At 43.0% G+C, this 121896-nt stretch overlaps 1 protein-coding gene and 1 pseudogene across 2 annotated transcripts; one reads left to right on the top strand and one right to left on the bottom strand.

Moving 5' to 3' along the window:
• Window positions 1-1187: 1187 nt before the first annotated feature.
• Window positions 1188-94926, bottom strand: TGFBR2 (transforming growth factor beta receptor 2). The gene is made up of 7 exons (XM_082662752.1): window positions 94826-94926; window positions 61364-61532; window positions 57195-57385; window positions 25911-26710; window positions 23879-24020; window positions 6477-6604; window positions 1188-3805 (listed from the first exon to the last, which is right to left on the bottom strand). Exons 1-7 carry the CDS (start codon window positions 94917-94919, stop codon window positions 3626-3628), a joined length of 1704 nt encoding a protein of 567 aa, XP_082518878.1. The 5' UTR covers window positions 94920-94926; the 3' UTR covers window positions 1188-3625.
• Window positions 94927-106335: 11409 nt separating this feature from the next.
• On the top strand, window positions 106336-107694 carry LOC309828114 (tyrosine--tRNA ligase, mitochondrial-like; annotated as a pseudogene). Its single transcript has one exon. The product of its transcript is annotated as a tyrosine--tRNA ligase, mitochondrial-like (transcript).
• Window positions 107695-121896: the final 14202 nt, after the last annotated feature.

Below are 121896 nucleotides of genomic sequence, written 5' to 3'. Positions count from 1 at the left end.
ATGGAATGTTTTTCAGCCATAAAAACATAAAATCTTGCCATTTGTGACAACATGGACAGAACTTGAGGGCATCACGCTTAGTGAAATAAGTCAGAAAAAGGCTAATACCATATGATCTCACTTATATGTGGAATTGGAAAAAACAAAGAAAACGAGATTCAGAGAACAGGCTGGTGGTGGCCAGAGGCAGGGGGTGGGGAGTGGATGAAATGGGTGAAGGGGGTCAGAAGGTACAAACTTACAGTTTATAACATAAATAAGTCCTGGGGATGTAATGTGTGACAGCATGGTGACGATAGTTAATAATACTGTGCTGCATATTTGAAAGTTGCTAAGAAAGTCGATCTTAAACGTTCTCATCACAAGAAAAAAAAATCCTGCAACTCTGTATGATGACGGATGTTAACCAGACTTACTGTGATTTCACAGTACATACAAATATTGCATCATTATGTTGTATACCTGAAACATACAATTTCGTATGTCAATTATACCTCAATGAAAAAGCTCCAAGTGGGACGGGGTGACTGGGTAGAAAGGAAGAGGGAGGAAGCGTGACACATGGCGGGGTGGGGGGAGGGGAGAGATAGCAGCAGCCTGTTAACTGAGAGGAGTGGGGAGGGAGAAGTGGGCATGCGCGGAGCCCGCGGCGCACCCCGCGAGAAGCCATGTGTGGATGCGGGCCGCTCTCGGGACCCGGGGACAGGGGAGATGGTGGTCGGGGATGTAGAGGGACACCGTGCCGGACCTGGGATAAGGGGCAAGCCACCACCAGCATCTGCCACATTTCCCAGTACTGAAGTGATTGCTTTTTTAAAAACAGGGACCTGGGCTTCCCTGGTGGCACAGTGGTTGAGAGTCCGTCTGCCGATGCAAGGCACACGGGTTCGTGCCCCGGTCCGGGAAGATCCCACATGCCGCGGAGCGGCTGGGCCCGTGAGCCTTGGCCGCTGAGCCTGCGCGTCCGGAGCCTCTGCTCCGCAACGGGAGAGGCCACAACAGTGAGAGGCCCGCGTACAGCAAAAAAACAAACCAAAAAAACACAGGGACCTGACACTGTCAGTTGAAGAAGACAGTGACTATGGAAAAGTTGGAGAGCATTTGTCTTGTGGCTTTTTCTGCACAAACTGCAAAATAACCAAATGAGGCTTGTGTACCCCTATGAATAGGAACAGGAGGCAGGAAGCTGACCTGAGTATTTTTGTTTTATTCCATCGAATAAACATTTTATTTATATAAAAGACAAACAATGCATAGAATGAAAATAAGTGCTTGACACAGTTGATATAAAACGAGTATACAGCATTCACATTCCTATTTTAATAAATGAGTACTGGTGAAGTGTTCCATAAAAGAATAAAACTTTCCCTTTATGTAGAGTAGTGAAAAAAGTCAGTATTTTTAGGAACTACAGAATGATATTCCTTGGTCTTTTTCTTGAATAAGGGAAACAAACATAAAACAAGCCACAGTATCATCTGACACTACATTCCAGTTTATGCTGATGACCACCCAGAAGTGATAAAGCTCTTTTGACTCTTGGAAGATCCCATAATGGACTAGTATTCTAGAAATTCACCACTAGAGGTCAATGAGCAACAGCTATTGGGACGGCCTCACCAGCCCTAAAGTGCAGGGGATTTCTGGGCACTTCCGCAGCATTGCGGGTCAAACTACCTTAAGTCTCTCAGCCCACCCCCCCGAGCAGGGTTCCTAAAAGTTCCACCTAATCCCAAACTTCAGCATATCTGCTAAAACCCCAATGAGATGAGACCTTCCAAAACCCAAGTAGAGCTGGTCACTGCCAGTCCCTCTCCAATAATCCTATTTGGCTGAAAATAAGCTTCAAAAACATTTTTAAAAAATTGTTATTTGCAGCATTAACACTTGTTTGTGGATTAACGAGTTTCCTATGGAGTAGTAAAGCACATTCTTTGTTCTTGTCCATGTGGACACAGATTTCCTAACTGTACGTGGGACTCCTGTGTCCCACATTCAAATTCTGCAAAGGTTGGGAAGGCAGGTGTGACTGAGACCAGTAACAATGACAACAGTTTCTTGGAGTAAAGAGCACCCTCTGAAAGCAGAGGGGGAAGCTCTTAAAATACAAGCAAAATAGATTTGGGTTAACAGGGAACACCCAGAGGAGGTCCCCGTTAGTCCAAAAGAAGGCCAGCTTCAAATCTTAACCCCAGGAAGGGAATCAAAATCATACTCTATAGCCAGAGAAGGAGTGCGTGGACGCACATTTCTCACAGGGGCCCTTGGTTGGAAGCAGGTTTAATTCCCAGACTGGGGTGGGGGTGGGTGGAAAACACAAACGTTCATGGCGGAAGTGAGCAGCTTTCTAAGAGTGTCCACACCTGCGTCTGTGAATGATGTGGACCAGAGAGAACTGGAAACCATTTGCTCTTTAGTCTTACTTGAGGATCCAAATTTTTTTTTTTTTTTTTGCAAAATCTCCAAGTATTTAAAAAGTGCCTCGATTTTGTTAAACACCGTGCTGGCCAAGCAAGACACACGTTCAGAGTGCCTGAGGAGACTCCTGATGTGGCAGTGCTGTGCTGCTCAAATACTTTCCCCTTGGCCAAAATGTGCTCGAGTCCCCTGAAGCCCAGAGCATAGAACCTACTAGTGTTGCATAGAAAGCTGGAGACTGAAACCAAGAGTGATAAAAAAACTAAACATAAAGAACCTGGAAGGGAGACCTATTCCCTTTTAGGAAACAGGGAACAGTAACATAGGTATGGGGGGGGGAATTTTTAAAAAAAACAACAATTTCTCATTAGTAGAACGTGTGGCAATTTCACGGGTGGGGAAATGTGTCCTGATTTTTCTGTAGCCTGTGAAGGTAAAACATGGGGCTTAAAACATTTAAGCAATTAGAAATGGAGCAAAGTTTCTGAACTAGCTGAGGAAGGAGGTTCACAAACCAGAGGTGGGTTGTGAAGCTCCGGTGACAAGTCCAGGAGAGATGATGGCACACGGGGACCCCAGGGTCTGGTCCCCAAACAGTGCGACTCCAATCAGCTCCATGGCCAGAACAGGACCCAGTACAGGGAATTATTACTTTGCAAAAGCAAGTGCAACTTGGCCACAGCAGGCTCTGAGACCTGGAGTCTCTCTCTGAAGGCAAAGACCGCACCCCCCCCGCACCCCCCCCAACCCCTGTGTGCTCAGAGGCCCAGCACACGAGTGACTGCCAAGTGCTGAGGCTGCCCCAGAGCCCTTCCTTCTGTGCTCAGTGCCAAGCTCGCCCATCCAACCCATTTCTTGGGCACATTTGATCTTTTTCCTCACCTCTTTCTAGAGTATGGCCGTATAGATAGATATAAACATATATAGATATATATAAAACATAGCTATTCCATATTTATATACAGGCATTAATAAAGTGCAAATGTTATTGGCTATTGTAAAAATCAATCTCATTTCCTGAGGAAGTGCTAACACAGCTTATCCTATGACAAAGTCAAAGACATAGGACGCTTCCTGTCACCCCCTCCCCAGCTCGGGGGGGAGGGAGCGGCCCCGGGGTTCCAGGAAGCATCGTTCAGGGGCAGCTTCCTGCTGCCTCTGTTCTTTGGCCACAGGGGCAGCCACACTCGGCCAGCCGCTGGAAGAGCTATTTGGTAGTGTTCAGGGAGCCGTCTTCGGGAATCTTCTCCTCTGAACTGCTCCTGCCCGAGAGTCTGTCCAGGTGCTCCAGCTCACTGAAACGCTCGGCCACACACTGTGCCGTGAGCCGGGCCTCGGGGTCGTGGTCCCAGCACTCGGCCAGCGTCTCACACACCATCTGGATGCCCTGCAGGGGGAGAGGGTCCACAGGCCTCTGAGAGGGGATGGCGGCTCCTGGAGGCAAGGCAGCCCCTGCCTTGTCTCTGCCGCCGTCGCTCTGTCCCCGCCTGCAGGCCAGTCCCCAGCACCATCTAACTGCAGCTGCAGGCGGCCAGCGTTCCGGGGCCATCTGATCATAGGAAGTGGGGAAATGAAGACACAGCACAAGGCCCCCCAGTAGGCTCCTGGGGCACAGCAGCATCCCCAATCCTGAAAATTCCCGTGAAGTGGGCTTCTAATGCCATTTCACACCTTTCTGTTTGGTGGGGAGGGGCATAGCTTTAGGCTTTACTGTTGAGGGCAGTTTTAGGTTCATAGCAAAATCAAGTGGAAATTACAGAGTTTCCATATACGCCCTCCACCCTCGCGGACAACCTCCCCCGCCATCAACACCTTGCATCTGTGTGTGCATTTGTTAAAATCGGTGAACCAACACTGACACGTCACTATCAACCAAAGTCAACCAGAACACGGTTCACGGTAATGTACAGGACGTGGATTCTGGCAGATGTGTCCATCATCACAGGATCCACAGAAGGCCACTGCCCTAATCAGCCTCTGTGCTCCACCTGTCACCCCTCCTTCCTCCCCCCTCAGCCCTGACCACCACTGATCTGCTTATTGTCTTAATGGTTTTGCCTTCTCCAGAGAGTCTTAAGAGCTGGAATCATGTACACATTCCTATGTAAACAGGACTGAATATCTGAGTGAAGTCCAGGCATTGGTCTGGTTGCATTTTCTGGGTTCAAGTCCCATCTTCCAGCAGCTGCTGGGGAGACCCTCTGCTAGGCCCCTCCTCTCCTGCATCAGGCTGGGCCCTGTCTGTCTTTGTAGGTCCTGCAGACTGTTTCAGAGAGTTCAACCTAACCCCATAAAGGCCCCATTCAAAAGGCCCATCCAGAAAATGCTGCCCACAATGTGTGACAAGGGTCTTCTTTCATGGCTTTAATTTTTATTTTGCATTGCAAATATTTTTGTTATTTCAAGTCATTTTTTGGAAATAAAGCAGGCACGGATTAACTAGATAGCCCAATAGGTGGAAACAGACTGTGCTCTTGCCAATCAGAGGCCCAACCCTATCACTGGTGTCCCCTCACACGAGTGGCCAGGTGGAATGGATCATTCCCCACTCTGCCCTGAGAATGGCACTCTCCTGTCTGCAGTCTAACCAGCAACTTTCCCCACACACCTAGGAACCTGACCCTCCCTTCCCGCCCTGTGAGTGAGTTCATGATGTTGAATTAATTGTGTAATTCACCTAATTGGTGGTATTGATTGATGGCCCTGTTAAGAGTGGAGTGTTATTGTTGGTACACAAGTAACATTTATTTTATTCTGGCACTGTAATTACAGGCAGTAAATTAAATTAAATATTAAGCATTAACTTGAAATAAATAGGGCAACAAATCTCATTAAGAGAAAAAATGTATTATGCAAATTCTTTCCAGAATTTTATCATCATGAATAATGGCTTCATTAGAAGAACTGTACAGCAGAGGAGGCAACAAGAGTTTGAAAGAAACAATACTAGTGCCTTCTGATTTCAGAGTTAACACAAAATAGTCTTGCATTTTCAAAGCCAAAGAGGCTTTCCTGAAACCCAGGGAGAAGCCCTAGGCCACGTCCTGGTCCACGCTCTCCCCCGGTTTTATCAGGGTCTGTCCGCTGAAGCGGCTCTTGGCGAGGGCTGGCACACACCAGGCTTCCTGCTCCATCTGTCTCCTTGATTGTACCTGACTTGTGGTTTCTGTTTTTTATCTGACTTATCTACCTTGCCCTTAGGAAACCTATGACTTAGCCCCAGCCTTCCCTGGGTAAGGGAATTCAGCCAAAGGCGGCCATAAATGGTTTACGTCAATGGAAAGGACAGTCTTGTCAGTGAGCTATGGGCACAAGGCCCCTCTCCCTCATTCACGGCTCTTCCCTGCTGTGACTGGCAGTCCCCAGCTCTCACAACCTATGCCTCCTTCTTTTCCTCTGATTGGGGGCATTTTGATGAGGAGAATTTGGATAGGTCTCCCTGTATGTCAGAACCACTGCCCTGCTATGGATGGATGGCCTTACCTACCATTGCTTAAAAAGAAAAAAAAAAAGAAGCCATTAGGAAGTTCTGGAAAGACAGATTTCCTATTTGTTCCCTTGCCCTTTGCTCTTCTGTGCTTTCCTTTATCCCAGCCTCCTTCTCGACACACCTGCCGCAGCCTGAGTGCACAGCAGCCCCTTGCAGGCCAGCTGGCTGCCAAACACCCCTTCTTTCTCACTAAGTATTTCCTGCCAGAGCTGAAGATTCCCAGAAGAAAACAGTTGGAACCCAGAAGGGAACAAAACATAAACTCCCTATAAGAGGTGAGTGGCACAGGCTGCAAACAAAACATTTTAACTCAGAAGCAAGACGGCTTGGACAATATGACAAATGCCCGTCAAATGATTCTGTGTGAGCCCTTTCTGAATGGTGGGTAGAACGTGCAATAACAAGGTCATCCCACTTTACTGAAACTTCTTTGTAAAGAAAAGTGAACAGGGTCATGGAAAACAAAGGGACCTGCCTCAGATTGATGCCCAATAGCCAGGAATTCTCTCCTACCTAAGATATTACTCCGGATGAACTTTACTTGCCGTTCGCAACAGTCACTCCTTACCTGGTGGTTGAGCCAGGAGCTTGGGATTTCGGGTCGTCCTCGATCTCTCAACACGTTGTCCTTCATGCTTTCGACACAGGGATGCTCCCGCACCTTGGAACCGAATGGAGGCTCATAATCCTTCACTTCTGTTGGAAAGAGCAGGCAAACACAGGGCCCTTGAGAAAGGTGTGCACAGCTAAGACACTGAGTGTGATGCACCTGTGATTACGCTAGGGGCAATTTTTAATTCTTGTGGGTTCAAATATAAGGAGGGGTTGTGGAAGGAGCTTGAGAAGTATTCAACACATGACTGTTGAGTGCCCACGATGTCCTAACAGCTGGGGACAGAGCAGAGAACAAGACCAACAAGGTCAGGGGATTCAGGTTTTAATGCAGACATCTCAATGGGGCAATCCTGGTTCTTGGGAGGTAGAAAAATCTTACATATTACAACGGTTTGTGGCCCTACAAAGGTCCACAGTACATAAATAGATTTAATATGTGGCATTAAATTTCTTGGGGAGATTCAGCCATAAAAAAAAGAAATGAAATTCTGAGAGATGCTACAATACAGATTATGCTTGTGAAATAAGCCAGACACGAAAGGACAAATATTGTATGATTCCCCTTATATGAGGTACCTGGGACAGGCTAATTCACAGAGACAGAGAGCAGAATAGTGGTTGCCAGGGGATGGGGGTAGAAGAGGTAGAGAGATATTGTTTAATAGGTACAGGGTTTCAGTTGGGGAGGATGAAAAATTTCTGGAAATGGATAATGGTGATAATTACACAACACTGTGAATGTACTTAATGCTATCGAACTGTACCACTTAAGTTGTGAATTGTAACCACTTTAAAATGGCTAAACTGGTGAACTTTATATCATGTATAATTTTCCCACAGGGAGAAAAATCATGGGGAGTAGTGATTAAGAAAAAAATGTCTACAAAGGCTCCTTGCAATAGTAATAATGAAAAAGAGGTTCAGAAATGCTGTTTTAGATGACAGAGGAGAGCGACTGATAACACCAACAAACAAAATTTTAAAAGGTAACTTTCCTTCAGTGATACTTGCTAAAAAGAAAATAAAGAAGGATGATGTAAACACTTCATTAGGACTTCAGGTTTCAACTAAGGACAAAATCTTTTCTTTTTTTAAGGGAAATTCAGGTTGCTGATTTTCTTCTAATTTCTCTTATTGAAGTATAGTCAGGTGACTTACCATGTTATATCAGTTTCAGGTACACAACATAGTAACTCAATATTTTTATGGATTATATTCCATGTAAAGTTATTATAAAAAACTGGCTATATTTCCTGTGCTGTACATTACATCCTTGTAATTTATCTATTTTATACCTAGTAGTTTGTACCTCTTAATCTCCCTCACCCCTAACCCTTTTGGCAAGAAACCATAGTTTGTTCTCTGTATCTGTGAGTCTGTTTGTTTTGCTTGTTTTATTTTGTAGATCCCACATGTAAGTGAAATCAAGCAGTATTTGTCTTTCTCTGTCTGACTTATTTTACTAAGCATAATACCCTCCAGGACCATCCATGTTGTTGCAAGTGGCAAAATGTCATTCTTTTTTATGGCTAATATTCCATTTTGCGTGTTGCGTGTACACACGTATACATTTTACTTTTGTATGTAGTATCACATTTAACTATCCAGTTTTCTCAGTACCACTTATTGAAGGGACTGTCTTTTCCCCATTGTATATTCTTGCCTTCTTTGTTGTAGATTAATTGACCAAAAGTGTGTGGGTTTATTTCTAGGCTCACTATTCTGTTCCACTGAGCTGTGTTATATGTCTGTTTTTGTGCCAGTACCATACTGTTTTGATTACTGCTGCTTTGTAGTATAATCTGAAGTCAGGGAGTGTGATCCCTCCAATTTTGTTCTTTTTTCTCAAGATTGCTTTGGCTATTCAGGGTCTTCTGTGGCTCCATACACATGTTAGGATTATTTGTTCTAGTTCTGTGAAAAATGTCATGGGTATTTTGATAGGGATTGCTTTAAACCTGTAGATTGCTTTAAAGAGTATGGACATTTTAACAATATTAATTCTTTTATTCCATGAATATGGGATATCTATTTATCTGTATCATCTTCAATTTCCTTCTTCAATGTCTTATAGTATTTAGAGTACAGGTCTTTTACCTCCTTGGTTAAATTTACCCCTAGGTATTTTAATCTTTTTGATTTGATTATAAATGGGATTGTTTTCTTAACTTCTCTTTCTGATAGTTCATCATTAGTGTACAGAAATGCAAGAGATTTCTGTATATTAATCTTGTATCCTGCAACTTAACTGAATTCATTTATTACTCCCAATAGTTTTTTGATGGTGTCTTTAGGGTTTTCTACATATGGTTTCATGTCATCTGCAAACAGTGACAGTTTTACTTCTTCCCTTCTAATTTGGATGCCTTTTTATATCTTTTTCTTGTTTGACTGCTCTGCCTAAGACTTCCAATAATATGTTAAATAGAAGTGACAACCATGGGCATACTTGTCTTGTTCCTAATCTTAGACAAAAACCTTTCAGCTTTTCACCATTAAGTATAATGTTATTTAGCTGTGGTTTTATCATAATGGTCTTTATTAAGTTGAAGTGTGTTTTCTCTATACCATCTTGTTGAGAGTTTTTATCATGAATGGATGTTGAATTTTGTCAAATGCTTTTTCTACATTGATTGAGATGATCATATGACTATTCTTTCATTTTGTTAATGTACTGTAAAACACTGATTGATTGGCAGATACTGAACATCCATAACCCCTGGAATAAATCCCACATGATCACGATGTATGAGACTTTTTATGTACTATTGAATTCAGTTTGCTGATATTTTGTTGAAGATCTATGTTCATCAGGGATAACGGCCTGTAATTTTCTTTTTTTTTTTATAATGCCTTTGTCTGGTTTTTGTGTCAGGGTAATGGTGACCTCTTAGAATTTGTAAATTGTAAATCTGACCTCGTAGTTTAGAAGTGTTCCCTCCACTTCAATTTTTTTGCAATAGCTTTTGAAATAAAGGCATTAACTCTTCTTTATATGTTTGGTAGAATTCACCTGTGAAGGCATCCAGCCCTGGACATCCAGCCCTGTTTGATGGGAGTTTTTTAATTACAAATTCAATTTCACTTCTAGTGATTGGTCTCTTCAAATTTTCTGTTTCTTCTTGATTTAATCTTGGTAGGTTGTAGGTTTCTAGAAATTTGTCCATTTATTCCATGTAGTCCAATTTGTTGGCATAACTGTTAATAGTATTGTCTTACGATTTTTTTCTATCTCTGTGATATCAGTTGTTACTTCTCCACCTTAATATCTTATTTTGTTTATTTGGGTCCTCTCTCTTTTCTTCTTGGCAAACCTGACTAAAGGTTTATCCATTTTGTTTCTCTTTTCAAAAAGCCAGTTCTTGGTTTCATTAATCTTTTCTATTGTTTTCTTGATCTCTATTTTGTTTCCTCTCTGATCTTTATTATTTCCTTCCTTCTGCTGACTTTGGGCTTTGTTTGTTCTTTTTCTAACTCTTTTAGGTAGAAAGTTAGGTTGTTTGAGATTTTTGTTTCTTGAAGTAGGCCTGTATCACTATAAACTTTCCTCTTAGAACTGCTTTTGCTATGTCCCAGATTTTTGAAAAGTTGTGTTTTTATTTTCATTTGTATCAAGGTATTTTTATTACTATTGCTTTGAATTCTTTATATCCGATAAATTATTTATCTGTGTTTCAGTAGGGGTTTATCTTGTTTCTTCATTTGAAATAGAGTCCTCTGTCTTCTCACTTTGACTAGTTCTGTTTGTCTCTCTTAAATTAAGTGAAAAAGTTATCTATCCTGATCTTGAAGGCATATCCTTGTGTGCATCCCTATGCAGTCTGCATGTGCCCTTTGTGGCTTTGGTGGGAGAGCTGGATCTGAAGTGAGCACGGACTGTGTCTTTTCCTGGGGTGCTGCCTCTGCTCTGGGGCAGGGAGCAAGCAAATCTGTCTGTGTGCTCTTCAAGAGTGGGGTCTTGGTTTCTTACAGTCCTCTGGTAAGCCCCACTGGTTTTCCAACCAGCCGAGGGGGCTCAACTTCCAGTGCCAGACCCCAGGGCTGGGGTGCTTAATATGGGGCTCGAACCTCCTGCTTCCCAGGGAGGATCCTGGAGCTTGTGATACTCCCTTCTCTTCTGGGTCATGCAGTAGGGGTGTGGGTCTGGACGAGATCACTTTTCCTTGCCTCCTACCTGACTTTGAGTGGTTCTTTCTTTATAGCCTTTGTTATAGGAGAGCTGATCTGCTAATCTTCAGGTCATTCTCAGAGAGATCTGCTTTATATGTAGTGGTACTTTGGCATGTTCATGGGGGGAGGTTAGCTCGGGGTCTTCCTACTCTGCCATCTTGATCCCCCTTCATGTTCTAGGGTCGATATCTTTATAGAAGCTTCCTTGAATATCCCCAGAGCGATTCTTTATTAGACGTCTGGGGCAGAGCTCTATTTTAGGGTGTACAGCCACTGCTCATCTGTCTCACTCGACCAGATGGTGAGCGTCTGCAGGCAGGTTCAGAGCCCCTTTCTCATGCTTGTATTCCTGGCACCCATGGCAGGGCCTCCCATACAACAGGCTCTCAATAAATGCTTTGTTGAGCGAATGAATGAATTACTCTTAGATCCTGTCCAAAGTGGCCAATGCATAAACTCTGGGTGAATATTAGAACATCTATTAATTTAAGTGGGTGGGACAATACCCATGTCAGTGCATCACAGGACAATTTAGAAAATAAAATCACTCCAGTACTGAAACATGCCTGAGCCAAAAGGGAAGAGTGGGCTGGATTCGCCATTTTCCTCCAAAATAAATAGGACCTTTGGCCTTTACTTCAAAATAACCCTGTTTAATGAGTGAAACTTTCAATAATTTGCCCATCCAGGCTGAGAATTGAAGAAGCATTTAAGGCGAAATGACATTTTGAAAAGAGATGGCTTGTTCTTGTTTATTTGATTTTCCCCCTTTCCCAGAACCTTACTTGCATATTTATCTTTTTCCGCCTCACCCAACTAGAAGAGCTGGCAGGGTATTTTCCTTTTCCTTAGTTGGGATGAAGCCCTCCCCTCCTCCACCACTGTGAGACAAGCACAAACCATCCTTCTGTGTGTCTGCATTTGCCTTCAAGTGCCCATAGCACTTAATCTGTACTGCTCTTGGGGTGAGATCTGAACTTCGATTTGCATCGTATTTATACACCTTATTTCTTTCTTCTAGTCCCTTATCTTTTACCGGACTGTAAACTCCTAAGGCCTAAGGCAGAGGCTGAGTTTTGTGTCTGCTGAAATTGTGCCTTATACACAGAAGGCTTTCAATAAATATGAGCTGGCTTGAATTCAAGCAAGAGATAAGTTCCCAGTAAGGGTTTACTCTGACCTAAATCTTCTTTTCTATAAAATGAATGGGCTGAACTAGATGACCTCTATGTCCCCCTCCAGAGCTATCCTGTAATTCAATCTAATCAAATAATGATGCTCTCTTAGTGCCATGCCCTGAGGTTTGTATAATATAATATAATATAATATAATATAATATAATATAATATAATATAATATAATATAATATAATGTAATATAATGTAATATAATGTAATATGATTTGCATATGACATAAACTGCTCCTTAGACAATGTATCAGTCCACTGACTCTCCATTTCCAACTCTTTTGGCTGCCATGGCAGATGTGGTTGGCAGCCTGCCTAGACCCCCTTTACCAAGCCAAGAACACCACAGCCCCGAGGTGCTGCAAACGCTGAGTTGTAAGGGCTCACAATTTCTCCCTTCTATGGAGAATTACCCTTGGTTGATGGGAGCTTCCTGGCCTGGAGGGCAGTCTGTAGCCAATGACAAATTAACATGGGAGGTTTTTTTTTTTAAATTGGTATAATTGCTTTACAATGTTGTGTTAGTTTCTACTGTACAACAAAGTGAATCAGCTATACATATACATATACCCCCTCTTTTTTGGATTTTCTTCCCATTTAGGTCACCACAGAGCACTGAGTAGACTTCCCTGTGCTATACAGCAGGTTCTCATTAGTTATCTATTTTATACATAGTAGTGGATATATGTCAATCCCAATCTCCCAAATCATCCCCCCCACTTCCCCCTTGGTATCCATATATTTGTTCTCTACATCTGTGTATTTCTGCTTTGTAAATAAGATCGTATAGACCAATTTGTTCAGATTCCACATATATGCGTTAATATACGGTATTTGTTTTTCTCTTTCTGACTTACTTCACTCTGTATGACAGTTTCTAGATCCATCCACGTCTCTACAAATGACCCAATTTTACTCTTTTTTATGGCTGAGTAGTATTCCATTGCATATAGGTACCACATCTTCTTTATCTATTCCTCTGTTGATGGACATTTAGGTTGCTTCCATGTCCTGACTATTGTAAATAGTGCTGCAATGAATATTGGGGTGCATGTGTCCTTTTGAATTATGGTTTTCTCTGGGTATATGCCCGGTAATGGTATTGCTGGGTCAACACGGGAGTTCTAACAGTCTGTCTTGCCCCTAGAGGAGATGACTACTGTGCAATTCATGCTCCAGAGCTCCCCCTGGGATAAGGCTGATGGTGGTGCAGATGGAGAAAAATGAGACTGTTGCATTTTTCTTTTTGTGCCTTTGATCAAATAATGTGAAGAACTGCAGAGAAAGCAAGTCAAAAGGTGAGTGGGGTTAGTTCAGAGAGTGCCATCTTTTAAAATAAATACCATCTTTTAAAAATTTTAGAAATGCCTCTAAGAAAAAAAGCAAACAGCTTAGAGAGTAAGATCGAGTTTAGCACTTTAAAAAAAAAGTGCTAACGGTATGCATCATAAGTAGGGGTATTATTCGTTGTGTTTACCCCAGACCCATCATAAACTAGAGATGAGGACTTGGAAAAGAGACATCAACTCTTTGTGCCTCAGTTTCTGTATCCACAACACAAGAGAAAGCGCAAGTGCTGACCATCATTAACACAGTCCTCCCTCGGTACTCGTGGGGCGTTGGTTCCAGGACCAGAAGCAGATACCAACATCTGCAGATGCACAAGCCACACATTTGCCCCTCTGTATATGCGAGCTTTGCATCCACGATTCAAGCAACCGTGGACTGTAAACACAGTACAAGATCCGTGAGTGGCTGGATCCGCGGATGCCGAACCGTGGATGCCGGCCGAGGGCACGCTTACTACCCTAGGACGCTGGCCACAGCGCTCAGCACTCACCCTGTGCACCCACGCTGGCTCAAGTCCAAGAGGGTCAGGCGGGCGACTGGGGTCCACCCTCCCAACGTGCCCCAAGGGCAGACCTCAATCAGCAGCAGATGGGGGTTGGAAGATAAACCGGGCTTCCTTGAGCCGGGGGTGTGATGCTGAGGTGCACGTGGGCTCTGTGCACTGCCAGGGTCCCCAGTGGGATCATGCTCTGGTTGTCCCCATGGTGACCTGCCTGCTAGCACAGGGCTCATCAACTCCCTCCCCTTCCTGACTGACTGCCTGTTCCTTCTCTCCGTGGCTTTTCCTGCCCTCTTTTTCCTACAGAATGTCAGCTCAGGCTCCTGTTCCAGGGCCCGAGGCACCAAACCCAAGGCAGATACCCCGCTCACCACGGCAGGACCACCTGCTGGGACCAGGCTCCCTCTCACGCCTCAGCTGCCTGCCTCCCTATAGGTGCAATGGGGACCTTGGGATTTCCTTGAGGGCTTCACACAGCCTCTGTTCTAAGAAAGTTTTAGATCTCTCTGCTCTTCTTCCCACCCCCATCCCATCCTCCCCACCGCAGTCCTTTCACTGAGGGCCACTGCCCCATCCTGGCCCCACAGCATCTCTTTGTCTGGCTGGAGGCTCTCAGGAGAAAGTCGGCAGTCTCCGGCTCTGGAGCTCAGAGGGGACCCAGGCAGCGGAGATGCTCACTCCCTGAAAGTCAGCATCTGGTCTGCAGCTGCTGTTTTGATCGTGGTTCCAACTTCATAGAGCCGTGAAGTTGTTGGCAGTTTTTCCCTGAGCACAACCCTGACTTTTATATCTGCCTTCCTTCCAAATTATCCTGCCTGGAAATGCAGGAAGATTAAGGCTGCGATCCCAGGCTCTCTTCACTCCTCTCCCACCCCTCTTTTTTTTCTTCCCTCCTTTCCTTTTGATTCTTTTGCATGTTTTGTCTGCCTCACAGGCTGCAGCAAGCTGGGGTTGTGTTTCTCCTCTTGTGAAAATACTTGCTCAGCTGGCTGCTGTGTGTCAGCTGCTATTCAAAGGCCGACATGGCCAGGGATTTGGAAGTCAGCCAGCCTGGGGGCCCGGTTGGCTCGGGTGACGTGAATATTGTGCCTGCTGTGCTCCCAGAGGGGGCCCTGAAGGACCCACCTTCCTCCGCTTCCCACACACCACACACGGTGCAAACACTTGCACGGACACCAGACAAGCCGAAAGCCAGGACAGAGACTTCTTTGTAGAAGAGAACAACTCTCCTGACTTGTCCTGGAGGAATGGTGAGTTCATGGCTTTCCTCCTTCTTTATAAAACAGTAACACACTGGCCACCTCCTTCCATTTGATCCCTCCTCAAGCAACTCTGAAAAACCTGTTTTCTTGGTTTCTCTTTTCTATACTTTCAGATGACCCAAGTGCCTGAAGTAACAACCCCTGTTATTAGCTATCCCCTAACTCTATTTTGTTTTTCTTTCTGCAATCATCACACCCCCAGCCCTTAAGTTATGATTTTATATCTATTCATGCAGTACTTGTCTTTCTAGCATAGTAGCTCTTCATTAGACACCCAGTCCCTTGAGGACAGGGTCTCTTTTTTTTCCACTGCTGCATCCTTCGCATTTTCTTTTAATTTTTATTTTAAATTAGACTATAGTTGATTTACAATTTGTGTTAGTTGCAGGCATACAGCAAAGTGATTCAGTTATACATATACATATATCTATTCTTTTTCAGATTCTTTTCCTTTACAGGTTATTACAGGATACTAAGCAGAGTTCCCTGTGCTTAGTATTTTTTTTTCCTTTGAGGTCATACTGTACATTTCTCAGGTATTATTATTTTTTTTAATTAATTAATTATTTTTTGGCTGCATTGGGTCTTTGTTGCTGCACATGGGCTTTCTCTCTAGTTGCAGCAAGCAGGGGCTACACTTTGTTGCGGTGCACAGCCTTCTCATTGCTGTGGCTTCTCTTGTTGCGGAGCATGGGCTCTAGGTGTGTGGGCTTCAGTAGTTGTGGCACGCGAGCTCAGTAGTTGTGGCTCGCAGGCTCTAGAGCACAGGCTCAGTAGTTGTGGCGCATGGGCTTAGTTGCTCTGCAGCATGTAGGATCTTCCCGGACCAGGGCTCGAACCCGTGTCTCCTGCATTGGCAGATTCTTAACCATTGAGCCACCAGCAGGTCCTTGTTGATTATCTATTTAAAATATAATAGTGTGTATATGTCAATCCCAAACTCCCGATTTATCACCCCTTGCCGGCCAACCTTGCTCCTTTGGTAACTATAAGTGTGTTTTCTAAGTCTGTTTCTGTTTTGTAAATAAGTTCATTTGTATCATTTTTTTTTTAGAATCCACATATAAGCAATATCATATGATATTTGTCTTTCTCTGTCTTACTTCATTTACTATGATAAGCTCCAGGTCCACCCATGTTGCTGCAAATGGCATTATTTCATTCTTTTTAATGGCTGAGTAATATTCCATTGTATATACATACCACATCTTCTTTACCCATTCATCTGTTGATGGACATTTAGGTTACTTCTGTGTCTTGACTATTATAAACAGCGCTACAATGAACATTGGGGTACACATATCCTTTTGACCCATGGTTTTCTCTGGATATATGCCCAGGAGTGGGATTGCTGGATCATATGATAGCTCTATTTTTAGTTTTGTAAGGAACCTCCATACTGGTCTCCATAGTGGCTGCACCAATTTACATTCCCACCAGCAGTGCAAGAGGGTTCCCTTTTCTCCACACCCTCTCCAACATTTATTGTTTGTAGACTTTTTGGTGATGGCCATTCTGACTGGTGTGAAGTGATATCTCATTGTAGTTTTGATTTGCATTTCTCTAATGATTCGTAATGCTGAATATCTTTTCATGTGCCTCTTCACCATCTGTATGTCTTCTTTGGAGAAATGTCTATTTAGGATCTTTTGCCCATTTTTTGATTGGGTTTTTTTTTGTGTGTGATATTGAGCTGCATGAGCTGCTTGTATATTTTGGAGATTACTCCCTTGTCGGTCGCATCGTTTGCAAATATTTTCTCCCATTCTGTGGGTTGTCTTTTCATTTTATGTTTTCCTCTGCTGTGCGAAAGCTTTTGAGTTTAATTAGGTCCCATTTGTTTATCTTTGTTTTTATTTCCATTACTCTAGGAGACGGATCAAAAAAGATATTGCTGCAATTTATGTCAGAGACTGTTCTTCCTATGTTTTCCTCTAAGAGTTTTATAGTGTACAGTCTTACATTTAGGTTTTTAATCCATTTTGAGTTTATTTTTGGTGTTAAAGAATGTTCTAATTTCATTCTTTTTTTTTTTTTTTTTTTGGCGCAGTACGCGGGCCTCTCACTGTTGTGGCCTCTCCCGTTGCAGAGCACAGGCTCCAGACGCGCAGGCTCAGAGGCCATGGCTCACGGGCCTAGTCACTCCACGGCATGTGGGATCTTCCCGGACCAGGGCACGAACCCGTGTCCCCTGCATCGGCAGGCGGACTCTCAACCACTGTGCCACCAGGGAAGCCCCAATTTCATTCTTTTACATGTAGTGTTCCAGTTTACCCAGCACCACTTATTGAAGAGACTCGCTTTTCTCCATTGTATAGTCTTGCCTCGTTTGTTGTACATGTACATTAATTGACCACAGGTGCGTGGTTTCATTTCTGGGCTTTCTATCCTGTTCCATTGACCTATATTTCTGGTTTTGTGCTAGTACCATACTGTTTTGATGACTGTAGCTTTATAGTATAGTCTGAAGTCAGGGAGCCTGATTCCTCTGGCTCTGTTTTTCTTTTCCAAGATTGCTTTGGCTATTCAGGGCCTTTTGTGTCTCCATACAAATTTTACGATTTTTTGTTCCAGTTCTGTGAAAAATGCCATTGGTAATTTGATAGGGACTGCATTGAATCTGTAGATTGCCTTGGGTAGTACAGTCATTTTGACAATATTGATTCTTCCAATCCAAGAACACGGTATATCTTTCCATCTGTATGTGTCATCTTTGATTTATTTCATCACCATCTTATAGTTTCTTGAGTACAGGTCTTTTGCCTCCTTAGGTAAGTTTATTCCTAGGTATTTTATTATTTTTGATGCGATGGTAAATGGGATTGTTTCCTTAATTTCTCTTTCTGATCTTTTGTTGTTAGTGTATGCAACAGATTTCTGTGTATTAATTTTGTATCCTGCAACTTTACCAAATACATTGATGAGCTCTAGTAGTCTTTTGGTAACATCTTTAGGATTTTCTGTGTATAGTATGTTATTTGCAAACAGTGATAGTTTTCCTTCTTTTCTAATGTGAATTCTTTTTATTTATTTCTTTTTCAGCTCTGATTGCCATGGCTAGAACTTCCAAACTATGGTGAATAAAAGTGGTGAGTGGACATCCTTGTCTTTTTCCTCATCTTAACAGTGAAAAGCTGAAAGCATTTCCTCAGAGCATGGTATTAGCTGTAGGTTTGTCATATACGGCCTTTAATTATGTTGACGTGTGTTTCCTCTATGCCCACCTTCTGGAGAGTTTTCATCATAAATTGGTGTTGAATTTTGTCAAAAACTTTTCTACATCTACTGAGATGATCATATGGTTTTTATTCTTTAAATTATTATTGTGGTGTACCATACTGATTGATTTGCAGATACTGAAAAATCCTTGCATCCCTGAGATAAATCCCACTTGACTGTGGTGTATGAAAATTCTTTTTCAGGTAGATTGCTTATCTTCACTTCACTTAGTTGTTCTCCTGGGGTATCTCGTTCCTTCATCTGGGACATATTCATCTGCCATCTCTTTGTGTAACTTTCTGTGATTGTGGTTTCTGTTCCACAGGCTGCAGGGTTTTATTTCTTCTTGCTTCTGCTGTCTGCCCCCTGGTGGATAAGGCTGGCTCAATGGGCTTGTGCCAGTTTCCTGGTGGGAGGGACTGGTACCTGCCCACTGGTGGCTGGAGCTGGTTCTTGTCCCTCCTGTGGGCAGGGCTGTGTCAAGGGGTGTGTTTAGCAGGAAGCTATGGGCTCAGGAAGATTTTAGACAGCTTTTCTGCTGATGGGTGGGGCTGTGTCCCCACCCTGTTGTTTGTTTGTCCTGAGGCGTCCCAGCATTGGAGCCTACAGGCTGTTGGGTGGGGCCAGGTCTTGGTGAGAAAATGGTGGCCTCCAGGAGGGCTCACGCCAATGAGTACTCACCAGAACTACCGCCACCAGTGTCTTTGTCCCCGCAGTGAGCCAGAGCCACACCCTACCTGCACAGGAGACCCTCTAATAAACAGCAGGTAGGTCTGGCCCAGGCTCTTAAGAGGTCACTTCTTTTTCCCCTGGGTCCTGGTGTGCACGAAACCTTGTGTGCACCCTCCAAGACTGGAGTTTCTGTTTTCCCCAGTCCTGTGGAATTCCTGCAATCAAACCCCACTGGCCTTCAGAGCAGATGCTCTGGGGGCTCCTGATGCCAGACCCCCAGGCTGGGGAGCCTGACGTGGTGCTCAGAACTTTCACTCGTGTGGGAGAACTTCTGCCATATAGTTATTTTCTAGTTTGTGTGTTGCCCACCCGATGGGTATGGGATTTGATTTTATCACGATTGCATCCCTCCTACCATCTTGTTGTGGCTTCTTCTTTGCCTTTGGATGTAGTATATCTTTTTTGATAGCTTCCAGCATTTTTTTATCGATAGTTGTTCAGCAGTTAGTTGTGATTTTGGTGTTTTTGTGAGGGGGATGAGCTCACATCCTTCTACTCTGCCATGTCCTGAGAGTCTCTGTACCCTGAGCACTTTGAGTAATGCCTTCCATGCAGTAGGTACTCAATAAATATTGGTTTAGTGAATGAAAGAATGAATAGATATATCTTCAGAGAAATAAGGATAAGGAAGTTATCTCAGACTCTAAGGCACTGAGGCTGTAACACACTACAGCATTTAATAGCTTTGGGATTCTTTTAACAGAGACTCACCCAGAGATGAGACGAAAGTCAAGTCAACCACTGGAAATGTTCAGAAGTGAGGCCATCACTGAATGTTCCCCAAGTGTGTCACTGTCCTGCCAGATGCTTCCAGAAAGGCTTCAAGTCAAAGGTCACAATACACAGAGTAGCACTGACTACCCAGTTCTGTAAAAATAATAATGGTAGTTCTAGCTGCCATGGGCTATACATGCTCTCCATTGGTCAGGCCAACACTGTACTAGGAAGGTTAGGGCCTGTGGGCCAAAGCCAGACAACAGGGCTCTGATGCTTGTCTCCACAACTTTCCCACCTCCTAAAACCTCAGTTTTCCCATCTGTAAAATGGGGCTAGTAACAGCACACCCTTCAAAGAGTCCTTGGTAGATGGAATGAGTTGTTCCATGAAGCAATTGCTTATGTAATGGTAGTTATTGTTTCTCCATGGCCTTCTTCATCTGGACCAAACCTACTTCTACCAGAAAGTCTTTCCCTTTTGACGACTCTCTTCAATTATGACAACCCATCTCTTGAGCTCCTAGGTGGACTCTTGTGGTAAGGGAGCTGGACCAGCTGGCTTCCAAAGAGTGCTATTACCACCTCTGCATTTTCTCACCTGAGAAGAGTGCGGCTTCTCCAGTGTTGTGTTGTCTCTTGTTCGTGTTTCCTCTGTACTTCTTGCACAGAGAGGACACTTCTGAGCCTCATTGTTCCTTTGAGAGCTGACCTAACCCTCCTTGCCTGACCCTACTGTCGAACTCCCTTTAGCCAATCTGGGCACTCAGTTCCTTGTCCCCTGCCTCGCCTGTAAAAAAGTCTCCTTCGGTGTTCTAGGCCCAGTAAATAGTACAAGACAAAGCCTAGCACTAAGACCTGTGATAAACGCAGAGAGAAGCAGGCGAGGCCTGCTGGGCATCCACGCCAAGAGTTTGGGCTCAGCCCTGAGAACAGAACAGAGTCACTCGAGTCAGGAAAGCTGGGATTTCACCTTCTCCTGCAAGACCATCCTTTGATGCCTAGTCTCCTGCTTCATTCAGTTAGATGTCCTGCTGCTCAGAATAAATGGGAGAGAATATCAGTGGATCTATACTGTGAAATAAAATATTAATCTATAACTCATCACACTGAGGTAAGCATTTTCCACATTTCCTTCTCTGAAATGACACTGTCCATGAAAAATAGTAATTACATATGCTGTATTTTCAAGTCACAGAAAGAAGTTTAAGCTTCAGGAAAGCCCTTTTATATCCTGCCCTCTCTCTGTATAAATTAAGGCGTAATATCAACTAGAGGAATATTGTCTCTTTTATGTGTAAGGTAAGAAATGTGTCTGAATGTGCAAAGTTTTTAAAAGTAAAGGAGAAAAAAAAAGTCTGTTTCATCAGTAGACAGCAAGCTTCTTCATGGAAATACTTGTCCTTCCATCTGTGTTTGTACAACAGGTTAGAGGGAACACACCCTAACTTCCCTTAGAAGGTACTAACTTTAATGTACCCTCTAAGGGGCTCTTTAAATATAAAAGAAAAGTCTCTGTAATTAAGACTAGGCTGAAAATCTGCCTTCACCGTTTTTGAAGCACAGACACAAAAAAACAGAAAACAAAAAAAAAAAACAGAAAAAAAACAATACTTTTAAAAGAAGGCAAAAGAAAGGGTTTAATACATGAGTTCACGCACTTAATCAAGTGAAGGGCTGTCTGCTGGACAAAAGTGAGGATAGACAAAGAACTTTGATTTTTGCAGCCTGAGCGGAGATGGGAGGAACAGTACTGTGGGCTTAAGATCAAACAAAATGAAAACCGGGATGGCCTCTTTCCGGTTCCCTAAAGCTGTCTGTTCTTATCCTAAAGGTTATGAAAGGTTTTTTGAGGCTTGCTAAACAAATGGGACCCTGTTCCTTCCTTGGGAAAACTTATTTATACTGTATCCGTTTTTAGACCTTGTAAAAGCTGGTGAACTCGGTTCTTCCCCATTAGCCTGAATTCTTCCACACTCAGCAAATATCAACAGGAAAGGGCGTCAGTCATTGATAACCGAGGAAGCAGGGAGCTCACATCAGGCCTTAAGAAGCTGGCGGCACTGCCAGAGGGGAAGACAGGGACACAGTCTCCAGCTCACGTTTATAGAATGACGGGCTTGAAAGGATAAGAGAGATACCAAAAACGAGGTAAATTTATTCTGAGACGATGACAACAGCATCATCGTCTCTTCTGACACAACTCACACTGGTCTAGTCTAAGGATTCATTTTCGAGCTGTCAAAGCTTTCAAGTAGAAAATGATTCTCAGTGGCTAAAACTTGATTAAACAAATTTCACTGTGCAAGAAAAAACTGTTACTTTTGGAAGTGCTATGGGGGAAGACATCTCAGGCAGGAAACCAGAAAATAACAGGGTCAACCAGACAGGAAGTGCCATCCCCATGCAGGGACCCAGGGAAACAGGTGATGGGACAGCAAGGCTCCCAGCAGGACCCATCCTAGAGAGTCAGCTAAGAACGTTATCAAAAGGAGGAATTATCAGAGCAGGAAATGGTGCCAACCAGATCCACCTGGAGCAAAATGCTAGGTAGTTTGGCCCAGTGACCAAAGCTGTTATGATCTAAGCGACAAAATAAATATTGATAATATTAAATACCCATGAAATAAGATAAATATCCACAACTTCATACTCATATAAATACATAGTAAAACTAATAAATAAAAGAGGCTGGTGAGAGAAAGGACAGATATTTCGTAAGCAGAATATCTATGAATAAATGTAGAAGGGATAAGAAAAACAGAAAATCACCATTAGGCAAACATTACAGTAATAACTGTAGCTGGCAAGAACTACTGATGGACCCTAGAATTAGCAGGTAAAATAATGGTAAAAAACAGGTCTAGTCTCCTTACTAAACAGGTGTTTAGTAGAAACAGGTCAAAGTGCCTTCCCACAAGATTTGTATAAATTACAAGTGGAAAAGGTAGTATCTTTACAGGGAGAAATGGGGAGACACCTTCAGCACATGATGAGATTGGACAGCACAGTGGCATCTCCACCCGCATGTGACACCCTGAGTAGGGCTCAACATCATTTCTGTGGTATTCTTGCCTAAAAATGCACAACCTCAATCTAATCATGAGAAAACATTAGAGAAACCCAAAGTGAGAGACAGTCTATAAAATACCTGGTCTGAATTCTTCCCAAGTGTCAAGGTCACGAAAGAAACAGACTGAGCAACCATCACACATCAAAGGAGACTGAGGTGGCCTGGACGCTAAGGTAACATGGAATCCTGGAGTGGATCCTGTGCCCCATTACTAGGGGCTTGGAAATACAAGTTAGTCCTATAGATTAATTAAAGACATGGTACCAATGTCAATGTCCAATCTTCTGCAGCTGTGCTTGGTTTAGGTAAGGTGTTAGCACAAGGGGAAGCTGGGTGAAGAGCATATGGGAACTCCCTGTGCTACTCACGCAGTGATTCTGTGTGTCTAACATTATTACAAAGCAAAGGGTTAAAATTGGTGTTAGCTTGGCTTGACTTAGCATCTAGCCAGGACCAGGTTGGGATACATCAATTTTCTAAGGTGAGACCTAAGACCCTGACAGAAACCACTGAGAGAAGGGTCAGAAAAGGATAAAGTGATGTAGACATTAGCCAATCCCATCTCCAAGAAGATCAGGGGACAATGCTCTCTAAAACGATGACATCCCCCTGTACCCCTGAAGAATACTGCATTCCTCAATAACCTCTCTTCATTAGATTTTTCAAAACCTAAACAAATATGTCAAACCATTTTGCTTGTTTTGTTCAACAAAGGAAAGTTATGTCCATAAAAGTAAATTTTGAGTCAAATCCAGTTCCTGTACCATATAATTCTGAAAAACCTTAAAATACAAAAAGAAACAAAAGTCAGATACTTTTCTGAATCATGGTACCCATTTGATAAGAAATAATTCTTATATTACTAGTGTTCATCTCTTGCCAGATATGTAAATATCTGTGGTGCGATGCGTCAAGAGAAAAGTAATTATAAACTTCAGGAAAGGAGATAAAATGCTTTATGCTCCAAACCTGGCTTTCAGCTATAAAACCTAGGCTTTTTAGCACCATTCCGGATCGTTCTGGAATAGCTGTGTCCTACCAGATCTCAATGAGCGCTCTGTATCCCTGGAACCATGTTGAAGCAAAGAGCACAACATCACGCTCGAAGGCGCGTGAGGCACCACTGCACCGCGACGGTGTCCATGCCTACCTCCCACTGCGCTGCAGCGAGACGTCATCTCCCAGAGCACCAGGGCCATGGAGTAGACATCTGTCTGCTTGAAGGACTCGACATTCTCCAGATTCATCCTGGACTCTAGGACCTCTGGAGCCATGTATCTCGCCGTTCCCACCTAAAGCAGAAAAAGACATTGAGGTCCATCGCTGAATTGCAGCTGCGTACCGTACCTATTTTCAAAATATAGCTGATGTTTGTCCCTACACGGGTAGTGGACCTTTAAAAAGCACAATGCTTTTAAAAGTAACGAGACCAGCACAGAAATATACAGCTTATGTAATTATTTTTTTGAATAAATGAATAAATAAATGAATTAAAAAACTTTTTTAATGAATATAAAGAAAAAAATGCCACAATAAGGAAATGCCAAACCCCAGAGCTGCTTTGTTTAGCCCCGTGACATATGTCATCATATCATGTATACAATAACATCCTTGCAGAGAACCTGAGCGACCACATCAGTGATACTTTTGATGTTGATTTTTGTTTTTGCAAATTAAATATTTTTTCACCCTTGTAACTCCAAGATTTGTGGTGAAATAATAATTGCCATTAATTTTTTGTCACTTGAGAACTGTCTTACTCTTTGTTTACCCCATGGCACATTCTAGTGTGCCGAGCATGTCATATAATTACATAAAATCTCTGCTAAATTGAATTGTATGAAGGTATTTCCATTAAGAGCCCAAACCTGGTCATTTTATAATTTTAATTTTTTTTTTTTTTTTTTGCGGTACGCGGGCCTCTCACTGTTGTGGCCTCTCCCGTCGCAGGGCACAGGCTCCGGACGCGCAGGCTCAGCGGCCATGGCTCACGGGCCTAGCCGCTCCACGGCATGTGGGATCTTCCCGGACCGGGGCACGAACCCGTGTCCCCTGCATCGGCAGGCGGACTCTCAACCACTGTGCCACCAGGGAAGCCCTCATTTTATAATTTTGATGGGCATGCTATGTAGTTTTATTTGAACGATGACTGGTAGTATGAAAACACTGCGATACATACAAACATATAAGAAATGCTTCTGGGGGAAAAAAATCACTTGAATGTTTGATAATGCAGCTTGTATAGACTGACTAAATAACAATGAAATCCTACCTTCCCAAGGATCCAGGGAATGTCAAGTGAGTTGATAATATCACCCCAAATAATGCTTCTTACTGGCATGCATTAGAAGAAATTTTTCTTTTTAATAGGTCATTGCATGACCTGTTACCCTGGCACAGTAATCTGTCCGTGTTTCAACATGTTTATCTCTACACTTGATGTGTGGCCATGGACCCGGAGAGCTGCCTGAGCAGTGACTAGATGCTTCAAAAGCACTCCCCTCAGCCTGGTGAGAGGAAACAGCGGTGCTCTCAACACTTCACTCTAACCCACAGCCAAGCTTCCGGTGTGTGAAACATAAAGAATGATGGTAATGTTAGTATCTAATAGCTCCTTAACCAAAAAGGTTTCAGTTTTAATCAGTGAGATGCTTCAAAAGAGGAACTCTTCCTTCACCCAGTCCGTCACTCACTCTACAAATACTTATTGGTCACTTTCCCTGTTCAAGGCCTTGTGATGGATGTGACCAAATAGATGTGGATTTGGACTTCAAGGAGACTGCCTTCTAAAATGGTAAAAAAAAAAAACCAAAAAAACCAAAACCAAAAAAAAACAATATAAGGACCAAGAATACAGAGTAGCAAGGGCTGAGTACAACCCTAAGACAGGGAAAGGATAGAAATACAGTACTAGCAGTGTTCGAAGCAAAGGACAATAATGTTCAAATGGAAGAGAAACGAGAACTGACTCCGGGAGAAATGCCTGTCCTAGGCTGGTAAGGATCTGGAGAACCAGGGAGAGAAATGCTGCTGGTTGGCAGAGGTACCCCGGCACGAGAGCGGGGTGCAGTCAGGATTAACTGGATTCCCTGGACCAGTGTCAGAGTGCAGGGCTGATGGACATGAGAGGGAGGGGTGCCAGTAGCAAGGGGAGGGGCCCAAGGGGGCCGGGGCTGCCCTACCTGCCCGCTGTTGGCCAGGTCATCCACAGACAGAGTGGGGTCCAGCCGCAGGGAGAGGCCGAAGTCACAGAGGCAGCAGGTGAGGTCTCCCTTGACCAGGATGTTGGAGCTCTTGAGGTCCCTGTGCACGATGGGCATCTTGGGTCGGCCGCACAGCGTGTGGTCGCTGTGTAGGTGTGCGATGCCACGGGCCAGCGAGCCGCCCAGCCTGCGCAGGTCCTCCCAGCTGATGACGTGGCGCGTCAGGTACTCCTGCAGGTTGCCCTTGGCGTGGAAGGCGGTGATCAGCCAGTACTGCTTGCCCAGCTCAGTCTTGCGCTCCTCAGCTGTCAGGAACTGTAGGATGTTCTCGTGCTTGAGGTTGATGTCCGAGAAGATGTCCTTCTCCGTCTTCCAGGAGGCGTATTCTTCATAGGGGAAGATCTTGACGGCCACGGTCTCAAACTGCTCAGACGTGTTCTGCCTCAGCTTGGCCTTGTAGACCTCGGCGAAGCGCCCTTTGCCCACCAGGGTGTCCAGCTCAATGGGCAGCAACTCCGTGTTGTGATTGATGTTGTTGGCGCAGGTGGAGCTGATGTCGGAGCGGTCATCCTCCAGGATGATGGCCAGGTGCTCACTGAACTCCATCAGCTTGCGCGGCTTGCCCGAGTCCCAGGCCGGGCTCAGCTTCTGCTGCCGGTGGACGCGGTAGCAGTAGAAGGTGACAATGACAGCAATGGCGATGCCCAGCGGCGGCAGGAGGCTGACACCTGTCACTTGGAAGATGACCAACAGCAAGTCGGGGTTGTTGGTGGCGTATTCTAAGGTGGAAACAAAGGAGAGAAGGAGCTGGGTCAGCAGGTGTGCACTGGAAGGAAGTGGTCCACACCCCAAGCATCGTAGGTTTTACCTTCAGCATAGTTTCTGTGGACAGCATATGGTGAGTTTTTATTACAGGCATGGATGCTAGTGTGCATTTGTCCAGTCTTGCCTGCCTCTGGCCATCTAGTCAGTATCTCCTACTCTTCCCTCAAAACTCATCTTAGAAATCAAAACTCAACATTAACCAGTCAGAGAATTGTGCATGAGCTAATCACATACCCTGGGATGCCCCTCCCACGCCTGGTCTTTAAAAATGGTTTGCTGGCATTATTCACAATAGCCAGGACATAAAAACAACCTAAATGTCCATCGACAGAGGAATGGATAAAGAAGATGTGGTACATATATACAATGGAATATTACTCAGCCATAAAAAAAGAATGAAATAATGCCATTTGCAGCAACATGGATGGACCTAGACATGATCATACTAAGTGAAGTAAATCAGAAAGATAAAGACAAGAACCATATGATATCATTTACATGTGGAATCTAAAATATGGCACAAATGAACTAATCTATAAAACAGAAACAGACTCACAGACACAGAGAACAGGCTTGTGGTTGCCAAGGGGTAGGGGAGGTGGGAGAGGGATGGATTGGGAGTTTGGGGTTGGCAGATGCAAACCATTACATATAAAATAAACAACAAGTTCCTACTGTATAGCACAGGGAACTACATTCAATCTCCTGGGATAAACCATAATGGAAAAGAATATTAAAAAAAGGATGTACCTATATATATAACTGAATCACTTTGCTGGACAGCAGAAATTAGCACAACATTGTAAGTCAACTATACTTCAGTTTAAAAAATGCTTCGCTGAAACCCTTCGGGAGATTTGGGGTTTTGGCGGGGGGTGGGCATGAGCTACCTGTTCTCCTTGCATGGCCCTGCAATAAATCTTTCTCTGCTAAAAAAAAAAATAAAACAACCACAAAAAACGCCCACAAAACTCAGCTTAAATGTCACTCCCTAAAGGAAATTGAGGGAAACATTCTATTTTATATATTCTCATAGCATGCCACATTTTTCCTGTGTAAGAAGTGAGCACAATTTGAGTTAAATAACTATGACTCCATTTATTGGTTTCACATCTGCCTTTCCCTACTTTCCCCACCCCAGCAGACTGAGAGCTCTATGCTGCCAGGGACGATGCCTTTCTTCTCCATGACTGTAACCAGCACTTAGCACACATGAGGGCCTTAATAAGTGTTGAATAAATGGATGAAGCATTTACTGAGTGTTCACTAAGCTCCAAGCACTGCAGGAGGTTTTGGGAATACAGAAAATGACAACTCCTGCCTCCAGAGTGCTCACGTATATGGTATCTGGTGAAAACAAAGAGACAGCCACAGTCCTGCCGCAGTCTGTGCTCTTTTGTAAACTCTAACTTGTCCTGTTCTGCTCAACACCCAGGCTACCGTGAAACATCAGCTTTGGGCCTACTGGTCTGTGGTAAGGGTCTCCTTGGAAGTCAGTTACCTTATATCCCCGTAATGTTTCTCTTTTCAGTGTCATGTGATTTATAGCTTCATAGAACAGGATATTTAGTAGCAATAATGGAAACATTAGTGAGAGAAGTTATAGAAGGGAAGTGCAGGCCAGTTTCCTGACTGGGACCAGTGAGGCAGGCTCTGTGGGGGAATGGAGAAGAGCCCTTATCACCAGCTAAGTAACTACATTGTCTTGTTCCTCAAACTTTGATTCGTGAGCTGGCCTTGGTTGGCTCTGGTTAAATAGTTTTCTTCTTGGGAAGAAGAACGCAGATGGAGATGCTCAGTGGGCAAGAGTCAGGGAAACATAGTTATAGTTCAGGGAGAGCTTTGTGCTAGCCTGTCTCCACTGGAAACGGATGCCAGAATTCTGTTACTTTATCAGTCATTCATTTTCTCTCAGAGGTGCCCACTAAGGAGCAGTCCTCATGCTCAGAAGCTAGATTCATTCATTAAACACAGAACTACTGAGGTCCTACTAGGGGATGGGACAGCCCTCAAAGTGGGGATGACCCAGCAGAGAAGTTAGGATGTGTCTACACCTGCCCGGCAACATCCAGCAGTCTGGGATGGAAGCTAATGCGTGCCCCCATCTATGCTGGAGTGTGGGAAAGACAGAGAGACAGGGATGGCACAGTGGTAAGGACTGTGAGCTGGCCAGTGAAGGATGGGAAGCAGTCAATGATGGCAGAAGGAATGTTATGTGGAGAAGTAAGAATACAGGATCTACCTGAGGAAGAGCAGGAGTCCCAAACTGACAACTGTGCACAAAGGAATAGAGAGGAAAGTTTGGGTAGGTGGTTTGGGACCAGACATCATGTCCAAGGACGGATTCATAATTATATAACTGGCAGTATTCACCTACTGGCAGTGTATTTTAAAAAGTGATGAGAATACAGTCCAGGTAGAACAGAGATAATCTCTCAAAGGGAACCCATTACCTAAATGGTATTTGATGCCTTCACTTAATGAAGCACAGAGAGAAATGAAACTAAGACAATGTCAAGTGGCACTATGATTAACTACCTATTCTTAAGAGAAGTTCTAAGTGGAAGTGCCAACTTCCACTGACTATTCTAGATGAAAGCCTTAGGTCTTACATCTATTTGATGCCACTAAAAACATGAAAAGTACCCCCAAACATCAGGATTTCAGCAACCAAAAGGGAAAAAAAAAAATCACTATTTTTGAGGAAGATACATGAATGTATTAAAAAGAATAGACAAATTCGACAAGGTAGCAGGATACAAGATTAACATACAGAAATTGGTTACATTTCTTTATACTAATAGTGAAATATCAGAAGGTGAATGTAAATAAACAATCCCTTTAAAGAGCACATCAAAAAAAATAAATAAACTTCACCACAGAGGTGAAAGACTTAATATGCTGAGAACTACAAAACATTAATAAAAGAAATTAAAGATGATTCAAAGAAATGGAAGATATCTCATGCTCTTGGATTGGAAGAATTAATACTATTAAAATGGCAGTACTACCCAAAGCAATTTAATGTGATCCCCATCAAATTACCCCTGACATTTTCACAGAACTAGAACAAAAAATCCTAAAATTTATATGGAACCATAAAAGACCAAGCCAAAGCAAACCTTAGGAAAACAAAGCAGGAGGCATAACCTTCCCAGACTTCAGACAATACTACAAAGCTACAGTAATCAAAACAGCATGGTATTGGCACAAAAAGAGACATACAGATCAATGGAACAGAATAGAGTGCCCAGAAGAAAACTCACACACCTACAGTCAATTAATCTTCAACAAAGGAGGCAAGAATATAAAATGGGAAAAAGATAGTCTCTTCAGCAAGTGGTGCTGAGAATGTTAGACAGCTGCATGTAAATCAGTGAAGTTAGAACACACCCTCACACCATACACAGAAATAAACTCGAAGTGGCTTAAAGACTGAAACATAAGACATGACACCATAAAACTCCTAGAAGAGATCATAGGCAAAAAATTCTTTGACATAAATTGTACCAATGTTTTCTTAGGTCAATCTCCCAAGGCAATAGAAATAAAAACAAAAATAAACAAATGGAACCTAATCAAACTTACAAGCTTTTGCACAGCAAAGGAAACCATAAACAAAACAAAAAGAAAACCTACAGAATGGGAGAAAATATCTGCAAAGATGTGACTGACAAGGGCTTAATTTCCAAAATATACAAACAGCTCATACAACTCAACAACAACAACAAAAAAAACCCAATCAAAAAATGGGCACAAGACCTAAATAGACATTTCTCCAGAGAAGACATACAGATGGCCAACTGGCACATGAAAAGATGCTCAACACTGCTAATTTTTAGAGAAATGCAAATTAAAACTACAGTGAGGTACCACCTCATACCAGTCAGAATGCCCATCATTAAAAAGTCTACAATTAACAAATGCTGGAGAGGGTGCAGAAAAAAGGGAACCCTGTTACACTGTTGGTGGGAATGTAAATTGGTGCAGCCACTATGGAAAACAGTATGGAGCTTCCTCAAAAAACTAAAACTAGAGTCACCATATGATCCAACAATCCCATTCCTGGGCATATACTCTAACAAAAGTATAATTCAAAAAGATATATGCACCCCTATGTAAATAGCAGCACTATTTACAATAGCCAAGACATGGAAACAACCTAAATGTCCATCAACAGATGAATGGATAAAGATGATGTAGTGTGTGTCTCACACACAATGGAATATTAGCCATCAAAAAGAATAAAATAATGCCATTTTTCAGCAACATGGATAGACCTAGAGATTATCACACTAAGTGAAGTAAGTCAGACACAGAAAGACAAATACCATATGATATCACTTATATGTGGAATCTAAAATACGATACAAATCAACATATCTACGAAACAAAAACAGACTCACAGATATAGACAACAGACTTGCCAAGGTGGGGAGGGGCAGGAAGGAATGGGAGTTTGGGATTAGCAGAGGCAAACTATTATATATAGGATGGATAAACAACAAGGTCCTACTATATAGCACAAGGAACTATATATTCAATATCCTGTGTCAAACTACAATGGAAAAGAATATGAAAAAAGAATATATATGTCTGTATAACTGAGTCACTTTGCTGTACAGAAGAAATTAGCACAACATTGTAAATCAACTATACTTCAATAAAATTTTAAAGAATAGGAAGAAGGAAACAATTTGGTGATTGAATCTTGAAAACCTAAGTTCTTACACTGTCAGGCTTGAGTGGGACCCAAGGCAGGTGGGACTAGAGGCTTCAGTGTGGTGGGACAAAGTGATTACAAGAAAGATTGGAACTACAAGTGAAACAGAAGGTCTTGTGCAGAAGTATGGATGGTCTCTCTTGTCCAACAAAGAATGAACCTGGAGATCAAGATTGAGGGGACAGATGACATGATATTGAGATGCAGCAGAAAGTAAGGTTCCCCTCCTATAACTCCACCTCTACTATCTGGACTATCCAATGGGCGTGTTTTCTTCAGGTGGACACTTGTCTTTAACAACATAAAATGTCTTATAAATAAATGGGTTTGATTCTCTGATTGCTTGTTCCTCCCATGAAAAAGTAAGCTCTACAAGGGTAAATCCACACGTATTGATCACCAGGCTCTACCCAGCAGCTGACTCAGGGCGGGGCACTTAGGTACTCAGCAAATGTTTCCTGTAGAAGCTGAATGAATGATTACTTATGTGGGACAATATCCCTCCCATTCTTGGATAAAGAAGATGTGGTACATATATACAATGATGGAATACTACTCAGCCATAAAAAGAATGAAATAATGCCATTTGCAGAAAATGGATGGACCTAGAGATTATCATACTAAGTGAAGTCAGAAAGAGATAGACAAATACCATGTGATATCACTTACATGTGGTATCTAAAATATGACACAAATGAACCTATCTGTGAAACAGAAACAGAATCACGGACATAGAGGACATTGCCAAGGGGGGAGGGATGGAGTGGGAGGCTGGGGTTAGCAGATGTAAGCTTTTATATATAGAATGGATAAACAACAGGGTCTCTACAGCACAGAGAACTATATTCAATATCCTGTGATAAACCATAATGGAAAAGAATATGAAAAAAAAGAATGTGTGTGTATATATATATATATATATATATATATATGTATGTATAACAATCACTTTTCTATATAGCAGAAATTAACACAACATTGTACATCAACTATACTTCAATTAAAAAAAAAAATCCCTTCCTTTCTTTATGCTCTACAGCAGGGGCTGGCAAACTATGGCCCCAGGGCCCACAGGCTGCTCCTGTACAGCCTCAAGAGCTGTGAATTTTTCATTTTTAAAGGGTCGTTTAAATACAAAAAGAAACTAAGTAGTTCATACAACAGAGATCATATCTGGCCCAGAAAGCCTAAAATATTTACTACCTGGCCCTTTACAGAAAAAGTTTACTAGCCCCTCTTCTACTGGTGTTATTTTAACAACCTGCAATGCATTGGCAGAATTTGGAGAGGCTTCATTCTGGTCCAATGTGAATATTCTTTTACATATGAGAAAACAACACAACGAAAAAATTTTAAATATTAACTGCATAATTACTCAGCCATGTCTCCAATTCATTAAAGGGTGTAAAACATCCAAATGAACTGTTCATGTATCCCTGATAATTTTATTCTCTAATTCCTGTCCATATATGTAAAAGGGTCTTCCTTGCTGACTTCTAGTCTTCTTCAGGCTAAAGGAAACACAAAAACAGAAATCTCCTTTAATTTATTAATTGAAGAAGACTCTAGAAATCCCCCCTTCAATGTCAGAAACCAAAGTGTTACTTTCCCCTCAAATTCCCTTTGATTTCTTTTTGAAAACCTACAGGTAAAAATGTGGTGAGGCAGGAATTATCTATTATCATCTGTCAATCTTGAAACTTCAAAGCGGTGGTGAAAAACCCTAACAATAGCAAATCGCGCTGAAAGGAAGCTTTGGGATGTGGCTTTATCTAAACCGAAGCCACCCACACGCTCTCAGAGTTAACCCTTGAGCTGCTCCTAGAAAAACCAACAGCTATAGCTATAGTAGGTACAAGCTAGCTTCTCCTTTACTCAGAGACCAGCAGGAAGTATTTCTTTTTGCCAGCCCCCAGTTACACAGAAACTCATAATTATCGAATACAAATTATGTACTTCTCTGTGTGCCAAGAGTTTTATATAATATTTATATTTAATTGAAAGAAAAACCCTATGAGGTAGATACTGCTATTATTATAAACCCAATTTTTCAGATAGGGAAGCTAAGGGTCAGACAGTTTAAATAATTTCTCAAGCTCTGTTTGATTAGAGACCCCCGCTCTTAACCCCGTGCCATACTGTCTCTAAACTTCACATCAGTGGGAGCTGATTAAGAATGACTTCATACAAGCTCTCAATTTGATAAAGTGGTTTTCTTCACTGGGGGCTGGACTAGGTGATTTCACGGCCGTCCACTAAGGTTTAACGCTGAACTATGGGCAGTTCTCAGACAACGTGTCGGGTGTGCAGACTGTTCCCCTTGGCTCTTAACTAAGAACCAGGGTGGACTAGTGTTCTTGCAAATATGCATCTTTTCCCTGCCTGGGAAGGAAAAGTCTTACACAAGGAAGAACCCTAAAATCTTTCGCAGGACCTAGAATGTAGGGCACTCAAGATGTGGAACCCTCCATGAATTGTTTCTTGGGCACACAGGTAACCAGTGCCCAAACGGTGATGTTCACATGGCACTCCCTTGTTATGTAACACTGAGCCACACAGAGTTCTGGGGGGCATTACAAACCCAGGGTTCATACACATGCAGCTCTCCACTGTTAACAGCACACTTTCTTAGCCTGGGCTCCAGAGATAGACTTCTGCGAGTCTGTAAATTTAAACGGGCAAAATGGCATCTTTTTATTTTTGCTAACCTTTAACTAAAATTTCACATTTCCCAGCATTAGCGACACCTATGACTTTGTCACCAAGAGAAACCACTGATATTTTCATGCCGCTTTACATGTGTTGCAGAGGCCTTGGTGAATCCTTTATATTCATCACTTAGCCATTTCAATTTGTTCGATCTGATGCTAGATCTTGTTATTTAAACCATTACTATAGAAGTAAATATTACTATATCACAAATTTATATTTTTAAATATTTGATAATTGTATTACACTATGTGTGATCTTCTTTGAACTCCTGTGTATACTATTTTATGCATTTGAAGACATCACTGTGAAGAGATCCACAGGCTTCACCAAACGTCCCAGAAGTACAGGGCACACACATAAAACCAGAGAGCCCTGGGCAGAGTGAAGGCATCAAGCCCTAGCCTCTCTGCCAGGATTTCCTAGAGCAGAGATTTCCAGACTCATCTGTTTCTCTGGGAAGTTAGTAAGGAAGGATACGGGTGCCAATGACGGACCCTCCATCATTGGTGGACAAGGGTGGATTCTATCATGTGTGAGGTGAGCTCTGCAGTGGAAAAGGATGGGAAATTCTCCTCTGAACTCTCTAAAGGACACCAGAGATAACTCCCCTATAATGGGCTTCATCGAACTGGGGAAAGATCATTCACTGTATCAGCAGCATCTCACTTTATTTCTTCAACAGCCAAGTCAGGTTCTGTTCATTGCCCTGGTTTATAGAGGAGGCTACTGAGGAAGGAAGGGAGGGATGAAGGGAGGCGGGGAGGGAAGGAGAGGGGCGGGGAGGGAGGGAGAGAGGGAGGGAGGTAGGAAGGGAAAGGGAGAGAGAGAGAAAGGCGAAGTGGGGGGGGGATGAGAGGCAGAAGGGGGAGTGTGAGAGAGAGAGAGAGAGAGAGGGAAGGGAAGGGAAGAAAGAGGGGAAAAAAGAAAGAAAGAAACTGAGAGGAGCCTGTTTCCCACAGGTCTGAGTGGCTCCAGAGCCCTTGTTCCTTCCACGCCACCAAGGTGTCTCCCTAGCAATGAACCAAAGGCCCGTTTAATAATTCCAAAATTTTCCAACCAAATGTGTCCCACATAGAGGAGCCAAACTGACTTGCAAATAAGGAGCCATTTGCAAATGTCAGAATCTTGATAAATAAATAGTTTTTAAGGACAAATGTCAAAGAGAAATGTTAGTACACCATTAAAAAAAAACAAAACACAAACTGGCAGAAAACCTCAAGGGGAAATTCCTTGGTATAGGTTCCTCCAGAATGACTTAAAAGTAAATAAGGAAAAAAAAAAAAGTAAAGAAGTTGCCTAATCACACACACACTGGTGGGCACATACATGCAACACAATGGAAACATGTAGCTCCCAGGCTCTTTCAAGTCCTCTGTGAGGCCCAAATCCAACACTGATTACCAAAAGGAACTTAAAACTGAAACTCTATAATTCTTTTTTTTTTTCCAAAAAATCACATAGTAAAAAGGACATTAAATTAAGTCCAAGAGTAAAAATGCCTATGTGGGTTGGTTAATGCATCTTGATAAAAACCAAAGTAACAGAGCTGAATTTGACAGATGGGATCCTACTTTAATATTTGAATTAGTTCTTCAATTCCTCCACTCAGTGAAGAGTTTGGGCAAAAATTTACGAAGATAGTAATTTATCCAAGACACAGAAAGGGATACAGATGCTCATTTTCTGTACACCTCAGTGCGTTGGTGAACACTGCAAGACAACCACAGAGATGCTTGAAGTTGGCAGTGACACACTAACCACAGAGATTTTCACACGCCAACATGTTCATCTAAAGCAACAGGCTGAGATCCAAAGAAGGAAACTGTGCTCAAGAGAGATACGCTGGTGGGAAAGGAGAATTTCCTGTCTCAAGTCATTAAGTCAAGTTAATTGTAATATTTAAAAGCACAGCATTCATTTATTGAGAACCTACTAAATGCCAAACACTGGGTTTCACGTGGATTATTCTGAACCCCTGCAGCCACACTGCTAGATCTGAATCAGGTCCCATTTCCTAGACGTGCAGATGGAAGCCTGTGTGTACAGCGAGCTGCGGTCCTTGCAGAGGAGGCTGGTGTGGCAGTTAGTGGTGAGTTGGAGGGGCAGTGTCATTCAAGAGGGATGCTGACGGCAGCTCCCAGGATCTTTGGCCAACAGAGGCTTCAATATGAGCATTTAGAAAAAGGACAAGATTACACAACCAAAGAAAACAGAAGGAAAGAGAGAGTAAAGATAAAAGTTGAAATCAGTGGAATAGAAAACAAAGTTACAAGAGGGAGAATCAACAACACGCTGAATGGGTTGTATCATGATCAACACAACACGTAAACCTCGGTGAGACTGATATATAGCCAAGGGCAAAGGCCCGGAGGAGACAGAATCATGGGCACAGCCAAGACTCAAGGGATCTGAAAAACTTTTCCAGTAAGTTTGAAAACTTAAAACAATATTGGTCAAAGTCCTAAAAGTTTATATGTGTAACTTACTAAAACTGACCCAAGAAAAACCTGAATAATCTTACAAACATTAAAGAAATTGAGTAGTTAAAAATCTTCCACAGTATAACCCTAAGTTTTTTATCTTTAAGCCTTTTACTGTCAAATTTCTTAGTATCAGTGACTGAATACACGTGTCAGAATTTGATTTTTGTGGAACTGTCAACCCCCTAAAAAAACTTCCTACGGTAAAAATGCCAGTGGAAATCTTACAAAAATGTTTAATCATAGTCTAAACAAGTGGGAACCATCAGATAAATCCAGAATGTGCCGCTATAAAATTAATGGCCCACCTGTTTCAAGTCAGAGTCACACAAAAAAAGAAACACACTGAAGAGGCAAAATAACCAAATGCCATGCGTGGTCCTTGACTGGAACAGCAGAAACCCCACTGCTTTGGGGAAATTTGAATGTGGACTGTAATACACCCACCCCCAGTGCCTCCCCACACACACAGAAATGAGAAGGTGGTAAAATGTTAACACATGGTAAATAGATAGAAAGGGAGAGGGTATACAGGGGCTCACTGTTCCATTCTTTCAACTTTTCAGAAAGGTTAATTTTCTTCCAGTAAAAATTGGGGGAAGAAGTCTCCAAAAACATTTGAGCAACAGTGTTCCCCTCGAAGCCCCAAACACACACCTGTCCTAGATGAAGCTGAGAGCCACCGAACTTTCAAGAAGTAGGTTACTTCAGTGTCACACAAACTCAGTGAACAGGAAAAGCGTTCTCTGAAAATAGGACAACCAAAAGCAGACAAAAAGAATATAAGAAAATTACAGAACAATCTCACTCATGTACCATGATTTAAAAAAACGAGGGCTTCCCTAGTGGCGCAGTGGTTGAGAGTCCGCCTGCCGATGCAGGGGACGCGGGTTCGTGCCCTGGCCCGGGAGGATCCCGCGTGCCGCGGAGCGGCTGGGCCCGTGAGCCATGGCCGCTGAGCCTGCGCGTCCGGAGCCTGTGCTCCGCAACGGGAGAGGCCACAACAGTGAGAGGCCCGCGTACCGCAAAAAAAAAAAAAAAAAACAAAAAAAACGAATAATAAATAAAAATGGCAGCAACCCAAATCCAGTCAAGGATGTAAAATAAAAAGTATTATTTTAAATTAAAAACAAATATGCAAAGAAAACAACTCCTATCGTTGACCACATTAATAATTTAAATGAGAAAAAACTGTATGATCAATTCAGTAGATATAGAGAAAGTATGTGACAAAGCTAAAGGCCTCCGTAAGGAATATATATACCAACAATCCTCAGCAAACCTTACTGTAATGGGGATATTTTAAATGCATTCCTTTGAAAAACAGTTCAGGCACTGAGGCCAACTACAGCTATTTCTAGTCAACATGAATTACAGATCCCAACCAAACAGCACAGTAAGGCAAAAGGGGGGAACCTGCCATACCAGATAAAAAAGCTCTATACATCGACAGCCTCATCTTGCCTGGTCCTTTACACCTGTTCAGTGTTTCTTAGTCTCCAGATGTCACTGTGCTCGCTCATCTACTGTACAAACAGATCCACTGACAGGTGGCTGCTTTTCTGATGATATAATTTATATTTAAAGAATGATTTGATATTGGGAAGACAGGAAATTCACAATATTAAAAGCACTCTTACATTCAGTCCCAAAACCCTATTATTTCCAAAGAGACTACACAAAGTACATTTTTTAAAATAAATTTTTTTTATTTATTTATTTATTTTTGGCTGCATTGGGTCTTTGTTGCTGCATGCAGGCTTTCTCTAGTTGTGGTGAGTGGGGGCTACTCTTTGCTGTGATGCACGGGCTTCTCATTGCAATGGCTTCTCTTGTTGCGGAGCACGGGCTCTATGCATGTGGGCTTCAGTAGCTGTGGCACGCAGGCTCAGTAGTTGTGTCTCGTGGGCTCTAGAGTGCAGGTTCAGTAGTTATGGCGCACGGGCTTAGTTGCTCCACAGCATGTGGAATCTTCCCAGACCAGGGATCGAACCCGTGTCCCCTGCACTGGCATGTGGATTCTTAACCACTACACCACCAGGGAAGCCCACAGAGTACATTTTGTTAAAAGAGCTTATTTGAGGATTTTCATCCCAAGTCTCCTGTATATCCCCAAATCATCTCTCTTTGCCACGCTGTGTTTGCTGCCAGGGGTTTAAAGTCACATTTTGTGCAGGATATTACACAACAGAGACTGCATTTCAAATCCTGAAGTCCCTGCAGCTCTTGGAAGAGGACTTCTCTTGAGCTTTCCAAGTCTACAATCTAACTGATATACTTTCACGTTACTTCTTTGCCTCTAAACCATGATATGTCCAGACACCACACTGAGCTAAGATTCGATTTCATGATTTTCTCAATGCACACAGAGAAGTTGCCTTTTTTAACAATTTGAAGAAAAAAAAATAGTTCTAGACTCAAACAAGTAATATTTTATCAGGCAATTTGGAAAGCCCTAAGAATAATCAAAGCAGATTCTGCAATTCAAAAATTGACCGATACCGGGAATTCCCTGGTGGTCCAATGGTTAGGACTCTGTGCTTTTACTCCCGAGGGCCTGGGTTCCATCCCTGGTTAGGGAACTAAGATCCCACAAGCCATGCGGTGTGGCCGGAAAAAAAAAAAAAATTTACAGACACTATTCTGTATACTTAGAGGTAGTATAAGTTGGTTTTTAAGAACTTGGGACTCTGAAGCTTTTGCACAGCAAAGGAAACCATAAACAAAATGAAAAGACAACCCACAGAATGGGAGAAAACATCTGCAAACGAAGCAACTGACAAGGAATTAATCACCAAAACATGCAAACAGCTCATACAGCTCAATATCAAAAAAACAAATAACGCAATTAAAAAAGGGCTGGAAGATCTAAATAGACATTTCTCCAAAGAAGACATAAAGATGGCCAAAAAGCACATGAAAAGATGCTCGACACTGCTAGTTATCAGAGAAATGCAAATCAAAACTACAATAAGGTATCACCTCACACTGGTCAGAATGGCCATCATCAAAAAGTCTACAAACAATAAATGCTGGAGAGAGTGTGGAGAAAAGGGAACTCTCCTACACTGTTGGTGGGAATGTAAATTGGTACAACCATTATGGAGAACAGTAATGAAGGTTCCTTACAAAACTAAAAATAGAGCTACCGTATGATCCAGCAATCCCACTCCTGGGCATACATCCAGAGAAAACCATACTTTGAAAAGATGTATGCACCCCAGTGTTCACTGCAGCAACTATTTACAATACCCAGGACATGGAAGCAAACTAAATGTCCATCGACAGAGGAATGGGTAAAGAAGATGTGGTACATTTATAACGGAATATTACTCAGCCATAAAAAAGAATGGAATAGGGCTTCCCTGGTGGTGCAGTGGTTGAGAGTCCACCTGCCGATGTAGGGGACACGGGTTCATGCCCCGGTCCGGGAAGATCCCACATGCCACGGAGCGGCTGCGCCCGTGAGCCATGGCCGCTGAGTCTGCACGTCCAGAGCCTGTGCTCCACAACGGGAGAGGCCACAACGGTGAGAGGCCCGCCTACCAAAAAAAATAAAAATAAAAAAAAATGGAACGGAATAATGCCATTTGCAGCAACATGGATGGACCTGGAGATTATCATTCTATGTGAAGTAAGTCAGGTAGAGAAAGACAAATATCATATGACATCTAAAAAAATGATACAAATGAACTTATTTACAAAACAGAAACAGACTCGCAGACTTTGAAAAGAAACTTATGGTTACCAAAGGGGAAAGTGCGGGAGAGGGGATAAATTAGGAGTATGGGATTAACAGATGCAAACTACTGTATATAAATAGATAAACAATAAGGACCTGCTGTAGAGCACAGGGAACTATATTCAATATCTTCTGGTAACCTATAATGGAAAAGAATATATATGTATATATGTATAACTGAATCACTTTGCTATACACCTTAAAGTAACACAACACTGTACATCAACCATACTTCAATTTTTTTTTTTTTTAGTATGCGGGCCTCTCACTGCTGTGGCCTCTCCCATTGCGGAGCACATGCTCCGGACGCGCAGGCCCAGCGGCCACGGCTCACGGGCCCAGCCGCTCCGCGGCACGCGGGATCTTCCCGGACCGGGGCACGAACCCGTGTCCCCTGCATCGGCAGGCGGACTCTCAACCACCGCGCCACCAGGGAAGCCCCCATACTTCAATTTTTTAAAAAAAGCAGGTAGAAGGCCTTGGAGGGAGTCAGTCTGGCTGCGCTGAGAGAAGGGAAGGCAGATGCTTTTTGGCTGTCTGGTTTGGATTCTGTTTTCCCAGAAACAAAATTCAGTTTTATCACGTCTAGTGAAGTGGGACCCAGTTATAATAAAGAAAATGATGGAAGTGAACAAAAGATACAGATATCCGCTAGACGTTTACTGGCTATGTTCCAAGTATGTTCATTTGACAGACAAAGGGAGCATTACTGAGTCACAGCCCTGGCCAGGCACAGACACATGGGGATCCCTAGAGGCAGAGATACAGGATTTCTTAAGGAGCAAAGCAAATTGCCTCCTTATTCTGTGACACTCCACATCCTATCAGCTTTCCTCTGTTACTGCCCCATCTCTCACTCACACACACCCCACAATCCATCACACTGTATACATACTTTCTAACTCAGGAGTTCCAATATTTTGCATATTTTCTGGTGGCATGGTACAAAAAGGATCTCTTGGTACCTCCAGGCCAGCAGTATCAGCAGGCAGCACCTGGGAACTTACTGGAAACGCAGAGTCTCAGCCCTGTCTTACACTGCCGACTGCAGAATCTGCATTTTATAAAGTTTTCTAGGAGATTCATTTACACAGTAAAGTTTGAGAAGCAAACATCCCTTGGGATTCTGCCACAGAGTTGTTTCCCTCTTACAGAGAAAATTGACAGTGGACTTGCTTGCAAAGCCCTAGGGCAATTGTATTCAGTGCTAGCCAATGAGAAAATGGTCCATGAGAATGTTCTAGTCAAATGAACTTCAAGAGGAGTGTAGAATGAGATATAATTCCCCATCCATCATCTCAAGAAAAAGTAAACAATTAAATTCAGGCAAACAATAAAAACTCATTTTAAATTAAACAACAGGACAGTAGCTTACTGGGCATGCAGGGTTTAACTTCCAGCATATGGACAGCACTGTTTGACATTCTAGACAAACTTTGAGAATACATTTTCCCCAAATGATGGAAGAATTCTTCTTTCCAGTCCATTTGATTGTTTTATTCCAATTGTACATATTTCAAAACTAAGCTATTGCCTCACCTCACATCCCATTGCAGAGTCTCCGTTAGGTTATTTCCTCCCTACCTCTCTCCCCAACGAAAGGGTCTTACATGTAGTCTAATCCAGTATGACAACCTCTTCCAGAATATTCCTGAAAGGTACAGAGGAAACCTCTGTCGTGTTACGACAGACAGACTCCACTCCTCTATAAATCATCCCATAATCTAACCCCAATAGACCTATTAGGAGAAAGTCTCAACATTGGGATATTTTAAAATATATTCTTTATAATCAAATATGGCCTTCCCGTAAGTCCACTTACTGGCTTTCGTGCTATTCTCTAAAGCAAAAGATAATGCAGTGACTCCTTCTTCTATGGGATGGCAGCTCTCAAACTGCTGTTAGGCATTTAACGCATTTCCCTAAATCATCTCATTTTCAAGCTGAACATCTCTGCCTTCTTCAGTCACTCCTAAAAAGACCTATTTATCGGACCCTAAAGTCTGGCACGTTTATCAGACTCCCTCCCGCCAGCATGGAGCAGGCACCCCACACATGCCGGGTCTAAGTATAAAGTGGTCTGGTCTCTGAAATCATTCTTGCTTCTCAAGATTCTCTGTGACGTTTCACCAGACCCAGCTCCAATACGTGGGACGTAATCCGTGTAGACAGGTAACAGTAGGACTCTCACCGTTCTTACCAATGAGCACAGACTACTGCTGGTTTGTGTGCTCTCGTTTCCTTTTGATTCTCTCCACCAGGTCACCCCAATTTCAGAATGACCTTAACTCCCCTCTAACCCCCTGGGTCTTTATCGCCTGAGCAGATGCCAAGCCAGCTTTCTGATAAGCTGCTCCTTTGCCATCAATTGTGTGGACAGACAGGCCTGGCTTGACGTGTATCTGTTCAGTTTCGTATCTCGGTCATTTCAAGCAGTTAGAACCCCGATCCTGTCCCTGCCGTTAGCATTCCTTCCCCTTTGCTGATCATCCTTCCTACGTGAAGAGAGAGCCTGAAACGTGCCAGGCTTTGCCCACAACACAATGACACGTCCTGTGAATATCTATCCTCCACGGGCTGACCTGTGCTCTCTGCAGCAGGATTTTTTCATTTCCCTCTCTGCGTTAGAGTCCTCTGACCACTAACTTAGCTTGGGCTTTGTTAAGATCCCCCAGCTGCCCTGATTCTCTCATTCTTTTCCTGGCTGCCTGTCTGGATCATATCTTCCACCCTGTCTAGGGGCCCTTCATGTTTTCAGGAAACCTGAAAACAGAGAAAGAGGGCTTGAGTTACCCCACTATCCTCTCCAACAGGGAGACCCCCCGGCTTTAGAAAAGCACATCAATTATGCACATTATCAATACCTGTCACGTCACCGAAACACCTCCTGCCTCCTCTCTGGCTCCACCTGAACCACAGTGTGGTTGGGTTTTGGCACCCAGAGCCTGCCATCCACACCTTCAGGTTGCAAATGTGCCTGCCCTGAATGTATCATTTCACCAGTTCTAAAACCTCAGATGCCTACCCAGTGAGGCCCGCGGCCTCGTTCTGAGGTACTCGCTTGTAAAGTGTGGCAAGCACAGTGACATCCTGTATTAAGGAATCCTATTATTCCCCAGGGAGGGGGTGAACCAGGTGTGAGTTTGCTTGTTTTCTTTCTCCTCCTTCTCCTGGAGGGCTGAATTTAGCTACTTCCTGTGGTGGTTACTGCTCTCTAATTGTTACCATCCTCTTTCAAGTTACATGTGGAACATGATGAAAAATACAAAAAGATGTGGCAGAACAAGCTGCCTTGAATTCAGTGGTTCCCAACATTGGCTGCATATTAGAATGTCTTGGTGGGTGGTTGTTTTTTAATTCCTGACACCAGGCCCCAGATCAATTAAATCTGAAACTGCAGAGCTAAGACCCAGTTAATGAGTCATTTTTAAAGCTTCTCAGGTGGTTCCAATGTGCGGCCAAGGCCGAGAACAACGACTTCGGCCTGAGGGGAGACTGGGATAGAACCTGGAAAAAGGAGAAGGCGTGGAAGGAATTTTAATCACTAAATTTAGGATCCATTGTTCCTGACACTGGAGACAGTGGCATGAGGTGTATGTATTTTTTTAAAGTAAAGAAGCAAATATGAATTGTTTCTTTAAAAGTTAATATTAGTTTTTATAAGGCATAATTATTGCTGGGAACACTGAGATTTTACATAATTAGCAACGCGTAAGAGTTATTTGAGGATCAGAAAAGGTTTTCCAAGAGCCAGTTGGCCGGATGTCCAGCTGGAGGTAAATACAGCCCCTGGAGTTCAGGACGGGGCGGACATGAGGGTCAGTTTCCCAGTGGTTAGCGAGCTCCAGTGTTTTTCCACTGGTGGGACACTGAGGTACTTGGAAAGTAGCAAACAATCTCCCGGACCCTTTTTGCCATCACCCATCTGTGTGTTGTTTACAGAACACGAGAAGGCCACTGTGAGAGGAGAGACTGCAGACGTTTCACCACAGCTTCGCAGCAACGCCAGCCTTACTGGCTCAGCTGTTCTATTGGTCACTCACATCTAGGGGATGGGGTTCGAGACAGACTGTGTCCTTAATGGATTCCACTCGGCTGTGATTCACGTCAGGATGAGGTTCCAGGGTAGAAACATTCACAGCTGGCAACCACATCTGGCCTCAGAGCATCTTTGTTTACTTTGCTGCTTAGGGGAAAAAAAAAAACCCTACAGAAGCCAGTTGCTTTGCCTGAAGACACTTCAAATACATGCTAAGCCTCACTGGACTGAGTCACAGTGCCCTCTGGCATGTCCAATCTTTATAATTTCCTTGGCCAGACATGGGGCTGGATTCAGGGATTCAGAGGAGGCTTCTAACTCATTCACAACCCAAGCCTCCTTCAGCACTGAATCATCCCCTCAAATAACTCATTTCTCTTCCCCAGAATGAGACAAGTGACTTTAATCCAGAATTTTCTTCCTCTTCTAACAACTTTTCTCCACCAAATTTCCACACTTAGGTTTCTTTTCCTTTTGCATTGAGACCAGCAAGTAAATCTGGTTTGTTTCTCTTGAAACAAAAAAGCACAGCTGGCGAGCCAGCTATTTTGAGTCGTGAGGGCGCAGTTCAAAGGCAGCAGCACACCCAGAGCCCAGAGCTGCCAGAGCACATATCATTCTGCTGGTTTCTTGCACGCAGGAACTCAGAGCTTCCCCCAAGAAGCCAGCTGCCGCATGCTGGAGCAGAACGAACACAAAATGAGATCGGCAGCACGTCCAAGCCCTCCCCGATGCAGAACCCAAGATGAGTCCATACAGTACGCCAGGCGCGTGATCCACACCCGGAGTGGGTCTGCTGGATGGCGGGAAGCAACGTTATTAAGGTCACAACAGGTCCAGGGGGACCCAGCTGGCTGAGATGATCTGCTAGCAAGTTAAACAGAGACAGGAAACCGCGTGTCTGATATTGTAAAAAAAAAATCATTTGTCTTCCTGCCAGCTTTAGGCCTGCAAACCAAAGAGGCTGTTTTCATTTAAAAGAAACTCGACAACAATGAGAAAGGAAAGAAGGAGCGTTTGTGGCTACCAGGAGTCCCTGTCTCCTCGTCTCCTTGCTCTCTGCCTCTCCAGGTCCTGTGGGGCCTGCAGGCAGCTTGTGGGTCAGCCAGGAGCATTTTACCACAGCAGGTGAACTCTGAGTCAGAGTGGTTTCTAGAGTCCTGGTTCCTAAGTTAACTAGATATAACTGACGTATTTACTGATAGTTCCATCCTGTTAAAAAAAAAAAAAAAAATCTCATGCAACCTAGAGATAGACACAGTAGTGGGGGGAAGACCAAAAAAAAGTAAACATGGAAGCTGGGATCAAGACAAATGGAAGGTAAATGTAGGAAGACAGGCAAGCAGGGGTGATGTCAGTATGCAAAGTACACGCCCACATATTTGCTAGAAGCATGACTGAAGCTTTTCTGGTAGTACTGTCGGGAGAAATACAACAAAACATGGTCACGTATATCAGGGGGTGGCCTGAAGCCTTGTTGTGTAAATAAAGTTTTACTGGAACATGGTCGCATCCAATTGTTTACATACTGTCTGTGGCTGCAACAGGGGCTCTCTGGCCTGCAAAGCCCAAGATATTCATGAACTGGTCCTTTACCAAAGAAGCTTGCTGATCCCTGCTCTATTTGAAGCTCTATATGCTTCAAAGTGTCCTTAAGGTCAGAAGCAAGTATGTCCTCATGAGGGGAATAATCTTTCCAAAGCAGAGAGCTGAGAGAAATTTCTCCTGGCTTCCTCAGCGAGGTGACAATACAATGCAGAGAACAGCTTCCTCAACAGCGTTCTTTACAGTGAACCTGTCCCTCTGATTCACAGAACTGTTGCTGAAGATGGATGGTACTTACAGACGAGTCAGCAGAAGGAATTTTCAGGAAGGAGAATGCAACACGACATTGGTACAAAGTGCCTCACTCATCTGGCTAAATCCAAAGACAAGACATTTGAATCTAGGGGAACAATGGTAACCCTTTACAGCCAAAATTTATTGCATAGGTGTTCTGTGCCAGGTACTATTGTAAGTTCCCTACATGAATAAACACATTTATCCTCACAAAAATCCTATTCAAAGTGAGCACTATTTCTATCCCCATTTTTCAGAGGGGAAAACTGAGGTAAATTGGTTCACCCAAGGACAAACAACTCATAAATGCCTTAGCTGAGATTTGAACCCAGAAAATCTCACTGGGGAGAGCACGATCTTCTCCTGCTGGGCGTCATTTATAAAGCTCGTTCCTAACAAGCCCGTGAATGGTATAGCCTCTGGTTGTGCTGCTTGCCCAGCACTGGCTGAATGGGGAGTCTGGGCACAGATTAGCAACCAGGCTTGTGTCCACATGGGGGTAAGACTGTTGTTAACAAGCACCCCACACACAGCTGAAGGTGGAGGGTTGATGGTACTCCCTGAAAAAAAGAGAAAAGATTCTCCAACTCTCCTGTGGACAAATGGTGGAGAGCCAACTGCGAAATCTTGGGAAATTCACACCACTCTCTAGAAATCCATTTCTTTGTCAGTAAAATGAAAAGTTTGGACGAGCTAACTGCATGGGCTTCATTTCAGCATAAAAAAAGTTACGACTCCAAAAAGACTAAGATGACAAGTCTTGGCAAGGATGTGGAGAAAAGGGAACCCCTTTGCACTGTTGGTGGGAATGTAAATTGATACAGCTTCTATGGAGAACAGTATGGAGATTCCTTAAAAAACTAAAATTAGAACTACCATATGACCCAGCAATCCCACTCCTGGGTATTTATCCAAAGAAATGAAAACAGGATCTCAAAGAGCCATCTGTACTCCCATGTTCACTGCAGCATCATTCATAACTGGCAAGACATGGAAGCGACCTAAATGTCCACCAAGGGATGAATGGATAAAGAAGGTGTGGTGTATATTCAATGGAATAGTATTCAGCCATGAGGAAGAGGGAAATCCTTCCATTTGTAACATCATGGATAGACTTTGAGGACATTATGCTAAATGAAATAAGACAGAGACAGACAAATACCTCATGGTATAATTCACATGTGGAATCTAAAAACAAAAAGCAAACTCACAGAAACGGTAAAACAGTGGTTGCCGTGGGTTGGGGGGTGGGGGAAATAGGGAGAGGTTGGTAAAAAGGTATAAACTTTCAGCTCTAAGATGAATGAGTGATGAGAATCTAGTGTAAAACATGGTGACTATAGTTAATAACACTGTCTTGTACAGTTGAAATTTGCTAAGAGAGTAGAACTTAAATGTTCTCACACAAAAAGAAAAATATGTGAGGTGATGGATGTGTGAACTGCCTAGATGGAGGGAATCCTTTCACAAAGTATGTGTATATTAAGTCACCATGATGTACACTTTAAATATCTAAAACTTTATTTCTTAATTATACCTCAGTAAATCTGAAAAAATGCTAGAACATGACGTCAAAAAAAAGTTATGACTCTAAGAAACAAGGCAACACACCTGAAAGCAGTTAGCACAGGTGGACCAACCACAGCAGGCTCTCACCCCAGGGCAGAGACCATCACTACTATTGTTCTAGGGATGTCCATGGTCTGGGCCTTGGGCATGGTGCCAGCTCCCCTGCACTTCAGCTAAGGAAGGGGGTGGGACTCTGGCCTTGAAACCAAACTTTTCAGAGTCCAGGCTTGAGTTTAATGCTAATTCCCTTTCCCTCATGGCCATGGAGACTTGCCATTTCCAGAAGCAGCAGTTCAGCTCTAAGTCAGGAGGAAAGGTGGGATGGCCAGGGATCCAGCCATCTGGGAGCTGGGAGCAGTCCAGAAGCACACCTCCTTCAATCTGCCAAATTACCATCCTAACCCAGCAGATGATGATAACAAACACTGAAGAGCAAACTGATTCAGGCGAACTCCTTTTAATGCCTCCCTATTCCTTGTCCCGGGCTCCCCCAGGCTACCAAACAACTCCCTCGTATCAACAGATCCAGTTCAGAACAACATCTTGTGAAATGCTTCTTGAAGGTATTCCTACATGTTTTCTTGCTTTGGGAAATAGTAGAGTATGATCCCATAGATAAAGTATGTGAACATTATCACGGAAACCAAAGAAATGTTCCTGAAAAGGCACCTCATCTTCTCTACGTGGAGCTCCATGCCAGCACAAAGTTTGTAACGCATACAAAAAATGACTTCACTATCGCTATGGAAAAACACCCCCATTTCAGTGGGGAGTTCTGTTACACGAAAGGACAGAGTAAAGCATATTTAGCTCCTTTGCAAAGGACCAGGTTTAAGACCAAATGTATTCCTCTTGGGCTGACTGATCAGCTGGGCAAGTTACCAGCAGGAAGCTAACAAGACCCATCTTTGGTTCTTTGGTTCCATTCCTAGCTGGGTGAGTTCACACCAGCGTTTTCACACTTCAGTGTGAGAACAGATCACCAAGGACACTGTTACAACACTGATACTGATGCAGTGGGTCCAGGAGGGCCCTGAGGTTCTGTTCTTCTACCCAGCTGCCCGGCAATGCTGCAGCTGGTCTGTGGACACTTGGAGTAGCGAGGGTTCCCCATTCAGAGGAGGGGTTCTCCTCAGCAGAGAGTGCGCTCCTTATCTGGAGGAATGAGGGAGAACGGAGGCACCTGCTGTGTACCAGCTGCCACGCTGGCCCTCCCAAGCTTCACCTCCTTCAATCCCCCCAGCATCCTGAGGCCATAGGTATCACTATCAGCACTAAGTGGTCAACAGCGGCACAGCCATTCAATGAGGCGGCCACGTGGCCCAAAGCAGCGTTCTGCTGAGAAAAGGAAGACGGAGTGAAGCCCTTTGGCAAGAACAGAAGTGCGATCGCCCCAGCACTGACCTGCACGGCACAGTGAGCCCTCCCATTTGTATTTAGCCACCTGCTACTGTGATTCTGCGTCACAATAGGAACAACGCGCCTAATGTGTGATATTATCCGACGATGGAGGGATGTGGTTAGCTTTGATTACAAACTGTGGACTCGGTATGCTCCCCCTACCTCTGTGAAGGCACGTGGAGAAGAAAGAAGCTGCTCGAGGCACGAGTTAAAGCAACCCAAACCCCTCCCAAACTCTTGCAGCGCCACACATAGGAGGTCTGAGTGGCCTGCTGCACACTGTGGTCAAGTCTCCACCACAGACCTCAGTGCTGGAACACACCAGAGGGCCGGACGGGCCTGGCTTCACATCTCAGGGTGAGCAAAAGTCCGCATCGGATATAAACCCCCAAATAATACCAGCAGCTAACAGATGGGGCGCTGTCGTAAGCACTGCATGTAACAATCTAGCCGCACCCCACCCACCCCCCGTTTTAGTTCCATTTTACAGACTAGGAGAGGTCAGGTAACTGGCCCAATGTGGCAAAGCGAACAAGTGGTAGAATGGGCCTTAAAATTCCAGAAACCCACCACAGACCCATCTTAACCATTACACTGGACTGTTTATTTCGTACCTAAAACAAGCAGAAATCATCTCCTTGCCTGGCACTCTGCAAATGAAGCATCTTTACTGCACTTGGAAACCATTTATGAAATGAATAAAACTGAGTGGTGTTTTGGATTCTTCAAGGCTTAATGAGCGATCCTACCCACATCATGATTTTGCAAAGTGGACATGTCATCTGCAAGTGAACAGGGAGCCGTTAGCTTGGGGTCCCCACCCCCATCCTGGGCTCACTTTGGTCCAGGAGCCTGACAGGGCTTGTTTGAGTGACAGCTGTCACCAGGACATCAATAAGGACCCAGACAAACGCCCTCTCTTCTAACCGGAATCATAGGGCTTGGTGAGCCCAGGGGGAGATAATGACTTCCTCAGAATTCTACACATCTTTCACCAAGCAGGAATCATCAGACAGGACAGGGAGACCTGACTTTCGGAGAGCAGACGGAAGAGCGGACCCCGGCCTCATTCTAATTGATCTACTTTAGGGAAGCAGGGAGCCACCGGGCATAGCACAAGGCCCCACTGGGGGGTTTGGGGGGAAAAGATAGGTACCTGGTTCAAAAAGAAAGACAGCAAGGTCTCTTTAATTCCTTTGTTTTGGAACACTGGTTTCAAACTCGTGAAAGCTGGCAACGCCCTTCTGTGATTCACATCTTCTGCTGAAGCTTGGTACACATGGCAGGTAAAGGAGAGCTGATTTACTCCCTTCTCCCTCAGTTCCTCAGAGCAGCCCCTGATGCCCCTCGGAATACAGACTTCAAACCCTGTACTAGAGACACAGACCTTGGTGAGAGTCTGCAGACCAAACCTGTAGCCCAGCTCTGCCACTAACTAGCTGAGTAACTACAGGCAAGTCACCTAACTTCTATGTTCCTGGCTCTCTGCCGTCATCACCAGGGGACAGTAATCTAATCATCTTTCTGGGCCTTAAGACAATTATCTCAACGAATCTTCAATATCTTCAATACATTCTCTGCACATTTCTCAGGTATAGAACGTAAAGGTGCTTCGACAAGGTGAACAAGACCAGAGGCATACAAGCCATCACTACACACCAACCTCTGGGAACCTGAAAGGAGTGAAGATGGGAGGACTGGTGGCTTGTGTAGAGGCCCATCCTCCCCCAAACCATCTGCCAGGCTTCAGGCTTTATGCCAGGCGTACAGACAAGCAACATGGAGCAGGAGAGAAAATCAGTGCTAAATAATACCCCCCCCCCTTTTTTTTTTTTGGTAGAATAGGCCTGGGTGCCTATAGAGGCAAAGGAACACAGTGGTATCTTGTTGTCTGAGGCTGGGCTGTCCCACCTGTCCATTCTTTGGAGGACTGAGGTCATGGCCTCGGTTAAGTAAACGGAAATCACCAAATACAGGAAGAAAGCAACCAAATTTCTAAAATGAGGATAAAAATCCCAATGATGATGGAAAAAGGGAATAAGGGAATTTACTGGGAGTCACAAAAATGTTCTGTATCTTGATTGTGGTAGTAGTTACACAGCTATATATATTAGTCACAATTCAGTGAAAATAGTATCTTCAAACGGTGGATTTTATTTTATGTAAATTATACATCAATGAATCTGACTTTTAAAAAAAATCTCAATGATATGATTTACCAAGTTTAGGATTTCCATGCAGAGTTCATGCAGAAAAATCTCTCTGGATGATCCCAGACCAAGAGGAGGCTTTCTTTTCACTGTATCCAGTTTGTCGAATTTGAATTTTTTAATATGTACATATGTTATCTGTTTAGAAAGACAGAGATAGAGAGAGTGCAAGAAAGAAGGACATAAAAAGAGAAGGAAGGGGGAAAAACCCTCACAGAAGTTGTATTTTATCCACAGCCCATTATGAATCCTAGCTATGCCACCACTAGTCATGGGATCCTGGACAAGGTGTTACAGTTCTCTGAGCTTGGTTTTCTCATCTATAAGATGGTGATACTAGCAGTGCCTACCTCATGGGGTGGCTATGAGATTAACTGAGGCCAGGCCATCACAGGGGCTTAGCAACAAACACAGCAACTACATTCCCTCTGAATGTCAGCTATCATTCATAGTAACACTGAAAATAAAGATCTACTTTAAAGAGTAAATCTTGTGGCTCAACTTTTTTTTCCCTCACATATTTAAGAAAAATGTAAGATGTAAGTAATCATTATCCATTGTTTGTAAATCAGAAAGCAACAGGAACAGAGTGCTATCCTAATAAAAATACTACACAAAACACTCCAGAGAGCTTTTGTGTTCCCCATCTTATTTGACTTGGAGTAGAAAAATAAAAATTGCTTCAAGAGTTTTCCCACCTTATAAACCTGATCAAGGAGGTGAAAGACTGAGAACTATACTGAGAACTGAGAACTATATGCTAAGAACTATAAAACATTAATAAATGAAACTGAAGATGATTCAAAGAAATGGAAAGATATGTGCTCACTTTGGCAGCACAAAAACTAAAATTGGAACAATACAGAAATGGAAAGATAACCCATGCTCTTGGATTGGAAAAATTAATATTGTTAAAATGGCAATACTACTCAAAGCAATCTACATATTTAATGTAATACCTATCAAATTACCCATGACATTTTTCACAGAACTAAAACAAATAATCCTAAAATCCATATGGAACCATAAAAGACCCAGAATTGCCAAAGCAATCCTGAAGAAAAAGAACAAAGCAGGAGGCATAACCCTCCCAGACTTCAGACAATGCTACAAAGCTACAATAATCAAAACAGCATGGTACTGGCACAAAAAGAGACATACAGATCAATGGAACAGAATAGAGAGCCTAGGAAAAAAAACCCACACACCTACAGTCAATTAATCTTTGACAAAGAAGGCCAGAATATAAAATGGGAAAAAGTCTCTTCAGCAAGTGGTGCTGAGAGAGTTAGACAGTTGCATGTAAATCAATGAAGTTAGAACACACACTCTCACCATACACAAAAATAAAATCAAAATGGTTTAAAGACTGAAACATAAGACATGACACCATAAAACTAGAAGAGATCATAGGCAAAAAATTCTTTGACATAAATTGTACCAGTGTTTTCTTAGGTCAGTCTCCCAAGGCAATAGAAATAAAAACAAAAATAAACAAATGGGACGTAATCAAACTTACAAGCTTTTGCACAGCAAAGGAAACCATAAACAAAACGAAAAGACAACCTACAGAATGGGAGAAAATATTTGCAAATGATGCGACTGACAAGGGCTTAATTTGCAAAATATACAAATAGCTCATACAACTCAACAACAAAAAAAACCACCCAATCGAAAAATGGGCAGAAGACCTAAATAGACATTTCTCCAAAGAAGACATACAGATGGCCAACAGGCACACGAAAAGATGCTCAACACTGCTAATTATTAGAGAACTGCAAGTCAAAACTACAATGAGGTACTACCTCACACCAGTCAGAATGCCCATCATTAAAAAGTCTACAAATAACAAATGCTGGAGAGAGTGTGGAGAAAAGGGAACCCTCCCACACCGTTGGTGGGAATGTAAATTGGTGCAGTGTAGAAAACAGTATGGAGCTTCCTCAGAAAACTAAAAATAGAATTACCATGTGATATAGCAATCCCACTCCTGGGCATATATACAGATAAAACTATAATTCAAAAAAGATACATGCACCCTTATGTTCACAGCAGCACTATTCACAATAGCCAAGACATGGAAACAACCTAAATGTCCATCAACAGATGAATGGATAAAGAAGATGTGGTACGTATATACAATGGACTACTACTCAGCCAGAAAAAAGAACGAAATAACGCCATTTGCAGCAACATGGATGGACCTAGAGATGATCATACTAAGCGAAGTAAGTCAGAAAAAGAAAGACAAATACCATATGATATCACTTATATGTGGAATCTAAAATATGACACAAATGAACCTATCTAGGAAACAGAAACAGAATCACAGACATAGAGAACAGACTGGTGGTTGCCAAGAGGGAGGGAGTTGGGGGAGGGATCGACTGGGAGGTTGGAATTAGCAGATGTAAGCTTTTATATATAGAATGCATAAACAACAAAGTCCTACTATATAGCACAGAGAACTATATTCAATATCCTATGAGACCCAGCAATCTCACTACTGGGCATATACCCAGAGAAAACTATAACTCAAAAAGACATCTGCACTCCAATGTTCATTGCAGCACTATTTATAATAGCCAGGTCATAGAAGCAACCTAAATGCCCATCAACAGATGAATGGATAAAGAAGATGTGGTAGATATATACAATGGAATATTAGCCATAAAAAGGAATGAAATTGGGTCACTTGTAGAGATGTGGATGGACCTAGGGACTGTCATACAGAGTGAAGTAAGTCAGAAAGAGAAAAACAAATATCGTATATTAACACATATATGTGGAATCTAGAAAAATGGTACAGATGAACCTGTCTGCAAGGCAGAAATAGAGACACAGAAGTAGAGAACAAACATATGGACACCAAGGGGGGAAAGTGGGGGTGGGATGAATTGGAAGATTGGGATTGACATATATTGACATATATATACTAACTAATATGTATAAAATAGATAACTGATGAGAACCTGCTGTATAGCACAGGGAACTCCACTTCGCTGTACAGTAGAAACTAACACAACATTGTAAAAGAACTATACCCCAATTTTTTAAAAATCCCATGATAAACCACAATGGAAAAGAATATATTAAAAAATATGTATGTATGTGTGTATATATATATATATATACATACACACACACATATGTACATAACTGAGTCACTTTGTTGTACATCAGTAATTAACACAACATTGTAAGTCAATTATACTTCAATTAAAAAAAAAGTTTTCACTCCTTAATATAAAGAAGAGATGGTGGCAATAAGAGAAATGGACCCCAAAGTGTTCTTCCTAATACCTGATGTTGTAGGGGATGAAAATATCCCCCTACAACAAATAGAGAGAAGAGAGATGGTTATTTTTAAGCATACTCCCTGGAGCATTTTAGAAGACTCTGAAATCACTCAAGTATCTGAGTCATCAGCTGTGCTGGATTTCTTGAGTTGTACAATGAGAAACCACCTTTATGCTGATTATCTCACCTCATAAAGAAACAAACAGTCTGATAATGAATAAGAGGGAAAACATGAATGTGGGCCCATGATTATCACATGAGTTGAAAATACGCTGAAAACTGAAGTCATAAATACTTTAAGAGCTTATAGTAATATACATATATATAAAATATATCCAACTTGCAAGCCACTTATCAACTTTTGTCCCCTTTGAATGAAATAAATTCTTCCGTTGTGGATAAGCCAGTATGCAAAAGGAGAGAAAAGTTTCATAGATGGTAATAAACATGTCTGGATATTCCACTATTAGGGATTAATTCCTTTGGCTTAGCCTGGGCCTTGTTTTTAAAGGTGAAGTACTTGGGGAAGGTTAACACGGTAAACCAGGATATCAAGGTTACCATGTTTTAGTGTGATTTAATCTAGTTACAATGTCCCTCCTAACTCAAATTACATAAGGAAAATGAGAGACATGGAGTGCCTGTAGGACGAAAAAACAGGAGAGGGGAGTGATTTTGGAAAGTGTTGCGCTGACAAGATGTACATGCCTGCCTTTGTACACTGAGAAATTGGCACAGGTGGGGTGTAGAACAGGAAGGGAGGGAAACTGGCTGAAGGACACACGGAGAGCAAGAGGTGGGTCTGCAATGCCCATGAGCACCATACACAAAGCATGAGACTCATCACTTTCCATATTTGGGACACACACAGTAGCAGGGATAGTGTGTCGACCCAGCACTTGTGTTCCAAAAGGAGTTTTTATTGAATTGGACCTATTTGGGGCTAAAATAACCTTTCCCCATGCTGAATTTATATTCCTAAAATCAAGAGAATATTATTTGCATCATCAGCCTGGAAAAATTAAAAGGCTTATAATCTCCAGTGCTGGAGAAAGTAGATGGAATTCATATGCTTATATATCTTCTGGGGGAGGAGAACAATTTAATAGTGGCTATCCAAATTTAAAATGTGCATACCTCTGATCCAGAAATTTCATTTCTAGAAATCTATCTTGCAGAAATACTAGCACAAATGTATAAGATGTTTTTACAAAGATAGTCAATGTAGCATTAAGTGGAAAACTGGAGACACCTAAAATAAGCTACCAACTTATTTGGGAATAAGTTAAGAATGGTTAAGTCACTCATAGAAGATATGCCATATTATGCAATTCTGGACAACAATTAAAAGGTGTACAATATATCTACATATATTGTCTTGTTTAGAAGAGAAGTAAAAGTGGGTGGGTGAAAAAAAATATTGCCAGGTAATATTTATAGTATGATCAACTGTTTGCATGGAAAGATGGATGAGTGGGTACAATGAATGGTTGGACAGATGGACAGATAGATGGACAGACAGATGTACAGATGGATGGTGGATGGATGGACAGATGGATTGGTGTTTGAGTGGATGGACAGATGGACAGGTGTTTGGATGGATGGACAGATGGACAGAGAGATGGATGGACAGATGGACAGATAGATGAATGGATACATAGACAGATGGAGAGATGGATGGGCAGATGGAGAGATGGAAAAGTGGGTGGATGGATGGATGGGCAGATGGATGGATGGGCAGATGGAAGATGGGAGGGAAGGTAGGAGGGAGAGAGGGAGGGAGTAGAGAAAGAGGGGAGGGAAGGAGGGATAATATTGGGTTGGGCAAAAAGTTCATTTGGCTTTATGTGGAAGATGTTACAGAACCCAAACGAACTTTTTGGCCAACACAATATGCATGATGGATAGAGACAAGTGTGCATCCAACAGGCTGTCATTACTGAGGTTAATGTACTTTCCCCTTTAGACAAATCCTAGGAGTATGTACGTACACACAACAACTTGAGTTAAAGTCTCCCTCCTGAATCATACAGCCTCCTCCCAACTCTGGACCAGTCATTCTCAAACTTGAGCTGCCTGAGAATCACCCTGGGCCCGCACCCAGAGTTTCTGGTTCCACAGTCGGGGTGGCACCCTGGAATCTGCATTTCTAACAAGTTCTCAGGTGATGCCACTGCTGCTGTTCCAGGCACTGCGCTTTGAGAACCACTGCTCTGGGTGACACAAACTATTTCTCAGTGACAAATCATAATGTGGGCCCCGGGAGCCAGATTCGATACAGACCAGAGCCAACCCTGCTACCCCTTAAGCCCCTCTTTCCAACAGGTGAAGGGGGCCTGATCCCCAGTGTGAGCCCACCATCCAGCACCAGCCAGGAAGGGATGTGCCCTGAGCCTGCAGACCATCCCGAGAAGAACACTCACCTTCGGAGAAGATGATGTGGTCGTTGCACTCTTCGGAGCTGCAGGAACACATGAAGAAAGTCTCTCCAGACCCCTTTTTTTCCTTCATAATACATTCTGAAGAAGCAGCGTCGTCAAGGACAAATCCATGGTAGGCGATCTTGGGGTCATGGCAGACCGTCTCCAGTGTGATGTTCTCATCATTCTTTCTCCTGGGGTACAGAGAAGGAGGGGGTGAGTATGGTCCCACAGGGAAGCAGTCTGGGCTGTATCTCCATCAGGACATTGTTTCCAACAGCAGCGCTGCCTCCTGTTCTCCATCACTTACAGGTTGTCCCGTCATGTCCTGTGCTTTTCCACGCACTTCAGTCTTTCCTTTACTTATCTCAGAACCCACTTAGGATCATAACGTGAGGGCTTTCCTTGGAGACAAACCTGTCAGAGAACTTTACACGTTATGCCTTAATTAAATCATTAAAGGGAGGGCGTGGGGGAACAGGAGATCGCTAGGTCCTTGGGGTGACTCCAAACCTTCCATCCTGATCGCACTGTGAGGCTAGCATTGCATCTCTAGTTTGCTGGACAGAATCTAGCTAAATATTACTCAGTCATAAAAAGAACGAAATTTTGCCATTTGCAGCAACATGGATGGACTTGGGGGGCATTACGCTAAGTTAAATACGTCAGACAGAGAAAGACAAATACTATACGATATCACTTATATGTGGGATCTAAAAAGTACAACTAGTGAATGTAACGAAACAGAAACAGACTCACAGATACAGAGAACAAACTAGTGGTTACCAGTGGGGAGGTGGGGAGAGTGGGAGGGTATAAGACAGGCTCAAGGATGGGAATATAGCCAATATTTTGTAATAACTGCAAATGGAGCATAATCTTTAAAGACTGTATAAAAAATTAAAAAGTAATAAATTTTGAAAAAAAAACTAAAAAAACCCCCAAAACCCCTACCTATCCTTAACCCCCAAGCTACTGGAAAGTCTTGGCAAAAACAGTGGCCATGAAACAAAAGCACCTCCCTCCCTGCCCCCATAGTTGTGTGCCCACCTGTGTAGGTGGGGGTTTGTGTTTGGTTTTGGTAACAAGATGAAGCCGTGCTGAGTCCTCCGGGATCCCAGGGAAAAGCATGGTGTCCCTGCCTTGTGAAGCCTCCAGAGGCCCCGGGATGGGACAAGGAAGAAACTGTGAGCCACGAAGGAAAGCTGCTCTGCAGCCCTGGGCAGCTCTTTCAGAGCCCCGACTTCCACCCCCCGCTGCCTATAGAACTAGAATCAGAGGGAGGAAACTCAGCCACAGCACTTGAGGCTCCATAAGGTCCTCAACTGCTTCCTCCACTCAGTGCTGTAACGGTGTCTCCTGGACAGGCAGGGCCCACTGTGCAAAACATCTGTGGGTACACTGGAGCACAGAAAAGGAGGATACAGTGAAATAAATACAGACTTCTTTGTCCTGCTACTGAAGAGGTTGTCAATATCTGCGACAAAAGAACCACAGTTATGAAATTAATTTTGGTTCTAAAATATGTCTATCCTTGAAAAGGACTTAAGCATTTCACATGGTAAGAGTGCACAACTGGCATTAGTTCAATAAATGAATGAGGGCTTCCCTGGTGGCTCAGTGGTTGAGCGTCCACCTGCCGATGCAGGGGACAGGGGTTCGTGCCCCGGTCCGGGAAGATCCCACGTGCCGCGGAGCCGCTAGGCCCGTGAGCCATGGCCACCGAGCCTGCGCGTCCAGAGCCTGTGCTCCGCAATGGGAGAGGCCACAACAGTGAGAGACCTGCGTACCACAAAAAATAAATAAATTAAAAATAAATAAATGAATGAATGAATCAGCGAGTGAATGAAAAGAACACTAAAACTGATCGTGGGAGAGTACCACCACAGAGAGCAGAGTCTTTTATTCCCCCACTGGGCTATTCCTAAGATAGCCTAGTGTCCGAGTGTGTGTGCCCTGGACACAGACTCTGAGGCTGTGAGATCTCTGGATCTCTGTGCAGGAGCTCTAGGGAGATTCCCCTGCAGGGGCCAAAGGCAGCAATGCTGCACAGAGCAGGGAGGGGGGTCGCGATGAGGCCTCTGCTGACCTCTGGGCAGCTGGGGGCTGGGATGGCCCATCAGAGCTGTCCCAAGCTGAGGCAAAGTGGTCAGGCGTTTCGGCCACTGCACCAACCAGTCCTGGGATGCTGGCTGCTGGTACAGAGAGGCTGAACCTGCCGGACTCCAATGAAGCAGCTCGGGGAGCAGACAAGAGGAGCACCCCTGGAGGGCTTGGGGTGATCCCTCAGCCCAGGGTGAGCACCTCAGTGCTGCATGGGCGGGGGTGCAGGACAGCATCCCTGGCACCTCCCTCTCTCCACATCCAAATGTGTCTTTGCCCAGAAAGGTAAAAATAACGTTCAGTGTATTTAATCTTTAGGGCTGAGACACAGAGGGCACAGAGAGCTTCCCCACAGGCCCGCATCTTCTGAGACAGCAAAGCTTCAACGCCAGGGATGTGTGATTCACACTCCACCCCTTGGACTTGTACTGGGGTAGGGAAACTACCTTTAATGAAAAGAGCCTGTTTGGGTGCAGAAGTATGTTCTCACCTCCAGTGGATATTTAAGTAAAGACAGTCAGCAGAAAACAGGAATGAAGAGGAGCCTGGGGTCAGCTGGTCTGGGGTCTGAGGCTTCCTGCCCCAAACCTGACAAGTGGTCCTCCATCCTCTCGAACTTGGTCTGACCCTTCCAGAGAAGGAAGCCTGGCCCACTGGCAGGAAACCACGACTGAGAAAATGTTTCAACTGATCCTGAGTACAAGTCTGTCTGTCCCCTTGTAAATGCTGTGGGTCTCCTGTCCTGCAGAGTTCTGCACGACAAGCTGACTATATTTTCCACTTGAGAGCCCTTCAGATCTCAACAGAGCCCCGTCCTCTTTACTGGACCAGCCATGGCTAACTGCCCCCACCAGCCCTCAGATGGCATGCTTCTGAACCTCTGATCACACTCGTGCCTCTGCTCTGAACACCATCTCTGTCAAAATCCCTTTTTCAAAACCACCACTCAGAGCTGGACACAAGTGTAGCTGGCAGGTATGGCAAGCTGCCGTGACAGATCTTTGCTGTTAACATTCCTTTAGTTCTTAAGAACCTAATTCATGTCCTGGTACGTAGGGAAATGTGCCAGGGTTTCAGATTTATCATCAAGGCTGAGTATACACGGTCCAGAGAAAGTCTCAAAAGGCTCCTTCCAGAAGGAGCGGGCAAGATATCTGGGTTTACATGCTCATTTGCAAATGGCCAGGAGACACAGAGGTTACTTTAAAAAAATAGCTGATAAATTGAAACCATCAGAATAAGGCTTCAAAATGTTATATTTCATTAATGAATGTGTAGTTTTTTATAAAATAAGGACTCCCTTAATGATCTCTATTTTTCTTTAATCTCTGGCTTATACTCCCAATTCATAACTATGAGTTAATCAAATGATTCATGAGCACCCACTGTGTTTGTGTGTGTGCGTGTGTGTGTGTGTGTGTGTGCGTGCACACACGCGCGCACGCATGCATGCCTGGCAAGACGGGAGGATGAGGGAGGGAGGGAGGGAGGGAGGGGAAAAGGGAGGGGGGAGGGGAGGGGAGGGAGGGGTGGACAGAGCGAGGGAGAGAAGGGGATCTGCTCCAAGAGGAAGATGTGGTCCTGCTCCCAGAGGAAGACACAGGGTTTGGCCCAGCAGTGGTGTGAGGCACTGGCCAAGGCTTCTGACTAAGGAATAGGTTGTCTCCTGATGCCAAGTCACTTCCCCCATTTTTGACAAGTGCGTCCCTCTTGCAACAGCCCACCTTTCATCTCCACGAAACAGGACTGAGTTTGTGTCAGAAGAACAAAGCTCCTGGCGTCACTACGGGGATCCCAAGGGGTCTCAATTAAATGACTAGTAAGGGGCAAATCCCTCTCCTCGACACAAGGAATGGTTTCCGGACTTATAAATAGTAAAGGTGTGTGTGTGTATCTGAAAATGTATAGAGTGTCTCTAGAAATTACACTGAACGACTGAAAAAGAGATGGTCTAAAGGGAAGGGAATGGGACAGATGTCGAAGTTTCGGGCATGGAGACACATGACTACATACCACGAACGCACACTGCTTATAAAAGGGGAAAGAAAGGTGTTACAGGGCAACCTTACCAGACAGCCACGCAGACCTCTTGCGGCTTCTCACAGATGGCCGTGATGCTGCAGTTGCTCCAGCAGGACTTCTGGCTGTCACAGGTGGACAATCTCACATCACAGAATTTACACAACTGCGGCAACTTGACGGCACCATTGTCGTCAGTGACCATCATGTCACTGTTAACTGGGAGGGAAAAGAGATGCATTACATGATTAACCAACGTAATCAGCTGCCAGTGGATTCCTGATACGATGCAATCTCAAATGGACCTGGTGTCAGAAGAATGAATGCGGAGAAAGGCCACATAAGGCCTCCACATCAGATGAGAATTTGGTAATGAAAGCCAGGGCAGCGTGGAGATGGTTGGGATGGAGGAGGTTTGGTAACTTCTTGCCTTTGTCAGTGAGCGTCATAAGGCACTCTTTCTACAAAACCCTCCTCATTCAATCCAGAGACAGAGCTTGCGTCGCCCCACTGCATGGTGCTCAGTGCTGGTGAGCGTACCCTTAAGGAAATTATAGTTTAGCTGGTGGATGGACACGAAAACAGACCAGGGCAGGGCAACCCAAAATAAAGAGAGGCACGGAAGACGTGGGAGCCAGACGAGAGTCCCCACCTCATGGGCAGAGAGGGGTCCCGAGGAGCAGAGCTGTGACGTGGGGAAAGGGGGTCGGCCAGCTCGGAGGAGACCCTGGGGGTGAGGTGGGACTTTGCCATCGCTTTCCTGACCTACACCCGGCAGAGCTATCCGGGCCTTCTTTGCAAGAGCCTGGCTCTGCCTGCTTCCTGTTGCCTTGAGCCAACTCAGTTGATAAAGTGTGTCTCCTAGACACACACACACAGGTGAGGCCTGGAGTCCCACAGGTGAATGCCAGCAACCTCTCTGACCTCATCCCTCCCACCGCCACCAGCCGCCCTCTTATTCTTCACTCGCTACCTTTTAAGACACACGGGCCTTTCCTGGAAGAAGCCAAGCTCCTGCCTTCCTCAGGCCCTTCCCTTGCTGTGCCCTTTGCCTGCCTTCTTGTCACCTTCCTGATCTCTGGTTAAATGTCACCTCTTCATCCTAAAGCAGCCCACAAGGAACCAACATAGGGTTTTGTCTGATCTTCTGCACAGTCTCCATCACTCACTGGCTTCTGCCCCATCCACCAAAATGCAAGCTCCATGAGGCCTTCTCTGCCTTGTTTCCACACTGCTTCTCCAGGGCCAAGAAGAGGGGCTGTCACATAGAAGACATCCGAACAAGCGTACTGAATCAATGGTGACTAGCTAATAAACGGAGGAATGAACACAAGAAGTTCACATCTGGCCTTGGTGCCAGGTGGGAAGGGACAGAGAGCTTCCTCCCTCCCCTTGGGGGAGTGTGATGATACCCCCAATAGTCACTCACATTCACCAGTAACACACTGAAGACAAACTGTCCTTGGCAACACATATCTGCATGCTGAGAGGTGCCAAAAAGGTATAACACCCCTTCCCTCTTTTTTCCCTCAATGAGACCCTTTTCCATTGGGAATGGTGGTAACTAAAGGCATGACTTTGGAGAGTGAGACCAGGCTATTGTCAACAAACGTGAACTCAAAGACACTTCTTTGCTAGACTAGGAAAGATTAAGCACTCAGACAGCAGGGGGCACTAGACCAGACTCCATCAGGAAGCGGGAGGGTGCTTCTCCCAGGGTCACCATTGGAAAGGCCTGAGCAAATCCTCCTCGTCCTCTCCTGTGTTAAGGACACTCCAGCCTAAGTCCCAATGCACAGCTTCTAAGACCTCCCATGGCCACTCCCTGCCCGTGAAATCTAGTTTCTGTCACCGACACTTTGCCACGCAGACGTCTTTGTTGCTTGGGCACAGCACCTGTTTCCTGGGTCTCTAAAAATATAAACCTATATAAATTTAAGATTTGCTTTCTTGTGGTACATTAAATATAGAAGCAAAAAAATAAACCCATTCATCCCTCTCAGGCCTCAAGTTCATTTCAGGAAGTATATTTTTAGGTGACAATCTATTTTGAAATTCTCAATGTCTCCCAAACCAAGAGCTCTAACTAAGCTTAGCTAAAAATACAGGCCACGATGCTCTCTGAATCTTGTGTTCCATTTGGGACTAAGACAACAATGAATATATGTATATTTTCTACAATGGTTAGATTTGGATCCATTTGTGAAACAGCTAATTTAACACTTCAGGCTTCCCTACAAGACACAGGCAAGGCAAAACAAACAAACAAAAAGCTAGGCCATGTTCTGTTTATTTGATTTTTTTAATAGTTTCAGACAAGCATCTCTTTGCTGGTTAGAAAGTTGCTGTTTTTAAATATAAAATCAAGCCTCCAAGACTTGGAATTCAGCCTTCCAGCATTTTAGGATTTTAGCCTCTATTAGTGGTTATCAACTTTGGGGCCATGTTGGAATCCATCGCTTAGAGCGCTTAAAAAACTCATGAAGCAGCCCCACCCCCCCGGACATGCTGATTTACTTATTCTGGAGAGTGGCCTGGGCACCAGGTCTTTTAGAAGCTGCTCAGACAATTCTCGATTCTCGCATGCAACCGAGGCTGAGACCCTGACCTGGAATTAGTTGGAAACGACATAACTGGCACAAAACAAATCAGCACAAAAATACCCTCCCTGCCCCCAACACACAAACACATATATAATGTATGTGACAGTGGTGGGGTAGCCCCTCAATAAAGCTGGAAGATGTTTCCTTGTGGAAAACACACACCTAAAGCCACGTGATTAGCACTTTGACACACTGCTGATGGAAAGGAGTCCTTCCCTGGGCTGGCAGATCCTTTTCTAACAGAAGCTAAGAAGTGTGACAAAAGTGGCAGAGTCAGGAGTGATGGGAGAGAAAAAAGCCAGATGTGACTGGGAGCTGCAGTGGCAACCACAGATGTGTGGACAAGTATAAGTGCTTTAGATCTGATGCCTGCAAAACACAAATCCACAGGGAAGAGACAAAAAAAGGGTCATCAAAAAAAAGAAAGAAGAAAGAGGGGCCAGTAGGCTGCAGGGCTCAGGGGGCTGGGAGACAAGCAGATGCACAGCCCTGCTGCCAGATGGAGAGGCCAAAAAAGAGAAATCTCACGGCTGAATTCTGGGGAAAAGGCAAAAGGACAACTTGACGCACACTTGGAGGCACAGGCATGTGGAGGGAGGGGGAGGTATGCAACAGAACGTGTCCATATTAAGCACCTACTACGTGCTAGTCAAGGTGCTAAGTTATCACATAGAGCCTCCTGAGTACCAAAGAGGGGGCCCCATTTTTCCCTTTGTTACGGTAAAAGCTACCACTGCTAAGGTGAGCAGACTTTTTAGCTTGACCAGCTTTTTTGTTTTAATTGGAAAAGTTCGAAAGCCTTGACACAGGGCAGTCACTGCCATGCCCCCACCCCCACCAGGCACTCCATACTAGCGGACCCAGGAGGCTCCTGATCCGGATGATTCCACCAGCAAATAGAGTCCAGGCTCCACTTAAGGCCAGTGTTGTCCTTTGTGAACAGGTGCAGTGGTGGGATAGAGAGCATGGCTCCCTTCACCTTTACTGGGGGTCAGCTAATCTTGATAAAGGCTTTAAGTGCTCACTTTGGGGCGAGGGGACAGCGAGAAATGCATACAAGCTTTTGCTCATGGTTTCAGAGGCTGGTCCACAGATTCCTTGAAAGCCCATAGCCCCAGGTGAAGAATCTGAGGCCCACCCTGGAGTCCTCGCAGGTCACTGAGAACATGCTGGATAGTTCAAGGCTAGTCAGAGTGGGGGGCAGAGCCAGTGGGGCAGAACGTGGGAGGGATGGTGATTCACTCCACTTACAACTGCCTCTTGTGCATTCCAGTCCACAGAAAAAGCTACTGTCCTAGCAAACAACATCGTATGCTTAATATATAATTTTTGTGAAGCCAAAGAATGAAGAGTTAATGCATGCACCTAAGTAGCCAGGGACAAAGATATTTCTGTAAACAACAGCATAGCAAATACCACCTAATGAACCCTATAGCCAACCCCAAACAACTTCAAAATTCCTTCCAACACAGGTTGGAAAATTACTCTCTTAAGAGTCTTCAGTTAAGATGATCTCATATTAAGGTGTATTTTCCTGCCTAGGGACGCTCTGTGAGCAACTGACCATCCTCAGTGAATTTTCTACCTGTAACAGGCAAATGAGCTCTTCGTAACGTTCTCCAGAACGAGAAGATCTCTTACCTGGAAAGCCAGCCAGTAAAGGAAGTGAATGAGGACGGCCTCCTCCAGCATATGACAGTATCACATGGCCCATCACATGTCACTTCTCTTCAAACAGACCCATGAGTAACAGCAAGACCTTCAGTCTAGATCACACTGCCTTCCTCATTTTAGAGCACATTTTCCCCAAACTCACTACCTAGAGACAGAGGTTCCGAGTCTTGAGAATAAGAACGAAGTAAATGCTTAGCTACCTCTATTTCTGGAATAGTACTACTGTCTTTGAAGGTCATAGATGGGCAGCCTAATAAAGGTTAGATTATCCCAGATAAATATTAGGAATTTTGCATACAAATTGTTACTCTGTAACTTTGGAATGGTGTCTACCATTAGCTGAGCTATTAGGTAAAGTCTCAAAATTCCACACATAATCCCAAATACTCTGGCAGAAATGCATTCACGTATCTTTGAATTCCTGCATTTGAATTTCTACTGTTGTTTTATGGCATGTTTTGGGGGCATTTAGGAATTCATTTATTCCACAAACACCTGTGGATGTCTTGCTTTGTGCTATAAATTTCATAGCAGGATCATTAAAATTGATATAACCAAGTGCAGCATCTCAAAGAATAATCCACGGCAACTGGCAAACAAAACTCACTATGACTCAGAGCAGTGCTCCTCAGATATTAACAAGCACACAGATCCCTTGGGAATATGTTAAACCCACCAGGGTATGTGTATGGAGTGTACTGGCTCATGCAATGGTGGGGCTGGCAAGTCTGGAATTTCTAGTGCAGGCCGGCAAGCTGGAAACTCAGGCAGGAATCAGTGCTGCAGTTTCAAGGCAGAATTCCTTCTCCAGGAAACCTCAGTTCTTGCCTGTAAGACCTTCCAACTGACTGGAGGAGGCCCATTCACATTACTGAGGATAATCTACTTTCTAGAAAGCCAATGGATTGTAGCTGTCAATCATCTACCTTCACAGCAACCCCCAGATTCGTGTTTGATGAAAGAACAGGGCACTAGAGCCTCTCCAGGCACTCGCAGGTACCATCCAGGGTAGGACAGCGACTCTGTCCTCAGCTGATGCCGATGTTGCCTGTCCACAGTTTGGGCAGGAAGTTTGCGGAGAACCCAGTTTGTGGCTGCCCATGATTTCCCTTTCTCCACTCATTCTGGATCTAGCAAAATCGAATACCGATTCCTCCTCACCATTTTTCCAGGCATGGTCTCCTCTTACAGTTCTTTCCATCTGCTCTTCTCTTGCTCCTGGCCTTGTAAACGATCGTGGACCCAGAGGCTCTGATCACCATAGGGGCCACAATGGAAAGACTTGTTCTCGGCAAGAAGGTTTTTAAGTGCAGTTGGCATTTCAGAGTCAGACACAGAGGCAACCATCTGGCAGCCAGCCGCCATGGTCTGCGATGCTGGCAACAGACACCCATGGCCCCCGAGACCCGGTGGGACCAGTCTACTGGCCTGTCACACATGCCATCCCACCCAGAACAAAGCATCCAGTCAAACAACTCACAGGACCCTTCATGACTCGTCATGAAAGCCAGCCATTCCCCAGCGAGTCAAATAAATTGGCCAACTGCTAAATACAAACAAATAAAAAAAAAAAAACCCTCGTAATTAAGTCAAAGATAGTTTAGGAAGATTTCCCTTCTCTGAACTTCTATTGCATACTTGGAACTTCTAATACAAGGCGATACCTTATTAGTTTTTAAATTGTATTTTAACCCTCATCCCTTAATTATAAGTATATTGAAAGCAGGAAAGGAGGGGCTTTTCTCCAATGACAGTCCCCCAAAGTCTCTGGGAACCAGGATCAGTACTGGAGAAACCACCACTAAGGTAACTGGGAGGCCAGGGTCTGGTTTTGAGAGGCACAAGAGGACAGAAAGGCATTTGATTGGGAACAGAGCACAGACCAGGAGAGGTTGAGCAGAATGGGGGATCTAAACAATCTAGGGGCAGGATCTCTGAAGACAGCGAATTATTCAACAAACATGCATTCTCTGTTTTACAGATGGACAGAAGGTGAGGTACACGATGTCTGAGGTGTGTACGCAGGTCATAGCATGGCTTGGCCAAAGCTGGATTTAGAACAGGCAAGAAGATAGATGAGGCATAAAAAATGTCCCAGCAGGAGCACAACAGGCAAGAACAGAGTCCAATTTTGTCTATCTAATCTCATAATAGGACTATTCCCTTCTAAAAATGAACTGAAGAAACTCAATGTCTGGTTTAAAAACTTAAAAGTCAAGGGCTGGTGAATAAACCACTGAATCTGGACAGTTGTAGACCCTCTTAATAAAACTCCAGCCTAAATTCACTGTTATGTAGATAACTGTGAATGACCTGGAAAGGAGGCAGAGGTGTGTGTGTGAGTGTGAGAGTGTGTGTGTGCATTTATGCGTATAATTCCCCACCCTCTGTGACTTGTTCAACTGAGGGAACTTAGCTTTGAGGGTTTCTTTTTTTTAGCCTTTTTGGCTCATAAGTTTAACAGTTCACTATGGATGGTTTTAAGAAGAACTGTATAAACATAAATTTGTAGCAAATTAAGGAATTAAGGGATGTTTCAAAGGGATTAATTCAATACAGTACTTTAAATGGAAAACTTGATTGTTCCTTTTTTTAAATTTTATTTATTTATTTTTATTTTTGACCGTATTGGGTCTTCATTGCTGCACACGGGCTTTCTCTAGTTGCGGCGAGCGGGGGCTACTCTTCGTTGCAGTGTGCGGGCTTCTCATTGCAGCGGCTTCTCTTGTTGCAGAGCACGGGCTCTAGGCACGCGGGCTTCAGCAGTTGTGGCGTGTGGGCTCAGTAGTTGTGGCTTGCGGGCTCTTGAGTACAGGCTTAGTAGTTGTGGCACACGGGCTTAGTTGCTCTGCGGCACGTGGGATCTTCCCAGACCAGGGCTCGAACCCATGTTCCCTGCATTGGCAGGCAGATTCTTAAGCACTGCGCCACCAGGGAAGTTCCTTGATTGTGCCTTTGAACTAGGATTTTTAAATTTTGATTTACAAGGAAATGTTAAAGGAGTTATATATAGTATAAAACAAGCTGTAACTGAATGGAAAAATAATTGCTTTTTCCAGTGACAAACATAAAATAACTGAGCAGGAGTTTCACCTGCACCTTCCCTATTTAACACTCCCCGGCCCCTCTAATTCCAAATAGCTCCCAAATAGGCATGCTCTGTTTTCTTACTTATCCCTGAATTCCTTGGATCACTAAGGAATGAAATGCAGTTTGAGTTCTCAAACAAGTTGTTGAATTTGCCTTTTTTTTTTTTTTTTGATATATGTCCCAGAATCAGGTCATATATCAGGTAACAAAACCCAAACATTTAAAATGATTCTTGCAGATGGAAATATCTACATTGTTGCCAGAGGCAGTATTTCAGAATACAGGCACTTCTGCCCTGTTCAAAGAGTTGAAACACTTTTAGCACTCTCAGCTTTAATAGAGATCCTTCATCTTTAACAGGGATCTCATGGATAAAACACCCTTCTGAGAGCTGGACAGAGGTGAGCAGTCTGCAACAAATACCACCACCCATACTTGCCAATTTTAGTTTATCACTGAGAAAGCTGATTTTAACAGTGCATTTACCTGGCAAATCCTAATTGTAGAGTTTCTGAAATGAGCCAAAACCCAAGAGCATGCAGGGCTGGGGCTGAGGAAAAGAGGAAACAAGTTGAAAAAATGAAGCCGTATCATTGCACATAGGATAGTTTAGCAAGTGAAGATTAGACTGTGGTGCTAATTCATAGTCTGTCAAAACCATAACTTTCCTGCTGGGAAGGGCTTTCAAATTGGCCCTTTACATTTAGTAATAGTAACTGAGAAAACAATTCTCCCTCAGTTGATATGACTTGGATGGTGGACGGTAGCAACAAGGAAAATAACCCAGAGATGATTGAAAATAAAAGATGATTAACTAACTCTCTTAGTGACAGTCAAAACAACATTGGTAAATAGTCCGATAGAGGCAAGGTAATGAGCACAAGATTTATGGAGCACTATCGCATTCCAATCCAGCTAAAATCATTTGTTACTTACCAAAAATATTAGCCAACATACACAAACATGCATCATTTATCTGCTCTGGAAGAGCCTTCAAATTAACCCTTTATGGAAAGGTTGGACAGAATAGGGCATGGTTCTTTTTTCAAGATGCTTATGATCCTACAGGAAATAAAAAAACTTGCACAAAAATGATTTTTAGCAAAAGAACTTTGGAAACGGTTTACCCAAAGATATGCTTTTCCATTAAGTTATTTATTTAGGAATTAAACAGTACTTTAACTCAAAATGCTGAGGCAGCTGAATGCAAAATGCCAGAACTAATACAAAATCCGATAAGAAGGGATTTTTTAAAAGGTAGCAACTGTTTGAGAATCAGAAAAATAGGCATCTGGGTTGAGCCGTTTGCTTCAACCGAGCAGGGAATTTGGTCGGAATATCAATCTCCTGTGAGATCCAGCTTTTACATTTCTAAATTTCTGTGGTGGTTTTTCCCTACCTCTCTTCCAAAATGGGCTGCAGTGTCCTGATGCAGGCCCGGTGCCGGAAAGGTTTTTCAATTACAGTTTTATGAAGTATGTGAAAATATCAGTCAAAGCAGTTGATTCCCATATTTGTGATCTGGAAAAGGGCTGAAACACTACTGCACTTGGGAGAGATACTCCTTCAGATGGTGAGTCTCAGAGGCTTGGTTTCTGGCAACGAAGCAGCCTGGGGCTGGACCAGGCTGGGAGATGCTGCAGCCCAGCCAGGATCGCTATGCGGGGGTTGTGGGCGCGGACAGCCCCCAGATGTATTGTTTGGCTTAACTTCTCTTCTTTTTCAAATGTGAACCAAGTTTGAAAATGAGGCGATGTCACATGAAAAGCTGGATTTCCAACTCCACTTAAGAAAATAAAAAGACTGGGCAACAGTAGGCAACATCATCCCATGACAACCATATCTGGCGGGGAGGGGTGGTGCCCCCTCCTTAAGTCGGCCTCATCCCCCCCGCTCCTGTGTCTCCTACCCCCTGCCCCTTTGGCCACCTGAGCGTACCATTAATGAGCATTTAACATGTCCATTCAATTCTCTCTTCCCATATTAGAGGTTTCACAGGAATGTAAAAATTCATGATTAACTCTCTAATATGGATATTTTCCAATATGCATTTTATTCTCTAATGTGGATACTCACATTTCAGTTCAAGGAAAAGGAAAATTTTCTCCTTTAGAAATCAGATCTGTGTGGGATAAATGATAATAACAACAACATGATAATTTCTATTATCACCATTTATTGGATGCAAACCAAATGCTTAGTCCAGTGCTAAGTGCTGTAATGATTAGTTCATTTACTCATCACAAAGGCCATGTAATTTTGTCATCATCATTTTATAGATGATTAAGGGTCAAAGAGGTGAAATAACTTATGGAACGTCAATGAGAGACAGCCAAGGAGAGACAAAGCCACAGGTCATATGTAAGCCCTCATCCCTCCTGATATGAACAAGAAAATAGAGATTCCCCTAGAGGTTTAAGAGCAGAGCTGTACACTCATTCCAGCTGAAGGCAAAGACTGAGTGTGGCCAGCTGGAGCTGAGGGGAGCAGGTAAGGGTGGGGGAGCAGTATGTTTCTTAGAAGACAGCTTTGGTTCTCTGCAATTACTTCACTTATTTTATTTTAGGATACGTCTATAATAAGGGCAGGTTAGTAAAGTCCAAGAGTTCTCAAGTCAAAGACTTGAGTGTGAGTTCAGGTTTGGGGGCCAGCCACTTAACTTCTTGGAACCTCCGTTTCTCGATCTATGAAATGGTACTTTTTAGGGTCAAGACAAAGAGAAAACATGCTTGACGTACATGTGAAAACTGTCTAGACGGTAAAAAGTGCCACACAAGCACTCCCTGGAGAGAAAAGGAACAGGGCAGGCAATGCTCTCTCTCCCAAAAGAAAATTACAGGGAAGGCATGACAATGACAAGACAATTAAGAGTCTGGTAAATCTATTCCCACCTATCAATAGAATGCAGCAGTTTGATGACTTCTAAGAAATCTTTCAGGACATTTGAGTAAACAGACAAACTGAAATATAATAACTTTTGTTACTGCGATGATCCAGAGCTTTCAGAGAGATAGAATGAAGTCAGTCATTGTTACTGTAAAGTTCCCAGGAGTGCTTAGGGTCTTTAAACAACCCTTATAGAACCAAATAACCTGGTTTTACAATATTGTTCATAACCAGCTTAGGTCTCACAAATAGGCAGTAAGTTGAAGATCAAGTTCAGTTCTCCAATCCTCTGCTGACCCTTGCACAACATGCAACAGGCCAGAGCTGATCTGCTTTGGCTTTGCGACACCTAGTGTGTTACCTGACAACGTGCTGATAAAATTAGTGAGTTTTGACACTCAGAGACGGGGAGGCAAGGAGGCGCCTTAAGACTCTGGAATTCTAACATGTTGAAATAAGCTTATGATTGGCTTTCTTTGAGAAAGAAAGGAAACAAAACCCAGACACTTAGATTCACAGCTGACCAGAAAACTGGAGGACACTGGCAGCAACTTTACTAGATTTTTAAGTGTCTAGTTAAGAAGGAATGCCATTCAGATGTATGGAAAGCAACAGTCCTTAATCTCTTCTCCTTGCGGCCATTTAGTCTCCTAAAAATTAACGAGGGGCTACTGCTCTCCGAGTCATACTGGAGAACTGTCCAGGCTGGGAGTGGAGAAAGCTCCAGATGACAGTCAGCTGGCTCCAGGCTCCAGGGCATTCAGCCCCTCCTCTGCCAGTCAAATACTGGGTCGAACACGATGATTTTTAAGGTCCTTTTCATTTTGGAAAGTATTCACAATTCCACCCCCAAAGTCATGAAAGCTGAGTAATTCAAACATGTCCCAGCACTGACCTGGCACCCCTACTTAAATAGCATGAGATGCCATGATTCCGTTTATATAAGAAAAATGGCTTCAAGACTATCGTTGTTTTGTTTTCTCTGCTAATGAAGAAATCAACTGTGCCACTTCTCAGCACGCTGATGAAGGACCACATCCCCGCTTCATGTGCACAGACTTAAACCTGATCAGGGCAGCTGACCCGTCTTCCAAGAACAAAACTACAGTGTCATTCGTGCATCATAAGGTTGGAGGGAAGGAAAATGCTGTCAGGTGACAGAGGATCACTTTCCATTCAGCCCCTATAGGCATCTCCTCTACCTTTACAGGGGATGTGGAGGAAATTCTGATTTAGAACAGACACTTTAACTGTAAAGTTTCAAACAACAACCTTCAGCATTAGAAACATCTATGGTTACCCTGGATCCATTCTCTGGGATCAGCTTGAATGATAACCATTAATAACAGGTATGGTTATACAAAAACAGCCTTTTGCTTGCTCAATGCCTTGATTACGTGTGACAGTTAATGAAAGATTGGTATGACTGTTCCCATTTACAGAACAGGGAAGTGTTTAAATAACTAGCTGAGGCTGGCAGCTTCATGAGGGCAGGACTGTCACCTCTCTTGTTCCGGGACAGACAGCCTCAGCCCAGGTGGGCCACATACTGGGGGGTCCATAAATGTTGGTTGAGTTAAAAGGCCAAAATTCAAAATCAAGCTCCTGCCACGATGCCATCTATTTAAGGCTGATTCTCCCCAAAATGCAAATGAAGGAAAAGAAATACAGTCAATTTTAAGGAAATGAAAGTAAAAAGCACTCCTAGTCTCAGCATTATGTTAACAGGGACCCAATTCTAGAACTTGTGTGTAGGGGGTACTTTGAATGGATTAGCGCAGCCGAAAGACCCTTGACTCGCTGGCATAAGAAGAGCAAAAAGCACGCGGAGATTCGGTTTGGTTTCTAAGATAACACGGCCCACTTTTAAACCTCCCCTTACATGTTGTTCAAGCAGAGGAAGTGAAACGAAAAAGAAACAAGTTTCAAGCATTGTTAAGCCTTCAAGAAAGGACAACAAAGTGTAGGAAATCTGAAACAAAATCTGAGCATCTGCCCTTAAACTGGGCAACTTGGCTTGTTTTCTCACAGTGCAGCTGGATGAGAAAAGTGAGGTGGTCTCTGCCCTTCCTGGGCATCACGTGTGGGTGTCATGACCTGCCTGTTATTTGCAGTAAACAGTGTGAAGGGCTCTGGGGAGGTAAGTAGCTGCGATCTGTACGATGCTATCTTCCAATGAGTGAGAAGTCAATAGCCCTCCCAGCCCTGACAGTCCCACTCAGGCTGTTGAGAAGAGAAAGCAGCATTTACATGATGATGTTTGATTGTCAATAGGCTGCAGGAGGGCCAAGATAGATCCCAGCACTCATTTTATTTTATTTCACTTTTTAAATTTATTTTAACCAAGTCTATTTGATTTACAATGTTGCATTCATTTCTGCTGTACGGCAAAGTGATTCAGTTATATATATATAAATTTTTTTAAATATTGTTTTCCATGATGGTTTACCACAGGACACTGAATATAGTTCCCTGTGCTATACAGTGGGACCTTGTTGTTTATCCATATTATATATAATAGTTTGCATCTGCTCATCCTCAACTCCCCCCCCCCACCTTGGCAACCAAAGTCTGTTCTCTATGTCTATGAGTCTGTTTCTGTTTTGTACATAAGTTCATCTGTGCCGTATTTTAGATTCTACATATAAATGATACCATATGGTATTTGTCTTTCTCTTTCTGACTTACTTCACTTAGTATAATAATCTCTAGTTGCATCCTTGTTGCTGCAAATGGCATTATTTCATTCTGTTTATGGCTGAGTAGTATTCCACTGTATATATGTACCACATCTTCTTTATTCATCCAGCAGTCATTTTAATATGGAAAAATGAGAACCGCAAAGCCCTGGAAGTGCGTCTTCTCACTTGGTACTGGAATCCAATGGGCTGCTCCCAGCTATGGGCGATGGCCACCTTTACATACCGAAATACCATTCAGTACGAGGGCTAAGGGTGGAGTACACAACTTCAACTATGACATGTTGTGAATCACCTTTGATTAGGAAGTCAAACTAATACTTTCTCGTTCTTCAGAAGACTTTTTAAGCAAGCTCTTGTGTGCAGCTAACTTTGGCATCTTTGATTTGCAGTCAAATAATCTCATTCATTAAACCTACCCAGTGCTGGAGTGAAGGCCAAGATGTGTAAAGAGCTACATAGCCCCAGAGGTAACCAAGAAAGTACCTTCTGACTCCACTTCACAGTCTCTTACCCATCTTAGTCCTATCTTTTTACCAACACCAATGGAGCTGCAGTCTGGCTCCATTTCTTGTGGAGTCCAATATAAAAACGTGTGTCTATAAATGTAAAAAGAGAGAAGTAAAGATGAGAGATGGTGGGCGTGGGGAGGTGACAAGCGGCCTCTAGTTTTAGGGCATTTGAACTTGCTGTTCCCTCCAACCAGAACGTTCTTGCCCCAGACATCTGCCTTTTTCCGACAGGGGTGTGACAACCATCACTCTCTACTCACTTGTACACACAGACTTCATGCTCCAGAATCGTGAACACTGCCTGGCACGTGGTAGCTGGTCCTCCATAAACACTTAACTGTTTCCAGTTTTCTGTTTCCCTTAGCCTTCTAAAGTCAAGTTTCATATCCCTTCCTTAGGTTCCAAGAGAAACCTTCTACCCTCCTGATAAATTCCTCTCATTTGTAAAAAATTAATACGTATTTGCTGGAATAGGAATAAAAATATGCTCACAGAGGAAACAGGGGAAAAAGATGTATTGGACCCAGGCATGGAGGGTATAAATAGTCATGGCAGAGTTTAAAGAAAATGAAAACCACGAGGATTGGTTAGTCAACATTAGCTGTATAAAGAAGTCAGTTCAGAAGTCAAAGAGTGATAAACAACAAGGTCCTACTGTACAGAATGGGGAACTACATTCAACATCCTGTGATAAACCATAATGGAAAAGAATATGAAAAAATGTATATGTATAACTGAATCACTTTGCTGTACAGAAATAACACAACATTGTAAATCAACTATACTTGAATAAATTTTTTTTTTAATTATTTTTGGCTGCATTGGGTCTCCGTTGCTGTGCGTGGGCTTTCTCTAGTTGCGGCGAGCAGGGGCTACTCTTTGTTGCAATACGTGGGCTTCTCATTGCGGTGGCTTCTCTTGTTGCAGAGCACGGGTTCTAGGTACACGGGCTTCAGTAGCTGTGCCACGCGGGCTCAGTAGTTGTGGCGCACGGGCTCTAGAGCACAGGCTCAGTAGTTGTGGCACGTGGGTTTAGTTGCTCTGCAGCTCGTGGGATCTTCCCAGACCAGGGCTCGAACCTGTGTTCCCTACATTGGCAGGCAGATTCTTGACCATTGTGCCACAGGGAAGTCCCTTCAATAACATTTTTTAAAAAGAAGTCAAAGAGAGTTTCTTTCCCAGGAAGAGCTGGCTCACAAAGGTGGAGGACCAGGGGCAGCTATGAGAAGGTGCTTCTTTCCGACGCACTGTTCTGAAGTTCAAGGACATTATACGGGGCTGTACTGTGTAACCTGGTGCCAGGAGCACACACGGCTGCTGACATTTTGATTTAAATTAACTAAAGTTAAATAAAATCACACCTCCAGTTTCAAGCAGCACTAGCCATTTTCAAAGGCTTAGTAGTCGCATGTGGCCAGACTAGATTTAGAACATTTTTCATCACAGCAGCAAGGTCAACTGGACAACACTGATCTAAAGAAATCCAAAAAGACCTGGGTTCCTTGGAAAAGGAGATCTGAAATCAAAGGCTCCAAGGGATATGGAAGGAGAAGCAGGGCAGAACCAGAAAAGAAGCCCCCCAGGAAAGATGTGCATACTGGCTAAGATGTCCTTGGAAATTAAAGCTCGATCCTGACTATCCTGATTTCATAAGGAATGTGTTTTATATTAAATGATTGGCCATCTGCAGTATTACAGCTGAGGAAGGGACAGAAGACAGTCAGGGATAGGGACTAGAGTTCCAGAGTAAACCCATAAGCTGTGAGTGGCAGTGGAGAAGGTTCCAGAAGTGAGAAAAAAATGGACCAAACTAGGTTTGCAACAAGCTGGCACCTGGGAGGGCTCAAGTCAGCTGGCGCCACCTCTCAAGATGCAAATCCCTCTACCCAAGACAATACACTGCTCACAAAATAAGGCCCATCTGACTCCTAAGTTCTTATTAAACCCCATTTCAATGGCTGGAACCAAATGCAGAGCGAGGCACACAGATCATGTTTCCATTCAAAGCCCACATAAGCCTACAGCAAGGAAATGAACATTTCAGGAAAAATACTGGCCTTTTTTTTTTCAAGGTTTTTGGGAGGGTGTAAGTCACAGCACGCCAAATAAGGGTGAGTTCCCAGAAGAACACAGCAGAGAGGTGACCAAGCGGGGAGAATTTATTCACAGGGGAAAAATCCCAGTGCCCTCTGGGAAACCACTTCCACTGGACGCTTTTGAAGGAAGCTGAACCCAATGAAAAGCATTCCTTCAGAGCAAGTTTTCTCCCTGAGATTTCTACCTGCCTCTTTAACTTCTCTACCTCGTTTTCCAGCAGGAATGGTTTATAATCCCTACCTCTCCAGGGGCAGAGACCTTAAGCGTATTTTCCTCCTGCAAGACGACACTATTTGTCCAGCCCTTTAAAGATTAAAACTAAAAACACAGATAATAAAAGAGGGTATTATAATTAGAGTGTATTGAAAAGAGGGTATTATAATTAGAGTGTATTGCTATTGAGTATTTCCATAAACATTAGGATATCATGGATCCAGGACAGAGACAGTCTCTAATTCCAAAGGACAGGAATGGAAAGGTACAAATAATTCAATCTGTTCCCCTAAGAAATGACCTGATTATCCTCACTGGAAGACTTGAGGAGAATGGGAATTTCAAGGATATGACTGTCCTGTCCATTATGGTAGCCAACAGCCCCATGTGGCTATTTACATTTAAGTTAATTGAAATAAAATAACATAATTCAGTTCCTTAGTTGCACCTACCACATTTCAAGCCATTATGTGGCTAATGGTACCCACGGTGGGCAGTGCAGATATAAGATACGGTCACCACTGCAGAAGGTTCTACCAAACAGTGCTGCTCACCAAGACAGCTAAATAATTCGTCCCAGTAACATCATGGAGATTATGAAGTAAAAAGCTCCCCGAATACGTTTCTGGGCTATTGGCATCCTTCTCTAGTGAATTCCTTGCAGAGGTTTATGTATATTGTACAATCAAACAAACCAACCTCCCCGGGCTCAGGCCCATTCAAATGGCATCAGATATGATAAAAGGATTCTGTTGAGGCTCTCCTCAACTGAAACTCTAAATTCTTTAGATTTCTAAAAGTATGAAGTGTATGTTTGAGTTACCCGTGGTGCGGACATGCCAGGAAAATATCTATGAGTGAGACTTGGTAAAAGAAAGTGCTCCCTTGGAATTAATGAATCTGTGCCCTTGTTTGTTTTTTCACACCATATTTCAGAGGAGTCAGCAGGCTGTGCGTGGAGTAAGGTCTAGATGGAACCTAAGGATATGTGGGGATACCAAAGGTTCTGGGACTTTTAAGAGCTTCCCTATATATCTTTTGAGGTGCAATGAAGGAACTATTGTTTTAAAAAATCATGAAGTGTTTGGGGAAGGGAAGGATTGGGAGTTTGGAGTTAGTAGAGGCAAACAATTACATATAGAATGGATAGACAACAACGTCCTACTGTATAGCACAGGGAACTATATTCAATACCCTGTGATAAACCATAATGAAAAAGAAGATAAAAAATAATATGTACATGATAACTGAATCGCTCTGCTGTGTAGCAGAAATTACACAACACTGTATATCAACTATACTTCAATAAAATTTTTTAAAATATATATTTTTTAAAAATCATGAAATGCTACTGCTGGTGGAACCCTATCCCCACCATGGGGTCAGAAATAAGGGTCCAGGAGCTGACTTGATGCGTAGGGAGGTTGTGACGGGCTCCCCTGCCTTTTGCTTATTGCAGAAGCCTGATGGGAAAAGAAGAAAGGGGTCCACTGCCTGAACATCACACACTCCTGGCCTTGCAATGGTTTTAGGATGACATGCCCCTACTTATGATTTGCTAGTGACTGGAGAATTAAGCCTAAACAACATGGCCTGGCATTGAAGGCCCCCATAATCTGATTATCTTTCTGCTAAAAAACCCATTATCAGAAACCCTTTGATATGTTAACGCCTTCTGCCTTCCTCACCCCTGGCATTTCTACCTTCTCCCAAGATCTACTTGTGCAAGGCCAAGGGATCACCCCCAAGGTGCCTGCCCTGGAAAGAGTTCAGTGCCTCTGCCAGCAGCTGTGAGCTTGACTGTGACCAGGAGAATGGCTTCTCCAAGGAGGCCTGGTGTCCACAACAGGCTGATGCCCACTTTGGCTGCCGTCGGGGAGCTGGAGGACGGCCTCTGTGTGTTCGGTGGGCACACATCACAGGCAGGCGTCTTCCCAGCTTCCCCTGTTTCCTTGCAGCAGACGCAGAAGCGTGACCCTGGCTAACAAATGGACAGTGGTGCCACTGAGTGGTACTCAGCCCTTCAGATGCAGCTCAACCATTTCCCCCTTTGGAAGGTCATCAATCTCCAACCCAACCCAGAGAGTTCTGCCTCCTTTGGCCTTGACTTTTAACCACCTTTATGGTGAGGTAGGCCTGTATTTACCACACTCTGCAGGTGAGTTTCCAGAAGTAAAGGGATTTTGATTCTCCTACAGCTTTGTAACAAAACCTTGCTCTTGTTATACAGGATTTAAAGGCAGAAGACGTGAGCTTTTGAACCTAAAAAATGGTACTTCTTTGCTAGGAGACATCAAGTAAGTCTCTTGATCAAATTCTCCATTTGTAGCCTAGCTGAGTGGGTTCCACATGAGAATCATCTGGGGATCGTTTGAAACAATACTGATGCCAGGGCCCAACCCCAGGGCAAATGAATTGGAACTTTTAGGGGTTTGGCTCAGGCATCTAAAAGCTCCTTAGATGACTCTAATGTGCAGCCAGAATTAAAAAAATAAATACCGTTCAGGGAGGATTTATTCTATATGGAGTGAAGAACTCACTGGGGACAAACTTAGGGCGTAGAGACGGAGGCATGGCAGTACCGGATAGAGGTGCCAGGCCTACCAGCCATGTTTCCCCACTTGGCCTGCTGTTAGGAAAATCACAGACTGCATTAATACTGTACCTTATTATAAATGTATACAGGTAGGGTCAAGTCCAACCCAAGCAATCTTAGTGACTCATAAAAAATCTTTTTGGGATGAGGCACGAATCATAAACACAATGGCCCCAAGGCATTCGTTTCCTATTGTACAAATTCCTTCCAGGAAGATCATTTTTAGATTAATTTTTAAGCACAGATTTTACAATTTACTATCATTTAAAGGGTGGAAATCCTCTGCCAATCACCAAGGGGACAATAAGCTTAAAGGAAGGTCTGTTTGAAAGATCTGAGGAGCAGGCTTCCTGAGAAAGCTGAATTTCTCAAGTGTTCTGACCCCAGGAGGCAAAATGAATAGCGAGTTCAAGGAGACAAACGTGAGAAAGTTTATCTCCCTTTAGAGAAACTAGCAAAGAAGTTAATAAGATACACAGTTCCTTAGATCAGAGTTAACAGTTGTAGATAAGCTTTTCCTTCAGAAAATCACAAAGCTAAGTAGATAAAACACACAAAAAAGATAAGTTTTAAGTCAATATGTTCCTGCAATGTAATTTCTCTTCCTGGTCTGTGATGTTTTTCTTTTTCATTCTATTTAAACAAACATATATTGAGCAGCATCTATATGATAGGTCTAAAGAAGGATCATTTCTGAAATGTTCAAAATGTGAGTATTTTCCTTAGTACAATTACATTTGCATTCACAGGAATCAGTATGTAAAAACAATAATTTTTAAAAAGGATTATATAAAAGGTATTATTCCAGAGGATTTACTACAAAATCCCTTTAAAAAAGAAAGTGCATAAAAGGTAACACTGAAATGTATTATAGTTTGAAGACGATCTCTCCAATTTTAATATAAATTCATGAACCCAGTCATTATGTAAAGAAGCTCATCTGTTCTAGGAAACATTCACTGAGGAGGAAGGATCAGAATGATCTGTGGTCCTGAGTCCAGGAAGTCATCCTGATGGATCTGGTGGGGGAGAAAAAGAGGTCCACGTGACAGACGGGGCTGCTTTAATGCGTTTCCTTAACCGAAATTAATTAAAACAACAACACAACCCAACTTCTTTTTCTATGTTGTGGGGAAAATAACGTTTATATAGAGCACAGTGCAGGAAGCAGGAATCTAAATTAGCTTTGCGTGCTGGCAGCCTGAATAATGCTTCTGCCAAGAGGTCATTTTTTTTTTACCAAATCCTTTCAAAATGTCACAGTCACAGGCACAGTCTTCGCTACTCCTCAAGGTATAACTTCTTTAATATCAAAGCAATTTGACTAAACATTACATGTCTAATGTCACTCGTGTTCTGCCAGTCTACACAATCCTGTTGTCCCCTCCATCTTTTTCAGACATCCATCTTTAAGAAGATCTGTGAAGGAACCCCAGACAGTCCTTGACCTCTGGGCCTTCCTACGTAAAGACCCCCATATCCCTGACGATGTCATGCACCTCGAAGCTCTGGGGAAGAGCAAACCTACAGGACTGGGGCAATGGCCACAGGTTTTTATAAATGGCAACATCTGCCTCCTGACAATGGTGACATGACCCTCAGAAAGCAGACCGCATGGTGTTTAAAAGAGAAACTGTCCCCACAAGAAAAGGGGAAAAAGAAAATGACTCACGACACAGTCTGAACTCCAGTAAGACTGGTGGACAAAACCCTCAAAGAAATGTCTGGCAGAAGGTAATGCTCCAGTCCTAAATGCGGCTTCTCAGGTTCAAGGCAAAACAACGAGGCTTCTGATGCCAACCCTTCCATCCCCGCTTTTACAATTCAGTTACGGAAACACAAAAACACAATGGGACCAGAGTTTTGATCTTATATTTACTTAGATATTAAGCGGCGAGGGAATACAATGACTAAAAACAGTAAAATGATGAAAAGACAAATGATACTTTATGATGCCTCGGGTGGTTTCACCTTTCTGGGCCTCCGTTTCCATGTATGTCAAATGGGATTACTAGACTCATCTCAGAGGGTTGTTTCCAAGGTTACAGGTGACAGGCAAGGGAAAGTGTTTTACAGGTAACAAAGCACTCTATGAACGTATGGGATTATTAAAAAACTATTATCATCAGACATGGTCAATATGTTTTCTTCAAAGTTATCTGACTAGATTTTTTCCACTGGTGTTCTTTCCCCCATCAGTCTCAATTATAGTAAAGTTATTCAAATCACTTCTCTTTTCTGGTTCCCTGGCACTAGTTTTCCATCTGCCTGGACAAGTAAGTAAATGACTAGTTTTACAACATTTGTTGTGCTTTTAATTTTCATTTAACGGCTATTTTAACAATGAAAGACACAGTATACATTCCCAAGAGATAAGCACCAGAGGGTGGTTGGCAGAAATGTTCGCTGAAATAGGGTCCTTCCACTGCAGCCCTGGTCACTGCTGATAAAAGGCACGCAAGCCCATAGTGTCCTGAGGTTTATGCGGCTGCTTTCAACCAGCACAGTCCTCAACTATCCACCCTCACTCATCTCTTGGTTTTCTTATAACTTCAAGACTCTTCAACTGAGAAAGCATGATGGCCATGTCTGCTTCCATGGGCTTCTTGTGTAACCTGGGAAGATGATTTAAGAAAAGTGCCAAGACTTTTCAGGGGCTTGCTCCAAAAACTCTCCTGAACATAAATTATTTTAGAGTATGGGTCATCATCAAAACAGACCATTGTATCAGAGGTCAGGTATTGTCTGGGGCTTCATTTTCCAGAACCTAAAGCTAAATGTATAAATAAAGACATACAGAGAAGAACAAAACTGCTTTGACTGGCAGAACACAAGTAACATAGACACCTAACATTCAGTCCATTGCTTTTACACAAAAGAAAAGCAAAGCCAATAGGCTTAGAGCAGAGGGGGTTCAAGTTCGTTGGAGCTCCAACAGTTATTCAAGAAGTAACCACTGAACTGTTAAGAAACCAGATTCCCTCCTGGGCCCTGAAGACACAAGACACGTTTCATTCACAAACTGGTAACAGGAAACACTCTGAGTTTGACAAACTGCTTTGCAAAGTGCTGAATAAATGTAAGTGATTCTATAATTGCCACAAACATCCCCACCAACACCACCATCAAAATCTTGGAAGATTCATGTTTTCAACAGTTTTGAGAGCTCACCAACAGTACATCAAATTTAAAGTATTGTCTGCCAACACAGATGTAGAGAACAAACGTATAGACACGGAGGGGGCAAAGTGGTAGGGTAGGGGTGGTGGTGGGATGAATCGGGAGATTGGGACTGACATGTATACACCGATGTGTGTAAAATAGATAACTAAAAAGAACCTGCTGTATAAAAAAATTAATAAAATAAAATTCAGAAACAACGTATTCTCTGCCTAGTCAGTGCCACAGAAATATTAAGACACAAATTTCTTATTTCGCCTCCTTTTCCCCCATGGATAAAGCAGAGAGGGCATTGCTAATGCATGTCTACATAATTTTATGAAGTCTGCCCCAGAATTTCCACAGAGGAGGGTTCAGGGGTGATGACTCAGCTGGAAAGGAGGGGAGACGTGTCTGGAAGCCGTGCTGACCCAGGAAGCACACTAGCGATGGAGTCTAGACAGCAGGGGGCTGTGGAGACCACAGTGATGGAGGTGCTGAGACCTTCCAGGCCTTCTTTGGAGACCCATCCGTATTAAGCGCCCATCTAAGGCAGCCTTCCTACCTAAGTCTCCTGAGCACGCGCTGTTTTACCAGGGCTTTCCCAAAAGTGCAACCAGGAGTCCCCCTGTATATGGGATGGTTTGCATCAGGCAGGTGGAAAGATGTCTTCAGCCGCTCTCCACTGCCCCAATACCCCTCTATTCAACGGCCCCTTCTCCAGCCATCCCAACACAGGAGATAACCTACGAGTCAGAAAATGAAAGGCAGGACTGGCAATAAAAACCCAAAAAACAAAACAAAACAAAAAAACCCGTCCCAAGTCAGGTGGTACGATTTGCTTTCTGACTTTTCCTGGCCTCTGTGGTCATAACACGTTGAGCCCTCTAAAAGATGCACACAAGAACATAAATGAATCAAAGGCAGGCTGTGATGGATGGAAAAACAGCAGCCCTCCACACCCCCAGACTGCAGCTCCCCTGAATTCACAGAAAGTAAAGGCTGAACACACAGAAAACCTCCACTGTAAAGAACAACTTACACAAATCAGAACGTTCGAGATTTCCCACAAGCCCATGGTTCTCTCACACACCACCACACGTGGCTATAAATAACAAAGCCCTTGACGACACACTTGGGGGAAAGGGAGGCAGTCTAGTTAAAAAAAAAAAATCTTGTCACCGCCATGTTGGATTTATAAGCACTGTCCCTGGCCTTTAAAAGCAACGAATTCCAAACAGCAACAATCTTTTAGTGACAATGCATGCTGAGCGCCAGGGAGGAATCAGACAGACTGTTCTCCCTCAAAGAGCTTTCCTTCTAGGAAGGGAGTTAAAACACACACACGTCCAGCCACAGGGAGCTTCCCACCAGGGCCGCCCGAGAGGAAGCCAGGCCTGATGGAGAGGCTGTGAAGGGGAGAAATAGGACAAATCCAACTGCAGACCTGACAGAAGAAGTGGGGTTCGGCCAAGCGTTGGTTCAAAGGAACAAAGGTGCTGTAGGGCATGAAGAGAGAATGGGAAAATTGTGGGGAGCAGAAGGGTCACAGGTTAGAAAAGCTGAGTAAAACCAGGGCCTGAGGATGCACGAGGTCAGAAAGGGGGCTGGGGGAGAGGCTGGCACCATCCAGGCCTCCGGTGATCTAACTTATGCTGGGGCCCTTCTCTGTGTCCTAGGAGCCAGGGATGCAGCCCTGACCTCAAAAAGGAAGCAAGGGCCACGCAATCACCTAGGATCCATGGAGAGGATCCACAGAAGGCTTCCAGCAGGTCACCTATTCAACGTGACACCTGAGGGGCAGAGTTAACTGATGGCGACGTATTATGTATTGAAGAGATGAAGGGTGTCCGTGGGCAGAAACCAACGAGGAGATTCTTACAGATGACTGAAAACAGGAGTTCAGACTTGCACTGTGGTAGCATAATTTAAGAGCAAAAATGCATTTCCTGTAACTGTGTTTCTGTTGTAAATAATGTCTGATTAAGAGACTCTAGGTATTAAAATTTGAAAGTTATTCTGATAAATAAGTTGAGATCTGATGGAACAGGAAGCAACATGAGACCAGGTTGCAATGGGAAGTGTTTTCTGTCTTTGTTTTTTGCCAAGTAAGATGTCAAAAGAAAAAAAAAGTCAGAAAATAAAATTATTTGGAAAAATCATAAAGTAGTTGTGAGAACCGGTTGTTGCAACTGACAGGGACCCATAATTCTTGAAGACAAAAGTAACTGAGGGGCAAACATGGCCTTATGTTGAGTAAAATACAGAAGCTCATCAGTGAGAAAGCCAGCCGTGGGGCTCTCAGAACAGTCTAAAATTAATGTTGAAAGATTCAAGAAAAAGTGAGTCCTCACTGAGCACTGACCAAATAACTTTCTCAAGACAAAAGAAGATTTTTTAATGTTTAAAAGTAGAACCACTTCCTGAAAAACCTGACATTAATTCAGTAATTTATTGGAGACATCATTTGTATACAAGGGAGTGCGACATATTTTAAGCAATGCCGAGGTGTAATAGCTCCAAACAGATTTAAGGCCTACAGGTGTCAAGGTGGTCTGTGATTAAACACCTAAGGAGTAAACATGATGAATGGTGTGAGTTCAGCAGAGAAAAGGATTCCTGGGAGCTACACTTGGTGGTCAAGGCACAGTCAGTGGAGGAAGCAGCCAAGAAGGATGCTTTGGGAAGAGAGACGGGTTAAAACCCACTCATTAACTGACTTACCCTCAGCAAATCTCTCTCCTGCTAGCCTTAAAGCATTACTTACCCCCAGTTAAAATGGGCCCTGTAGCTGAGGAGGAATCGAAGCACCTTCATAAAATGGGCAGCTATCCTCTTCCTCAGTGACAGGAACAAGTCTGATCTGACACACTGAAATCTCTGCACTTGACACCCCTGTGGAAAGGTTTTCATGCTGTTACAACAGTGCTTCTCAAACTTCGATGCACACACGAATCACTTGGGGGTCTTGTTAAAATGCAGATTCAGTGCAGTAGGTCTGGGGAGGGGCCCAACATTCTGCATTTCCCATAACCCTCAGTGATGCTGATCCTGCTGGCGGCTGGACCACCCTTTGAGTAGTAAAGTACTGGAGCATCTTTAGTTGCTGTTATCAGGGCATGGTAGAAAGGCATCATTTTTGAGCTCAAGATTCGGGCCTCAAGGCATACTATAAGTCATAAAAAGTAGATGTGAAAAGGAGAGTGAGGCTCCTGGAGAGTGAGAAAGTAGAGCCAGCAGGGCTGCAAGGGGAGGGGATGGAAAACAGAAGAGGGCAACAGAGGAAAAGGCTGGCTGGCCCGCTGCTGATTAGAATAAATAAGAGGTGACAAGAAAGAAATTATAAGAATGAAAGTAAGAGTGCCCAGGATGTGTTGAGAGTGTTAGAAAGTATTTTACGAACAATGAACTTCAAGGGATTCCAGAATAGTGAATACAAAATGTTACTTTTGGGTGTTTTTGTCCCTTTTCACATATGGTCTTTCTCTCTTTTTTTTTTTTTTTTGCCTAATACTATGGGTTTTAGAGAATAAAACATAAACGTGAGCTGTAACAACAGGACCGTCATTCAAAGCAATAGTTAGAAGATTCCTCCGCTGCTGACTATACAGAAATGCGATTATAGGACAGCTATTCCCCTGCCTAAAACAGCAGTCTGAAAACTGCCAATCTGGGGCAAATTCTGTCTTTTCTGAGAATATTTTAAGAAAAGAGGTGGAGAAATTTTTGAAAGGCAAGACAAGACTATACTCAGACAAGTTTCCTTTCTTTTCCCAAAAAAACATAGAAGCTCCTTTAGGGCTTTCTCTCTTTTCTAGACATAGCAAAGCATTTCATAATTCTCTAACTTAGGAAAACGCTTCACACACAATCTCACCAGCTCAAAGAAAGGAGAGGATGCAAACACTGTAATTAACCAGAGAGAAATGGTATTCCCACCCAAACCAAGACAGCCTTTCTTCAGCAAGGAGAAAGTGGGAGCTGCAGTAAACATGCTCTTTAGTGAGGATGTCTGCTCAGGCACCTGCACTAGGGACATTTCAAAATAAACGTGGCTTCTGTTTCTTTTTTAAACAGCAGTTGTCTCCAACAAACTCCAATTGGATATTTGTGGTATTTGTTAGTTCCAACCTGTGATGACGTTCGATAGTTTTCTATTTTGATTAGCTAAGGATTATGCTTTCTAAGCCAACAACAATGATTTCCTTTACTAACATCCAGAATGAAACATTTTGGAACATAAAAAGCTAAAAATCTCATCTGGGTCAGTGCTTGTCACTATACCCAGAAGAAAAATGAGACCCAGGGAGACCAAAGGAGGTAACCAGGTCCCCCAGACACCTTGACTGCCAGTATGACAGGGTTTAATCTTCACCAGCTGTCTCCGAGGCAGATTCTTAATCTCAAACTAAGGGTCAGAGCTGGATTAGATCATTCAAGATCAAGGTTTTGTGATAATTACATATCTGCAACTTCTTTTCTGTTTGGTATGGGGCCTCTAAACTAGGAAAGTGATGAAGAGACTAGGAAAAAAAAACGCTTTGGTTTGGTGATGTAACAATGCAGACTCCAGAGTATTTGGATGGGGTTGGGGGTGAGGAGGACTTTGAATTTATTTTCTAAGCCAACCAGCAAATCCTGCCATTAGGCATGTAGTCAGGTCTTGTGGAAGTCGAAGCTTATAAATTTCAGGGGCACTCGTTAAGAAAAAGAATATAAAAATTAAGAATAGAAATGTAGGTATGAAAGAGAATATTTAGAGTGGCATCTTACACATTACAAATTTTAAGAAGCTGCAGATACCACAAATATAAAAGTTAAAAGAAAACAAATATTTTTATTAATTAACTGCCTGATACACCTCTGAAATATTATTGCTACATTTTTTGGTTACATTCTCTTTGATCACCTCTACCAATGATATTCCACGATATTCTCTTTAGAGAAAATTTAAAATAATTCAATCTTTCCTCTAGAACTGTTGATCAGAATTTGTAAATTTATTCTTGAGATAACTTGGAAGTTTTTTCCAGCTTCATAACTCATTATAAGTAATGTCATATAAATGTTTTGGGTTGCCTCTAAATTTGGGAAAACCCCTACGAAGTTGCTTTTACAGGTGAGCTGTAATATTCAGGGCATCGCAAGATATCTTAAATATTCTCTACCTTGATAACACTCGTTAACCACATTGCCAGGGCCCCTCCCAGAGCCAGGAGGGGGGCCTGCAGCAGGGAGAAGCCTTGAGGTTCCATCCACATCATGGTAAATCCACATTGGCACACCATATATAACCCCCACCTACTTATGCATCCTTGAATTCCCCCAATTCTTCCGAATAAAGTGCCTGTTCTATTCAGAATACCTACTAAATTCCTTGATGGCATAACTATGGCATGATTCAGCCAGGACTGTATCACCTGATGTGTATATTTCATTTTCCCATCAAGGTCACAAGACAGGCCTAACATTTGACCACCTGGTGTATGGATCAAACGTTATTTTATTTACCTAAAGAAATTACATGGGAAATGCAACCAAGGCACTGGGAAATCTTAAAGAAACTGTGTAAGTGAAATCCTGGATAGAACAAGTCAAATGAATATAGCTGAAGTTTCCTGCAGGAAAAGACAAGCCATGAAAAACTGAATTTCCCCAAGGAAATACACCACTATGATTACAGCCAAACTCTTAGCTTTTTCATTAATGAGCAAATTCTCTACTCCAGGGAAAATATGATATAATCAACAATAACTAATTTTGTACCTAACACCTCTGCAAAGGTGTGTTGTTGGTGCAGATCAATCCCCAGTGTTGGAAGACCCAGGGCGGGGGGACAAATGGTGGCCCACAGACCACACGTCAGAATATTGAAAGTTATAAATCACACTGACAAACCGTTCGATCAAGTAGGTTTTATCCTTCTACCTTGATTGACAAATGCACCTCCATAACGTCTTAGAAAAGACCAAGTTCAACTTCAAACTCTTGACCTGCTCAGAGACCAGCCCTGGAACTGGGGAAACACTGTCCCAAACCCGGCCAACAATCTACCTTCCTCTTTCCACTGGCTGCTTCATCTGGCACCAAGAGGGACCTTGTGACATGTAAAACACCCAAGTTTTAACACTCACACCCCCCCACACCCCACACATACACGGCTGTCCCTTCGCCACCCCTCAGGCCCATAGACCAGTGGCTACAAAGGCCCTCAGGAAGATGGGTCCAAAGGTCCATGTAGGCTGTAAAAGTGGGTCCACAGCCATCCGAACAGCATATTTTGGGTTTCCAGGTACCTGAAACTGATCTATAAAGGGAGACTCTGGACTCAGAGGCCCAGGAGTCTCCTCACCCCATAACAGGGGCTGAACAGAGAACAATAAAAGCAGTGCCCTCTAAATCCCAGGGCAGAGGCTCCGTTTGCTCGTACACTAGGCCTATATTTTAACTGAGCAGAAAAATTGGGGGGGGGAATATCTCATCAGAAAAGAGCAAAAATAAAAAACAGCCGCTTATCTTGAGAGCAGGCAGCCTTCCCCAGATACAATCTCACCCATCACATGCAGTTGCCCTGAGCTAAGTCCATTCTAATGATCTACAGCTTCAGCCCTGCGAACAAAACACAGACGCTAGGAAACCCTAAAGAGGCCAAGCAGGAGATCCTAAATGGACCACAGGCAAGGAGGCAGTTGCTCCATGTTGAGTGCCAAGACCTAAAAAGCTGATTATGGCAAATAAAAGACAGATCCTTTTGGGAGGAGAAGAATATTAACCACCTACAAGTTTTCTAAAAATCAAATCATCCCCCTTTGTGATACTGGATAAATTCTACTCTTCAACATCATCCCCCTTGTGATACTAGATAAATTCTACTCTTCCCACCCTCCCCAGCAGCTGTTCGAGGTCTGTACACAGACGCTGGTCCTACATGCCTGGAATCTGGGGTTGCCAGTATATATCTCTGAAAACAGCGCGTGTCCAGCTGCTGTCAATGGTCAAGGCACAGGTCACCGGCAGTGGGTCCCACCACCAAGACGCAATTATCAGACTAGGAACAGCAGAGTTTTCTTGGTCAAAGAGACTCTACCCTATCCTGATTTTCGGTAGGACAATGACAATCAGGAAGGAGGTAGATCATGCAAGCAAAGCAAATCGTGACCTCAGGGGCATTGAATGGATATTAGATGGTAAGTTCCCCTTTCTTGAATACGATATCCCTTTACTCACTCCCTAACTTCCATCCCAACACACATACACACAGATATACCAGGGAAAAGGGCCGAGCAGAACACAAGGAAGACAAGGTTAGAAAACACACACACACACACACACACACACACACACACACACACAGGCAAACATCAAGTTGCTTTGTGCAGACTCTATCTTCTCCATTTATAAAATAAAGGTAATGAAAATTATCTTGTCGGTTTCTCCTGAGGATTAAATTAGATAATAATGTCAGGCGGCTGGCTCAGAACAGGTTCTCAAATGTTACTTCTCCCTTCTCCCCACTTGTCCTTGAGAGGAGCCAACTTACCCTGCTTGGCTTCCCAACCCTCATGACATGCCAGGCAAGAAGGAGAATCATCGTTATCCCACCTTGGTCAGAAACCACAAGTAGGTAGGAAGCAACATATTACAAGGGAAAGAAGGAGTGCAAAACAAATGGTGAGCATTCTTGCTGCTAATACCTATCTGCTAAATCATTTCTACTGAAAATCATGAGTTAATCTGCTGAAGTTGTACAGAAGGCCCCCGAGGGCAGAAGCCAACAAGGTGACAGAGTGATGCTTTTCTGTGGAAATTGGCTAAATAATGCCATGCTGTAGCCAGGAAGGACTTTTCCTCCGCACCCTATTTTAAACTGTTTCGGTGGTTTGCATCAGACCTAAATAATAGCCACACTGCTCTTCTGCAGATAGCAGCTGCCCCAGGGCTGCACTTCCCTTAGACCAACTCACTTCACTGCTTATAAACCAAAACAGAAGACCCTGATGAAAAAAGAAACTTCAAAGCTAAGTTTAGATTTCGGCACTTCATTTTTAATGAAAGTCTCATTTCAACAACCTTCTAGAAAAAAAAAGAGAGAGAGAGAAGATTCAGTATTCACTGGCAAATGTCTTTGGTAAGACTGAAAAAGTTTTGCAATGGCTTTGAATGCCCTACATGAATTCAAGTGTACAACTAAAGAGGTTGGATGAAAACTTCTAGCAGCTTTCCATCATGTCTGTCAGAAGCTGACATGTTTGTCATCTTTTTCCATAGGTCATCAGAATAAAAGATCCAACAACACAGTATAAAACAGCCAAATTGCCGATTGAGATCAAAGCCAAACTATTCTCAATAAAGATTTTACCATTCAGACCAAACACCCAATAAATAGTGACTGCCTGGTTGTGGAAATGCTCGACTGACTTGCAGTGCCTCTAGGAGGATGAATGGAGGTTCAGCTCAGCATTTCCTGGGTGCTAAGTGATATGCCAGGCACTGCCACAGACCCTGGAGACAGAGAAATGAGTGGGACAAAGCCAGTGCCTTTGAGAGAATGGGTAAGGGAGTCTCATCAAGAGCTAATTCTGCCTTACTATTGTTAGCAGCGAAAAGAGAGGCCTGTCCCCGGGAGGAGGGAACCTATAGCTCCACCCAGGGCGTTGAAAGCAGGTTTGCTTAAGAATGACACTTAAGTCAAGTCTTAAAAGATGAATCTAAATTATCCAGGGTAGCAGGAGTTCCAGACAGACAGCAGCTTGAACAAAAGTGAGGTGGCCCAACTGGGGGCCCGGAATAAGGCAGGCACAGGAAACAACAGATCAATGAAAAACACGTTCAGGGGGACAGTGGAGGGAATGGAAGGAAACACAACACCCAACAGAGTGGGCTTTTGACAAAGGGGTCTAGAGTCAATAATGCTTCCAAGTACACAGGGTTAAAATATACATCCTTCTCTGGGCCTCAACACAACCCCCATATGTTAGACTCAATGGAGGCAAAGACCAGACCTGTCTTATTCACTCAGAATACTGTTTCCAGGTCTGAGCCTCCTGCCTGGCAAAAAGTGACATTCTATAGATACTGTTGAGAAGAAAGAATGGGTAATGGTCACTTTCTGCAATGGCACCAATGAAGTGTCATTCTTAATTGGAAAAATATGGTTAAAAAAAAGAAAATTTTTTGAAGTTGTGTTGAAAACTGAAATGCAGACCATGTAGCAGGTATGCTGGCTCCACAGACAGCAATGAGGACTCATCATTTCAAGGTGGGGTGCTACCTTGAAAAAAAGGCAAGGAGGGACTTCCCTGGTGGCACAGTGGTTAAGAATCCGCCTGCCAATGCAGGGGACATGGGTTCAAGCCCTGGTCCAGGAAGATCCCACGTGCCGCGGAGCAACTAAGCCCGTGTGCCACAACTACTGAGCCCGCGTGCCACAACTACTGAAGCCCGCCTGCCTAGAGCCTGTGCTCCACAAGAGAAGCCACCGCAATGAGAAGCCTGCACACCACAACAGAGAGTAGCCCCCACACTTGCCGCAACTAGAGAAAGCCCACGCGCAGCAACGAAGACCCAATGTGGCCAAAAATAAATAAATAAAGGCAAGGAATCCAAAATGTGATGAGTATCTTATAGAAACCATAACTAGTTAAAAATAAATGGCCTAGAGGTGAAACATGTGCTTTCTGGGAACAAAAGCAAATAGACCAAAGATCAAATTCTGGACCTAGCAGTTTCCAGAACCCTGACAAAATCAGCAGTGATTTGGGGAAAGAAATTTATCTCTACAACACTTTTACCAACATTGAGTCCTCAACAAGGATCTCCTGTTAGGTATTTGAAAAGTAAAAGTTATATTTTTCAGATCTGAAGAGTTTTCAAACATTTAAAGTTTTCCCCCAAAGAGCAATTACTTAATTTCAGGCATTTAGGAAGAGTGAATCTACTAAGTCAAAAACAAAAACTAAAATACCTTTAAGTATGTACCTTAGTGAAGTTTGCTCTTATACTGAAGTCCTTGGCTCACTTGTCAATATACTAAATATAAGATGGATTTTTTAAGTAACCAAAGAGAAGGCTGTGAACAATCTCATTTCCTCTTATCTTACCATGCATTAAGATATTTTGAAAAATGTAGTGACAGATTACCAATTACGTTAGGAAAATCCTGAAACCATTTACTTCCATAGAAAATTAAATGCAAGTGGAATTAGGTTTCCCACCTCCATTATAGCTACCTTTGACCTTCAACTATCTTCAAAATGTAATTTCACATGAATACCAATCCAAAATGATTCCTTAGTTCAACCATTTTGTGGCTTTAATTTCATAAAAATATGAAATCTGTGGGTTTTGTAATACTGTCTAAAAGCCCAAATAAAAAGCCAGTTGGCTTTTAAGCTAATTGTTTAAAAGTGTGTATATAGATGAACTGAGACTGACTCATGAACTACTGAGTCTGGAATTTGCAAATCATAAATCTTATCCTCCTAAGCAAAGACTAACAGAATCAGGGCCCACTAATTTCCTTCTTTCGTAATCTGAAACAAAAGTTTTAACGATTTTTAAGGTACACTGAAAATTAAGGGTGCTGGTTTAAAATATTAGCAAAATATAACTCAGTTCTTAAGAGTTTGGTGTATAATCAGAGAGTCGAACATTCTGGTACTGCAAAGTAAGAAAGCATCCAAGGATGAAACAGTGGAACTTTATTAAACTGTAGAACTCAAATCTGTGTCGGATTTTTTTGTTTACAATAGTCTTTCCTCATTATCTTAAAAACTCCCATCTCCATGCCACCTTCAGTAAAAAAAATATAACTTTTAAAAATTTTCAATCCACTTCAAGAACTGTGAAATGTCCCATGTAGAAACTGGTCCATATTTCTTTTAGACAAGACCAAAGGTTAAGTCTGCCCCTGGCCCTTGGTAAACAGAATATGTGCCTCAGAGTGACGGGGACTGTCAGATCCTCCACATTTCATCCCAAATCCACACAGGGCATCTCCAAGTTACCAAAAAGGAGTAGAGAGACAAAAGATGTTAAAGATGAAGGGAATGTAAAATGATCCAAATCTAACCATGTCCTTTCACAGATGAGGAGACTGAGGCCCAGAAAGGTCCCAAAACTCCAAAGACTCCATTACCAGAACCCAGATGCAGGTTCTCAGTTCTGTAGCAAAGAGCTAACAAAATTTCTAACTTTTAAGGTCTCAGGGATTCGGTACTTTCCATAACAAATACTTAAGAGTTCAATTCCTGCATTTTTCTCCCCTCAAAACCTCCTAGACACCAAGATCAGGTGGGCAGGGGGATTTACGATTTTAACCCTTCCGTTTCATTTCCACCAAACAACTGCACAGAACCTTCAAGTCCGCAAGACGGGGCTGTCCTGCTCCAGGCAACATCTCCAGCACCTAGCGCCTAGCAGGCACTCAGTAAATACTCCGCCTTCCACCTGACAAGCCCCACTCCCTGCCGCATCCACGCCAGCCCGCAGTGGAGCGAGACAAGTTTCCTTTGGCAATCGCCTTTCTCCTTGAAACTTTGCTACAGCAACTCCGGGCCAAAAAGCCGGTCCGCGGGCATGTGGCCCTGGGCAAGAGCTGAGGATGGGGGCCCTGCCCTTTCGGGGCACTGGGCGATCCCGGGCCGGGGACCAGGTGTGCCCGCCGCTCGCTCGGAGGCCGCCCGGGCCGTGTCCTGCCTCCGCCGATCACCAACTTCTCAAACTTCCCTTTCCGGGGGTGGGGGCGGCCCGGGACGCAGCGCCCTTCCTGCCCGCACAAAGGGGGCCGGGCGCGCCCCGCACCCCCGCCGAGACCACTTTCCTGGTCTTTGGAAAGAAAAACGTACCCGTCCCAGCGCAGGGTGCTGGGGCGCGGGCACCGGGGCCACGTCCCGGCTTCCGCCCGCCTCCTGGGCCGACTGTCAAGCGCAGCCCTGCGGGGCCCCGGGGACCCAGGCGCCAAGCCCGGGCGGGGGCCACTCACCCGACTTGGGAACGTGAGGCGGGATCGTGCTGGCGATGCGTGTCCACAGGACGATGTGCAGCGGCCACAGGCCCCCAAGCAGCCCCCGGCCCATGGCAGCCCCCGCCGCTCCGCATAGACCGGCCCGAGCGCGCACGCCGCGCCTCCGCGCCGCGCCCTGCGGACCCGCGCGGAGCAGCGGTGCGGCCAGATGTGGCGCCGCAGAGGGTGGCGGTGGGCGAGGCGCGGGGGGCCCGGCGGCCGAGGGGAGCTGCGCGGGAGGCCGGCCCGGCCGGCGGGTGCGCGCGCGGAGTGTCGTCGGGCCGGGCGCGCGAGTGACTCACGACTTCGCCCGGGCGCCGCGGGGGAAACAGGAAACTCCTCGCCAACAGCTGGGCAGGACCTCTCGCCGCCCCGAGCCTGCTCCCCGTCTCGGCTCCCGGTCCTCGCCCTCCCTCGCAGCTGCCAATCACGTCCCCGGGACCGGCCCCTCCGGGGCTTTGGCAAACTTTCAGCGGCCTCGCGCGTTCCCGCTCCGAAGACTGACTACGGAGCACTAAGTGCACACGTTCCAGAAAGTCACTGAACGCAGAGAGTGTCTGCGCTCTCCAAAGCACCCCCACCAGCATCCTCCCCTTCCCCACAACCCTCTTCGGGCTGTTCCTAAGTGCTTCAGAGCTGGTTTTCAAACTCCAAGTGGCGACTCAAGAGTGGATGCTGAAATCTGAGTTGTGAGCACTTTTTTTTTTTTTCAAGTAAAACAGTAAAAGTATTTCCTCATTAAACTTTGTTTCAGTTGTGTATGCCTAAACCATCACATTGTAAAATGTTTATTTTACTGTAGGTGGAAGTCCAGAAGTCTGTTCTCAAACTTTAATGTGCTCATGGACCCCCTGAAAATATTGTTAAAATGCAGATTCTGCTTCAGTACATCTAAGAGGCAGCATTTCTGATAGGCTCTTGGGTGGTGCCTCCCATTTTGAGCTGCCTCTTTCTTCCTGGGGGGTGACTGAGTGAGCAATTATAAACAATAAGCCATCACAGAGTGATAATGGTAATGGGAAATGTTATCTTCAGAATGTATCAGGTATGGCAGAAAGTGTGAAAGTAAAAGTGGCCTGGGAGTCAGCTAAGTGCCAGAGTTTGCCTTCCAACACTGCCTGTGAAGGGACAGAACTCTGAGCCCCTCCCCTGCAAAAGGGGACATCGGTGGGAGCAAAGGACGAACTTTCAACTTTCCCTTCTTGCTAAGGTGACCAGGTTTGCCCCCAAACTATCCTAGTGTACATCTGTTTCAAAGTTGAATTATTAACAGAACTCCCTGTCTCTTTCCCATGTGTCTTGGCTGGATATTGACTCATATGCTCATCCTACTTCCAGCCCCCTCAAAGAGTTAGATTCAGTACAGCCCTCTCTCTGGTCAGGAGATCTTCCAGCAGGTTACACAATAGACTCCTTTATCTGAGACAAAGCTTGTTTGCAGAGGCAGGTGGCCAGGCTTACTGGGAGTAAAGGCAAACTAGCTCTCCCTGGAAACCCAACCCCTGAAATCTTCCCTGTCAATCTGAGAGTTCTTTTGCTTGATCCTGGAAGTTAAGTCTTGTCACCATTGTTCCACCCAGCACAGAAGCTGACTTTTAGGAAAAGACCACTTCCTAGCTCTTGAATTTAGGATGCAGGAAGTGGGGTGAAATCATCAGGGTTGGGCATCTTCCTTCCCACCAACCTCCTTGCCAAAGCCACTTGAGCAAAGGAGGAAAGTTGAGTTCAAAATCTGTTTCTCTCCATTTCCTCCACAGGCCCTGCCCATGCCACCGCCACCCCTTGAGCAGGAGTCTCCCAGCCACTCACCCCAATCAGGGCCATTCTGGGCCTTTTCACTCAATTTCTCAAAACCTAGCGAAAGTCAAATTTTCAAAAGGCAAACCTGATTATACCAACCCTTCTATTGAAATCATTTGATGGCTTCCCACTGCTCTTGAGACAGAGGATAGAAATGAGATCCTTGAAGGGGCCTTGAGCCCCTCCTCTCTTGTAACCTTGGGTTTCTCCTCTCCCAATGAGAGGATCTCCACATTCCTAGAATGCACCCCTGTGTTCCTCCCACACAGAGCCTCCCCCCTTTCCCCGGGGCACACTTCCCTTCCTCTGTCCTTCCTTCTACCCAGCCCTCTCCTGGTCTTCCTTGGGTGAATCATGACTTCCTTGATGGGCAAGCTTTCCCTGACCTCCCTGAATAGACTTTTTAAAAAAAATAAATTTATTTATTTACTTATTTATTTATTTTTGGCTGTGTTGGGTCTTCATTGCTGCCCGCGGGCTCTCTCTAGTTGCGGCGAGTGGGGGCTACTCTTTGTTGCAGTGCACGTGTTTCTCGTTGCGGTGGCTTCACCTGTTGCAGAGCATGGCCTTTAGGCACACGGGCTCAGTAGTTGTGGCTCTCGGGCTCTAGAGCACAGGCTCAGTACTTGTGGTGCACGGGCTTAGTTGCTCCACGGCATGTGGGATCTTCCTGGACCAGGGCTCGAACCCATGTCTCCTGCATTGGCAGGCGGATTCTTAACCACTGCACCACCAGCGAAGTCCCTGAATAGACATTTTATTCTGGGTTCACTTGGCACCATATGCCTCTCCTTTTTAGCACTTACTACACCTCCTTTCCCTTCTCCCAAATCAAGTCCAAATTTCTTAAGGACAGGAGTTATATGTTTTCCTCCATTCACTATTGTATTCCCAGGACCTGGCACAGAATAGGTGTTTAATAGACATACGTTGGATGAATGAATGAATGAGGTAATCAAGATTCAGAAGAAAATTGTACTTAATCATCCTAATTATTTTATAACTCGGGAAAAGGCATTCTATTACCTAACAAACTGAGATATAAACAGGCTAGATTTTAGTCGAGGATGATGTCATACTACTTCCTTTTCTTAAAAATGGAGAAGTCTGTGGTTTGGTTTTGTTTTTCTTTTTTTCTAAATTCACCCAAGTTCCTCTGGACAGTATACATACACTTCCTTGCTCCCAGAAACACTGAGGCAAATAAATGCCCAATTGATCCCGAAGGCCTTCTTTTCTATATTTATTGCAAAGAACAGATATTTTACATTCTTAGAGGCCAGGTTCGAGGTATTTGATTCTGTCATCATATATGACTCTGTCATCATATGTGACTAATGTTGATTTTAATTTTGCTTGCCTTTAATATTTCCAATTTCATCTTCAATCTCCTGTGAAACTGAGAGTCTGACTTTGGCATTGCCAAGTGCAAACTCACCTTTCAAAAAGCACTGAAGTGCAATCAGAGACACGTAAACTCGTATATACTGCAATTTGACAATCTTACAAATTTGTCAATATGAACTTCCTTTAGGAATTCTCACTGAAAGAGCAGTCTGATACCCTTAAGCCATGGTCTTCACATATAATTGTATATTTAACGTAATATAATTTTCTGTGTATTCACTTAGGCAGTTAAGATACAATCACAAAAACTGGGCCTTTTGCAGATGGAAACAAAAAGATAAAAGTGTGACTCAGGGTTTGAAAAACAAGGAAGGTAATTTTTAAGTTCTCATCAAATTGAAAAACAATAAAAACCAACTGGAATGAAAGTTAAACAGCTTGAATATCTTCGTTTTTCCAGTTTTACAAACTCTGAACACACACACAGAAAACAACTGGACTGGATCAAAATGTGGTTATTGTAAGCCCTGCATCTCCCGGTTGTGATGAGGCAAGAATTTTTGACTCCCCTGTACTTTCTGACATATGGCTGTTGAGGTTACTGGCAACTAAAGCAGTGGACAGGGAGATTCCTCTCCATGTGAACTGGTCGTTCTGCGTCCTTATCTCTGGGCCAATTTTCCTTCCACTGCGAAGCAGACCAATAGCACTGAGACAACAGTGAATTTGTCTGTTCTGTGTGTGTGTGTGAACCCCCTCCACACACACACACACCTTTCAGGTCATCCGGGATGCTACCTCTTCCAGGAAACATTTTGTGATTCCTCCAGCCTAATGGCATCCCTCCTCCCCCAGGGAGAACCCCAGAAGCATTTAGTTTATTTAACCTATTTTTTAATGTTTGTCCTGTTCTGGCATGGAGTGCATTACCGTTACTCATTTATTTGGGGGAATTCTACCTCACTAACTGTAAAGTCCTTGAAAGCACAGATTGTTTACTCAACTGTGAACGCCATTCTGTGCCCTGCAGTACTCAACGTATGTTTCTTGTCTTCACTAGAGGGAAAAATGAGTCTTTCTCTAATCCATTTCCTTGTTTGCAATTCATCACAGATATTCTTAGAAACTGCAATTGTGCCACACGTTTACAGAAAGCATGAATGGTTTCTTCTGGAGAAAACATAACTTTTTTAAATTACAAAAGTAATGTATGTTAACTTCAGGTAGAAAAAGTCTGAAATACAGATAAGCCAAAGGCAGAAAATAAAAAGGATCCTTAACCCTATCACCCAAAGACAATCCCTTAACATTTTGGAGCACGTCCTCACAATACTACTCTACTCTTCACCTGGCAGCTAAGAAACTGAGGTTTAGAGAGATTAAGTATGTGACCAAGGTCACAGGGCTAGTAAGGACCAGAGCCTGGGTGTGAATGAGGCCTGTCCAGCTCCGGAATCTCCACTCTAGGATAAATTGATCAGGTGGTTGATGGGCCTGGTCACCCTAGTATTTTGAGATGACTCTGGAATGATCAGGCCACCCTTTCCTATTGCTTCCTCGTCTCTTACTCATTAATCAGCCACTGCAGCCCCTTGTCCAGTGGAAAGTCCTTTTGTTTAGCTCACACCTTGTCTGCAACCAGCAAAACTCATGGGCACATTTCAATCAGAAGCTTCCTTGTGTAGTGCCTTGGATACTAGCATGTCACCTCCTTCCTTTGACTGCCATGTTGCTATTGTATCCCCATGGTATGGACTGAACTGTATCCCCCAACATGCACAGGTTGAAGCCGTACCCAACATGACTATACTTGAAGGTAAGACCCTGACCCAATGTGACTAATGTCCTTATAAGGAGAGGAAGAGACACCAGGGATGCTGCTGTGAATACACAGAGAAAAAGCCATGTGAACTCACAGCAAGAAGGAGGCCACCTACAAACCAAGAGGAGAGGCCTCCGGAGAAACCAAACCTGCCAATACCCTGACTTTAGACTTCCAGCCTCTAGAACTGTGAGAAGTAGATTTCTGTTGTTTAAGCCACTGAGTCCGTGGTATTTTGCAATGGCAGCCCTAGCAAACTAGTCCACCCCATTTCCTACATGCTTATCCAGCTGTTCCTTCTCAGTATCTTTACAGGTTTGTTTTCTTCCACTCATTGGTCAGTGCTAGTTCTTATCAAGTTTGTCCTCTGCCCCTTCTCTCATTCCTCCTGGGGAACACAGCTATTTATATGACTCCACTAATCTATGATCATTTCCAAATCTAATTATCAAGCTCTGATTTCTCACCTAAGCTACCATTATTCCAATTGCCTACTCAACTCTCTTCATGGGTGTTCCACGGGTACCACATGCTCATTATTCCAAAATTGGATTCCAGAATACCCGCCCCTTGGTACATTCCTGACATCAGGAAAAGGCTCTATCTCCAACGGGTAACCCAAGGCAGAAACATAAAAATCAGCTAAGAGTTTGCCTCTATTTTACCCTCCAGAACGAACTGGGAATTAGGATCTATCTCTTTACTTTCTAAATATCGCTTGAGTCTGCTCTGTTCTCATCCTCAACACTGACATTATTTTAGTTCTATCTCTTGTTATTTCATATAGCCTTACGTCAGTTTCCTGATCTTCTTGCCTCTCTAGTCTCACCCCTTCCACTACATCCTTCACTGCTACCAAAATATTCCCCTCCAAAAATACAAAAATAACAATCACATTTAAAATTATCCAGTGGCTTCCCATTGCCTTCAGGATAGACTGTCAAGCTACTGTCCATCCATTTATTTAGTCAACCAGCATTTGATTCTCTACTGTGACCCAAATACTCTGTAAGTGCTGAAGATACGAGGACTCAGAAAATGTACTCCTAGCCTTAATTGCTGGGCATTAGGTTGTCCTTATGATCTAATGTGAAACATATTTAAGTAAACAAATAATATTAACAAATCTGATAATATGATTATCACAATAGTGATGAGCTCAGAGTACCACGGGAGAAGGCAGGCAACAGAGGCCATTAACCCAGCCTGAGAATAAGAGAAGGCCCAGGGGAAGAAATGCCTTTTGAGCTGAATCTTGAAGGATGGTCAGGTGAAGGCATGAGGAAGGATGCTACAGGTACCCAGATCAGCAGTTTAAAGACAAGACGTGCGAGCTTGGAGTGGGTAAGGAAATGCAAAGGTTTCAGAATGCCTGGAGTATAAATTTGAGGGGATTTTAGATGGAATGTTTTGGCCCCAATTCTGCACCCCTCCCTGAATTCACACTCTTTGCCTCATGTCTATGTAGTTTCTCCCACTAGAGGCAAAGGGTTCTCATAGTCAAACACTAGCATGGGGTTTGTTATGTGGACAGTAGAAGGTAAATATCTAATTTGGATATTTCAGTGTTATCTGAAATTATATACAAGTATATAATTGTTCTACAATTTTGGTTATATATGCAGTTACAGAACATGGCCAGCATCATTGCTTGCTTGCACAAAATCTATTCTCCCCTTTCCATATTGCTCTCAGAAGTCCAATTTGGTTTGGGATGTAAATTTAACTACATCTTAGGGAAAGGACCCATCCTTTTGGATCGTAGATATACAATCCAATTCTGCACAAAGAAATATAAGAAGAAATCTGATCGGGGCTTGTGAGAAAAATTTTTTTCTCTACGTGGTTTAGAAAGAAGCGACCAAGGAAAGCCACTGTGCCCCTCACTACTTCTGTTTCCTACCCTTGAACATGATTAGGAGAGGCTGAAACAGAGGAGATACAATAAACTTTCAACAATGAGAGGGAAGCCAAAAGTATCAGAGTCGACCCACTGAATCAATACAGTAACTACCTCCATGCGGATGTTATCTGGGGTAGAAAGTCCTCAAAGATGGCTGTGAGCCCTTCCTCCCCTCACCGTACTCACACGTTGCTTCCCGCATCCAGAGGTGGGATGGGATCTATTTTCTATTTTCCCTCTCCTTGAACGGGCTGGCTTTGTAACTTACTTTCACCAATAGAATATGATGGAAATGACACAGTGCCAGTTCTAGGACTAGTCTCAGAGTGACTTCCTCTCTCAGCAACCAGTTACCAGGTAAGAAGTCTGCCTACCCTGAGATCTTCATGCTGTGAGGGAGCCCAAGCTAGCCACATGAAACCACGTGGAGAAAGAGACAGCTGGTCGGCCACCAGATACCCCAGCCCCCCAAATGAAGCACCAAACATGTGAGTAACAAAGCTATCTTGGACGTTCCAGCCCCAGCAAATGCAGAGGGAATAGCCTCAGCAAGATGAGTCCAATCCAGATGGCAGAATCATGAGACGTAATAAACTGATACTGCACAACTCATTAGTTCCAGTCAAAAATCATTTCTAACTAATACAAAGAAGTTCACCGATCATATGGAAAGAGGAAGGTGCTCCAGTCACCATATGGCTGTCAACCTGTGTACCAAATATGAACCACATCAACTATGAATTAAGATCTGTAAGGTTTCTCCAATTATCTTGTGAATTACACAATTGTATGTTTATGTATTTGTTGTCATAAATAAATACATACTCATTTGTATTTGCTTATTATATGTTGCAAACATGTAAATGTACCAAAGTTTTGAGACGTTATTTTAGCAGTTCTCCATTTTTACACATTAATAAGGCATCTCAAAAATCAAGAGGGACCCAGGATAACTTGAGTTCTGGGAGGCCCTGTTTTTCATGTCAGACTGAAGAGTCTGTATTTTATACTCAAGATGATGACAGACATTGAAGGAGATTTTGATCAGGGGAGGGAGATGATCAGAGATAATCATATAAGATTTTCAAATTAGTGACTGGGAAGTCTGAAAGATACATCTGAGGGCATAAGACTCTGTCAGGAAAAGAAGTGTGAAATAACAACTCTTACCAGAGTCATGACCAGGAATGAAGGGAAATCCTAGATAAGAAAGGCAACGAGAGTTCAGTTTGGAAGGAACTGGTGTCTGAATTGACTTGGATGAACCACAGGGACTCTTACGGAAGCAGATCCCCAAGTACCCTACACTTAATAATAATTGTAGCCAACACGTGTTGTCCACACATTCATTACTATGTGACAGATCCTGTTCTGAGTTTTTAATATGAATAACTGCCTTTAGTCCTGACAACAGCCCTATGCAGTTGATAGTATTATCGTACCCATTTTACAGGTGGGAATACTGAACCCCAGGGAGGTTAAGTCATGACAGAGCCAGAATACCAGCCCAGCAAGAGGGCTGCAGAGCCCAGGCTCTCAGCAACTCTGTCATCTACTGCCATCACACCAGCTACCTCCCGGTCTCCCCACTAGACTGTGACATTCTTGAGGCAAGGACTGTGTTTCTCATAGCTTTAGCTTCCTGTGCCTGATCCATATTTGTTGCTTAATAAATACCTGTGAATGAGAGGATGATTCATTGAATAAACTCCATAATATGTAATATTCAAGAACTGAGAGTCTGCAGATTGTGAATTTGGGAAATAAAATCTGTGGTGCCCTCAATGCCTGATGACCAAATGAGGCTAGAGATGCTTGTCAAGGGATCTAAACACCAGCATAAACTTCCCCTTAATGCTGAAAAATGCTTCCCGAAGTAAAAATGGTACAAAGGAGGATAGATTTCACCCAGGAGAAAGGATTTATGTGTTTGACAATTATGTGAATCAGTTTTATCCTAGCAAAACGTCCGTTTCTAATTCTTAAGTTTTTAAGAAGGTAAAATTAAAACAAAACAGCTTTAAATCTTTTTCTCGAACAACACTGCTGTCTTTGGTATCCACAGGGGATTGGTTCCAGGACCCCCTCAGATACAAAATCCTCAGATGCTCAAGTCCCTTATATAATATGGCTTAATATTTGCTTATAACCTGTGCACATCATCCCTTATACTTTAAATCATATTTAGATTACTTATAATACCTAATACAATGTAAATGCTACGTAAATAGTTGCCGGCAGCTCAGGAAAATTCAAGTTTTGCTTTTTAGAACTTTCAGGAATTTTTTTTCGAGCCTTTTCATCTGTGGTTGGTTGAAATCTGTAGATTTGGAACCTGTGGATACAGAAGGCTGACTATACTTGCTTCCTAAGAAATGCTAGACAATTCCCTATCATTTTGACATTATTTTCCAATCTTCAAAATCATTCAACTGAATAGTTATTAACTAAAATATATTAAAAGACTTGAAAGTTGGAAACTTAATCAAATAAAAGTTATTACTTTAATTACAACAAACTAACTGTTCATTTCACAAAAGTACAAAATCACTTAACAGTACAGGTTCAATGACTTAAAAAATATAAGTATCTTAAGGTGGATTTATTTAGCTGGTGTCAGAAAAATGATTAGTAACCATTTTAAGAGCTACATTTAATTTGTACTTCAAATTCATGCTATTTCACAGCTCACAGCATAAAACATGCATGTGTGCTAATTAGATTCAATGACTATTTGAGATTTTCTGGTAAAAATTTTGTACCCTAGTTAAAGGTAAGTATTTGAAGGGTAATGGTAGCTTTTAGGAAGCCCTTATCAAAAGACTGTACCCCCTAAGCAGCTTCTGCCATTATTTAAGCCATCTTTATCTTTTTTTTTTTTTTGCTGCACCACGTGGCTTGTGGGATCTTAGTACCCAGGCCCCCGGCAATGGAAGCACAGGGTCCTAACCACTGGATGGCCAGGGAATTCCCAAGCCATCTTTATCTCTGATTAACTCCAGAGGGTTTGTCAATTGACAGAAGATCAGAAGTGAATTTTCATTGGTGAAATAATTGGTGCTCAGGATATGGAGATTGGCTTAAAGGAGTGGTGCCCTAGACCTCACCCAGTATCCTGTGTTCAGCCACTTCTGGGAGAGTCTGACCCCTGATCTCAGATGAACTGAATTCCACTGCTAGAAAATGGTCACATTTTCCTGGAGTGACCATTTCCTGCAAAATACTTTCAGAATATATGAAAGGACTGAGAGCAGAGTCTTTGCTTTCCCACAGAGGAAGCCAATGCTGGTTTGCTGACAAATATTTGTACACGCATCAGAATTCAGTCTGAGACCCACTTTTATCGTGAAGCGTTACCTGGTAGTGAGGACGTGGCAAGGCCTGGAGTTCTGATCCATTTCCAACTTCTCTCATCAACCAAAGGCAACCAAATATTTGTCAATGACAAATTGGTCCGTTCACAGCAGTTCTACAAACACAGAAACTTTAGATTAATGGCTAAGAATGATTGCAGAGAGTATGTGGTAACAAAACACTCGGCCCGAGTGTATCAGGGGTGAAGAATTCATAGTGGGATGCAGTGCTCTTGTGTAATCATTTGCACAAGTTTCAGATGTTATTAATTATTAACCTGCTGAATCATTGGGAAAGCATGGGTCACTTGCGCTGCAGGCATTTCAAAGGGCTGCCTCCTTCCTGAAGCTGACAGTAGACTCACTGGTTCTTGTTTAGAGTTGCCAAGGCATATGCTTATGTCCAAGTCATAATGACATTCAACCATCTGCTCTGTGTCCTCATTCCTCACCTAGAGGCTATCAGAATGCTACCAGTTCTGTAGGATTTCAGAGGAAGTCGTTCAGAGAGGCTGCCTTTGAAATTTGTCGTTATCATTTTGCCTGCACACACAGAACAAACTCCTGAAAGACAATTAAAACACTGAGCTCTTTTTCCAGCACTTAATGTTTTACTTGACTGATTTTATAGACACCTTTTATTATGCTTGCCTTTTTTCCATCTCAGCCAATTGCTCCAATGAAACATACTGCTTCTCTTATAGGGAACACCCATAAGACATTTTTCTCTAACTAGAGAAAATGAGATGATCGTTTTACCACAGAACTTTTTTAAGTTTTCAAATCATATCTTCTACATGAATATTTCACAGAAAAATAACAATTCTGTACATAAAATTCTACTTCTGGGCGAAGTGTACAATCTTTAGTCAGACCTCAAAATAAAATCGGGGTAGCATTTGCCAATTTGCAAAGAGTCTCTACACATGTGATCTTATTTCTCATCAAAACCACATGATGCTGGGGGGAGGGATAAATCAGGAGTTTGGGATTAACATATACACACTACAATATATAAAATAATCAACAAGGACCTACTGTATGGCACAGGAAACTATACTCAATATCTTGTAATAACCTAAATGAGAAACAAATTTTAAAAAGAACATAAATATATATGCATAACTGAATCACTCTGCTGTACACCTGAAACTAACACAACGTTGTAAATCAACTATACTCCAATATAAGATAAAAATTAGCAAACAAAAAAAACAAAAAATAAACCCACATGAGGCAGCATTTCCTTCCTACTGCTGCCAGGATGGCGATGCCCGTGTTGCGGTGCATTTCCTGGAGCCGGTGGTTTGGAAGCCCAGGTCGGTCAGAAGTCTTGCTCCGGGGCTGTGTAAAGCCCACTTGGGCACCCAGGGGTTGCTGGCGGTGCAGAAGGCTCGGGGTCTGTTCAAGGAATTCTCCCCAGAGAGAGGAACGAAGACAGAGCTCCCCCAGCTCTTTGACCGCGGCCCGGCAAGCAGTTTTCCTCAGGCCATCCACCGCGGTTCGACCCCACGGCGGACCGGCTTCCGGTGGGGCACCTGCTGGCGCTTTGGGGCCTCACTTCCAGCGAGCGCGCCACCACGTGACCACGCTGGTGGGAGAAGCCATGGCGCCGGCGAGACCAAAGCTGCGGCACCGCAGAGCACTAGGCGCTGGAGGCGGAGCCTGTGTGAAGAGGCGTGTGCGCCTGCTCCAAGGGCTCGAGGCTCATCACCGGCGGCTGTTCACTAATGGGCCGACTTGGGGCAGCTTCGTGGTGCAGCGCAACCCGGCCTGGTACCGGAAGCAGCACCTGGTGGACTTCCTAGCGGCAGTGGTCGGCCACTTCCGCATGGGCACGCAGCTGAACCTCAAGAGCCTCGAAGGCAGGAGTTTGGCAGAGTTGTAATACCTGGTGCTCCAGGCCTCTGATTTCTACTACATGTTCCATCGTTATGGATGCCGGGTCCAGCTGGTTGGATCTGAACAGCTAGACAATATCATGTCCGAATCTGAGTTCATCCACAAGTTGACTGGAGAAGATGTATTATATTTGGAATCTCTGTTCCTCTAATTACAGCTGGAGCAAAACTGGGAAAGTCTGCTGGCAATGCTGTTTGGCTTATGGTATCGATTTTTTGTCAGGCAGCAAGATGATTGGGTAGAAAGGTCCCTGAATCTGTTCACTTTTCTGCCCCTTGCAGAGATTGACCACATAATGTAGCTACATGTCAAAGAGCCAGAAAAGCGGGGTCCTCGGAAACGACTTGCTGCATTAGTCACAAAGCTTGTTGAGGAACAAGAAGGGCTGGACTCTGCTAAAAGTTTCACACAAGCCCTTTAGCAGCATAGATGCACTGGAGGTCATGTGTGATCAAGAGTTATAAGAGTTGTCGAAAGAAGCTTCATTTCTGAATTAGTTCTTGACCCTGGAACAAGCGTCCTAGATTTGCTGCAAAGTAAATGCCATTCCAGATGGTCCCTGAGGGTATCAGATGATCACAGAAGGCAGAGTCAGTATAAATCTCAAACAAGTAACAAATCCTGAGAGTGTGTTGTCGGACCACATATTCTTAAGAATGGCCTTTCGTTACGTAAAATAGGAAAAAGGAATTTCTACGTGATAAAATGGCTTCAGCTGTGATGAAAAACCCTTCTGATGGTTCAAACTTATTCATCATTCATTCCCAAGACATACGAACTTATACCTTCGCTTTTGCAAATCCAAATCAGAGAATGGAGTATACTCTCGGCCTCACAGTGTGAGTAATTTCATTATTTATATAGGTTGATTATGTTTGTGGAGTAGTGGGCTATTTTATTTCCTGATCCGTAAACATTAAGGACTACCATAGAAAAGCATGATTTCCAGGATTAATCTCTTTTAATAATTATACTTCATGAAGAACGAAATGCTGTCTTTCCTATCCTGTCCTTGCTCTTTTGGAGATGAGTAGGAACACTGAAAAAGAGGTACTATAAGGACTTGTGGATACTTTTATATCAGGTGTGTATCTCACTGGATTTTTTTGTTGTTTGGGAAGCAAATACAGTTCTCCGTAAAAAAGGAGAAAAGTTAGAGGAAGTCATAGTTGGCATTAGAAATTGAAGTAGAAATAGTTTCTTTTTTAAAAATTAATTTATTTATTTATTGGCTGTGTTGGGTCTTCCTTGCTGCGGGCGGGCTTTCTCTATTTGCGGCAAGCGGGCGCTACTCTTCGTTGTGGTGCACGGGCTTCTCATTGTGGTGGCTTCTCTTGTTGCGGAGCACGGGCTCTAGGCGCGCCAGCTTCAGTAGTCGTGGCACATGGGCTCAGTAATTGTGGCTTGCGGACTCTAGAGCGCAGGCTCAGTAACTGTGGCACACGGCATGTGGGATCTTCCCGGAGCAGGGCTCGAACCCGTGTTCCCTGCATTGTCAGGCGGATTCTTAACCACTGCGCCACCAGGGAAGTCGCCAAAATAGTTTCTTTTCAAGGAAAAGAAAAATCAGTACTTGACTTTTCAGAAAGTTTCTAATCAATTTTCCAGTCCCTTGCCTTGTGTTTCCATATAATTAAATTTACTCAGAGCCTTGTTTTTATATTCAGTAAAAAGGTAACAATGTCTTAAAACTGATTTAAAAGTTGATAAATGTACAAGTTTCAACTTCTGTCCCCAATCAGATTGCAACTTGAGATGAACCAAAAAGTTAAGTAACCAACAAAATGAAATAGAGGCAAATATTATACTAAATATCCAACCATATGAGAATACCAAAAGATATTCCAGTAAGGGAAGTTTTCAGGTCAAATTTAAAGGATTTGGAATCAAGACAGTTCAATTAAGCTCTGCATTCATCAGGCAAGTTGATTCTCCAGAACTATTTCCAACATCTGAAAAATCAAAGTATTAACACCCTTATTTCCCCTGAGGATCAAGTAAAACACAAACATACACACAAAATAGTCTACAATCAGATTTGTTCTAGAAAAATCTTACAGGCAGTAAAGCATGGCTTTAACAGTTCAAATCCTAGCCATTTACTAACTGCGTTACTTGGAGCAAGTCATTTATCTTCATATGCAAAAATGGAGATGTAATACTTCAGTCAATTTCAAAAATCTAAAAGGAAAAAAGTCATAAGACTTTCATACAGTATAAGCTGTATTGCTATGTTCCAAAGTAGATTTATATGTTAAAAAGCTATAGCTTATCTAAACTTCCTTCTGGGAGTAAAGTTAGGAAGAATTCATTTACTGACAAACTTTAATGTCACTTCATACCGGCAACTTTATTTACGTAGTAAGAACATAGAGGTATCCATTAGAAATGTCAGAGATCATCTCTACATTTCAAAACTTCACTCAGCCTAAGGGCCAACAAAAGGAGGTTTTCATCTGTTGAAAGTCATCTGTGTTATTTCCAGTTTAGGGCTTATTATGAGTCAACCTATACATTCTTGTTCATGTTTCGATGTGAACAAGTATCTTCATTTTTCTGGGATAAATGTCTAGGAGTTGAATTGGTCAGTTATATGATAGTTGTATGTTTAGTTATTTAACAAACTGCCAAACTTTTCTAAAGTGGCCACATCATTTTATATTTTTACCGGTAACATATGAGTGACCCAATTTCTCAATGTCATCACCAGGATTTGGTGTTGTCATTATTTTTTATTTTAACCCCACTCACAGGTATGCAGTGATATCTCTTTGTGGCTTTGCTTTAATTCTCCAGTGAACATTGATGTTGTACATCTTTTATGTGCTTATTTGCCACCCGTATAGCTTCCTTCATGAAACATCTTCTCATGTTGTTGGCCCATGTCCTAACTGCTTTGTATGTTGAATTCTGTGAATTCTCTATGTGATCTAGACACTAGTTCTTTATCAGATATGTGGATTGCAAATATTTTTACTCACCTGTAGCTTGTCTTTTCATCTTCTTAAAGTGTCTTTCACAGAGCAAAGATTTTAATTTTGGTGAAGTCTAATTTATCAATTTTTTTCTTCTGTTGACTTTCTTAAGACTAAGAACTCTAATCTACAGCTAGATCCCAAAGATTTCTCCTCCTAGGTTTACTTTTCTAAAATCCTTGTAGTTTTACTTTCTACATTTAAGTTTGTGATCCATTTTGAGTTAATTTTCTTATAAAATAAGAGAATTAGGTCAAAGTTTTGTTTTGTTTTTGTTTTTTGCATGTGGAAGTCCAAATGCTTTTGCACCATTTGTTGGAAAGGCTATGTTCCCTGTGTCTGGGAGCCTCTGTGCTTTATCTCAATTTATTTAGTGCATCGTTATCAAGATGTGTCCTCAGGTAGTCACTTCTTTGCTTCACACCATTTCAGCTTATGAAGGTTTCATAGGAATGCTCTACTTTCGGAGAACGGGAAAGCTGTCAATAACATTCCTAAAACGACAGAAGTATTAAAATGGAGAACAGATTAGTGGTTGCCAGGTGTTAAGGAGGATGAAAGGCAGTAGGGAATGGGTGTGGCTATAGAAGAAGGCAACATGAATGTCAATGTCATGGTTGAAATATTGTACTATAGTTTTGCAATATTACCACTAATGGAAAAGTGGGTTTGGAGTACATGGAATCTCTCAGCTTTATTTCTTGTATCTGTATGTGGATCTATAATTACCATAAAACCAGAGTTTAATTAAAAATCATGTATAACTATATTTCCTTGAGAATCAAACGTGATCGTGTCTATGAAAGCTCTTTATGACATATATATATACGTGTGTATCGGTGTGTGTGTATATATATATATATAATTTATTATCAAAGTAGCATCAATATTAAGTGTTTCTTTGCAGGCATATGAGTGGCATTTCGTCAGTGTATTGCACTCAGTGCATTTTCAAGCATTTAACTTTCAGGTTCTTGAGTGTATATGAAATGAGAAATAGTTAATGAGCATGCAGGTCAGATTCTAATGATAATTAGAGATAGATAACCTCACTCCTGACTTTGCACGCACATGTCTCTCTAGCGGTTGAGGATGCTGCTGCCAATGGTGTATTTAACAACCAGAGATGTACCAGTGATCCTGGGGAACTGATTCAACTTCTCTGGATATTATTTCCAATATATGAAAAGATATTTCTCCTGCTTAGGTAGGGATAATGTAACATAATGAATCAATGGATATAAAAGTGCCTTATGAAGTATATGCTCACATATTTTATGATTTATTTATTATAGTATGATTACAACAGGGAATTGATTTGGGGGATTCTGATCTACAGTATTTCTGGAGTTTAATATTCCAGGTGTGAGGCTGATGCTTTTAAATATAGTGTGTTTTAAGTACAGTACCTATGTGTCCTCCCCTTGAGTCTGAGAGAGCAGGGCATGTTCCAACCCACAGAGCTCAGTGAAAATAACACTGCGTGATTTCCAAGGCTAGGTCCTAAAAGACCATCCAGCTTCCACCTTGTTTGCTGGAACACTTGCTATTGGAATTCTGAGCTGCCGTGTGGGAAATCTGACCATCCTAAAGTCGCCATGGTGATAAGGCCTTTTGGAGAAATCACTTGGAGAGGCCCTAGTGCTACACTGAGAGAGATCCGGTGAGCCCCAGCCATCCATATCATCTCAGCTCAGGCACCAGACATGCAAGGGAACAAGTCTTAGGTAATCTCAGGCCTCATCTGCTCGAGTCAACCCCAGCCATTTGAGTCTCCCCAGCCAAGTTTCCAGGCAGAACAGTGCAGACAAGCCACATTGGCTATTCTCTGTCCAAATTCCTGAGCCACAAAGTTCATAAGCAAAATAACATGGTCATTGATATATCACTAAATTCTGGAGTGGCATATTATACAGAAATAAATAATCAGAACAGTTTGTTAATCAGTTTCCACAAAACCTTGCATAATCCCCATTTTTATAAGATGGAAACTGAGACTCAGAGAACTTAAGCTACTTGCGGATCTACCTTAGATAATGGCAGATCTAGGATTGGAACCCAGGTCTGCCTGAAGGCAGATTCTTTGTTCTTCTACCCACAGTCAGGCTGACCTCCGAGGGCACGTGTTTGACCAGCTTGCTAAGTCCAAAGGATGAATGGGCAGAAGGAGAAACATGTATTCTTGCTCTGGTGCCTGTTTGTTTCTGGGATGTCTGCAGGGTGATCATTTGTGGAGCCAAGTCCTTCATATTTGTTATTATCTGCCTCAGACATCTTAATTAAATGCTTTGCAGGCCAGTACCATACAATCAAAACTCGAAGCACTTTTCTCTCTCAGGGAAAAAAAAATGTAAACTAAAATTTCTGTTCACTGTTCAGATTCCAGCTATTGATTTCTGCTCTTGTTTTTAATCTATTTTCTCTCTGATAGTGCAAGTCCCCCAACACGATAAGAATAAATAAAAGCAAGTTGGTGTCATTTGGGTGCAAGTTGGTGTCATTTGGGTGAAAGGTGTGGGGGGCTGTGGGGGGGTGGTCAGACACCTGATAAGGGCTTGGGCTGGTGGTTCAATAGCAGGAGGGTTAAGAGAGCTTCAGTTAAAACTTGTTTGAACTTGAAAAATCCTTTCCTGAAACCCCAGTACAAGATCTTTTCACTTTTATAGTCACATTCACTCTACATGTGCTCTCACAATGAGAATAAGAAAAAGGCAAACCAAGAAAGCAAAGGGATGGTGTATCAAACAGTGAACATTTCACCAACTAATGTTTTACATGGAAAAAGAATTCACTCCCTCAGTTTTATTAGATAAAGAGCCCAAGGTCTGGAGGGCCCACAAGTAGTTTCCAAGGTGGCAGAGAAACACGGAAGCGTGTCTGGGTTCCATTCCGGTTCCATTCTGGGTTCCATTCTGGATTCCATTCTGGGTTCCATTCCGGTTCCATTCCATTCCAGACGGTTCCATGGAGCCGTCTCCATTCTCCACTCTTGCTCCCTGAGAGCTGTCCATATTTATTTTTATATTGTTCATATTTATTTTTATCTGATGCAGTTGCTATGACTGATGCTTGTTTTGCATAAAATTGGGCATGTTGGTTCTATGAGGCTGTATTTAGCATAAGAATGGTCAACAGATTTTTAGAGAGAGTGAGAAGTGCAGAAAGAAAGAATAGGGTTTGTTTAAAAAGTGAAACATCAACACCATTGTAGCAGCTGACTGAGCACCTAAATAATCTATGGAAGGCTCCTACTGGGAGATCTGCATATGTTTTTCATTTAATCGTCATAATTCTGTGAGGTTAGTTTCCTTACTCCGTATGTATGTGAGGAATTGCCTTTTAATGACATTAAGTTACCTTGGAAATGATAACGCTATGTCTTGAACACCCATTCACCTTATCCCAAAGCCTATGTTCATTCCGCTGTGCTGGTATCTAGATCTTAGTTCTAAGATGGACTGGATATGTTTCAATACTTATGTGCTTATTTAAGAGTGCATTAAAAAAATAACGTAAGAGGCACATAAAGCTGAAATATACATGGGTATTATTTCTTATAACAGAATTAAGGTATTAAGATAAGTTTTACAAAAGCAAAAAGCAGAACTAAACAGAAATATTTACTAAATAATCACATAAAATAGTTTGGGCAAAAAGATGAAGTAGTATGCAATAAAGTTGATGTTTGAGAAACTGCGCTATGTTAGGCTGCCATATCATTGATTGGCTATTGGCTTTTAAGGATTTCAAAGAATTTGTTCAGATTTACTGATACTTTACGCAAGTGAGGTGTAGTTTTAAAGTGATATCAGTGATATTAGGGTTAGCGTATGCTCTTAAAGAAAAAGTATCACTCCTTTCAAAAGTATCTGTTTAATTTAGTAGGAATGTAAATCTCATATATTTGCAAAGTGTTGTTCTTCAATGAGATACTACTCATCTATCCATCTATCCATCCATCCTTCCATCCATGCATGCATGCATCCTTCCATCCATCCATCCGTCCGTCCATCCATCCATCCATCCTTCCTTCCATCCATCCATCCATCCATCCATCCATCCATCCATCCATCCTTCCATCCATCCATCCATCCATCCATCCATCCATCCATCCATCCATCCATCCTTCTGTCCATCGATCCATTCATCTGTCTACTCATTCAGTGGAGTTTATTAGGTACCTGAAATGTCATAGAAATAGTATCATTAATGCACGTTCCCTATGTTATAAGAGCTCATGTCTGCTGGGGGAGATGGTCATTTTCACATTTATTCATGACATATATATTTGTGAGCAAAGTGCTGTGGAATCAACCAAGGAGTAAACTGCTCTCCAAGTCTCCAAATCTCTGAGAAAATTTCACATTGCAGCGAATTCTATTGTAGATAATAAGCTGGCACTAAATCCAGTCCACATGCAGGACAGGTGAAAACCTGCTACCTACATCTGAGAAGTCATGGGAGTCTAGTTTGGGGTAAAGGTGGAACATGGCACTTCAAAATGTGAAAACTCTGCCATAGTCATGACCCAGAGTTCATGCTATTTGAACACTACCCTTCTTTATTAGATAAAATTATGATCAGTAATAATACTCATAATAATGGTCAGAAAAGAAACACAGAGTAATGGTTTAAAACTTTTAATTACATTAATGTATTCTTTGAACAAAGGGGAAGATGTAAGCCATCATATTGTTCACTCATAGTAATGAATAATAACATTACAGTTGGCTTTTGAGGCTTCATTTCTAACAATTTGTTGATAACCTCATCAAAATTAATCTTAACACATTCCTTAAAAAAAGAAGATAGCTAGATTTTTTAAATCAGTTTCACTCACAGTTGATCAGAGAACATGTTTTATTCATTTTAATTTCAAAATATTTCACATTAAGCAACGTATACAAAAATAGTTATGCAAAATCTTAAACATGAGGATAAATTTGGCAGAGATTATAAAAATTGCATTTTATGATGAATCTCCCCAAACACAACTACCCATGTATTTGTTTCTTCAAGATAGTGTGATTGATTGTAGGGGCTTTAAATAAAGGTTTTTGCAGTTAAAGGATTGTAAACACAAATTAAAACACCATACAATGACAGAATTCATTACTCAAGTTCTGTTTCTTGTCTCTGCAATCACTGTGCCATCATTGTTTATTTCCAAGCTACTGTTTAAACACAGGAAGATGTAGCACAGCAGGGGTTAGAAACAGGAACTTAGCCTGAAGTCAGCTCAGAGGATTTCAAACTGTCACAAAACTTACTGTCAAAGTGAATTCACATATTTGGGTCTAGGTATTCTGGGGCAGGATGTCTGAGGATTTTATGAGTTTCATGTAGAAATAATATGCTAATTTTCTGCTCTGTATTTTTAAAAATTCAGTTACAACCACAGCAATTGCTTAGGACTTAACATACTTTTTTAGAGAGGAATATCTCAGTATCACTGGCATCATTCAGATTTGCTAGCATGTGCTATTAATAAAAAGTAGGCTGACTTTTAGTCAGTTTTATTACTGTTTTAGCATTGTCTACATGCACTACTTCCCTGTCTTACTGACTGCAGTGGGGGCCAGCCACTCCTGGGCTTCCCTTGGTATGCCCTGGGTCTTGGGCAATCTTTGCTAGATGGTAGAACTAAACCATGTCTAATCAGGTCCCAGGAATTGGGCCTCGCCTTTCCAGCAAGGTTAATGTTGTTAGTAACAGTAACAATAAACCTCTGATCCCTGGTATGAGACTCTAAGTTTACTGGGAGAAAGCAGAAGCATATCCAGGTGTTAGGAATGCTGCCCACACACCTGCCCTCTGGGATTCCCACTCACTGGTGTCTGGAATGACACTCCATCACCTGCTCAGCACAGGGGAATTTGACTCACTGTGCTCTGCTCCTCTTAACCCCACTGAGGGATAAGCTGGCTTCAACTGTGAACTTGCAACTTCAGTCAAGGCTTTCAATTCTTACGATCGTGTCTCCTCACCTGGAAAAGTGCAGATACTGAACTGAATCAGGAGACTCAAATTCAGATGTCAGTAGAGGCCAGGCAGGCAGTAGCTGTGGGTGAACTGGACAGGCCGTGGGCAAGAGGTGGGGGTGGAGACTGAAAACTGGAAGGAGGGCACCCCTTCTGTCCAAAGGGAGTAGCATCTACGTTGTTCTTGCCAATCACTGCCACACACAGGCTTGGTGCTGCCAGATATCTTAGTTTTTCAAAAAATACCAATTATCTTGCTTTTCTATGTTAAATCTCATGTTTTTAAATGCTGGCGATGTATTTAAAATATTAAAAACCTGTATGAGCCAAACAACATATATCTGCCGGCCAGTTGATGGTCTCCAAACTTGGTGAGCTTTCTGATCCTTGGGTTTCCTTAATGATTCCACCTTGCCGGAGAAGAAGGGGAGTGGCTGTGTTCCCTGGGTAGGGCATCCAAAGAATGGTTTCTGGTGTGATACCTAGGTCACAGCTTGGACTTTCATAAATCAGGGAGTGCATTGTTGGTTTGGTCCAAATCTGTTTAATCTATCCAGATCTCATCCACCAGGCTGGGAGCAAAGGGGATTACCTTTTATCAGTGATCTCCATTCTACATCATGGCTGTGAGCTCCATTTGGGATCCGGTTGACTTTTGCTATTAAGACATAAATAGAAATAGAAATGGAAATGAAGCAAATGGAAACTCCCAAAGTAGACAGAATGAAGGGACAGAATCATTTCATGCTAATAAGCCTCTTTATTTTCATGATGAAAGGTAGGGTCATACCCTTTTTAAAAGGGCACATTAAGTAAGAACTGTCTTTACGCTTTGCTTTTAATATACTTGTGTGTGTGCGCGGGCTTTTGTGTTTGCGCATTGTGTGTGAGCGCGCTTGTGTGTGTGCACATTGTGTGAGCTAACGTTTCCAACTTGAGCAGTCAATTATCAGGGACCCTTTTTTGAACTTGCGATTTACTGCAGCTCACTCTCCCTGCGCATTTCAGTTCTCCTTCTTCTCTTATTGCCTTGGTATTTTTCTAAAATATACAAAATATAATTTTGAAGAAACCCTACAAAGAACTCTTAAAGATGAACAAGAGATGAGTAGTCACTGAAATTAAGAAGGGGAAAAGGGAAGCAGGGGATCAGAGGCAAAGGCAAGGAAATAAAGCCTGGACAGCATTATTACTCATTTTAGTCATTAATCAAAGCTGTCACTCTTTATTACTGTGCTGGGTCCTGGTGTGCTTGCCTTTGCGACACAAACCTGTGCTCTCTCTCGTTCTTTGGGGCCATGTTTCCATTGTGATGGAAATATATTCAAATTTTTCAAATAGAATGCCATTTCTGGAGAGATTAGAAAAACATATTGAAAGTCAACACGTGAGAATTCTCTTATCCCCCATTTTCCATGCTGTAAAGGACATTTTCATTTGCATTGTTGGGAACAATTAAAGTGGAGGAGAGAGCATGCTCAATTGTAAATTCAACCTTTTCAGAAGAGGATTAAAAATGATCCTATAAACAGGCTTTTAAGTGTGAAAGCATAAGCTTAACTCAATTGAAAACCAGTACCATACAGAAACTGAAGCAAGAGCATTTAATTAATCTACAGTTGATCCTCTCATACTGGGATAAACAAGAAGAAACTAATTTTCTTAGGACCTTTCAGTTTGATTTTTAGGAACAATTGCATTAACTGAGAAGGGTAATTATTAGTGCAAAGGAATGTCTGTGGACGCTTTGCAATCACAAGAACAATATTGAAAGTCTCCACGCTTGAAAATTAATCTGTCTCTTGCTGCTGTGATGTAATGAAAGGGTACCTGAATTTCAGCCATTCACAAAGCACTGCTTGCATTTGTCTGTACTTGCCTGTTTTTATTTAACTCCTGTAAAAGAAAAAGTCTGCATTTAAAACAATTACTCTGAAATATTGCCTCATTGACGAAATGAACAAAGTATTCCTGGCAGGAGCCAAAAAGTGACTTATATATAACACTTCCAATGAGTATTTAACTTTTTAATTTACATACGTAGACACAAGCCAAGAGAAACCAGGAATGTAATTTCAGAATCTGTATGAGAATTTGAAGGCTGAATGTCAAACACAAGAATTTAGGAAAGAAGAAAAAAAAATCAGCTTCAAAGACAAGGGGATAATCATCTTTGTAACTTAATCTTTGCTCACATCCCTAATTATTGAAATAGGGTCTTTTTAGGGCATTATTGGTTATAGGGAATCTTGGTGGGTTTCCAACTTTAGATTTTGCTTGAAATACAGAAACTTTGTCCCTGCCCCAAATCAGTGAATCAGAATATCTAATTTATGGGCCTGGAATAGGATCTGGGAAACTGAATTTTAGACAAGCAGGCCAAGGGGTTTCTGATGCAGACCACATTTTGGGAAACCCTACTCTACAGCTGCAACAAATTACCCGTGTTTATCAGACATTTTGTGAGCCTCTAAATGCTTTTTAAACTCTGTGTAGAAAGATAACAAATACAGAGCTGCTCTGACAAAGGCAGGTGGTCATTCTAAGAGCGGGCAGCCTTGACCTGCCCGGCAACCTCCAGAGGTGACCCAGGAAGCATCCCCGGGGCTGCTGACAACCAGCTTACCTCTCTCCTCAAGCTTGATTCCAGAAAAGCCCTTCTAGCTCTTCCCTGGGAAGAACTACACAGTTAACATGAACATTCTTGTGAAAATTTCGCTAATGTTTTGGGGGACTTGTATCTAATCGAGACTAATATGTAAAGGGCAGCCCCATTTCAGTCTAACCTGCTGTTCAAGGCCACCTCTGTTCTGATCACTCATTGCCCAAGGCCATCCCCTTTAGTAAATGTTCTATATAATCAGTGTTTTTTATTGAATTCTTGTGGCAGACAGCAATATTTGGCTTCTTAACGACTGTTCCCAGCCCCATTTCTGCTTTCTTGCTTTCCACTTTGAAGGATGGAAAAGTCCACATTGCCTTTCCCAGCTTCCTTCGCAGCTGAGAATGCCCACGTCAGACAGTTTTGAACAAGGAGATGGAAGAGGCCGTCTTCTGGAGTCCTTCTAAGAAGCGTTGCTCCTCCGTGATGAAAACAGGAGGGTATCCAAGAAGAGGTTTCTTGCCATCTTGGCTTGCCCTGGGAAGCAGTCACACGAGGAAGTGATGTACCAAGTGACAGAAGCCACCTTACCATCTCAGGGCAGGGTCCGAGAGAACATCTGATACCAGTCCCCCACGCATTCATGGAGGAGCTGATGAAATGACTCTGGAAGGGCTGCTCCAGAATTCTTGGTAAATAAAAGTCAATGGGCTTCAACTTTGTGTCTCCTTGTAGTTTAGGATTTTCGTTTCGTTTACCTGAGAGCATTCTAACTGATGTCTGCAGCAAACCTCTTTCTTCTTCTCTGGCCCAGAACTTTTTTTTTAGTAATATTCCAGAGTTTCTAACTGGGCGACGTATGGTATAATTTACACACACACACACACACACACACAGACACACACACACACACACTTCAAATTCAAGATGACAATATCAGAGCATCCTAAGTTAAATTCTGTAACTTACACAAGTACGCAAAACTTTCTCACCCATCATTTTATTAATGGCTTGATATCTACCTTGTCTTACTCTAAAATGTGCTTAGAAAAACTTACAAGCATTCACAAATTGCAGACACATGAAATAAAAAGAATTAGGACGAAATCTAAACAGAAACAAATGTTAGGGCGTCCAACAGAGCCTGGAGAGAGGAAGAGAGAAAATGCATAACCTGAGATCCTCTATTGTCGGGACGTATATTTGTTTTTAAACCAAGTAGTCGTTATTCAAAGCCAACCAATTGTTCAGAACAATTGTAGCTATTCCTGATCCTAATGTCAGGAAGAATATTGTTCTCAAGGATCTTTGTAAATGGAGCATTGTAATGGAGTCAGGCTGTTCGCAGAGGCTCCCTTTGACAGTGGCCATCGCACCAGCCTGCCCAGTCCTTCCTGGAGCTGGTCAGCTTGGCCCAAAGCAAAGTAGAGGGGAACAGATGGTCTGCCTACACAGACCACCTAAAAAGGATTTAGGGCGTACATTCCCATAGTCCTTGCTTAGCTCAAATAAATGGAATCTAATTTTTAAAAAAGAAGTGTTGTGATTTTAGTATAAATGTTAAGAGCACAAACTCTGAAGCCAGGCTGCCTGGCTTTGAACCCTAGCCTTGCTGCTATTAGCAGAGTAACCACGGACAAGTTCTGTAATCCTTCTGTGCCTCAGTTTCCTCGTAGGGATGATAACACTTAGTTCATAAGGTTTTTTGAGAACGGCACGTGTTACAGTGCCAGGCACATAGTAAGTATTATGTAAATGTCATTATCCTATGTAGGGCTTTGAACTAAACCATCTAAAATGTTCTACACCCAATTCCAATGTAGATGAGTAGAGGGAAGGTGTTTCCCACCCTAAGCAGTTGTCCTACAGCAGCCAGGTGTCCTAAAATTCACCTCAATTCTGACACTACCTGGAGATAATGTCAGATCCCACAGGTGAAGGGCTCAGTCCTCCAAGACTGCCCTCAGCATCAGATGCCAACTGCAAGTCCAGGTTGTCACCTGTGCTTCTGACTATTGGCGATAGATCAGAGGTTCCCATGACCCCCTCCTCGGGTTCAATTAATTTGCTAGTGGCTCAGAGAACTCAAAGGAACATTTTACTTACTGGATCACCAGGTTATTATGAAAAAGATAGGACTCAGGAACAGCCAGATGGAAGAGATGCATAGGGCACAGTATGGGAAAGAGCTTGGAGCTTCCCTGCCCTCTGCAAGTCGCTCTCCCAGAATCTCCATGTGTTCACCAACCTGGAAGTCCTCCAAACCCTGTCCTTTTGGGTTTTTGTGGAGGCCTCATTACATAGGCATGGCTGATTAAATCACTGGCCATTGATAATTTATTCAACCTCCAACCCCCATTCCCCTCCTCAGAGATCAGGGGATTTCAACCCTCTCCTCATTGTTCGTTCCCCTGGAAACCAGCCCCCATCCTCAGGTGCTTTCCTAAAGTCGCCTCATTAGCGTAAACCCTCTTCATGGAAAGGGCTTGTTATGAATAATAAGATACCCACTTTGCCTTTATGGCTGTGAAAAGATTTCAGGAACTAAGGACAAGACACCAAATATTATAATGAAAGGTGTTCCCATAGCTCTCATTGGTAAGGAAATTGCAAGGGTGTGGGGAACTCTGATCCAGGAAACATGGATGAAGACCAAATATATGAGAAATATATTTGGTCGTCTAAATGATCAAATATATTTCTTATCAATTACAATATCACACCATGGTACATATTTTTTTAGGGTTCAGTTTATCTATTCCTCATAAAAAAATTCACCCAAAACTTAGTGACTTTAAAAAGCAAACATTTTAAGTTGGGAGGTTGGGATCGACATATATACACTATTGATACTATGTATAAAATAGATAACTAGTGAGAACCTACTATATAGCACAGGGAACTCTATTCAATGCTCTGTGGTGACCTAAATGGGAAGGAAATCCAAAAAAGAGGGGATATATGTATACGTATGGGTGATTCACTTTTCAGTACAGTAGAAACTAACAACATTGTAAAGCAACTATACTCCAATAAAAAAAATTTTTTAAAGCATTTTATTACCTCTCACAATTATATAGAACAGGAGTTTTGTAGAGCTCACATGGGTAAATTCTCTGCTGCTCTATCTAGGCATTGACTGAGCTCACTCAGTGGGACTCAACTGGTGGCTGAGCTAAGTTGACCAAGGGCCCAGGATGGCTTTATTCACATGTTTTGCACCTGGGAGTAGTGACTGGAAGTCAGGGACTGTCCTGCAGAGAGCTTACACATGATTTATCCAAATTAGCAGCCCCTGTACAATCAGAGTCCTCACGTGGTGGCCCAAGTTTCTCAGAGCGGGTAGTCCAAGAGACCCAGGTGGA

This window comes from Grampus griseus (assembly GCF_964374135.1).
Source record: "Grampus griseus genome assembly, chromosome: 10".
Classification (NCBI taxonomy): domain Eukaryota; kingdom Metazoa; phylum Chordata; class Mammalia; order Artiodactyla; family Delphinidae; genus Grampus; species Grampus griseus.
Note: the sequence above shows the minus strand (reverse complement) of the source record. Positions and strands in the feature narration are given on the sequence as shown.

Bases quoted from the DNA above. Each gene is read 5' to 3' on its own strand.
- TGFBR2 (XM_082662752.1), bottom strand. From the start codon at position 94,919: ATGGGCCGGGGGCTGCTTGGGGGCCTGTGGCCGCTGCACATCGTCCTG. The intron at 24,021-25,910 runs GTAGGGCAGCCC...TTTCTGCTTTAG, and splicing joins ACCTGGCCAACAGCGGGCAG to GTGGGAACGGCGAGATACAT. The intron at 3,806-6,476 runs GTAAGGAGTGAC...CTCCCCCTGCAG, and splicing joins GCTCCTGGCTCAACCACCAG to GGCATCCAGATGGTGTGTGA.